The following is a 131,130-nucleotide window of genomic DNA, read 5'->3' as shown; positions in this document are numbered from 1 at the left end:
GCCCATATTTTCAGTTGCAGTAAATAGTTTCTAAACTAGGGATGGAAAAAACAAAGAATGGAAAGTTTGTATCTGTATTTTCACTAAACTCCAGTTTGTCTCTGTATTTTCACTCTCTGTATTTTGCTGTTTCTTCCCCTAATTATTAAGGTTAGTAGCTTGTTGACCTAACTTGAATAATTATAGATCATCTATCTATAATTTGTGAGGTTAGTGTTTTCGGTTAAGATGTAAAGGTTTTCATGACCTCCCAAAACCACAGTAAGACCACCTTGCTGTCTTATCTCAAAATGGCACTAGAGATCCTTGGGCATTAAGATTAATTTTGCGCCCATACAGAGGCTCGTGTTGGTAGCTGAAAATTTTCTTATATCCCTATATGTTACACTGGTGGGGGAAAATATGTAGTATTGGATTTTTAAATTAGGCTAAGTTGATGGGATACTCATGAAGTTCTTCTGTTATCTCAACAGTTTCACTTCCAATTTTAGTTCTTAAGAGTTAGGGTCAGTATGCTAATATATTTTGGAGAGTCCAAGCCTGAGTTGGTTTCTTACTTCAGTGTTTGTTGGTTTTTCTCTCTCTCTCTCTCTCTAGTAAAATTCTTATCAGGTCTGAATTTCTCAATTATCACTCCAGTTTTACAAACTCACTCCCTGCAATACTTCTTTCCCCATCATGTGCTTAGTTTGATCTGAAACTCCATAAATATTATTCAGCTACTATTCATTATTAAATCTGATCACTTAAATCAGATTTAAACTCATCTATTTACATACTCATATACACCGCCTTGCTTTTCTCCCAACCCCTCAAATCTTCTTTGTTCTGATTTTTCAACTGCTCCACACTTCCTTGTATGTCCTTTAATTCAATTAATCAATTTCTATTTGTTTCCCAAGTTTGAAATCTGTTATTTCTATATGTATTGATGTTTATCTTGTTGATTTTGCAGATAAACAATGTCAACATCCAGTGTCAATAACAACAATTAAGATTACTTGAAGTTTTTGAACATAAAACGTGCTTGTAATAGAAGAGTAGCGGTAAGAATTTCACAATCTCCAAACAATCCGAACAAACCATACCAATGCTGCACTAAGAACTCTGGAGGAGGCTATAATTTCTTCTCTTGGTGTGACCCCATACAAGGACCAAGAGGAATGATTGGGCCTAGTGGCAACCCATAGATGTACGTGAAAGAAGTCCAGACTAGCAACATATCAAGGAAGACAACTGCAAAATAAAGAATACACTGAAGCGGATGGAGAAGTCAGATGAAACACTAAAAAATAGAATTCATATTTTAATAGTCTTATTGGTTGTGATAATTGTATTGCACTTTAAGGGCTATGTCTCATTTTCAAAGTTTGTGTACCGAAAAGAAGCACTTTGGGGATATTAAGCAATGGAATTGTCTTTGAACGTTAAACCTTGTGTTTTTGTAGTATTTCATTTTTTTTTTTTGTAGGAAAGAGATTTATTCAGAAAAAAAAATCGTGTAAAGGCCGAGGCATCCTTTTGACAAAGATCAAGAAGCCAAGGAGTGGAATGTGGCCAGATTGTCATACACGAACATGACAAGGCATTCCGGGCAATATAGTCAACAACATGATTGACTTCTCTTGAAACGTACATAAAAGATAATGACAGGAAATAACTTCCCAATTGCTTGATATCATGTACCAGCAGCGAGAGAACAAAAGGGAGGGGGGCTTTTGTGGGTTGGAGATGAACTGAATGAGCTCTTTGCAGTCAGATTCTACAATGAGGTACTCAAAGCCTTTCGCGATGGCATATACTAGACCATAACGCATTGATAGGGCTTCTCCAAGAACAGCAAATGGGAAAGAAGCTGGGTTTGAGGCTGCAATAAAGCAGGTCAACAGGGAGGGAGGCATTGCAGTTCATTTTTAGTATTTCATTTACTTGAATGTAACAAAGAAATCATCATCAACACAAGAAATGAAATAGCATTACTGAAATTCCAAGGTTACTCTCATCCAAGTTAAAATAACATTGTTTTAACCAACCAAACAAAACCCATGTGTTTTTCTTCACCAAATACTACTGCCCAAGGTTTAAAGTATCGGTATCGGGTATCGTATCGGCCGGGCAATTTTAAGAGACGTATCATAACATATCGGAGATACGTATCAATCGATGCAGAAATGCATGAAAATGATCAAAATACAAATGAAAATAACTTTTGGATACAAAAAAACAATATAAACAAGCAATATATGTCACATATCATGCATATACACTAAGAATTTTGAATAATGTATAACCAGACAAGTGCGACACTTTGAAATTGTCATAAAAGATGAGATTTCTTACATGTAAAATCACTCTATTGCCATGAAGAATGTCAGGGTGAATCAAACTCATGTATGTAAGGGTCTTCAAGAATAAGAGCAACTAGGATGATGTTGTGTACTGATCGAACATAAGCACAATACTGACCCTTAAAGAAGCCATTTTCGGTTTTAGGTGAAAAATGGTGGATTTGAGTTCAAATCTTTGCAAATGTATACAAAGCATGCATCTAATAGTTAGTTGAACCTATTCTCCTTGAATCATAGCCAAAAAAAGAACTAGAATACATGATTTGAAGCAAAAGATCAAGTTTTTTGAAAAAAAAATTACCTTTCCCTTCAAGTGTTGAGTATGTCTTGTATTCCAAGGATTCGAGTGCGATGTGGAACTGACCCGACCCGACATATTTTGTGGCGCGACCTAAAGGGAGAAAAAGTTGACGTTTTTTTCATGAGGCAGAGGGTTGGGCCGACGAGAAAAATTTTGGGAGTTCTGGTTAGTGTTTGGTGTAAAATGTGATAAAAGGCATGTGTATCGATACATTTAAAAATCCAAACAAACGGTAATATTAGTACGTATCGAATGTATCGATACGTATCAACCGTATCGTATCATATCGACACGTATCGGTCGATACATATCAACACACTCAATACAATACATTTAAAAAAAAAGAGACGTATCGGTCAGTATCGTATCTATATCGACCGATACTATATGATACAGACCGATACTTTAATGAATGCTACTGCCAACCAAGTGACCCATTAAAATGTTATTACAACCATATTTGAAAGAAATTGTTTTCACATCATGTGCCCCATCGTTTGGCACCAAATGAACCTTCTCCTATTCTTCTAGCTTTTGCCTTTTCCCTTGTTTGTCTATTTGCCATTCTTGCTCTTTTCTTTGCCTGATTAGTAAAAATGGTTGTAGTAGAGGCTTGAGACCTAGTGACTTTTTGAGATGCATTGCTTGTCTATGAGTCATTCACATTATCTTTCCTTTGATTTTCTACAGAAAAAAAAAAATCAAAATAGATCAAAACTCTATCCATATGAATTTATGTGAATGAAAAAAAAAAGAATGTAATACCTTCACAATAGCTACTTGACTGGAAGATGGTCCGTTTTCTTTCACCACGTCTCTCTGGCAATCCCTACTATTATGGCCTACTTATTTGCAAAAACCAACCTTACTGAATGATTTTCTCTTCCTAAATTCTGTACAGTCTGGCTCATCCGGTTCCCTAGCCTGTTTCTTCAGGGTCTACCTGGTTGCCTCTACAATTTTGGAGGTTGGAGCACATCATTTTGTAGAGTTGTATCAATTGTCAATTGTTGTAGGTCTGGCATTGGATAAATCATCTCCCTGTATGTTTGCCGGAGTTTCTCTATATTGTAATACATGTCACAAAAATCTTCAATGTTCCCCCTCTGGTATCTAATGCATGTTATTGCATGCTTACAAGGGATTCTTGAAAATTTCCAAACTCCACAACAATAGGATCTAGTACTCAAGATGACTTCAATCTTTTCATTCTATCAATGACTTCAGAGTGATTTTCTCCAACAAACTCAGCCTTACAAATCCTTGAATCATTGATAATCATTTGTAGCTTCTTTTCAACATTTGGTGTGACCTTCCCCTCAAGAGAGCAAGCAAAACTGTACTTTTCTCAAAATCTAGTCATTAATTTCATCCTAATCCATCTATTCGGGTTAGAATAGTCTTGTTTCTTAGTGGCCCTATCCAATTCTTGAATGACTCTATCATTTTATTAGTAACATGGTCACACTTTGCCTATTGTCAAATGCATGTCTGGACCATAAACAAGGGGGATTCCTCAACAACCAATCACGTGCATCCACCATGGTGTCCTGCAGCTTTTCAATTGCTTTCTTATACATAAATTCATTGTTTGTTTGGGCTGCTTTCCAAAATTGTGACTTCAATAGAAGGCCTGGATAAGAGGCAATGTTGACAACAAGTCCTATGGTGAGCACCTGGAAATATGGTGCTAATAGCATGTATAAGTCCCTACACAAGACATGTATACCATAATTTAGACTATATGTATGATTCATCTGTACACGTAAGAATGAATATAAAAAGAAATAAATATCATGAAACCATACCTTTTGCTTGTCTATCATAAATGTCAAGTCCATATTATTCACATCCCTCTAAATTGCTTCATCTAAACTATAGAGAAAAAACTCTCATGTTTCTGTAATCTCCACTTCAATAATACTAAATGCAACAGGAAACAAGCAATTGTTCTCATCAAAAGAAAAATCAGACAATAATATTCCACCAAATCTGCCTTTAAAATGACATCCATCTAGACCTATAAAAGCTCTACAACCATTCACAAATCTCTTCTTACATGCATCAAAACAAACAAAAATCTTTGAAGCCTCGGGTTTTAACTAAAATCATGTCTTTCCTCACCTTTCAGCCTAACTTCTGAGCCAAGGTTCCTATTCAAAAGCATCTCACAATATTTGGGCAATTTGGCATATGCGTCTCCATAGTTGCCTTCATGCTCTCCCTTGGCAATTAACATGGCCCTATAGCACTTAAACTTGTTTACTGTAATACCATATTGTTCTTGTATGTATAAAACCATACTCCCAGTCTTTATGTCAGGCTCTTCCCTAAGCCTGGCAGAAAGTATCTTTGCTATCCAAGGAGAATTTGCATTGGAGTTTTTTGAAATCCTACCAGATGTATGAGATGGTATATTGACTTGATCATAAAAGCAACACCATTACTAGTAGGTGATGCATGTACCCTCCATGGGCACCCATCTAAAGCACAAATAGTTGTCACCCTCTTGCTCTCATTCAATTTCAGAATATCAAAACCTCCCTATATGGAAATTTTTTGAAGGACAAACCTACACTTTTTAACATCTTAAAAACTGAATATAACTGAAAATCAATATCTTCATCATCATTCTCTATATCTTCATCTAGCAAGTTTCAGTCATCCAAGTTCTCATCTAAATCCTCATCTAACTTCCCATCCTCATTCCCTTCATTACTAGGTGCTTCCTCCTCATCATACTCATCTGATGTATCATCACCTGAATTGTCCTTCCCATTAGGGCCACTATATTCAGAGTCAATATCATCAACATCATATTCAAAATCTGTTTTTTTATCCTCATTAGGAGCAGTGTTGGTAGCGGCCCTAAAGGAGTTTGATGTCATCCTCTCCTTTGGAGCAGTGTTGGTAGTTGTTCTGACATTAGCTGAAGTCCTCATATTGGCAGTGCTTTGAGTACTAGTAGCTGCCTTGACATAGCTACTAGTAGCCCTTGTAGAGAAAACAATCCTACTAGTCCCATCACCAACACCACTTCTAGTGCTTCCCAATGCATTGGTAGTGGTTTGAGTAGCAGTCCTTGCATGCATGCCCAATATTATCATCAATAACATTATCATAAGCCCTACCAGCACAATTAGTACCACCCCTTCTGTTAAGTTGTTTCCCAGCCCTACTAGATCCAGTAGTACCACTTGTCCTACACTCAATTGTTCTGGGAACCAGTTCACTTGGGAGCCATTAACTACATACAATCTTGTAGGGCTTGGTCCTACTTGCACATCATACACAAACAATCTGACCACATCCACAAACTCATGCAGATTAGACATTGTCAATATATTTTGGTCAGATTCAATCACCATTTCTTCTATGCCATCCGGTAATATATATTTAACCAAAAAATTTACATCGTGACCAATAGGTGCATCATCCCTGACAACTGTATTGTATATATCCGACACAATATCCAAATACCCATACTTATCTAGGTCTACTAACTTTTCACTTGTTTTCCCGTTATAAAAGTAAATCATCTTTGTCCATTGTGCTTGACTCATTTCTTAAAGTTTTTTTCCACTGAAACAGTTTGCAAAAGGAAACAAAGAAAAGATAAACAAAGGATCAGATAGGTGATTTGTGATCTAAAAAAGAAATTTAAACACTCTAAAAACATAACATGCATAATGTTGAAAGTTAATTCATGGCTTGAACTACAATCCAACATGTTTTTAGATTGTTCCCCCTATTTGGAAACCTGTTTCATAGGTTTATTAATTGTTTTTTATTCCTATTGGATTTGGGGATTCTTTATTAGGAAGACTAACTAATTTGGCTGCATAACTCACACAAATGAAATCAAACATCAAGTATGAATTTCAGAATCACTGGATCATTTGTATGTAACTTAAAAAAAATTGAAACAAAGAAATGCATGAATTTTAGCAGTAAAAGAAGAAGCGCAAGAAATATGCACTAGAGGAGGAAAAAAAAAGGCAGAGACCAAAGTTCACTGTGAATACCGGATCGAATTGAGAGGGGGGGGGTTGAATCAGTTCCCTAATTTTTGACGTTTTTTGCAAACAACACAGTCGCTTACAGTCTCACCTTGCACCACCAAAATGTGGCCAAGTCTACCAAGACTGTAAACCCACTCTGCAAAATAGGAATTAATCTCCAACAAATAACAGTAGACAAGGAGACAAGATATACGTGGTTCACCTCAGTGTGTGAAGGCTACGTCCACGGAGCAATACCCCTTGGGGTTTCATATATGCCCAATACTCAACTCCAATACAATTAGCCGCCCCTACGGCCACGATACCCCTTACCCTGCTTCAACCTCTCACCTTAGTGAGGGCAAAGACATCAATCCCAATACAAAAACGGCCTCAGCCTTACAATCAATCAACCCAATAAACAGATTCAATTACAAACCCAACCCATAACAGATTGCACTCTAGGTTCTAACCAATAAATTAAAAAATAAAGAAATAAATCTAGAACAAAGAAGCAATGGTTTGTGATCACGTTTACCTTCTCAGAGGCAAACGCCCAACTCCAAACAAATGCTATGAGATCTTCAATAGAATGAATCAAGCACTCGAATCCATCGCCAACAACCAAACTGATGTTTTTAGTTGATTTCCTTTGTGCCTCTGCTCTCGAACTACGCCGGAATGGTAAAAGACGACTTCTCCTCGATTTCCTTCTTCTCTAGGGCTCTAGAGATGCGTTTTTGCTCCTCCCAAGTGAATATATATATTATTCCAATAGATACCCTTCGGACCAATAAGAAAGAGGTAAGAAAACACAAGCCCAAAAATTCGCCAAATATGGCGGGGATACACCCTGCTGACCAATTGAATACTGTCTTCATAACCACACCACTACCAAATCCTTGTAGCCAACAACGACAACACTGCCAAGAGCACCAACATTCACAATAAAAAGAAATCAAGAAACCCATATAGAAACAAGCAAATTAAGAAGCAAGAGAAACTAATTTACATGTAAGCAAGCATTCTTTCTAAGAATGGAATCAGAAATATATGAAATAAGAATAGAAACCCAAAAACCAAATTAAGTAAATCAAGTATACCTGATTCAGAACACTTGTATAGGCTTCATCGATTCTCAAGCTTGAATGTCTAGGATCTCGTACCTATTCAAAACCCTAGAGCTTAGAAGTTGTGATGTACATGAGAGAAATAGGACAAATAGAAGTGGGAAAAATATACCGGTCTTGCGTGGGATGCTTCGATGATGCACCTTACAAAGAAATCAAAGCTTTTTTGCGTGGATTGCAGGTTTTCATCTACTGTTCATTCTCTTTTTGCTTCTTCCGTCTTCAGAGCATCGAACATGATGATGAATGGTGGTTTATTTGAGGTTTTAACCCTAAGGGTAGATTTGCCATTAATAAAGAGTTAACCATCACTTAATAACACATACATAAAGGAGTGGACTAAGTAGTAATAAAGGCATAACATAAGGGGGTGTCTATGACATAATGAAAGTTTTTGGGGTGTCTGTGTCATTCAACCAAAATGCAAGGGGTGTCCAAGAAATAACCCCTATATTTTGGATTGTGAATCTAAGATATAAATATGAGCATATATGTATGTTGGACATGATCAATGTAATAGTCTTGTATTGATCATTGTCAGTTGTTTATGCAACAAGGTTCTCTGATAGATATTTTGTCCCTATACCTGAGAGATCCCTACCATAGCATTTATATTGTGTGCGTCTTGGTGTACCAATGTTGATGCCTACATTGACTATATATCAGTAGATCATTTTCGCGATGTGTAATTGTGAGTAGAGGAGATGCTCAATATGGAATCTACTTCTCAATTAGGGAGAATATCATGAGAGAATATACTGACAATGATTGGATGAAATTCCGTTCTCGATAATAGTTTTGTAAATTGTTTGCAAATGCATTTAAATGTTATTATTATTATTATTATTAAATTGGTATATTTCAAAGATGTTTATAAATGTTTTATGTCCAATCAATTGTTGAGAATTTTTGTACTAGTTGTTTTGAATTAGGATTTTTGAGAGTTTCATTTTCCATACCTAAAAGTTTATTATGCGATGTGAGAGTGAAGAGACTTAAATGTAATGAATTTTTATGAGTTAGGTGCATACATGTCATTTCCAATTATTATTGCACTGCTATTTATTTGGTAAATATACAAAATACCATAGAGTTGAACTCACTTGTGCGACTTTAGTGGGAGCACACTATATTGTTACATCACTTTGTTGGCACACTTTTCATGGGAGACTAAGATGTGGCTTTTTATTTATACGTAGCTAAGGAGGAGAGAGACACTCTATACATAGCCCACAATTTCTAGGGTTTATTGTCTACCAAAAACATGACAGACACTGTCTCCTTCTCAAGTTCTTCTCTCTCTTCTCTTTAGGCTTTGAAAGCTAGGGTTTCTAAAACCCTAATTCGAGAAGAACATCTTTGTTGTGTTGATCTCGAGAAGGGGTTTTGTGGGGGGGGGGGGGGGGGGCAACATCACTAACTGATAAGCGGAAGAGTCTCTCCTATATAAGGAAGACGACTGATATCGAAAAAGGAGGGATCACACACCTGACAAAAACCAGAAGCTTTATTTTATTCTCTTTTTTTTGTTGTTTTCTTTCGTTTCTCTAGATTGAAAGAATGTACGGTCATATACTAGGAGTGGCGCAGATGTACGTTTAGGGCCCATGCCCATAGCTGGTATGATCGAAATACACCTACTTTCAGTTTTGTTTGACATTTTATTGTTAATTAGCTTAGTCTCTTTCGTTTACAATCTGTTTAGTTTCCCTATTTTGTGACCTATGTTATTGGCTTAACCCAAAAGACCTTAGAGCTACTCAGGCAAGAGGGAGACTGACCTCCTGGTTAGAAGTTAGAACAGGTCATACCAGCCTCGTTTGAACCTACGCAAAGGTTTTGGCACGCCCGCACTATTTTCACCACGTGCATGTGCTCCTATGTGAGTGTCGCGATTTTTTCGCCAACACTGTCTAATCAGCCGCACAATCAACTGGTCAGGCATCTGGGACTGTACTCCTTAAGCCTTGGTTAATCTCAGATCTAAGTTGAAGGAGGCTTCATGGGGGTTGAGATACATCACCTACACATCTATTTAAGCATAAAAATCCTAATGAGCAATTCCAACTCATGGAGAGGATGATTCCCACATGGTTCCCCACTTGGAAACCCTAGGTTTGGGTCCAAGTTCACATTTAGAAACCAAGGGGGAAGGTGGAGAGCATGTACCCCACCATCAAAGGGTCATAAACTCATAAAAAGATCCATTCCAAATGCTTGGGGGCATGAGGGGACCATCGGGTAGGGTCGATAATACTAAGCTTGGGTCATTCTCACCAATGGGTTAGTGAGCATGCTTAGCTTGGGGATGGGAGGTGTGCATAGAAGTGTCAACTTCTAAGGGAGCATATAGGAGTGGTCACAAGAGTAGCCCTAGGTCCCAAATCCCCAAAGCCAAGAGGAAATCTCAAACCCTAGGTCAAGACTTTAAGGGAAAGGAAAAATGGACATGCAAGGTAAGAGATTTACCTTAGCTTGAGCTTGGAATCCAAGGGGGGTGCTCTAGCTCCTTTCTTCTCCTTCTTTCTCTCCCATTCTTCTTCTTTTCTTCCTTTCTTCTCTTCTTTATCTCCTTCCCACGTTTTTGGCTGAGGAGGGTGTGATGTAAGTCATTTGGGAACATAAGTCTATTTATAAACTTGAGTTCATTGAGGCCCATTTGGCAGGCAGGTTATTTCCCAAACTTAAATCTCTTTAAACCCCATGTATGGGTAAGTGGGCCCATTACCTAGCATCACAAGGGTGTGACTAACATGGTGGACATCCATACTTTACAAGGTGATAAGGGGTTGGGCCCACCTCAAGGTTCAGTGGGGTCCACAAGGTAAATAACCCATTATTCAGCACCACAGGTCAATCCATTCTGACCAACTGCATGACTGACCTCAACTACTTTGACAATAATTTTGAGGTCTAATGTGTTGTTGTCCAAGGTCAAATACAAGGGGCTTTGTGTGGGGCCCTAGGTACGATATCGGCACTATGTCTACGTGCCATGTGAGGTAAATGCATTATAGTCTGGGACATGTACCAAACATCCGAAAGATCACCGGTGTCACACGTCTGTTGTACTTACACACAAGTTCAAATTAGTGTGGGTTTGGGCACGGTTGTAACATGTGGATTGAGAGTGAATTGTTTCTGATAGGGGGAGGAAGGTCTAGGTTACACAAGGTATAGATGTCAACGGATGGTCAAAAATCCGAATTCGATCTGCACTCGAAGCCATCCAAATTTGTTTAGAGGAATCTGTATTCGGCTAGGGAATATCCGGATCCGATCACATCTGATCCGTATCCGAGCCGAATCCGATTCGTTTACATGCCTACTTTTTACAACTCATATGACCACAGCTCAACATATTTTCAAAATTATTTCAAACTCAATTAAGCTCATATTAAGCTTTCTAGGGTTAACCATCTTTTCTACTCAAAATCAATATAAAGCAGCAAAAACAACATGAAATATGGTTTCACATATGAAATCAATATAAACAACTCAAAATTTCCTACTCAAAATCAGTATACATGGAGGATGCACTTATGAACTTAGTATAATTAATACATACAACTCAAAATTTCCTACTCAATATCAGTATAAATCACCCAAAAACAATATACAGATATGATTCACCTCTGAAAATCAATATAAGTAACTCACAATTTCTCACTCAAATTAAGTATGCAAAGAGGATGTGCATCTAAAATCATTATAAATAACTCAATTTAACAATTATTGACCTAAAAAATGGTAAGGAAATTGTTGTGACAAATTCTAACTCAAATGGCGGTCTACCTGGTCGGGTCGTCCTGCACAGGTAAACAACAAAAGACAAAGAAGTGCCGAACTGAGCTGGTTAGTAGGCTCCGATGCCTAAGTCAGAGCTTGCAACAGATAAAAATCCTAAGTTATAGAACTTGAGCAAGAAAGAGTGAATTTAGCCCCCCATACCTTGACTAGGCATGACTATTTATAGGTTCTGGATTCTATATGATATCCAAGCTTTGCTTGATCCTAGATAATATTATTGGTTTCATATCGTCCTTGGTGGCACAACCTCTGGTCGACACGTGTATCTACTAGGGTCATGCCAAAATCATGACTATAGTCACGCATGAAGTGTGATTTTGACCTGACCAGGGTCCTTGGTTGGGTTAAATCAATTAACCATTCCTTCTTCCGGCGATGTTAAATTATCCCGAGGTCTTGATCCCAACCCGAGTTCCAGATGGACATGCTAGGTATGTGTCACCTGGAGATTGGTTGGGGTAAATTATGGCCCATCATAGGCCCCCCACTCTTATCGAACATGATTGTTTGATGAGAGTAGGTCAGGTCTTTCTCTCTCTGCCCATGGTGTGATCAGTTATGTTCTTATCAGACCGGTGTTCTCCCACCGTGGCTCTGTCGATGTGACGTTGCATTAAATGCAGTTCGTATAGCACCTTGGGATTGTAAGTGGTGGCGTGACATGTTACCTCACGATCTGACGCGTGGCGTCAGTCATAATTACACCTCGGGTATACAAACAGTAGCGTGCTCTCAGCTGTTCGATTCTTTTAACCTGGTCTGTTCGATTCTCATGGCTTTCCAGCCCTTTAGCCCTATAAATAGGCACACTGCTCCCTTTTCTTCTTCTCATTTCTTGTTGTTTTCGCATTTCGTGCTAGCTGCTTTAAGTCTTTTATCTTCTAGTGCTCACTCCTTTCCGTCGCTCAGTTCGGTTCATCCATCTTCTTCCTTCCCAAAAGTAAGTGTCTTTTTGCCCTTGTGATCTATGTCCTCTGATAGTGATTACAAACCCATACGCGGAAAAGGGGACGTGAAAGGTTTTAGTGAAGATAGTGACCCTGAAAGCCTATCCTCCGAATCCGTCTACTACTCTAGCGATAGTGAGAGTGGAGAGGTAACTTCTAGGATAGTCAAGGAGGTTGTAGCAGGCCAGTCATCCATCCGACCCGATAAAGGGGTAGCCGGGTCTTCTTGTCACGCACCTGAACAAGAGGCCATCGCCCAATCTATCCGGGAAGATCATGAGGAGGGATAGGGGTCAGTAGGTTATGATGATGGTAACGATGGTCCTTTCGAATCGGATGGAGAAGAGGAAGAAGAGGAGGTCACTTATGTAGAGCCTTGGAACTAGGCTCCACAGCGGGTCGAGGATTATGAGTGTAACCTCAAGAACTCAGCCCTGGATGCCATTAAGAAGAAATATTTCGTTCCTCAAGATGTAGTAACCCGTCGGCCGAACTGTCATGAGAGAGCATGTTCGCCCCATGATCCCGAAATTTGTCTCCACCTAGATGCCTTTATGGCGGGTTTTCGATTTCTCGTCCACCCTTTTGTGATTGACGTACTCGACCACTGGGGACTAGCCCCGGGTCAGGTCATGCCTAATTCCTAAAAGGCTATTTTTAGCTTTTTCATTTACTTATCTATCCGCGATCGCGATCCGACCCTTCCTCTGTTTGCTTATTTTTACTGTTTGAAGAAGTATAATGAGGGCTAGTATTACTTTTATCGTCGGACCTTGGCGATACGTGGAAACATTTCAAATTTTATGAAGTGTCCACGTCCAATAAGTATTGGAAGGGAAAGTTCTTCTTCGCAGTCATCCTGGGGAATCCATTGAGATCAAGGTGGCTGAAGATAAACCTTCGGGTTGCGAATCGCATGGTTGGTCTGACTCGAGAAGAACAAGAGTCGGTGAAAGCCACTCTTCTTGGTCCCAGGTTTGATGTACGCAACCTGAAGTCAGAGGCTTTTCTTTTCAATTGGGGTCTTAGTCTGGCTCAGTCCAACCCCCTTTATTTGTCTTCATTATCTTTCCTACTGTTCTCTCTCGTCTGATGATACTTTTATTTTTCCTTGCAATGAAGTTGGATCCAGCTCACCTTGCCACGATTGCCAATAAACAAAGAGCGGTGAAGCAAGGTAAGAAGGCAGCTAACAATGTTGCGAAGGACTGTCTCGAGCAGGCAATTGGCTCGGGTATTCAAAAGAAAGAGAAGGAGAAGGAGAAGAGCAAGGGCACACTGGTCGACCCCCATGGCAAGGGGATGGGTCGATCCCCTCCTCCCAAGGATAGTAATAAGAGAAAAAATACTGAGTCTGAACTTCTCGATAAGCACGGGAAGGTTAGGAAGCAGTCAGATGGGAGCCCCTCACTCGCTCTTAGTGAGGACCAGCTCCTCCTTAATGTTCTCTCGTCCTGACTGGCCTCTAACCATCCCAATCTCTACAACCCCGATTGGATGCTTACTTCTGGCGACTCTGCTTCTGATGATGGTGTTGCCGCCCGGGATTTCTTGACCAAGGGTCGCCTCCCTCGAGACGTGACTCGACTGAAATCGCTCACCCATGGTCGCTTCATTTACATGGCACACAAGGAGATTTCCATGGTAACCCTCTTGCAAATGACCTGACCGAAAGAACTTCTTCTTTCCTCTCTATCCATTTCTTACTTTTTTGCTTTTCCAACCTCTTGTCCAAGGTCTCCTTTCTTCTGTTGAAGCCGTCAGGCGGGCCGAGCATCTCATGGAGTCGAACCGCAAACTGACTCAGGAGTTGAAGGAGTCAAAGGGGTTTATTGAAACCCTTTCCAAGAGCAAGGAGGAGGCTAAGACTGACCTGAGCAACATAAGGGTCCAGCTTTCTGAGACTATGACCCTCAACAGCAAGCTGTTGGATGAGCAGACTCGTCTAAACAATAGTACTAAGGTCATGTCGCAGGAGTTGGCCAAGGTCAGGTCCTCCAAAGAGGAATTGAAGAAGACATTTGAGGACGCCATGGCGACTACTTGGGAGGAGGCTGTAGTAGCTTTTAAGGCCTCGAAGGAATTCGAGGATCTGGTGTACGAATATAATGTCGAGGCCTTCACACTCGGAGCTAACTCGACCTGCCATCATATCCATAAGTCCAATATAGGGTATGATTTCTCTAACTACGAGCAGTACAATACTATGGTCGAGAAAGAAGTGGCAGACACTGAGGAGAAGATTCTGAAAGAGGCTCAGGAAGTTATTCCCATTCTCTCCAAGGCCACCGTGCTTGATGACGATGTGAAGGCCCAAGACACTGACGCTTCCTCCCGAGCTCTCCTGACCGATGATACCAAGCCTGTTGATACCAAGCCCGACCCAACTAATGACAAGGTTGATGTGGTGGATTAAACCCTTTTTGTACTTTCAGATTTTAGTTTTTTTTTTTTTTTTTTTGAATGTAAAGTTATTATGATTTGGTCTAGTTGGTCATTATTGTACCGACCTGTTTTGTAAACTTCATCAATTGTTAAGTTAATGAAAAAGTTTTATTAATTCTGTTTCTCTTTTGTATAGGACTCTAGTGTATCTTATGTTGTTTTTATTTCATTTTACATTATGTGTCGGATTTCTTATTCATACGTAGGTCGGGTTGGATTCTTTTACCGAATGGGGTCTTTGTTGTCTCTCAGGTGATGTCTTCCTGGGTCTTCAAGGCAGAGGCTCTCTTTAACCTGGAGGTCAGGTAGGGTGCCTCACGGGTGAGGTCCTTTGTGCCTTACAGATGAGAACTTTAGATCTCACGGTAGAGGATCTTCCGGACCCTGAGGTCAGGTCAGATGCCTCACGGATGAGGTCTTTTATTCCTCACGGATGAGGTCTTTGTGCCTCATGGATGAGGTTTTTTGTGCCTCACGGATGAGGTCCTTGTGCTTCAAGGATGAGGTCTTTGTGCCTCATAGACGATGATTTCTTTGGATCTCTCTGGTAAGGATCTTTCGGACCCTGAGGTCAGGTAGGATGCCTTGCGGATGAGGTCTTTTGTGCCTCACGGACGAGGATTTCTTTGGATCTCTCTGGTGAGGATCTTCCTGACCCTGAGGTCAGGTCGGATGCCTCATGGAAGAGTTCTTTCCTTCTTTTTCGCATAGCCATAAATTATTCTGAAGAGTGTTCATGAAGAGTGTCAAAAAATTCCTTGTATATTCCTTGTGTGTTCCTTGCTGCGTAATCAATACATATCAGTATAGGCGGAGAAGATAGCTGAAATCTATTAACAAGTAATGAACATGTCTGGATTTCATTGGTAAAACCTCCTTAAGTTCTCAGAATTCCATGGTCTTGGGATATCCTCGCCCCTCGTAGTTTTTCAGGCAGTACGTCCCTGGCCGGATTGCCTTGGAAACTATGTAGGGGCCCTCTTAACTTGGAGCCAGTTTGTTCACGTTCCGTGGGTCCGATGCGCTAGCCTTGAGAAGCACTACATCTCCAACTTTGAACGTCCTTGGACATACTCGGGAGTTGTAATACCAAGCCATCCTCTGTTGGTAGGCCGCGTTCCTGATCAGGGCATTCTCCCTTAACTCGTCTAAGAAATCCAAGTTTGCTCACAGTCCATCCTTGTTCATCACCTCATCAAAATTCACGACCCGATGTGACGTGGCCAGGACCTCCACAGGTGTCAGGGCCTCCGTCCTGTATGCCAATCTGAAAGGTGTCGCCCCGGTTGGTGTTCGGACTATTGTTCTGTATGCCTATAAAACACTAGGTAACTCGTCAACCCATCTTGCCTTAGCCTCAAGCAATCTTTTCTTAATCCCGTCCAGGATAGTTCGGTTCGTGACTTCCACCTGTCTATTGCACTGGGGACTCACCACAGTCGTTCTTCTGAAGTTGATGCGATAATGTTCGTAGAAGGCCTTAATGCTGGGTTATCGAATTGTTTCCCATTGTCAGTAATCAACACCTTTGGGAGACCGAACCGATATATCACCTTGTCGCGAAAAAATTTATCCATGTTTTTCTCTGTGATTGTTGCCAGAGGTTCGGCCTCGAACCACTTAGTGAAATAGTCGATGGCAACGATGAGGTACTTTCTATTTCCCGAGGCAGGGGTGAAATTCTCAAGCAGGTCCATTCCCCATATGGCAAACGGTATGGGACTGAGCATCGAGGTCAATGGTGTTGCTGGTCGGTGCGGTACCAGGGAAAATAATCGGCACTGTTCACAGGTCTTTACATAGCTTATCACTTCCTCCTGCATTTTGGGCCAGTAGAAGCCCTGCTACAGTATCTTATAGGCCAGTGCCCAACCACCTAAGTGCTCACCACAGATGCCTTCATATACCTCTGCCAAAGCGTATTGGGCTCTTGTCGGCCCAAGACACCTCAAAAGCGGTGAGCTAACCGACCTCTTGTACAATACTCCATCTATCAGGGCATATCGTGTTGCTCTTCTTACTACCTTCTGTGCCTGGGCTCGATCGGTTGGTAGAACATCCTCCTTTAAGTAGGCTATTATCGGGTCCATCCAGCATGGCCCTTCCTCTATTACATTTACCTAAGGTTCCTCCTTGTGCGAGGGTTGGTCCAGGACCTCCACGTATACTGTTTGACCAAGGTTCTCACATCCTGCTGTGGCTAGCCTAGAAAGTGCATCGGTCGACCCGTTCTCACTTCTCGGGATATTGTTTATCTCGAAGTAGTCAAACGCCGAGATCAGGGCCTGAGCCTTCGCAAAGTACTTGGTCATTCTTTCTTCTTTAGCCTCATAGCTTCCTTTGTACTTGGTTGACCACTAGTTGGGAATCACTGTACGTAATCAAGCACCTGACCTGAACTGACCGGGCCACCCTCAGACCGGCCAGCAATGCTTCATACTCTGCCTCGTTATTTGAGGCTGGAAATTCAAATCTGAGGGCATACTAGATTCTAAAACCCTCCAGACTAGTTAAGATTAGACCTGCCCCACTTCCTGCCGAGTTGCTTGATCCGTCTACATACAGTAGCCATGAGTTCTGGTCGGTCAACTCCTCTTCACCTTCCTCTTCTCCTTCCACTCGGGTGCACTCCACTATGAAATCTGCTAGGCTTTGACCCTTGATCGCCATTCTAGGTTTGTAACTAATGCAATGTTCGCTAAGTTCAATAGCCCACCCGACCAAGCGGTCGGTTAGGTCGGGTTTGTGCAAGATCCTTTTCAAGGGCTGATCAGTAATTACTACGATCGAGAGTGGCTCTGGAAGTAAGGCCAGAGTTTTTGAGCCGCCATAACTAGGGCGAAGGCCATTTTCTCAACCTGAGGATATCTCGCCTCGGCCTCTAATAACATATGGCTGATATAATAGATTGATTGTTGAATTCCGGTATTCTTGTCCATCCTGATCAAAGCTGTGCTTATCGCAATCGCTGATACCGCTAGGTACAACTGTAGTTTTTCTCCCTGCTCAAGTCGGGATAGTAGCGAAGCTTGTTGTAAGTATCCTTTTAACTATTCGAAAGCCTTCTGACACTCTGGGGTCCATCAAAAGTCTTGGGATTTCTGAGGTTTTTCAAGGTAGTGAAGAAGGGTAGACATTTATCTCCTGCTCGGGCTACCAACTGATTGAGCGTGGCAACTCTTCCTGTCAATCTCTATACTTCCCTCACAGTTCGGGGCAGTTCCATATCCTGTATGGCCTTTATCTTCTCTGGATTTGCCTCTATGCCTTTTTTAGATACTATAAACCCAAGGAACTTCCCAGAGGCCACCTCGAACACGCACTTCGCAGGGTTAAGCTTCATTCTGTTCGTCCTTAGACATTGGAACGTCTCTTCCAGGTCCGTCAGATGGTGGTCGACTTGGACACTCTTAACGAGCATGTCATCAACATAAACCCCCATATTCCTCCCGATTTGGGGCTTGAACAGGTGATTGACCGTTCTTTGATAAGTAGCTCCCGTGTTCTTTAACCCAAAGGGCATCACCTTGTAGTAGAAGTTTCCCTACTCGATTCAGAAGGTCGTGCTCTCCTAACCCTCCTCGCTCATCATTATCTACTTATACCCCGAGTATGCATCCATGAAGCTGAGCATTTCATGTCCAAAAGTTATGTCGATGAGCTGATCTATACGGGGCAAGGGATAACAATCCTTGGGACATACCCAGTTTAGGTCCGTGAAATCAACACACATTCCACTTACAGTTGGACTTTGGGACCATGACCACGTTAGATTGCCAGGTCGGGAATTCTATCTCCTGGATGAATCCTGAGTCCTTCAACTTCTGTACTTCTACCTCTATGGCTAGTAGCCTTTTCGAGGTGAAGTTTCTCCTCTTTTGCTGTACTGGCCTACTTCTTAGGTTGACGTTAACCCGGTGTTCTGCAATATTTCTGGGGATCCCCGGCATATCTACTGCGGACCAGGAAAAAACATCAACGTTTTCCCTTAAGAATGCTACCATTCGGGTCTTTTCTTCCTCCTTTGGCTGGCTTCCAACTTGGACGGTTCGGTCTGGGTTTTCCTCATAGATCGGGATTACGATAACTTCTTCGACTGGTTCCCCTCTCTGGGTAATGAGCTCACCTCTGTGGTCGGGTACCTCAATGGTCAAGGCCATGCCTCTGCAGCCGCTTCTGTGCTTAACAAAGGTTGCATAGCACTCTCTCGACTTCTTCTGGTTGATTCGACACTCCCCCACTCCATTCAAATGTTTAGTGGATACCACAGCTCTGAGGGCATTCAAAACTGGTCTGCCTAGGATGCCGTTGAAAGCCGAGACTGTCTTTACCACCATGAAATTTACTTCGATGGTGACTTCGTTAAGGTACTTTCCTGCCATTATTGGCATCCTTATGCTTCCTTCTATCCTTGCTGCTGCGCCAGAGAAGCCATACAAACTGGTCCCATCTGGAGTGAGGCTTTCATCTCCCAAATCGAACTACTTGAAGGCCTGGTATGATAGTAAGTCGATCGAAGCCCCAGTGTCTACCAAAATTCTATGGACGAGTCGGTCTCGAATTATCATCTGCAGCACAATGGCATCATCATGTGGCCAACTGACTCCCTCCATGTCCTCTCCTATGAAGGATATGGTCGGGTCAGTCCTCACCATTTTCCTGGTTGCCTCGGCCACACCCACGAATCTGGCATGCGCCTTTGCCTTTCAAACTGACTCTTGTCCCGGTCCTCCCAGGATCTTGAGGATGGGAGCGGCTAGAGGCCTGCTTGACTGTGCGGTCTCCCTATTAGGCTCATGTTGCTTCTCGACTACTCTTTCCTTTTCCCTTTCTGGTCTTTTCTCTTCCCTCTGCTGATCTCTGCGGTCTTCTCTTCCACCTTCCCGGTCCCCTTCCCTATGGTCGGGTCAATGCTCTTTTCTCTTGTCTACGTATTTTGATAAATGTCCATCCCTGATCAGGTTCTCGATCTCCCTTTTTAGCTGCCTAGAATCTTCGGTGTCATGCCCCGTATCTCTATGAAACCGGCAATACTTGCATGGGTTCCTATCTTCTGGTTTTGAGAACATGGGCCCTGGCCAATTCAACAATCCCCTATTCTCGATCTGCATCAATATCTCAGTTCGGCTAGTGTTGAGCGGGGTGTATTTGTTACTGGGAGCCCTCTCGGCTTGGGGTTTCCTGTCATCCTTTTTCTCCATCTTCTTTTCTTCTTTCTCAACCACTTTCTTCTTGTCCTAGACTCCACTTGCTTCATTGCATGCTGCGATGATCTCTGCCATGTTGGCGAACTGGTGGCATCGGCTGATGAGCTCGGTCACATTATGGGCTTTGTTCAGTATCAGGGACTTTATTAGTTCAAGATCGATTATCCCGCTCTACAAGGCATTGAACGCCACCGAGTCGTCAAGGTCAGGAATATCAAGTGACTCTCTGTTGAACCTTGAAACAAAGTCTCGAATCGATTCATCCCTTTGCTGTTTGATGGCTAGTAGGTTGGCCACTGTCTTCTTCTGCCTGATACTACTTTGGAACCTTGTAACGAATGCCCTCGAGAGTTCAACAAACCCGCTAATTGACCTTGGCCTCAGGTGTGAGAACCAGTACGTAGCTGTGCCTTTCCGGGATGCTGCGAAGAACCTACAGGAGGTAGTGTCTGATCCGCCATAGACCATCATGATCGAGTTGAAGTAGTTGACGTGATCGATTGGGTCAGTTGAACCATCGTACAGTACGAAGGCTGGGACCTTGAAGCCCCTTGGTAGTTCTGCCTCCATGATGCCCTCCACGAATGGATGTTGGTTCGACACCATTAGCATTTCCTCAGCCGCATTCTTCCCGAAGCTTTATATCCTGTCGTCAAGATCTTTAAGCGTCGTCCAATCTCAACATCTTCGGGTCAGGTCTCAATGGCTCTCTCGACCCTTGAGGGTCCTCGGATGGATCCGCGCCTACTTCCCTTGGGGAGAGGACTTCTTCATTCCCATATCCTTCTAGATGGTACTAAAGGTGACCTCTCACGCTCCCTCCTCAGGCTTCGATAAGATCGGGTCGGGATCTCGCCTGGTGCCCCTGCCTTTGATCTTCTCGCCCCTCATTCCCATACGAGGGTCGGGTCCATCTCCCGACCTTGGCTGTACTGGCTATATTCTCAGTTCGGTGGATAACTTGTTCCACTCGTTGCGGAGCTAGTTGGCGCTGGGGTTGTGGGCTATTCGGCTCTTCTCGCATAAGGTATGTCCTCAGCATCGCGTTTGTCTCAGCGAGATGGAGACGTAGGTTGTGAACCTGGGCATTAGTCGCAAGGGCGTTTGGGTCGAGGTACTACTCTCCTGGAATTGCCGGCATGGGTCTTGGTCCTCCTCCCTAAAGGCCCGGGATCAACAATGGCGGTGGTGGGGGGAGGTTCTCCTCGATCACCGGCCCAGATGACTGGCGTACCTGGGTCACTGGGCCTGGCGGTAGGAGCATTGCCCTAGCTGCCTGTCGGGTTACCAGACCTCTCTCTACCCAAGCTCCTCTGCGGCGTGGGCTCCCCGTCGCCCTACTGTTTCCTTGTCGGGAATCATTTCCCCTATCGGTGTCCATGTCACACGGCTCCTTTGTAAGCGATTCCCACAAAGGGCGCCAATCTGTTGTGACAAATTCTGACTTGAGCGGCGGTCTACCTGGTCGGATCGTCTTGCACAGGTTAACAATAGAAGACAAAGAAGTGTTGGCCTAAGCCGGTCAGTACACTCCGATGCATAAGTCAGAGCTTGCAACAAATAAAAATCCTAAGTTACAAAACTTGAGCAAGAAAGAGTGAATTGAGCCCCCAAACCTTGACTAGGCATGACTATTTATAGGTTCTGGATTCTATACAATATCCAAGCTTTGCTTGATCCTAGACAATATTATTGGTTTCATATCGTCCTTGGTGGCACAACCTCTGGTCAACACGTGTATCGACTGGGGTCATGCCGAAATCATGACTATAGTCACGCAAGAAGTGTGATTTTGACCTGACCGGGGTCCTTGGTTGGGTTAAGTCAATTAACCATTTCTTCTTCCAACGATGTTAAATTATCCCGAGGTCTTGATCTCGACCCGAGTTCCGGATGGACATGCCAGGTACGTGTCGCCTAGAGATTGGTTGGGGTAAATTATGGCCCATCAGAAATCAATCTATTTTCCTTAGGTTAACCATCTTTCCTAATTTAGTTTGCTTAATCAAAATTGGGGTTTTAACTTACAATGAGGGAATGAGATTGTGTTCCAAGTGGAGGGATGAATATAATCTAATTCGGGCAGGGATGAATTGCAAGGATGAGTAGCAGGTCCAACAGCAAACGCCGGTAATGAGCAGCAAGTACAAGGGCTCCTATTGCATTTCAAATGCCAATAATGAGTAGCAGAGTATGAGGATGAGGTGATATGAACATGTCGATCAGGGCGAGGATGAAGTCAATAAAAATGCAGTTTGAACGCAGGTTAACCTTGTGAGATTGTTTGCAGGTGCAAGCATATGAAGACATCGATTTGTTTCAAGTGCAGGGATCAGATTTGCAAGTTAGGGTTTTTTTTTTTTGGGAGATGGAGGTAGCAACAACGATCGAGTAGAGTTAGAACTTGATTAAGGGTAAAACGGTAACATTAACCTTCCGAAGGATAATATGGTAATAAAAATCTCATAATTCAAATTATGTTATCTAGGGCTGCAGCAGGGTCGGGTTGGACTGGGCTTTATAGAACCCTAGCCCAACCCTGACTCAGGGCCAGAAAAATCCAACCCTAACCCGCCCTCAGGGTCGGGCCGAGTTGACCCTGATTGGCCCTAATCATGGGGAGGGAGAAGGAAATACATGGGTTGGAATGGGTCGGGGAGGAAATTATCAATTTTACGTAAAATAACACTGTAATAAAATATATTATATCACTTATTGTCTTCATATATAATAAATTATATAACAAAATGTGGGTGACATTTAAAGTGTATTATATGTATATTATATCAATATATATTTTTTAGTATAACTTAAAACAGGGTTGGGTCGGGCCGGACCGGGCCAGGCTTGCCTGAGGCCTCAACCCTGGCCTGCCTCGACCCTGACTCAGGGCCCAAAAATTTCCAGCCCTAACCCCCTTAGGGGCAAATATCTCAGCCTAAGCCCTGTTCGGGCTCAGGGCTGGCCAGAGCAGATTCGGGCCGATAGGCCCAAACTTGCACCCCTATTATTGTTATCTATTAACCTTAAATCACTAACCGATTGAGGTTATCTGTAATAAAGTTTGGAAAGTAGGGGTAGTCTAGGTAATTGTCAAAAACACAAGGGAGGTCAATGAAATTAATGTTTAATTTAGGGGAGGTCTGTGTGATTTACTAAAAATTTTATTATTTCACATTTGTGTTCAAAAAATATGCAAGACAATGACAGCATTTGATGATGACATATCGATAAATCATTGTCAAATTATTTTGAAATCCTTTTTTACTCCTATTTTAAAGAACTTTTAAGAAAAGATAAAAAACCATATAAAAAGATATCAAATTCTAAAGGGCAAATTTCACGGACACCTCTTATAACTTTTTGAAAAGACAAGTACACCCTAAATTTTACAAAAATATCAACTTTCTCCTAACTTTAAGCAAAGTTACCCCCAAAATTAAAATATCAATTTTACCCTAATTTCAATCTCTCCTTCTCTTGCTCCCCTGCTGCTGTTTCTTCCGCCGCTGCCACCACCACCACCACCACCGCCACTACCTCCAGCCCTTCTCCTCTTGCTCCCCTGCTGCTGTTTCTTCCGCCTCCGCCACCACCACCACCGCCACGCCCTCCAGCCCTCCTCGGCTCGTCGTCTCTCTGCTGTCTCTGTGGGTTTCATTCTCCTCGGCTCGTCGTCTCCTATATTCAGCGAGACTACCGAGAACCAGATTGGTGGCAGAACTCTAGCAGCAGTGAAATCCCACCCTAGCAAGTTCGATTGATCCAAAATTGCAGGCGAAGGGTTGCAGCTCAAAGCCCTAACGACTCCAACCCATGATAACCCCAACAAGTCAATACAAATCTGCAGTCTATGCGCTGTAACCAGATCCCGCGACAAGAGAGAAGGCCGGACTGAGTGCCAGTCGCAACTCCTTAGACCTGCAAGTCTTCGAACTAAAATTTTGCAGCAAAAGGTCGCCCAAAGGTGAGGATTCTAGCTTTCAGATTTGAAACTGGTAGGAAGCGTATCAAGGGACATCACAACCACCACCTCCTCTGCTTCTCCTAGATGAGTAAAAGATTGAAAATTTTAAGTTAATTATTTTTGGCTTACAAGTAGTACTATAACTGGAGCTGTTACAGCTATTGGAGGAATTGAAACAGTGAATAGTTTTGGGTAATGTGATGTACTACTCCATCATCCGCTGCAATCTCAATGCTTTTGGTTACCAACGAAGAAACTAATGAAATTGTTGCTAAGTAATTTAGATGTGGGAGTACTACTAAAATGTGCTCTGTAAAAAGCTGAGTTGTCATTTTGTTATTGAGATGAAGTGTATGAGTTTTCAGAGGAAAAATCCAAACATTATTATGACAAGGAGATGATTCCCATAAAAAGCCATTATCAGAATCATCTCCATCGCTCCCAACTCCCTACCATCTCTGCATCTCCCTCTCCGCCCCGCTGGATTTCCCTCAATGTCCTCTCTCCTCCCACCCCCACCCTAGCGCCCAACTCTGCATCTCCCTCCACCCCTATCGACGCCCCCACCTTCCTCGAAAATCGGTCAATAATGGCATCTATTGCAGGTGGAGGAATTCTCTGTTCTGGCTTCTTCCACCTTGAGCCAAGCAAAAACGATGAAGAAAATCTGGGTTGTATTTGGGATATTGGGGATTTAACCTTAAGGGTATAATAGGAAGTTCACCCTATGGTAAGGGTAATTTTGCCATTATAAAAGAGTTAACAGCCACTTAACTGCACAGACCTAACGGAGTGGATTAAGTTGAAGTAAAAATATAACATAAGGGTAGTTTGTGATATTTTTGAAAAATTTAGGATGTACTTGCTTTTTCGAATAGTTATAAGGGGTATCCGTAAAATTTACCCAATTCTAAATAGACCTATAGAGATGTCATTTAGACGATCCCAAATTTGATACATAAGCAATCAAGAGAATGGGCCAAAACTTGGCCAGTCCACTGGACATTACGTTTAATTTGACAATGACAACCAACTGCCATAGAATGCCCATTCATTTTTCCAGATAATAGAAATTTGTTATCAGTATTAAAAAAATGGTGTGCATGTGTTATGTTGCTCCCATTCAATTAGTCAATTAGAAGGTCTGTATTTTGAAATCATGGGGCAGCTCCAACCTCAGAACTGGCTCGCCTCTGTTAGTGACTAATCATTCCAGTCAAATGCACAAGTGAGATGCTCCGGATCCGGATCTTCTACTTCCAAAGCTCGTACTTTCATCCTACTTCCGTCATCTCTCATTGTGCCACCTGGCCTGACAATCATCCAACTACATGAGATCTATTTGAACCACCTTAAACCTCAAACCAACCCTATATTTCACTCATCTGCCTAGGTTTACAAAAATTCCCAAATCTGAACCTCTCCGTCGCTCCCTTCTTCTCTGTCGACGATACCTCTCCATCGCATCCCAACTTTGTCTTCTGTCATGCAATGAATGAAATGGCGAATGAAACATGATGTATTTGTAAACATCGTTTGTGATCTCCCTGAGAGGACCATATCGGTGCAGTGTTTGAGAGCAATCAAATTGTAGCACTCCCTTGCTCTAATAGTTACCTCATAAAAGTTTCTGTCGAAGGTTGGGAATTCACTGCCCATATCAGAAATGAACTGCTGCTCCTGTTCAATCTTGAGCGGCTCCAGAAATTGTAAATCAGGTTTGCCATGGTAGAAAGGACCAATTGAGACTAGCGTTGGTGGTCCTCTCAGGGACAACAGTAACGACCCGACTTGCCGCCGCCATGGTTTAGGTCATTCAAATGGCTCCAAACCAGTGACTATGAGGGAAGTTATTGTTTGAGCTTTTGAGAAATGGGTCCTGATGATGTAATGGGCCAAGGTTGATAGCCACTCGCACAGTCCCTGAGCCAAACCCTTTAATTTGGTGAATGAGGTTCAAAACCATGTCTATGATTTTAGAGCTCATTCAAATTGTTGGTGATCATTCTATGAGGTTCAAAACCATGTCTATGATTTCATTCTGTTGCGTCAAGAAATCTCCGGTGGGTCCTTTGAGTGCCGCAACTTGCAAAAGGACGTCAGGGACAAGAGAGAACCAATGTGGCTCCGGCCTAGGACTCTCCGATGCCTCAGTTAGATCTCTTTGAGCAACAGATGAATTGTTGGAATTCAAGATGCCTTAATGAGGTAGATTACCTGGGTATTTATAGTTGTATATGGCAGTGGAGAGTCTAGGTAGTTGGTGATAGTCTCCTTGGTAGTAGAGTCCATCACGTAGTAGATCGCCTCCTCTTGGGAGGTAGAGTCCGGGTAGGGAAGGTGTTCCCTAGCAGATGGACATGTGCTTCCCTCGCTTATTGGATAAGATCCTTGATGGCCGTGCGTAAGTGAGGTTCATCTCCTCTGGGATAAGGTTCCTTTGCCGGTACGATGATGTAAATTTGGGTGGTGACCTTGGTCCTTGCGTGACCTACTAGGTCTCTTCCTCTTAGGTCCAGCAAATGGGTCTTGATGTAGCTAGGTCTGGGTTATCCTCACTTCATGCCATGCCATGTGGCGGATTGGGGTTGGCCTCAAGTATTTATGGTTTATCACGTGCCCCCCACTCTCTTGAAATGAAATGCTAAAGGGAGTAGTTTCTTAGTGTGGGGAGGGGCTCATTGCAAATGAGCCTACTTTGGGGAGCTCCATGCTAAGTCTTTCTGGGCCATCCGATTAGTCTTGATCTTCATGGTGGGTGCTTTGTAGTTCTTCTAGTGAGTGGGGGAGGTGACGGGTTCAAATCTTACCCACTACACTTTTTTCCTTTCTTTTTTTGTTTCTTTTGGGTTTTCCATATTTCTTCCTTGTCTCTCTTAGTCTCCACTCATTTCGCATCTCACACTTTTTCCTTTCTCTTGTCTCTCTCTTACTTTTTTCTTTACTCTCTCTTCTTTTAAGCTCACTCCCTTTCACTTGGTCTCTTCGTCTTAGGTCCAACAGATGGGTCTCTTCCTCTCAAGTCCAGCAGATGGATCTTTATATCTCTTATCTCTTTTTACTTTTTTGCTCACCCATGGTCCGTAGCCCTTCGCCCACTCACCCATGGTCTGTCGCCCTTCGTCCACAACCTCATGGCTGTGGCCAAAATTTTTTTTTTCTCTCCCATGGTCCGTTGCCCTTTGCCTACTCTCCCATGGTTCGTCACCCTTCGCCTACTCACCCATGGTCCGTCGCCCTTTGCCCATGGCCAAAGAAATTTTTTTTTTCACTCGCAATCAGTCGCCCGCGCCCGCAGCCTTTAGGTATGGTCATGGCCTCTTTTTTTTTGCTCGCCCATGGTCCGTCGCCCTTCGCCCAGGACCTCATGGCCGTGGCCTATTTTTTTTTTGTTGGCATCTTCTATATTATCTCATTCTCTTTGAGGCCTCGCCCCTCTGTATGTTGCTTTTCGTTATCTGGTGGCCGACAGGTTTTGGTGGTATATCGCCTCGTGGCCAGCAGGCCTTAGTGGCCTAGAGCTTTGTGGCTGATGGTCTTGGTTGGCATGGAGCCTCATGGTCGATGGCCTTGGTGGCATAGCGCCTCGTGGCCGATGGCCTTGGTTGGCATAGAGCCTCGTGGCCGATGGCCTTGGTGGCATAGAGCCTTGTGGTCGATAGCCTTATTTGGCATAGAGCCTTGTTGGCCTTGGTGGCATAGAGCCTTGTGGCCTTGGTGGCATAGAGCCTTGTGGCCCATGGCCTTGGTGTTTGAGGAAGCTCGACCGGTGATGGAGAGATACACAGATGTAGCCAAGAACAAACTTTTATTACTTCGAAATCTTCAAAACTTTAAAAAAGGTACTTTAAATCGAAAAAGAATGTTAAATGACTACTGTAACTATAACTGCCTATAGCTAAAAGCCATATGTCCTATTGGTAGTACTTCTTTAGGTGCTCTAAGTTCCATGCGATCTATTTTCTTGCCCCCCGAGGTTTTCAAGCGGTATGTCCCTGGCCGTATCCGCTTGGAAACTATGTAGGGTCCTTCCCAATTTGCGGACAGCTTACCTTCTTTCTTGGGTTGTGATGCTCGAGCCCTCCTTAGCACTAGGTCCCCCTGGTAGAACAACCTCTCCTTGACCCTTGCATTGTAGTACTTGGCCGTTCGCTACTGGTATGCCACGTTCCTAAGTTATGCTTTCTCGCGAACCTCTTCCAAAAAATCCAAGTTTGCCTTGAGTCCATCATCATATGTGCGCTCGTTGAAGTGCAAGACTCTGTGGGATATGGCTAGGACTTCCATTGGTGCCAGGGCCTTGGTACCATATGCAAGCCGGAATGGGCTCTCCCCTATGGGGATCCTTACTGTTGTTCGGTACTCCCACAAGACACTAGGAAGCTACTCGACCCACTTCCCTTTTGCTTCCTCTAACCTTTTCTTGATTCCCTCGAGCAGTGTTCTGTTTGTCACCTCCACCTGACCATTGGTCTATGGGTAAGCCACGGAGACAGGTCGATAGTCAATGTTGTATGACTGGCAGAAAGCTTTGAACTTGGGATTATTGAACTGTTTCCCATTGTCCATGACGACGATCTTGGGCACCCCGAACCTGTAGATTACCTTGTCTCGAACAAATTTTTGCATTTCTTTTTCCGTTATTTTTGCTAACGGCTCAGCCTTAACCCACTTGGTGAAGTAATCGATGGCGACCACCAGGTACTTTTTGTTCCCAGACACAGGGGTGAAGTCGCCAAGGATGTCCATGCCCCACATGGCGATCGAGATGGGGTTGAGGATGGAGGTCAATTTGGTGGCTGGCTGGTGTGACACTGGGGCGAACAACTGACATTGCTCGCAAGCTCTGACGTACTCTATGGCCTCCTCCTGCATTCGGGGCCAATAGAACCATTGGCGGAAGACCTTATAGGCTAGCGCTCGCCCACCCATGTGACTTCTATATGTGACTTCTATATATTCCTTCGTGAACTTCCACCGAGGCATATTTGGCTCCCTTGGGTCCTAGACACCTAAGTAGTGAGGCTATGACCGCCCCCTTGTAAAGCACTCCGTCGATGACTATGTACTTTGCTGCCCGCATCCTTACTTTCCTGGCCTCAACCTTGTCTTCCGACAGTATGTCGTTCTATAGGTAGTTGGCTATTGAGTCCATCTAGCTTGGCCCCTCCTCGATCTCGTTGACTTATTTCTCCTGGTACATCGGCTCATGAAGTATTACAACGTACATGGCACTAGCCAAGTTTCGAAGCTCATCATTTGCTAGCCTTGATAAGGCGTCTGCTACAGCGTTCTCAATCCTCAGGACTCGAACCATCTCAAACTTCACGAACTCCATGATCAACTATCGAGCACGCACCAGGTAGGCTGCCATACGTTCATCTTTCGCCTCATACTCCTCGTTCACCTAGTTTACGATGAGTTGGGAGTCGCTTTGGATGGCTAGGTGAGTAACCTAGATGGCCTTGGCCACTCGCCATCTGGCAAGTAGTGCCTCGTACTTTGCCTCATTGTTGGAGGCCTGGAAGGTGAATTGGAGGGCGTACTGGATCCAAAAACCTTCGGGGCTGGTGAGTATGAACCCAACCCCGCTTCCTGCCGCGTTACTCGAACCGTCTATGAACATCTCCCACGATCCTCGATCACGCTTGTTAGGTTCCGGTTCTTCTGGCTTAACCTCCAATAGGGTGCACTCGGCGACAAAGTTTGCTAGGGCTTGACCTTTGATGGCTGTCTGCGGTTGGAACTTGATTTCGTGCTCACTCAACTCTACCGCCCAGGTGATCAATATTCCTGACACATCTGGTTTATGCAACACCTTCTTCATTGGTAGGTCCGTGAGCACCACGATTGTATGGGCCTAGAAGTATGGCCTCAGCTTCCTTGCCGCAATCACGAGTGTGTAGGCTACCTTCTCGATCCGGATGTACCTGGTCTTTGCATCGATCAACACGTGGCTGTCGTAGTAGATAGGTCTCTGTTGTTTACCTTCCTCCTTCAGTAATACTGCGCTTATCGCAACTAGGGTGGCGGCCAAGTAGAGTTGTAACTCCTCGTTAGGTTCCGATCGTCCCAGCAGTGGTGGGACTCTCCAGATACCTTTTCAGTTCCTCGAAGGCTCTTTGGCGCCTCTCCGTCCATGTGAAGGGCTATGACCCTTCCATTCAGCCTCTGTACCTCCCTGACCGTTCGGGGTGGTTCGGGGTGGCGACATCTCCTGGATGCCCCTGATCTTTGATGGATTGGCCTCTATTCCTAGTACTGAGACCATGAAGCCTAGGAACTTCCCTGATGTTACGCCGAAGGTGCACTTGGTGGGGTTCAGCTTCATCTGGTTCTTCCTCAGTACCCCGAACACTTCCCCTAGGTCAGCTAGGTGTTGCTCAGCCTTGACGCTTTTCACGAGCATGTCATCCACGTACACCTCTATATTGCACCCGATCTGTTCCTCGAACATCCTATTGACCATTCTCTGATAGGTCGCCCCTGTGTTCTTTAGCCCGAACGGCATGACTCGGTAACAGTAGTTCTCTTTGTTTGTTCGGAATGCGGTATAGGTCTCATCTTCCTCATTCATGAGGATCTGGTTGTAGTCAGAGTACGCGTCCATGAAGCTCAGCATCTCATGGCCTACAGTGGCATCGATCCTTGGCAGGGGGTATTCATCTTTTGGGCATGCCTTGTTCAGATCGGTGTAATCGATGCACATCCTCCATCTTTCGTTTGGTTTTGGTACCATCACCACATTAGCGAGCCAAGTCAGGAACTTCTCCTCTTTGATGAACCCCAAACGGGTCAACTTCTCGACTTCCTCCTTGATTGTCGCTTGTCGATCAAGGGCAAAGTTCCTCTTCTTTTACTGTATTGGCTTCCTGGTTGGATCCACGCGCAGCTTGTGTTCGACTATGTGCCAAGGTATGCCTGGCATGTCCGAGACCGACCATGCAGAGATGTCTGAGTTCTCCTTGAGGAATCCCCCAAGCTTGTTTTTCTGTTCTTCGCCTAGCAACGATCCAACCTATACTACCTTGGTGGGGTCATCCTCGCTAAGAGGATACAGGACGAGGTCCTCCACCGGCCTTCCTCTTTGTTCCGTTAGTTAGTCTCTCTGGTCACTGATGAGGTTCTCTACACAGTGCCATCCCCCGAGCGTTCCATTGTTCTTCTTAATGAACATCGCGTAGCACTCCCTGGCTTTCTTCTGGTCTCCTCTGATCTCACCCACTCCATTCTCTGTTAGGAACTTCACCTTCAGGTGGATTGGTGAGACTATCCCTTTAAGAGCGGTTAGGGATGGTCGCCCTAGAATGCCGTTGAAGTACACTATGGACCTCACAACCATGAAGTTAACCATTATCGTGATTTGTCGAGGGTGCTCTCCGATGGTGATGGGCAGTTCCATTATTCCTCTGATGGAGGCGATGGCACCCGAGAACCCGTGGAGATGGGTTAGCTCTCACTTGAGCTGATCGTCGCTGAACCCAAACTGCCTGTAGGCTTTCAGTGAGAGTATGTCTACCGATGCTCCGGTGTCCACCAACATCCTGTGCATAACTTGATTAGCTATGTCCACCTGCACTACTAGGGCATCTTCATGTGGCAGGCTCAATCCTTCTAGGTCAGCGCCTGAGAAGGAGATAACTGTCTCGATCTTGGCTACTTTGCTCGGCATCTCTGCTACTCCCACGAATCTAGTATGGGCTTTGGCCTTTCTTGTGGACTCCTGCCCTGGTCCTCCCAGTATGGTAAGGATCGGGGCTCCTCTGGAGTTGCTTGGTCCCGCTCCGTCCTTCCTTTCCTCTGGGCAGTCTCTCTCTCTCTCAACCACGATCTGTTCTCCTTTCTTCACGCCGTGGCTCCTCTCGTTCTTGGTCATGGTCCTTGTCTCCTTGGCCTGAACGACCCTCTCATCTTCCTCTCACAAATCTATTTAGGCTCCCTGCCTTTACAAGTTGCTTTATCTCCCTCTTCATTTGGATGCAGTCTTCTGTGTCATGTCCTATGTCCTTGTGGAAGAGACAGTACTTGTTTGGATTTCGCTTCTCGGGTCCTGTAAACATGGGCCTCGGCCAGTTGAGCAAGCCATGGTCTTGGATCTGCATGAGGCTTTGTGACCTTGTGGTGTTCAGGGGGGTGTAGTCCGGGCTTCCAGCTTGATCAGTTCTCTCTGGGTGGTGCTCAGTCTTCTTTGGTTGGCGATCACCTTTCTCTTGTTGGTGCTCGGTCCATGATCTTTTGCCCTCTTTACGGTCGTCCGATACCGATCTCTTGTTGTCTTAAGGTTTGGCCTCGGTCGCCTTCTTCCGGGCTCGTAGTACCTCGGCCATGTTGACAAACTCATTGCACCGCTCCAGAAGTTCTTTCATCGTCCTGGTCTCATGTTGTGCTAGGTCCTTAATCAAGTCCAGGTCTCTAATGCCCCCAGCCAAGGCTGCATGCTAGGTTTGGTCATCTAGGTCTCGGACCTCCAGGGACTCCTTCGTGAGCCTAGTGACATATTCTCTGAGCGACTCCCCAGGGTTCTGTACCACGTTCAGCAAAATGACTATGGTCTTCTTCTGTTTGACGCTACTTTAAAAGCGGGTAACAAACTGCTCGAAGAGTTTTGCGAACAAACTTATCAATCGAGGCCTAAGCCTTGAGAACCATTTAGTGGCTGCACCCTTGAGGGATGCTGGGAATGCTCGGCAGGAGACCACGTCGGATCCCCCATATGGGGTCATCATCCCGTTGAAGTAGTTGATGTGGTCATTGGGATCCATGGTACCGTTGTAGGTAGGTAACTTGAATCTGGAGGGGAGAAATGCACCCATAATTTTTGCCGATAATGGATGTTGGCCTGGTATGGAGTGTGTTTTGCCTTTTGACTGCTTCTTCAGCCCTTCCAACTTCTTGTCCAATTCTCAGAGTCTTTTATCTAGCCCCACTGCACGTGACTGTTCGTCATGCCTGGTTGCACGTTCACTGTGAACCCGCTCTAGACCCCTCCTCGATGTTTCTTCCAACCGTGAGTTTTGACGTGATGGCGAGTAGTTACGACATGATGAGCTTGTTGGATGTGTGTCCATCAAACCCGGTTCGGTCTGGTTCAACCCAGTTTACCTTTGTATTGAACTTTTATACATTTTAGTTTAATATTATCACATGTGACATAAACTTTTTGAGCATTATGTGTCCGTAAGTTATACTTCAAATGGTAGTCACGACTAGGGTTTGGGTTGGGCACCCTTATCATATGGTCGTCGCATTGGGTATGCCTAGACATGTGATGTCAGGGTACGAATGCGAGTACTCACATGTTGATGTGTGTATTGGCGAAGAATCTGCTTTGTCGATTCTCTCATGTATTATTGCCAGTTGTAGGAAGGGATAGACATGTGTAACCGACATCCTTTTGCCTGATGGAACCCTGTCACTGCAAAGTGTGACCACATTCTTTGGTTCATCTATGACTGAGACTCAAGCGAGTCAAAGCCGATGTTCTGGGAATGCGTGAACGCTTTGTGAGTGAAGGAGTTACTCAACATGGTTACCACTGCTCAATTGGGGAACACCAAGATAGAGATTGTTTGTGTATGGTCGGATCAGAATCTGGATCCAGTGCCGTTTTGGAAATGATTTTGCAAAAATTTATTTTACATAAAATAATAGATTATTTATAGTTATTTGAACAAAGTGTTTTATCGAGTTTTGCGGGACCCGATTAGATGCACAGACGCTCTTATATGGACATGTACTATGGATTGGGGTTTGGCATCATATGTGTGCATGCCCTAGATTCCATAATGATGGTGTTGATTAGTGGGGGGTTGTATATGATAAATTGTTATCATATAGGGAGTTATTTGGAATTTGCTAATTTAATTGGTTCTTTATTTAATTATTGGATATGGTGCTAATTATAATTATCCATAAATATTAAATAAAGTAACTAATTAATACTTTCCCTATTAGATTCTGCTTCTTCACCAAGTAAAGGACTCTGAGATAAACAGACAAAGCTTATCTGAGATAAACAAATAAAGCCTATCTCAAATAAATAGATAAAGCCAATCAGGAGAGAGAGTGTCAGACTTTCACATGGATTCTTCCCATCAGGGTTTTGGAAACCCATCTATAAATAGAAGCCAAAACGCAGGAGGGGTAGCAAGGCTTCCACGTTTTACACAGCCACCCCCTCCCACGGTTTTGGCTCTCCCTCTCTCTTTCTTGTGATCTCTTCTTCTTGCTCTCTAGTTTTGAGAGCTAGGGTTTTAGAAACCCAGGTCTAGTTGGAGATACATTCGGATTGGCTTGGAGAACCTTGGTAGCACCATTGAAGGTCCAGATCTGTTTGCGTGGAGTACTTCTTGGAGGAAGAACCACTGTCTATTGGAGGAGCAACACTTGAGGCTCACCAGGTTAGCAACATTCTGTTAATTTCTTTTGATTGTTATTAATTTTTAATATTCATGGGATGCGAAAGAAACCCGAATCGATTTATTTTCGTTGCGCATTCGGGCATGGGATGGATCCCTCCCTCCATGTGATGGAACAGAGATGTTTGTTTTATTTCTGTTTGGATCCCATAATTATGGGGAACATGAAATAATGAATTTAGGGTGCACCAGGGTTTCATGGGCAAACATGTAAAACCCTAAAAATTTAAATAGGGGCACCCATGGCTTCCCATGGATTAGCCCCAGGGTGCAAAACCCTAATTTTCAGTATATTGATTTTCCAGGGGTGTAAAACCCTAATTGGTTTATAATCGGTTTGCCTAGGTGAACCGCCCAGATCCCATGGTTTGTAGTTTTGGCCTACAGAGCCTTGACGCGAATGTGAGGGACTTTCTTCATGATAGGTCCGACTTCGCCTTAGTGTGCGACTTCCTCCTAGTCACCCTTGAAACACGGACCTTCTAATCGAACCATCCATTGGGTTCCATCGACTGGTGCGTCAGTGACACCCCACGTTCTGATCGGATCGGCAGATCCGCCGTTCTCCTAGGATGATGCGAAGGATCTCCTCGTTGGTGAGTTGAACTTGCGCGCCTTGCGGGTTTCTCCAATCTTTCACCCCCAAGGAGTGACTTCCTAGGGTTTTGCTCTTGTCGAGGGATTGGCTTTGTCCTTGGTGTTGGCAACACCCTCCTGCTGCGGGACGTCGCCCGCTATCTCAGGTAGTCTCGGAAGAGTCTTTGGTCCTAGAGGATCTGCCGCTGCAAGTCATTGATCTGACCTACAATTGCTAGCAAGTCGGGGTCAGGTATTGCCTCCATGGCTACTTCGTCATCGAGGTTGACAATGTCGACATTCTCGTTCTCCGGGTTCTCCATCTCGGGGAGTTCCTGGTTATTGGCTCTCAGACAAGAGCACTCTGGTGGTGGTAACCCGTTCCTCTCGCTCGCAACATTGGTGGAGGGAGCGGCCTTCTTACCCCGTGGTGCCATTGAATAGTTGAGGAAGCGAGCTAGTAGATACATTGGCTAGCGTCGTTCCCACAGACGACGCCAATCTGTTGCATCAAGAAATCGCCGGTGGGTCCTTCGGGTGCCGCAACCTACAAAAGGACATCAGGGACAAGGCAGAACCGGTGTGGCTCCGACCTAGGACTCTCCAATGCCTAAGTTAGAACTCTTTGAGCAACAGATGAATTGTTGGAATTCAAGATGCCTTAATGGGGTAGATTACCTGGGTATTTATAGTTGTGTATAGTGGTGAAGAGTCTAGGTAATTGGTGATAGTCTCCTTGGTAGTAGAGTCCATCACGTAGTAGATTGCCTCCTCTTGGGGGGTGGAGTCCGGGTAGGGAAGGTGTTCCCTAGCAGATGGACATATGCTTTCCCTCGCGTATTGGATAAGATCCTTGAGGGTCGTGCATAGGTGATGTTCATCTCCTCTAGGATAAGGTTCCTTTGCCGGTAGGATGATGTAAATTTGGGTGGTGACCTTGGTCCTTGCGTGACCTACTGGGTCTCTTCCTCTTAGGTCTAGCAGATGGGTCTGGGTTATCCTCCCTTCATGCCATGCCACGTGGCGGATCGGGGTTGGCCCCGAGTATTTATGGTTTATCACATTCATTGCATGGCAGAAGACAATTGGTGAGCGATGGAGAGGTATCATCGGCAGAGAAGAAGGGAGCGATGGAGAGGTTCAGATTTGGGAATTTTAGTAAACCTATGAAGATGAATGAAATGGGTTCGATTTGGTTTGTTTTGAACTGGTCGAGTGGTGGTTCAAATAGATCTCATGTGGTTTCCAAAATAATTTGAATTTTTTAAATAACAACCGTTGGATGGTTGTCAGGCCAGGTAGTGCAATGAGAGGTGACGGAAGTAGGATGGAAGTACGAGCTATGGAAGTAGAGGATCCGGATCCAGAAGCTCCACTATAAATAGGTGGACAAGAATCTGCCCTTAATGTTACTAGCTGGTTTGCTGTTTGACTTTCTTTTTCCACCTACTTTGATGAAAGCTAGCACAAAAAAAAAAAAAAAGGGAAAATTACATGAATAGCTACTTTTTGGTTTTCATTTACAAAACTGTCCACTCTTTGTTTGAGTTAACAAAAATAGACAAAAACAAGTTGAGATTTACAAAATTGGACAAAATAGTGCCTCTTCCTCCCAAAATTATTTTTTTAGACATTTTTACCCCTGCCATTGCCTTCTCGCCCAGACATCCTCCGTTCCCTGCAACCCATCCTTGTCCCTGCCACCGCCATTCTCTGCCCTACCCCTCCCTTCCCTTCCCTGTGATTACCCAGGATGCTTAGGCGAGAAGGCAATGGCAGGGGTAAAAATGTTTAAAAAAGTAAGTGAGGGAGGGAGAGACACTATTTTGTCTAGTTTTATAAACCTTAACTTGTTTTTGTCTATTTTTGTTAACTCAAACATAGAGTGGACAGTTTTCTAAATGAAAACCCCAAAGTAGCTAATCATGTAATTTTCCCAAAAAAAAAAAACTCAACTTCTTGTAGATCCGAATTAGCGGGTAACTAATATCTACTCGTCAAGTAAAGCCTCACTTTTTCACCGAAGGCCAGAGTCAATTCAATACATTTCGTTCCACCAGTCAAAAAGAATATTTTTTGGTGAGCAAGGAAGAGGCAGGATGTCTAGAGTGTACAAAGAGAATCTTTCCATTCAGAAAATGCCATTTTTAGCCCTCTTTTTAGGCGTAAAAAATTCGGACTTCCTTTATTATGCTGTGATCACATAAAAACATAAACTTTGAGGCCCAATAGCTAAATACATCATGAGCATGCTGAATAGGATGGGACCTCCAATTCGCTGCCCGCTCCAATTCCCCCCAATTCCTCACATAGGAGCAGAAATGACCACCCTACCCCACCTTGGGCAATGTGTTCAGGCAGGGGGTAAGGTGGTAATTTCCGCTCCTATATGAGGAATTGGAGCGGGCAGGAATTGGAGGTGATAACAATTTGGGAGATGTTTGCCTCTGGCAAAGATGGGGAACACCTTCTCGGTGACCCCTCTCTTCCTATGGACGATAAAAAAGGCAGGGTAACAGCATATGCCATATCCACAATTCAATCTACTTTAATGGCTGTTTTATACGGATTAAGCTCCAGCAATCTCCTGCAAATTACTCATAGAACTGGTTCCTAGATAAAAAATTCTGAAACCTTTATTTCATGAAATACTATCCTTAAGATGGTTAAGGTCATCAACTGAAAGTTCATTACATTTACTGCCATGAAACCACAGGAAGCACATTAGATGTACACATTTACAGTGATAATCAGTTTCTTTTTATCGACTGTCAGAGCTGAAAAGAACATCGTTGTTAACAATGAAAGCTGGAGACTAGTGTTACACATACTTTACAAGGAAAGTGTGCTGTCTTAAGTAGTTGAAACAACTCTCAATAAGTTGTTTTCAAACATTATAGGAAGAAACATGCATCATCTATACCAAACAATATCCTAAAGAGCTTGTGCTTCAGATAGCCAAGGAACTGCAGCCGTATCATTTCTGAGACCTGCAAATCGGATTAGTTAAAATATAATCGTCAAACAAGCTTCACAAATGGGAAGATCAAAATCAAGTTTGGACGCCATCAGTGGCTTGAAGTGTCGATACAAATTAAATATTAGGAAATTTCAGTAAGCCCATGTGTAGCTTGATAAGGCAACAAAATTGGAAGACTTTTAGCCACCTCAATAAGTTCACGAGTGGCATGAAGCTGTGAAACAAATTGGAAGGCTCAAGCTTTTACTTCAGTAAGACCAAAGTCATGAAGGGTTGAAGCACTACAATTGAAGATCAAGCGCCTCAAAGCTTCAATGGCAAAGGACACCATCAACAAGTATTCATCATCGGCGTTGAAGACTTACGATTTTTTAATTGTATTGTATTTTCTTACATTTCTAGTTAGTAAGTGATTCTCATGGTAGCTCTTAGACCCATTGGACTTAGCCTCATAAGTCTCCAAATATGACTTAATGGTGTAACCTTAGTTGGGAAACTTTGCCTTTGACCATATGGAAACAATTTCGACTTAATGTGGTATATATGGCTTGGAATGATGACCAACACACTGTGGAGGTCAAATTGGCCAAGCCACAAAGTCACTAGCCCAAAGTAGACCAGCCGGATGATGTCCGGTCGATCAGTTTCTGCCAGAGGATGTTTTCCGAGAGCAGCCTAAATTGGACTGAGGGTCGGACAGATGATGAATTGAACCCGGACGATGTCTGGATGATGTACCGGTTGACCGACATTGACCGGAAACTTTTAACAATTATAAAGCGGTCATAATTATAACGGCTAATTCCCGAGGGGTCAACAGTCCAGACAGGGCGGCTAACCAACTCTGCTAAAATTAGAGCCATTGGGTATTCTAATAGCTCTATTTTGGAGCCTCTCTTCCTCCTCTATTTAAGAGAAGGTCAGAAGGAGTTGTCTAAGACTTTTAGGACTTCACTGGAATATTTAGTTTTGGGTTTTAGAGCTTAGTGAGAATATTCTCGTGCTTTTAACTTTATATTTTACCATGTAGAGGTTTTTCTGCTTAAGTTGTAAAATATAAAGTTAAAAGCACAAGAATATTCGCACTAAGCTCTAAAACCCAAAACTAAATATTAGAGCTTAGTGAGAATATTCTCGTGCATTATTGTAATTTGAGTCGAAACACTCAAAGACTCTTTGTAGTTTGATGGCTAACCTGATCAAAATGGATACCAAAGAGCACACAAAATGTGCTTTACCATAGTCAGAAACTTTCCATAACCTTTAGATTTCTCTTTGGTGCATAAACTACCAATTAAGCACGTTGTTGGGTCTGTCAAGACAGAAGACTAAAGAGCAGACCTCTAATTTATCCATTGATAACATTTCACTTATCAAAGTAGCTTGGATAAGGGGCTTCAAGAAATTAAAGCACAAAAAGAAAATTACATTAAAAAAGCACACAAAAGAAGATACATTTTGAAAACACAAGAAGGGATACACCGAAAGAACATAACAAGCAATTTAAAACAAAAACACACTCCTAACACAAAGACAAGCTTGAAACACAAAGCAAACTAGACAATTATTAATGTACAAGTCCTAAGAATCAATTAAGAGCAACACAAACGTAAGCGATCTAGCAAATCAAAACACACAAAAAAGAAATAGAAGTTCCAAATTCTCATAGAGGAAAATGAATATAATTCAGTTGACTTCTAATCATGCTTCCAAATATATGCCCTATTAGGCATGCATGAAAAGTAAGAGAGAGGAGAGAGATTGCCCATTTGTAGCAAATTCTTACCAATAATGCTGAACCCTTCTTAGGGTGATCCTCAAGTTTAGCAATCTCTTTAAAAGAGTTAAGTTTAAAACCCTTCAAGGTAATGCGCTCTCTTACATGAGATTTGTTAGTAATCAACCTAAATTCCATTAGAAACTTCATGGTATTGAAAACTACAAAATTAAACAAAGAAAGTACAAGAAATAAATGTCTCAGCTATTGCCCCTTGCTAGTCCCGAATTGCTCAGATATAGTCTAGACTTATAATTCAAGATCCTAAGATAGTTCAAGCGACTAAGGATTATTATACCTTACTACATGTAATACAATTAACTATGTGTAAGTCCAAGGCTTATATCAAGTTTAGCACCCATGCTCCTAAACATTTTGAAACATGGGTTGAACAGAATTTTGAAAACAAAACAAAACAAGAACAGAAACTGGAAGTAAACTGAACTCCTCGAACAAGAACACATACAAAGTCAAACTAAACAAGACATAACTTAAATGTTAAAACATGAGAGACACAGAAACATAAGAGCAAGTGAACAAAACAGAGAACAAACTATGCTAGCATGCAAAACTAAAAACAGTACATAAGCATGCAAGCATAACACTAATGCATTACCTAGGTGTGATTGGGTGAAGTCCCAACAACCACCTTTTTCTATATTGAGGTACTTTGAACATGTGGAGTTAAACAACAAGCATGTTCAATGCTTACCTTCTCAGCTTGGTACAGTTTTGATCCTTATTATGCTTGGTGGAGGCTAACCTCTTCTTGTTCCTTGTAAGTTGTCTCAAGTACTCGTTGATCTTGCCCTTTGATTGTTTTAGTTTGATGGCTAACCTGAACATGTAAGCACTTTTCTACTACTAGACAACTGTGTCCGGAGTCATTATACCGAGGATTACTCATTGAGCTACACAAAGCAACAAAAATTTGGCGCAATTCTACTACTAGAATCACTAATGGTCGACGAATTTTTGGTATAGATTTTAAAGTTGATTATATGTTTACTGAAGAACAAAAACAGCAAACTAATACTCTCATCACCAATTGTCTAAAACTTGACCAATTGGATGTACCATATGATCCGTTAATCGAGGCCGAAGAACTCATGGAAGCTGATTGAATCCTTCTTGAAGAACAACAAGGGACTGACACTTATTCCACCGATAGCGGAAATAGTGTTACTCAGCACAATATTGATAATATGGCTGAAGGATGACAAGTGGGGACAAACAAAAGCATATGCTTTTAAAAAGAAAAGCATAGCTTTAATAAAAAGTCTGGGAGTGACTGCACAGATAAGATTCGATCTTATCCTCCAACACACGAAGCAGACAAATGACCACCGACACAACGGTCGCTATTTATTTCACTTTTACTACAGTAGTAAAGTGACAAGCAAGGTATTAAATTTCGCGATATATCGGTATCTCGGGCCTATCGAGATATCCGAAATATCCGAAATATTGCATTTTTTCTGCAATATTTCGGGAGTCCATCTCGGTGGGTTTTTGGCCATATCTAGGCCTGATACTTCATGGACACCCTTATTTAAGCTAAATAAACACATTTAAACCTTCATATTGCAAAAAAATGAACTCAAAGTGGTGTTTTGGGCTTGCACCCTTGATTGACAGTATACGGTTGCCGACCCTAATGTATATAAATAGTTAAATACACATTGTTAGGCAGTTAAAGACATAAAAGAAATTTAAACAAAATAATTAAAACTCATTAGACATAATTCATAAATCATATTCTCATAAACTCCATAATAGTCAATGATTCAATAGTCAATACTCAATAGCTCAATAGTCAATACTTTAATAGGTAATACACAAAGTCACAACTCACAACTCACAAGTTCACAAATCAGTGAAATCACAACTTACAACTTACAAGAGAGACAAGACTCATAAGACTCACAACTCACAAGTGCTAATAATAATTGTTGTGCCTTCCTGGCTCAACCCCACTCATGGCCAAGGTATTAAATTTCGCAATATATCGGTATCTCGGGCCTACCGAGATATCCGAAATATGGCGAAATTTCGCCGAAATATTGCATTTTTTCTGCAATATTTCGGGAGTTCATCTCGGTGGGTTTTTGGCCATATCTAGGCCTGATACTTCATGGACACCCTTATTTAAGCTAAATAAACACATTTAAACCTTCATATTGCAAAAAAATGAACTCAAAGTGGTGTTTTGGGCTTGCACCCTTGATTGATAGTATACGGTTGCCGACCCTAATGAATATAAATAGTTACATACACATTGATTAGGCAATTAAAGACATAAAAGAAATTTAAACAAACTAATTAAAACTCATATGACATAATTCATAAATCATATTCTCATAAACTCCATAATAGTCAATGACTCAATAGTCAATACTCAATAGCTCAATAGTCAATACTTTAATAGGTAATACACAAAGTCACAACTCACAACTCACAAGTTCACAAATCAGTGAAATCACAACTTACAACTTACAAGAGACAAGACTCACAAGTCACAAGTCACAACTCACAAGTACTAATAATAGTTGTTGTGCCTTCCTAGCTCAACCCCACTCATGGCCCGCTGGAGTCGACGTCCATTGCTCTCTGTTTGAAGGACATATGTGGACCACGGTATAGTTTCGGAGAAGAACTGAGTGTAGCAGGCCAAAAACAGCCTCTGCCCAGCTCTCGGTCGATATTTCGACTGTTAGCTAGCGAAATATGGTATTTATAACAATGGTTTAATGAGTCACGTGAGGTCTTTTGTAACATTTCGGCGATATTTCGGTATATCGCCGAAATGTTACGAAATTGTCTTTTTTGGTTTCGCCTTCACATCTCGTCTCGGCCCTACTGAAATTACCGAAATTTTACGATATATCGACGATATATTGCAAAATTTTGTACCATGCTCATGCCCCGCTGGAGTCGACGTCCATTGCTCTCTGTTTGAAGGACATATGTGGACCACGGTATAGTTTTGGCGAAGAAACGAGTGTAGTTGGCCCAAAACAGCTTCTACCCAGCTCTCGGTCGATATTTCGACTCTTAGCTAGCGAAATATGGTATTTATAACAATGGTTTAATGAGTCACGTGAGGTCTTTTGTAACATTTCGGCGATATTTCGATATATCGCCGAAATGTCCCGAAATGTTACGAAATATCATCGAAATTTTATCTTTTTTGGTTTCGCCTTCACATCTCGTCTCGGCCCTATCGAAATTACCGAAATTTTGCGATATATCGGCAATATATCGCGCAATTTTGTACCATGGTGACAAGGCATATTGCTATTCATCAAATAGTAATTCTGGATTTCAAATTCCTTCAAATTTGTGGCCTATAAATAGAAGCTGAAGCAGATTGAGAAGTTTGTCCACAAAATTCCTTTTTTATAATATCTGTTAATTTTTTAAGCATTCTTTCACGACTTAAATCATCATTGAGTAAAGATGCTTTTTCAATTTTTCCTATTTCAGAATCTTCCCATTTTCTAAGGTATTGTAGAACATTTCCTTGTATTGTTCCGACAATGTAGTCCAAAAATTTTTCTTTGGTCCATGTGGTTCTATAGGTAGTGACAACCATGGCTAGAGATTGAACCCAGTCATCTATTGTTCTCTCATAATTTTTGTATATTATATGAGTTAAATCTAAATATGTACCGCCGGTGGCTACATGTTGTTTGTTTAAATCTTCTCTTCTATGTATAGTAGGAATAGGTTCTTCTTCAGAAGTGTTTTTTACTTCTTATAAAAGGGAATGACCAAAATCTGATCTTATACCAGTTGTGGTCGAAAATCATCATCTTTTTCAAGATGATCAGAGAAGTGTACTTTTCTTTTGCCTTTGGGATCAGAACTGTGTGATCAACTTCTATTTTTTCATTATCTAAGTCTGAGGTAGACTCGGAATTTGAATCAGATGTATCTGTGACTACAATTATATATTTGGTGTCTGAGTCATCAGAGAAAATCTGATAATCAATCATATTGAACAAAGATTCATGTTCAGAGTAGAGGTTTTGCATCATATGCAAAATTTTTTGGTTTTTGAAGAGATCATCTTCTTTGATGTATCTCTGTTTCCAATAATCCATTATTTCTATTAATGGGTCAATTTCGGAATTATCAAAAGTGAAAACTGACTCAGTTTCTTCTATTACATTAATAGTATTTCCATAATATAAAGAAGAATAGTAGGAATTAGAAGGTGTAATATAACCTTCTACAAAGACAGATAGTTGATCTAACAACGTTTGCATTTGTAGTTTGGTTTGCTCTTTTAGGTCTATATCTACTATAGTACTGAGAGTTTTTACCTCAGTGTCTAGTTTATCGATTTTTTTTATCGATTTTCTTAAAACAAGTAGTAGTTATATTTATTAACATATTTACTACATCACTAACAGAATTAATATTTTTGTTGTTTTTTGTTATATGGGGCACAATGATCATATAAAGTCTTATTTACTGTTCCTCCTGAAGATGCTAAACAATCTACTAAATCCATTTAGTTTGTTATTTTCTTTAGCAATAGAATTTGTACCTAAGACTGTCTTTGGTTATGAAGGAAAATTGTCCCGACTACGAATCTATGGACTTACTTGAACATCAACTTCCCAAAGATATATGGGTTTAACTCAAAGTACTCAGAAAAAACATACTATCAAGATAAGTAGACCATGTAGTGTAGTAGAAATCAAGGATAACTTCAATTTGTCCGAAGAGTTTCGATTCTTTGTTCAAGGAGTGTTTTCCTTTCTTGCAACTGAGCTAAGTTAGCAATTTGTTCGGCTAACCGTTGATATAAAGTAGAAGGAGGTGTAAGAGAACAAATTTGCAAATAACTTATCCTATATTCAAGATGATCTATATCTTGTTCGATATCATATATATCTTGTTCGACGTTAAATAAAATAAAAGAAAGATAACGAATTGTACGAACTATACGTTGCATAAAGAAAAATACCTGAGATACTTCTTGGTTAAAATTCTTGTAAAAACTTACAAGCGTTCTCTAAAAAGATAGGTCAGACGACAATATTATACTGATCCTCTAAACTCTCTAGATAGATAAACTATTACAAACTAGGAGCAGGAAATGTTTATCCTTGCTCTGATACCAAAACAAATAGACATGTGGAAGAAAGAAAGAAGTAGAGCAAAACTAGAACTAGAGAGAAAATAATTGTCAAATGCCAAGTGCGAAGTACCTTTTCAATCTGCTTTAGCTTCTATTTATAGGCCACGGATTTGAAAGAATTTGAAAATCCGGAATTACTATTTGATGAATAGCAATATGCCTTGTCACTTTACTATTATAGTAAAAGTAAAGTAAATAGTGACCATTGTATCGGTGATCATTTGTCTGCTTCGTGTGCTGGAGGATAAGTTCGAATCTAATCTGTGCAGTCGCTCCTAGATTTTTTATTAAAGCTATGCGTTTCTTTTTAAAAGCAGATGCTTTTATTTGTCCCCACCTGCCATCCTTTAGCCATATTATCAATATTGTGCTGAGTAACACTATCTCCATTGTCAGTGGAGTAAATATCAGTCCCTTGTTGTTCTTCAAGAAGAATTTGATCAGCTTCCATGAGTTCTTCGGCCTTGATTAACAGATCATATGGTACATCCAATTGTTCAAGTTTTAGACAATTGGTGATGAGAGTATCATTTTGCAGTTTTTGTTCTCCAGTAAACATATAATCAACTTCAAAATCTGTACAAAAAATTCGTCAACCGTCAGTGATTCTAGTAGTAGAATTGCGCCAAATTTTTGCAGCTATGTGTAGCTCAATGAGTGATCCTCGGTATAACAACTTAGAACACAGTTGTCTGGCTGATTGTAGAGCTATGTTATCTTCAATCTTTGGAGGGCCAACAAAGTCGTTTTCATTGGCTCGTCTAAAAAACCAAAACTAATATGGTTGGAAAAACTTGTCACGTTGTCTCCATCTAAGTGTTCCAAAAATGTCGATGACAATATGATTTTGAATGCGCCAGTTTTTAGTACAATGGTAGATCATGGTTTTGATCATCATAGGAAATTCATGCAAAATATGTGAATTGGGAAGGATAACAATTCTACCGACTAATCCCCATTTAATAGCATTAATTTCCCAAGATTCATTTTCTTATATATAAAATATAAGTCTTAGATGATTGAATTGATTTTCAAACATGTTTTTAAAATATTGTGTAAAAACATTTTTATATTTAAAATGTTGCCCTTGTTCGCAATAATGAGATATTTTTGAAAAAAATTCTGACGGAAAAAATTGCTTACATTTTTTGTACAGACAAATCCATTCAATTCGATAAAATTCACGATTTTTTTAAATTGTGCTTTCATCGAAAAGCTAGATCTTTTTTGAAATGATCTGCCAATTTTGCGGAAAGTTGACTGAGATGTTTTCGAAACAGTTTTTCTGTTCAGTAACATGTGCTTTCCAAGCTCCATTGATTTCTTGATAGATGTCTGTAAGAAGGTTTGGATTATAGAAGTCTGAAACTGGTTGAATTTCAGTGAAAGGAGGTGTGTTTGGATTTTTGGCTCCCTGTCTTTGAAGACTTGAGTTGTTTTGGATTTGTAAAGCTTCAATATAGGAAATTTCGTGCCAATAATTTGGCCAAAGGTTTTGAGCGAACTGGATTTAAGAAAGGTGAGTGTGAGCAATTGATTGTTGCCCGAATGTGTTAATAGGTTGATTACCTATTGAAACGTTTTGCGGAACAGAATCGTTGATTACAATCCCTTTGGTAGAATTGGATAGAACCATCGGTAATTGACCATTTTTAGGTTTCGGAGGTTGTATCCAGGGTTTTTTTCTTTATCTGGTGGTTGTCCAACCATGGCTGTTTTTAGCCTTTTTCTTTGCTAAGATAATCAGCAAGAACATTGTTAGTTCCCTTAATAAACTCTATCTCAAAAGTAAACTGACAGAGATAATTATATAAATTTACTTTTCGAGCATTTTCTTCTCGTCTCAGTTTAGCTTTGAGAAAATCTTTTACTGCTTGATTATCTGTTCTGATAAGAAATTTGTCTGATGCTAAATAGATTTTAAATCTATCTATGCCCTTTTTATGGCAAGTAACTCCTTTTCAAAAATAATCTATTTTAATTCATTGGGTTTAAATTTTCCTGAATTGTAACTACATACTTCTTGTTTTGGATTTTTCAATGGTTTGCATTTTAAAACGGTTCCCCACCGTTCATTGGAGGCATTTGTCTCTAAGATCATATAATCTCCTGTTTTAGGAAAATATATGAGAGGTAAATCTGAAATTTCTGCTTTTATAGATTTGATCAGAACAGTGTCTTCTAGTATCCAAGAAAATTTTTGATTATTTTTGAATTTTTCTAGCAGTGGTTTTTCTTTGTGGGAAAGATCTTTAATAAAAGTTCTTCCATAAATTAATATTCCTAGAAAACTTTGTAATTATTTTTTTTTCTTGTATTTCTATGAGAAAATCTTTTATTTTTACGAGTATATGGTCTTGTAGTTGAAGCCCATCTTTTGTGAGTGTTAATCCTAAGAACAATTGATGTTTTGTTCTAACTCAATTTTCTTTGGGCTAAGGATTATTCCATGTTTTTTAAAAATATCAGAAATAATAGAAAGATGATTTTTATGTTCTTTTGTTGTATTAGAGAACACTAAAATATCATCAATATATACAACACAAAAGGAAATATGATTGAATAGTTTATCCATCCATCTTTGAAAGGCTTGAGGGGCATTACGAAGGACAAAAGGCATAACTGTCCATTGATAATGCTTATAGTATGGAACACTAAATGCAGTTAATGCTTTTGATTCTTCTGTAAGTTTTATTTGCCAAAAACTTGATTTACAGTCGAATTTACTAAATCTTTGCATTTCTTACTTTGTTAATAAGAACATCTTTTCTAGGAATGAAATAGCCATCAAAAGCTAAGTGCTGATTTAAGCGACGATGATGAATGACCATTCTAGCTTTTCCTCATTTTATTTCAGCCTGATTTCTAACCATGAAAGCAGGGCTAGAGTGAGGACTGTTTGTTTCTTCAACTAGTCATTTAGCAAGTAAATCTACAATTTGAATATCAAATTCTTTAATGACTGCTTGCACATATAGTAATGGTTTTACTCTGATTACTTTGTTAGGGTCAGTAAGTTTTAAAGCACAGGAACGAAGGCTTTTATGCCATAATTTTAATAGATTTTCATCAAAATTAGAGTATAATTTTTTATAAAGCCAATGTTCTTCAGTTAATTGTTGTATCTGATGAACGTTAGGTATAGAAGCAAATCCTGTTTCACACCTATATTTATGATTAAATTGCAAAGGTATATTAACCATAGTGTTTTTTATGATTAGAGATACAGATTTCTCATCTATTGTAAGAGGAAAATAATTTTGTAAAAAACTATTTCCTAATATAAAATCTCCATGCATAAAAGAAAAACAAAGAATTTTTGGAATTATAAATTCTTGTTTATTAAGAATAATTGATATGTTGCAAACACTATAAATATAGTTGTCCGCGTCCGATCAAGTCGGTGGAAGGGTGTCACGTCGATAATCGAATGTCCCGCCATGGCGTTGCCATGGCGAGCATGTCGACCATGTTTAATTTTTTATTTTACGTATTTTTAATGTCATTTAGTATGCTATAATATATGTCCTATAACATCAAAAATCAACATGAAAAGTGTACTACACTACTACTAATATACTATGCCACTATGGTTTAATTCATGAAAGTGTAACTAATATCCATTAGTGTATATGAAAGTATGAAAAATTGAAAATATAGATTAACCTATCAAATAATTGAAAGCAATAGTAAAAATCAAATGATAGGCTAACTTTTGTTCTTTATGAAGCTTGATAGCAATAGTCTTTCTTTAGTGTATGTGATTTGGAGCAAAGCATCTAAGCTATTAAATGGTTTAAAAAAAAAAATTTTAATCTAACTTTTATATGTACAAATATCGACCGATATGCCAACATATCGTGGTATAAGCGTCCATGGCGACGCCATGGCGTCGCCATGGAAGCCATATCGAGCGATATATTGACATCCCACCATGGCGTAGTCGATATACCACCTCTCCCAACGCCGAGGGACGCCATGACAACTATGCTATAAATAACTTGTGTAGGGGTGCACGAAATACACGAAGTATTGATGGGTTGCTTCATTTTTGAACCAATACTCTATAGGTAAAGCATTCCATCGAATTTTTATTTTTTTTTTTTTTTTTTTTTTTTTTTTTTTTTTTTTTTTTTTTTTTTTTTTTAATTTTATTTTTTTTTTTATATTTATTTTTTTATTTTTTTCCTTAGTTGGAAGAAAAAATTATTTCATCATTATCAATCATTATTTGATGAAACATAATTAAAGACCTTATTTTTTCCTGTTTTAATTTTTATTTTTCAGAATTTTGCTTACTTGATTCAGTAGGCCATAAAAGAATTTGTACATTCTTATAACCTACATAATCTTTTGGGGGTAATTTTGGTGAGATATGTTTTGGTAGTGATAGATGTTTTGTTATTGTCCTTTTATCTCGCCTATTAAAATATAGGCTATTACCTAAAGCTTGTATGTCTATAGCAGGGTATTCTAGGGATTTCCTTGGAGCTATTTCAGTAATTAATCACTGTTTTGGTATACTGAGATCAGTTCAATTAACTAATCTATGTTGAATTTCTGTTTCAAACGGTTTTGGTTCGAAAAGCTCAACAATTCTTTTATCTATTGGATGTATAGATGTTTAAGTAACATTTGTAAGCTCATGCCAGGATTTCCAGCTTATGGCTAAATTATGACTGGTTAAGTTTAATCTAATTCCTTGTGTCTTAATTTTTAGTACCACTGAATCCTGTATGTTAGGATCAGTAACAGAAATGAAATAATTTGTTTTAATTTAAACCAAACGACTCCAGAAACCAGATTTGATTCCATTCCTCCTATTAGGGCAGAAATGGGATTATCCATAAATCGTTTATTCAAAACTGCAACAATTATAGGAGAATCAATCCCTTGTCTAAACAGAGCAGTTATTTCAATTTGGATTACCCTAATATGGATGTATTGTAGTTGAGGATGTTTTTTGCAAAGCCTCCGGATTTTTTCTTTACTAAATATAGGGATTTCTATACTAGCATTATCTGTTGCTTGAGTAATGGTATTTCAACGAGCTTGTTCAATATATCTTTTTGACAAAAAATTTAACTTGGAAAATTTGTATATATCTTCTTTTTTGAGCTCCTTTTGCTTTTTAAAAAGAGACATATCATAACATAAATCTCCGAGGATAAGGTTTGATAAGGGTACTATATCCTGTTCTTGATCGGAGACGGAAGCAAATTTTTCAAGAGTTTCTTGATTGTCGGTTTCTACAGTATTTACCATAAAAATAAGTTCCAAGTCTGAATCAGAATCTGTTTCACTTTTACTGTAAATAATATATAATATATCTTCCTTTTTAGTGATATTTTCACCGAAACAGACTTCTAGCATAGTTATTCTTATTAGGACAGGTAGTGGCGAAATGACCTATTTCTTGACAAAAGTAACATTTACAACTTGGTTTAGTAGATTTTGTATTTTTAAAATTTTGTCATTTTTTGCTAACAAACCTATGTTTTTTGGAAAAAGGTATTATTATTATACTTTTCACATATAAATTTTTTAGAGTATTTTTTATGTCTATTATGAGACGTTTTTTTGTCTCGTAGGATTACAGCCAAATTCCCATTCATTTTGTAAAAGTTTATTACTAGAGATGTCCCTATAGTCATTTTGACTTGTTTAACTGCTTTAGCTTCTAAACAGTGTGCGAGTAGCTGTCTATGGACATAGTTTAGTCTATTTCCCAAAGTGTCTGTACTAATTGTGTCAGTACAGTACTTAGCAAAATTTGTATTACAGATTTCGTCCCAAGGGGAACTAATTTATAGAAAAATTGTCCAAGCCAAAATTTTAATTGTTTTGAGTCAAGTAGACGATAATTCCGTTGAAATGTTTTTGCAAAGGAATCAAATTTACTCATATCACAAAGTTTATGTAATTGATATCATCTAGAAAAGAAAATTCTGAAGTTTGTCCATAAAATTCTTTTTTTATAATATCTGTTAATTTTGTAAGCATTCTTTCACGACTTAAATCATCACTGAGTAAAGATGCTTTTTCAGTTTTTCCTATTTCGGAATCTTCCCATTTTCTAAGGTATTGTAGAACATCTCCTTGTATTGTTCCAACAATGTAGTCCAAAAATTTTTCTTTGGTCCATGTGGTTCTATAGGTAGTGACAACTCTAACTAAAGATTGAGCCCAATCATCTATTGTTCTTTCATAATTTTTGAATAATATGACTTAAATCTAAATATGTACCATCGGTGGCTACATGCTGTTTGTTTAAATCTTCTCTTCTATGTGTAGTAGGAAGAGGTTCTTCTTCTTCAGAAGTGTTTTTTACTTCTTCTAAAAGGGAATGACCAAAATCTGATCTTATACCAGTTTGTGGTCGAAAATCATCATCTTTTTCGAGATGATCAGAGAAGTCTACTTTTCTCTTGCTTTTGGTATCAGAGGCAGTGTGATCAGCTTCTGTTTTTTCATTATCTGAGTCTGAGGTAGACTCGGAATTTGAATCAAATGTATTTATGACTACAACTATATTTTCGGTGTCTGAGTCACCAGAGAAAATCTGATAATCAATCATACTGAACAAGGATTCATGTTCAGAATAGAGGTTTCATCATATGCAAAAGTTTTTGTTTTTCGAAGAGATCATCTTCTTTGATGTATCTCTTCCTAAGCGAGGTCAGGGAGGAGCGGGTCCGATTGGAGCCGGGATTGAACTCGGGCAAGTTCGGACCGGCAAGAGGAAATACGAGAAGGAATATTGCCAAAGGTGGAAAGGTTCCAACGCTTGAGAGCAGATTTGGTGCGACAGAGCTTTTTAGCAAAGGCAATAAGGGTAAGGGAGGGGCAAAAGATTGGAGGGCACCACACTTGGAGGATGGTGGGGAGATAAAGGTGATGGGAGGTCCACATGTCGAAAAATTTGAAACGCTTGGGACCGAAAGAGGACTAGGTCTGGATAAGGAGGTGGCAAGGACAGTGATCAGATAAACCCTGGAGAAGGAAGTTGGTGTGAGAGTGAGGAAAAGTGGAAAGCCAGGATTTATTGATAAGGACACGGTCGAGCTTACAAGCTATCTAGTCAGGACCCACTCTCCGGTTATGCCAAGTGAGAGGAGAGCCTGACCATCTAAGGTCATCGAGGCCGAGGTCCTCGATACAATCATTAAAGGCATTGACAGAAGGGAGATCGAGGGGGCGCCCTCCAATTTTTCGGATTGGAATCTAACAACATTGAAGTCTCCACCCACTCCTCAAGGGAAGGAATTCATCCTAGATTTAAGGAGAGAGAGGTCGTTCCGAAGGGCCATGCGGTCGGCAGCCAGATTGTGGGCATAGACCATGGAGAGGAAGAGGGAAGAGGGGGAGTTGGGGAAAAAAAGGTAAAGATGAAGCAGCTGGGATGAGGAATGGGAAATGGAAATATGGATTTTAGAGGTGTCCCAAAGGATCCAAATACAGCCATGAGGAAAATGGTTGTAGCAGGAGAGAAAGGACCAAGAAAGAGCAATGGAGGCTGCAGTGCGAGTAGCGTTCTCTTGAAGAACGTAGGTTTCCAGAAGAGCGCAAAAGGAGGAATGAGTGGACTTGATAAGATATCTAATATCTTGGTGCTTTGATAGGGAGTTGAGACCCCTAACATTCCAAATGAATCCGGCGGCCATGAGGAGCTAAAGGGAAGTGGGCAAGGACGTCCTTGGGGGGACACTTCTGTATCTCTTGCGGGAGTAGGCAATAGCCAGGTTTCGAACAAAGGGTCACCAAGGGGTGGAAGGTCTGACAGGACCCAAGGGAAGGCGAGCCAGCTTAGCGGATAAGGATGAAGACTCGGGTTGACCGGAGGGATCATGGGGGGGAGGTCCACAAGAAGGGAGAGGATGAGGGAGTCCGAGATGGAGCGGGTTAGGGGAGGCCGGGAGGGGGGTTGGGGAGATGGGCTTGGTAAAGATGGGTTGGGGGGTTAAGATGGGGAGATTATAAGAAAAAGATTTGTTGATGATGTGGGGTTGTTGGGTCGGGTTAGAGGAGATATGGCTTGAAGGTTGGAGTGGGTGGGCCTATGGGAGAGGGAGTTAGATGAAGGTTTTTGAGCTTGAGAGGAGGTGGGCCTGTTGGAGACCAAAGGGGAGGTGGGTTTATAAGGAGGGTATAGGGAAGTTCTGGAGGATGATTTAAGAGGAAACTTGGACGGTGATAAAGGAGTGGGACTGGGTAAGATGGAGGGAGATGGATTTGGTAAAAGGGGGGTAATTGGGAATAGGGAAAAGAGAGAAAAGGTGGACTACTACTAAAGGGGGAAAGGGGTTGGGGAGAGGGGGAGAAGTTACCAGATCGTCGCATAGGAGAGGTTCGCTTGTCAAGAAAATAGCCACAGGAGGTAGCGCAGACCAGAGCTTCAGTGGTAACAGCATAAGTGACAGAGGAAGCTTGAGGAGGCAAGGCGTGGTTCATCGAGACTTCGATGGAGGCGACAGATTTTGGAGATCTTCCACATACGGCTTTGGAATCCTCTCGGGCCAGGTTTTTTTTGCAAAAGTTACTTTTTAGTAGACGATTGAGTCACCAAAAGGGAAACCTCGTCTCCAGGGGCAGTATCGTTGGTTGAAGAGAGGACCTCATCCAGACCAAGGGGGTTGTAGGTCTTCTGTGAAGCCAGAGAAGCAGGCTTAGGTAGAGTCGTAGCGTTAGGCACGGCAAAGGTTAGAAGGGCCTCGAGACTAGCAGGCAACAGCGCTCCCTACCAGTGCGAGAACCAGAGGCCGGAAGATCACGGCAGCGATGACTTTGGCTGCGGCGAGAGCTTTGACTGCGGCGAGAAGATGATTGTCCCCGTCGAGAAGTACCAGAAAAGTGTGACTGATGCAGAGGAACTAGAGGCCCAGAGGACCTAGGTTGATGGTCTGATCCACAAGAGTCGACACCAGGCCCAATGAGGTTAAATAGGTCTGTCGGAGGGGTAACGGTACCGTCAAAGGAGGCGGAGGGGCGAGGGGCTTTGCCAGAACAGACCTTTGAGTGATGTCCAAAGACTTTACAATGAATACAATAAGGAGGCATCCAGTCATAGTTCACCGGCAGCTCAAAGCTAAATCTGTCGTCTTCAACAATGGAAATGGATGAGGGAAGAGGGCAATTAGCAAATATATCTATGCAAATACAAGCATACGAGAGCCTGTCCATCTTTAAGGTGCGAGCGTCAGAATATAGTGGGAAGCCAATGACCGAGCCTAAACGGCTAAGGTACTCTTGGCACCAGTAGTGCAATGGGAGACCGGGGAGAGTGATCCACAAGGAAATAGTGCTGAGGTCGACCTTTTGGAGTCCATTGGCGGAGGAAGATCGGTTTAGAACCAACCATCCAAGGGGCACCAGTAAGGGCGCGAGCTTTAACTTCATCGGAGAAGAACTTGAGGATAAAAACTCCACTATCAAGAAGGAATAAGTCCAGAGCCCCAAGAGCTTTCCATTGCTTGGCGAGGGAACCTTTGACAACGTTGAAAGCAGGTTTGGAGCCAAGGAAGTGGCCGACGAGGCAGGCTTGCCATTTGGTGATTTCGGGAGATAATAGGTTGTTGGGGCATTAGGTGAAGAAAGAGCCATTATCAGAGGAGGGCTTAACATAATGGAGGGAAGTATCAAAGGAAAAAGGTTGACAAGAGAAGAGGGAGTACCAAGACTTTGGTTCAGCGGGAGCAACAGAGGGAGTGAAGGTGGAAGCGGTGATGGAATCTGGTTACTAGCCTATTATGTTAAGTTTCTAATTTCTTGTTGCTCGAGGTGCAAGTATAGCCCTCTTTATATTGTGAAGGCTATTAATGCCTCCCCCATGATTTTACAATTGAACGAAATTGCTTTTGCTGCAAATTATGTTTCCTTTCTCAAGTTTTGATTGTGACTTGAAGGGCTGAAGGAGGCCTGACTGTGAGAGCCTAATCCACCTATCCCACCTTCTATTTTGTTCCCTTTTCTATCTCCTTCCCTCTCCATCGATCTCTGTGTGTTGCTGGGCTATTGTGATTCCCCATCCATTGAGAAGACTGCTCGAAGGCCACTGCTGCTACCCCAGTGCTGTTGCTGCTGCTGTTCATCAACAAGGAGGATTGAACCACCCTTTTGTTGGCCTGCTGCTGTCCTATTGCCAGCAATAATCGAACTTGGATAACTCTTGGAGATCGATCAGCTTGAGATGGAACGCAATTGAAGATTGAACTCTGTTTCCAACAGGGTATTGAAGGTTGAATCACACCCACAAGGGGCCTACTCGATCCCAGTTTGAACCCATTCTGTGGGCTGGTTTGCTCTACAGCCGTAACCTTCTAATTTCATCACCAACTCAGATCTCCTCTGCTGTTCATCAGATCTGACTCAAAATTGTAGCAAAGCCTCCTCTCCAAAGGTCCCACACTAGATCCAAGTTAGAGCTCAAGCTGGTGGCTAGTTTGGCCTGCAGAGTTTTACCTGCTATTTTGGTATAGATGCTATTTCTCCCAATTCCACCACTGGAATTGTATGAAACTTTCAGCATAGCCTTCCCTCTTTACAAGCTACACTCGATCCCTACTTTGGTGGTATTCTCATGGCTGGTTTGGCTTAGAACCCTAACCTGGTAATTTTCAATTTTGTGGGTTATTTTGGGACTAGTAACCTAGTCTTACATTAGGTCCTCCTACCTCTCCCTTACGTGGTCGTTGGAGAAGTCGTCTTGGCCTCAGTGTTCCTCAGTTCCTGGAGGAGGGGAGTATTTTGAAAGAAAGAAGGGACATAATAACGACCTGGGATACATTCATTTATTCATGTGTTCGCTCCTTGGTATATGAGAAATATAGAGGTTGCGTAAGAAGCACCAAAGTAGGAATTTATTGCGAAAATGTAAGGCCTTGGGCATATTGCAATAACAGTAGAACATTTGGCACTGGATTCAAGCAAGAAATACTGCATAAAAAGTAATGAAATCAGACAATCATTACCACCCATTACAGACTATTTTTCAGTCATCCCCTTCTGCTCTAACTTTCGAAAAGAAAGTATGACATTAGAGGTTACGTCCATTTGTTGGGGGCATATTTAGATGCAAGAATTCTCAAATGTGGGGACCTATAAATGGTGTGTCCTACACTCCCTAATTTTCAGTGTTAGTCATACAGATTACTTAACCATATGCAAACTTCTGTTATGGTAGACCAAACCATATAATACAGACAACAACAGCAAAACCTTTTCCCAACTAATTGGGGTCGGCTACATGGATCCCAAAAGTAACAGAAATTAATAATATAAAAAAGGGAAGGCGCACACAACAATAACATAAACTCAAACCAAACCATATAATTTAGATTAAATCAAAATAATCAGTAGTCATGCAGACCTAGTTTGCTCAAAAGTAGCAAACATTAAAGCTAAACAATAGTATAGTGATCAAAAGACTTACTCAATGGCACATATATGGGCAAGCTGATGTATCTGGGACAAGAGCTTCTTGAAGCAAGCAAGTCAGCTCGACTAGCAGAGTCAATTTTTATGCAATCACGCGGCTGCAATATGTTGTTACCTTCAGAAAAGCTAGTTCCAAATTCTTTATACAGAGATGACTTATTAACGTAATATCATTCATAGACCAGGGGGTGGCACTTTATTGGTATGATATTAAAAATGAACAACCATTTGACAAAGAGATACAAGCAGATCAAAGGAGGGAACAAATGAACAACCAATTGAAAGACTGCTCGCATAAAAACCAGCTTTAATTATAATGACTTTCTAATCTAATTTAAAGAGGAAACTTCCTAGAACGAAAGTTTATGGGTTCAATAGTTATGGCAATTTGATAGAATTTTGGCCTTGGTTTGATGGGACCCATTAAATGGAGCTCAGATCCTCTGGAACGCATATTCTAAGGATAACCCTGCACATCACATTGAAATGGAGTGAAGCATCATAAAGGTGCTTCTGTCAATTCCACATTTCAGATATCATTAACCAAAATGCATTTTGATTCTTTTTTTTTGCCCCTCAACACAGCTTGCTAGGGTTATCCCTGGAATTCTCTTTCCAGATGATCCTCTGTCATTAAAAATTGGGCTGCAATCCAGTCTAACATTAGAAAAGATAATGAATCTCAAATAAGTGAAAAGTTTGATGTTACCTTAAAATCTTTGTAAAAGCATAAACTGATTTCCTCCACAGCACCATGTGAGCAAGACAATAAAGGGGAGGCCCCTACAGCATTCTCAATGGCAGAAATAACTCCTCCCAAAGGATACTTTTCAGAATTAGAAGCTACATATCCAGCCTCAGTCAGAATTCCCTGGTATTGAGAGACTATTATGTCAAATGAAGCCACTTAATAAGGATTAGAAAACAATCGAAACACAAATAAGATTACACTAAAAAATTTTGTAGGATGCCAAGTGTCAACTCTCACCACTACTTGATCATTTCTTGAAATGGAAGTTACTTTGTCAATTCAAACCAAGTCTTTGTTGTCAATTGACTTCAGGATTTTTTACTATTTTACGTGATTCTATCTGAATAACATTCTTTGCTAAGGAAGTAGTAGGAGAAAGAAAACCATCTGTTACGTAAATCATAGTAGTCAAGCCGTCTCCTAGGCGGTGGCGCCTTGGCATCCAGTCGGTTTTCAAAATGCAAGGCTGATGTAGATTTGGTCAATCGATGGGGCTGCAAGATAGGCCAAAACCTGGCCCATATTTGGGGTTATTTAAGCCCATCGGTTTCAGCATGTACCTGGCCCATGATTTGGACCACATTCAGCCCATTAATTCTGTCCAAAAAAGAAATCAAGCCAGCAGAGAGTTTTGGGACATCGAGCACATATTCTGCATCGATTGACCAGCCTTATTTGGGGAAAGATAATAGTCATTGGCTAGCTGGCTGTTAGGAGATTATTCCCAGATTTATTTTGAGACAATGTCCTGCTCTAAAGAAGGATATATTTCCAGATCTTATGGGCCCCACGGCCAGCTGTATGGAGACAATTTTGAAGATCAGTATATTTGTGCGTGGATGCTTCTTTCCAAGGCATATTGAGCTGTTAAGCTGATCTGGTTTAGGAGAGATTTTACGATTTTATTCAATTATCTAGTTATAAGGCAATTTAGGATTCAGATTTTGTTCCTTGCGTGGGGTTTTTGTTAACATAGAGCTAGTATCAATTTTAATTAGATTGCTTAAGCAATTAGAACTTTATTTGTTAACCAATTAGATTGGATTTGCATTGGAATGTTTCTAGAAGAAGTTAGGTTGTAATCGGTTGCTATTTAAGTAAAGAAGGTTGAATACAGCCAAGTCGAGTTTATGAAAATTTGAGTTTTGGGTTCAAGCTTGAAACCTTGTTAATGACTATGAGATGCCTAGAAGCCCAAGGGACAGAGTGAGACGCTCAATCCAATTTTATCCTTATTCTATCTTCTTCTAATTTTCTTTTATTTTCCAATCGATTGCTGATTGAAGACCCCCTCAAAATATTGTATGCAGTTCAGTTTCCTCTGATGTTTTGCTGAAGATCTCCACAGCTAGACAGTACATCGATCCTACTGTAGGGTTGATTCTTAGTTGAACTAGCTCCTACATCAAAGATGTTGGAACTTGGAACGCCTTGTATTGGGCGCTTTTTTTACAAAAATTAAATGACTTAGATTCTTTTTATTGGTTTTTGTTGTAAATGGGTACAAGGGTAGAATTGTCTATTAGGGCTAAAACTGTCATGTACCTATTCTAGATTGTTCTCCTCCATATTATAAATAAAGAGGGCATGTATCTCATTATACACCAAACAACATGGTATCAGAGCATCACACGATCTACAACGCTAACCCCTCTCTCTCTCTCTCTCTCTCTCTCTCTTCTCAGTTTTGCGCCTCCAAAAAACCGAGACCATCTCTCTCTCTCTCTCTCTCTCTCTAGGTTTGCATCTCCCATCCCCTCCGTCCCCTTTTTCCCTCTCGGTGGTGCCTCCCTAGACCACCGAGAGTCCCTTTTATTTCCTTTGAAGATGTCTCCCAAATCTAAATCCTTCGGAATGTTTTTCATGATCTAAGAGATCAAACAGTTTTTTTTCACAGGTTTTCTACGCTTTTATTTTCAACTTTTCCAGGGCCAATCCCTGCTTGTTTGCTGCTGATGTTCAGAGCCAATCCTTGCTTTATCCTACGTTTTCCTCCTGGTAGCTGAAGATCGACTTTCTCAGGGTTTTCACCCATATCGATTTTTACAGGGAAACCCTGATTATCGATTTTTTTGTTCCAGGGCCATCCCTGCTTATCTCATGTTGCTGCTGCCCAGGGCTAACCCTGCTAGTATCAATCTTTCAGCCACTTCTTGTTGCTGCTACCCAGGGCCATTATGTGTTTCAGGATCTAGTGACAGGAGCAACGCTTGGTTCTGGTAGAGTGCATGATGGTCTATATCTGCTTGATGAAGGATCAACTTCGGTCTCTGGTCAGGCTCTTCAGACAGTGTCTCCTACTACTCCTACTGGTTTTGACTTACTTCAGTGACATCGGTGTTTGGGTCATCCCCTCTTAGGAACATTAGCTCGCATTTTTCCTTCTTTTAAGCATTAAATCGAGTGATTTTTTCTGTGAGGCTTGTGTTTTGGCCAAACAAACTCGATCACTTTATTCTAGTTCAAATAATAAAAGTGACACTCCTTTTTCATTAATTCATTCTGATATTTGGGGGCCCTCCCATTGTACTTCTGTTACTGGCTTCTATTGGTTTGTTACTTTTATTGTCACGCTAGAACTACTTGAATTTATTTGATGCGGACGAAGGGCGAGGTTTTTCATTGCTTTCAGCACTTCCATCGTATGATTCAAACCCAGTTCACTACCACGGTTCAGGTGCTCCGCAGTGATAATGGTCATGAATAAATGGAGGGTCCTTTTCAATCATACCTTGCTACCCATGGCATCCTACATCAAACCAGTTGTGTTGATACTCCTGCTCAGAATGGGATTGCTGAACGGAAGATTCGACATCTTTTAGAGGTGGCTCGCTCTCTTATGTTTGAAATGCATGTCCCTCCATAATATTGGAGTGATGCAATGATGACAGCAGCCTACCTCATCAATCGAATGCCATCTTAGGTGCTTGATTTCCGCTCTCCTCTTGATGTTCTCCAAGGGTCTTCTGCATTTCCTATTCCTGCTAAGGTCTTCGGCTGCGTCTGTTATGCTTGTGATCATCATCCCCCACCTCTGCATATTTTTGGGTTACTCGGCCACTTAGAAGGGATACAAATGTTACCGTCCTCCTACTCGATGTTGGTTTGTGACCCTGGATGTGATTTTCTATGAGTCAGTGGCTTACTACTCTATGACACTTCTTCAAAGGGAGCATTCTATTTCTCCGGAAGATGAGTCGCCTCTTGATGTGCCGCCACCATTAGTACCAGATACTCACATTCAGGGAGAGATTGTTCCACAGGACATTAGTTGGCCTAGACTAGAGATGTGTGTGTATGTTTGAAATCAACAAAAGCAGCCCATTATTACCATCGCACCTGCTCTACCTAGCCAATCGTCGCCTCTTGATCCTGATCCAGGTCTTACTCTAGTTCCCTTCAACGAAGGTAATTCTCCATCCTCTCCTGTTGTTGACTCGGTTGATCCCCCACTTGATTTTCCAATTGCTGTTCGCAAAGGTACTCGATCTTGCACCATTCACCCCATTGCTCAGGTTGTCTCTTATGATTCTCTTTCTCCTTCCTACTTTGCTTTTATGTCTTCTCTTTCCTTTGTTTTTAGTCCCAAGAACTGGCAGGATGCTTTTAGGGAATCACAGTGGAAGGCAGCTGTGGTTGAAGAGATGTAGGCTCTGAGGAAAAATGATACATGCAATTTTGTTAGTCTTCCTCCTCAAAAGAAGACTGTTGGTTGTAAATGGGTCTTCACAGTGAAGTAGAGGGTTGATGGTACAGTTTATCAATATTAAGGCAAGGCTTGTTGCCAAGGGCTTTACCCAGAGATATGAGATAGATTATCAGGAGACCTTTGCACCAATACCTAAGTTAAACAGAGTTAGATTCTAGGTTTAGGAAATAAGAAAGGAGAAGAAAGAAGTTGGAGGAGGAAGAAGATAGCAAGAGAAGAGAGAAGAGAAAAGAGAGGAGAGAATATTAGGCTGTAATCGATTGTGTTGGAGAGGCTTCTCCATACACCATATATTCATTCAATCATAACTAATAGAGAATTACATCCACCTCCCTAGGGAGGTATAAGGGAAATAAAGAAGAAAAAACAAAATTACATAATAAGGCAACTAGTAATAGAACTAGTTCCTAAACTACCCCTATTACATGACTTCTAACACTCCCCCCCAAGCTGGAGAATATATATCATGCATTCCCAGCTTGCTTAGGAAAGAGCTAAACTAAGGAGAGCCAAGAGCTTTGGTAAAGATATCTGCCAGCTGATCACCAGTCTTCACAAAAGGAGTACAAATACAGCCAGAGTCTATCTTCTCCTTGATAAAATATCTATCAACCTCAATGTGCTTAGTCCAGTCATGTTGAACGGGGTTGTGAGCAATACTGATGGCAGCCTTGTTGTCACAGTACAGCCTCATAGGTCCTTCAGTGTCAAATCCCAGTTCCTGAACCAGTCTTTTCAGCCAGATGAGCTCACACACTCCATGTGCCATAGCTCTAAATTCTGCCTCGACACTAGATCTGGTCGCAACATGCTGTTTCTTACTCCTCCATGTGACTAAGTTACCTCCCACAAAGGTACAATAGCCAGAGGTAGATCTCCTGTCTATAATGGAACCAGCCCAATCGGCATCTGTGAAACCTTCCACTCTCAAGTGGTTGTGCCTTGCATACAACAATCCTTTCCCTGGAGAGGACTTCAAATACCTCAAGATGCGATACACAGCATCCAAATGGCCACTCTTGGGAGCATGCATGAATTGGCTGACAAGTCCCACTGCATAAGAGATATCTGGCCGAGTTATAGAGAGATAGATAAGCTTCCCCACTAGCCTTTGATACTTTCCCGCATCAACAAGAGAAGGACCACAGTCCTCTCCTAGTTTGTGATTCTACTCAATAGGAGAGTTTGCGGGTTTGCAGCCTAACATCCCTGTCTCTGTCAACAGGTCAAGAATAAAGCTCCTCTGACATATGTTGATTCCTTTCTTGGTCCTTGATACTTCTATTCCTAAGAAGTACTTCAAGGGACCCAGATCTTTGATCTCAAATTGCTGTGCCAAGTAGCTCTTGAATCAACCTATCTCAACTGTATCATCTCCTGTGACCACGATATCATCAACATAGACAATGAGGGTTGTGATAGTACCATTACTCCGCTTGGTAAATAAAGTATGATCAGCTTGGCTCTGGGAGTATCCATTCTTCAGAATAGCCTGTCGGAAGTGCTCAAACCATGCCTTTGGTGACTGTTTAAGACCATATAGTGCTTTCTTAAGGAGGCACACTTTCCCTTTAGCTGAAGGCATCTTGAAGCCTAGTGGAGTGTGCATGTACACTTCCTCTTCCAAATCACCATGAAGGAAGGCATTCTTCACATCCAACTGATATAAAGGCCAATCTTTATTGGCAGCCAAGGATAGAAGAACTCTTATCGAGTTATGCTTGGCCACAAGAGCAAATGTCTCCTGGTAGTCAATTCCATAGACTTGACTGTACCCCTTGGCCACCAACCTTGCTTTGTATCTCTCAATACTGCCATCAGATTTATACTTGATTGTATAGACCCATCTGCATCCAACTGGGACACGTCCCTTGGGGAGGTCAACAAGTTGCCAAGTACCATTCTTCTCAAGTGCCATCATCTCCTCAGACATGGCTTGTCTCCACTTTGGGTCAGACATAGCATCAATGACATTCTTGGGAATGGAAGCAGTAGAGAGAGCAGTAATAAAGGCAAGGCCTGTAGGAGAAATTGCATCATAGGAAACAAACTGGGATATAGGATTAGTACAAGTTCTTTTCCCATTCCTAATAGTAATAGGAAGGTCCAAATCAGATGGAGGAGAAGAAATGTCACCTGATTGAGGAGGATGGATCTCAGGATGTGGATCTGGATCTGAAGAGGACTCTTGGTAGATCATCTTTCTTGTATTATGCAAGCTTTCACCTTTTTTGTATGTAAGGTGGTAATCCTTCTTTACCTTCTCTTTACCAGAACCACTTTCAACAACCAAATCTGTATTCCCCCCTGGTTGATCATCAACCTCAACCACATCTATAGTCCTATGTTTCCCAATGTCAAGCATAAAAGGGGATGTAGGTAGAGAAGAAAGAAAGAAATCATCAGTAGCCTGTTCACTCCCACAATTCTCCCCATGAAGAGGATGCTGAGAAGGCACAAAGAAAGGGATAGACTCAAGAAAGGTAACATCCTTGGAAATGATACAGCGGCGGGAAGAAGGATGATAACCCTTGTACCCCTTGGTAGTAGAAGAGTACCCAAGGAAGAGACACTTAGAGCTTTGGGGTCAAGTTTAGTGCGAGCAGATTTGTTAATATGCACATAACAAACACAGCCAAAGACTCTAGCTGGAAGAGAAAAAGCAGAGGCCTTGGGAGATCAGATGTCCAAGGGAGATTTGAAATTAAGAAGCTTGGTAGGCATACGATTGATGAGAAAGGAGGCACTAAGAAGAGCTGCGGATCAGAAGGTCTTGGGGACATGCATGCCAGACAATAGGCTACGGGTGACCTCCAATAGATGGCGATTTTTCCTCTCAGCAACCCCATTCTGTTGGGGCGTGTCAACACACGCTAGCTGATGGATAATGCCATGAATAGTAAAGAAGGTTTGAAGGCCACCAAACATGTACTCTCCCCCTGTATCAGATCGCACAATTTTGATGCGAGTCTCAAATTGAGTAAGGATCATTTGATAAAAATTCTGAAAGGCATCACAAACATCACTCTTACGCTTCAAAAGTACAGTCCATGTGGCACGGGAAAAATCATCAACAAAAGACACAAAATAACGAAAGCCAAATAAAGAAGTAGTAGGGGAAGGACCCCAAACATCAGTATGCACAATATGAAAAGGAGCAACAATTCTATTACCATGATAAGGATATGAAGACCGACAATGTTTGGCAAACATACATGGTTCACATTGAAAAACATGAGAAGAGGCGATAGATGAAAATAAGTGAGGCAATTGTTTCCTCATTACTACAAAAGATGGATGGCCAAGACGGCGATGCTATAACATAACAGAATCCACAGAACTACTATCATTTTAACCACACATATAGGAATGAGCTGTGGGCAAAAACGGATCAAAAAAGTAGAGGCCTTGCTCCTCACGTCCACTACCAATAATCCTCTTCATCACCAAATCCTGAAAAAGACAGTGAGAAGGAAAAAAGGTGACACAACAGTTAAGAGATTTAGTCAAATGACTCACGAATAAAAGATTAGTGTAAGGTTAGGGACATCACAAGGAAATAGATGATGTCACGGATATTACCCTTACCGATATGGAGGAAAGGGAGCCATCAGCTACCCTAACCTTGTCCTTACCAAAGCAAATGGTGTAGGAATCATAATAATGAGACGTACCAGTCATAAGGTCCGTGGCACCCAAGTCAATGACCCAAGACTGGGCAGTAGTAGAAGCTGAGGTGGAGACCCGCAAAGCTGAGGATGATGAGGATCCAGCTATACTAGATGTAGGAGATGTGCTCAACTGTGACACAACCTTACGAACCACTGCATCCATAAAGGTGGAGTCATCCTGTGGGGCATCAGCATCAGTCGCCGCTGCGGAATGAGCTCGAGCTCCCCCTCTACGGCCACCACGACCACGCATACCAGGAGGACGACCATGGAGAGACCACCACCTATCCTTGGTGTGTCCAGTGCGTCCACAATGATCACATTTAAATCTATCTCACCCAACTCCACTGGCACCAACTGTCTCCACAGTACTAGCTTCCTCACGGTTAGGCCATGGGCCTCTACCACCTCCACGGGTATCTCGAACAGAACTAGAATTGAGGGCTGACCTCTCAGATGATGCTGGTGGTGGTGCCATAGTAAGTCGCCTGATCTCTTCACTTTGTAAGTAACTATAGACTTCACTAAGAGAGGGAAGGGGAGACCGGCCTAACAGCTGGAGTCTAACTGGCTCATAGTCAGAGTTCAGACCACCAAGCAAAGAGAAGACACGCTCTTTTTCAAGAGTCAAATACACCTTGGCTTCATCCTCTGGGTTGGTCAAATGAAGGTCTCTGTAGTGATCATACTCTTCCACAAGACTAAGGAACGCACTGTAGTACTCAGAAATAGTGCTGTCACCCTGTTTCAATGAGTGGATTCTTTAATGGAGCTGATAGACCTAGGCAGTGTCACCTACTCTGTCAAAGGCCACAGAGACACTATCCTAAATACTTCCTTATAAACCTTCTCCCAATCTCGGGCTTCATGGAGAAGATCAACCATGTCATAACTATAGAATTTTCAGTCTCCCATTTATCAAAAGTAGGTGAATCAATTGTGGGAGCCTTGATAGCACCTGTGATATATCCAAGTTTCCCCTTACTCCTAAGAGAAAGTCTCACAGAATGTGACCAATCTAGGTAATTAGTACCATCAAGCTTCACAAAAGAAATCTGTTGGTAAGTACTCTCATAAGCCAACCGAGGGACAACGAGAGGGGTCGTGAATCAGCGATGCAAGCACGGATGCATCCTGAAGCAATGCATGATGGAAGGGATTTGATAATAAACAAGAACACCAAAGACAAGTGGGGAGTACACACTCAACCTAAACAAGCAAAAAATCCAATAAGCAGTCTAGGATAGCACACTGCCGAAGCAGCAAATCTCTAAGAGGACTTAAATCAAACACTTCTAGTGCATAACAATAGCAGTCCAGTAGGCGGTCCCTAAGAAGAGGCCTCACAAAGGCTTGCAAGGTGTAGTAATAACTTCAAACAAGTAGGAGAGCCTCACAAAGGCTATGCATACACATCCCTCAACCAAGGGAGCATCAAACTGCAGCTCGAAGCAAGAAAAAATAAGTAAACACTCTCGGGTATACCTGAGCAAAGGATCCCACACAAGGAGCAAAACTGCACATATAGCTTCTTCAATCAGCAAGGGAGATCATATTCACTCTCATAAGTAGCCTTGGACGATGCAAAAGGGCCAAACCAAGACACAAAAAGAATCCGAGAATGGCAGCAGCTGCAACCTGAAACTGAGACTGGCGGAACTTGGAGCAGCAGCTGTGGGAGATCCAAATCTTCAAAGAAGCTTCAAAAGGTCTCAAGTAGAGCCTTCAATCATCAAAGGAGGCTAGAATGAGCCTATTCCATATTCTTTAAGCAAAGCTGTACACAGAAATCTCCTCTTTGGAATCTGTTGGTTGAACCGTGGGTCAGAGAGAGGGAATAAAATAATTGAATTGCTTGTATTAATGAGAGAAAGGCCCCTCTATTTATAATAGAGGGTAAGTTACAAATAATAGAAGCTAGGCGATGTGGGACTAAAACCCACATAGCCGGCATAAACTAATAACATAAAAATAACCCCAAAAGGACCAGAATACCGTGGGGGTATTCTGGTGTACATTATTCTAACACTCCCCCTCACGCTGGATTATACAAATATGAAAGAAGGAAGATCCAGCGTGGACTAAAGAAAAAAAACTCTCTACTAAAGAAAAACTCTCTCCATAACAATGCTAACACTCCCCCTCAAGTTGGCGCATACAAAGTACTAATGCCCAACTTGAATAAAACGGGAAAAATAAGTTGTAGCAAAATCCAGCTTCAGAATGAATGCAGCTCCCAAATAGACCTTCAAGAACTTGAAAAAAATAGACATTCAAACTTGGACCGACTTGATCAGCAAAAAAGGCATCTTTCACCAATCTTTGTCCAATAATGAATCTCTGAAGTATAATCTTGAAGGTAGGGCAGTAAGCAGATGAGTCAGGCAGCAATAAAGATCAAGCAGCGGAAACAACCAAACTGTAGGACCTCATATGGGCAGGCAATAACCAAACATCTTCAAATTTTTAACACCAGCCTCCCTCTTACGACAAACGTAACCCAATAACAAGGTAGATACTTATTGGCAATGGTGAAACCTCGACCTTCTATGTTTTGACCTTATGTTTTGCACCAGTGTCCTGCATGTTACGCTCTCTGCAGGCTGCGGGTATCTGTATATAATCCCCCTCACGTATAGTGCACGTGGACATAAGAGAGAATAGGTTAGAGATAGGGCAAAACATAACATTCCAGAATGGTTCAGTGGCTGCCAAGTGTAATGGAAAAAAGAAGAAATGATAAGGAAGAGAATACCATTAACTTCCAAGGGTGTTATGGGTAATGCCAAAGGTATGTTTTGGGAGGGGGTGAAAGAAAAACAGCAGTGGGATAATGGAGTAGGATTAACTTGGGTAACATAGAAAGCTCCAACCATCTTCCATCAATCAAACAAACACTTTGAATGGAAACCCCTGCAGGGGAGAAACTCCTAACCCCAATATTCAGATCTGAAAAAGATTCAAATCTGATTCGAAATAAGGAAATGCTCCAATTGTCAAGGCTTGTTTAATCTTCAAACAGGGAGGAGCAATTGTGCAAAAGATTCCATGGTAGAAACGCCCACATGCTAGACAGTACTAAGAAGATATCCGGACAGCAATGAATGGAAGTAGCCTCAACAAAACTGGATCAGATCTGAATCTGTAACAACGCTAGTGTGCAAGCTCCAAAGTATGCCGGATATTAACCATAAAGGCTCCACATGACTTAATAGGTTCGTAGGTGCAACCAAAAAAATCGTGGAACATTGGTGTAATCCCAAATAGGCTGATCTCCAAGGTAGCAAATTCGAGTCTTCAATAACGAAAGAAATTCGATCTCCAATAAAAGGAAACTCAATCATAATCATAAGGCAACAAGATTCCACATGAAGGCAGCAGTAACACATCAACCAGTCATGCTTACAGAAGCCAATCAATAACACCAGCCAAGTAGGTAGTGAAGCTCAAAAAAAATAACCAGCAAAATAAGATAAATAACCAGACACATCCATAGGCAGTTGAAGCAGCCAACCATAGAGTAATAAGTAAGGGAAATAGGTTGTAAATTGAAGAAACCAAGCCAACAGAATGAACCGTAATTTGTTTTCTAAAAAACCTGATGTAAGATGCTAAATAATGGGTTGAATACTCCTCTGATATGTATAAGACTCTCCTCAAAATATGAGCTTGATAGGAAAACCCTAACCCTAAAATCGATTGTTGTCAGGGTTTTAGAAAACCCTGAAATTGAGATCGATTTAAGGAAAGGGGGCTGTAATTGCTGATGTAGACATGTAATAGATGCTGACCAAGGCTGCTAGAATGGAACCTCCAAGGTGAACAATCCATCTCCAGTATGAGTGAGACTTGATCTTCAAAGGGAAGAGACTCCAAAAAATCGTAGAAGTAGAGCAGGGCAACACCAGCATAAAGGACCTTCTTCAGGCCTTGAACTGATGAAGGAGAGTTCTCTTTCAATGTTAGAACCACCTCCAAAGCATTCGAACAACAGCAAACATCCCTAGCCCAAATCAATTTTTATCAGGGTTTTGGAAAACCCTGAAAAGAAGAGATCGATTGGGGAAGGGGTCTTCAAAAAACTTGGATAGGTGCAATATTGAGGTCGATTGGTCCTTGAAGTGGGAGAAATCAGCCCTCCAAAAATTAACAAAAACTGAAACCTGAAAGTAAGGGTTTTTGGCAGGTAACCAAATTAACAGGTTAAGGAATTTTTGCTGTAGAAACAAATCCAGCCATCAGAAAGGGTCCAAACTTGGGTCGAGTAGGGCTTGTAGTAATAGGGAATCACCCCCAAAAAATTAGTTGCATCTGAAAAGGGAAACCCTAAAATCGATTGGAGTCAGGGTTTTGAAAAACTTGTCAAAACCCTGACAAGTTGAGATCGATTAGGGGATCTAGATTGGAAAAAATAATAATTGATGGCGAGAAAGAAAAGAGGGAAGTTAGGTGTAGGAATAGGGTAACAAAGGGCTGGAAAAAGGCTGCTTAGGGTGTTCTTCTATTAAAGGATCAGGTTTATCGAGATCTGATCTCAAAGAAGGAGGAACCCCAAAATCGTAGAAGAGGCTTCCAGCTGTTTTTTAATAAAAAACGATAGGAGAGAAAGGGGGCAGCACTAAATCATCGATATGATGTTTACCTCATTAGTGCTGCCCCTGTTTTTGTGCTGAAAAGGAGAAAAACAGGAGCAGGAAAAAACGAGAAAAAAGGGAGAAGAGGAGAGATCGATTGGAGGAAAAGAAGGGAGAAAATAGGGTTTTTCTCTCTCTAACCTAGATCAGACCAGCTCTGATACCATACTGGTTTAACCGTGGGTAAGAGAGAGGGAATAAAATAATTGAATTGCTTGTATTAATGAGAGAAAGGCCCCTCTATTTATAATAGAGGGGAAGTTACAAATAATAGAAGCTAGGCGATGTGGGACTAAAACCCACATAGCCGACATAAACTAATAACACTTAATAACATAAAAATAACCCCAAAAGGCCCAGAATAACCCCACGGTAGTCTGGTGTACATTATTCTAACAGAATCCTTAGACATAAAGGATTTCAAAGAGAAGAGAAAGAATGAAAACAGGGACTGAATACGACTCTCAAACCTTGAGCCTGCTCTGATACCAAGTTAGATTCTAGGTTTAGGAAATAAGAAGGGAGAAGAAAGAAGTTGGAGGAAGAAGATAGCAAGAGAAGAGAGAAGAGAGAAGAGAGAAAAGAACATTAGGCTGTAATCGATTATGTTGGAGAGGCTTCTCCATACACCATATATTTATTCAATCATAACTAATAGATAATTACATCCACCTCCCTAGGGAGGTATAAGGGAAATAAAGAAGAAAAAACAGAATTACATAATAAAGCAACTAGTAATAGAACTAGTTCCTAAACTACCCCTATTACATGACTTCTTACACACTGTCCATGTTCTTTTATCCGTTGTTGTCAATCTGGAATGGGATCTTCAACAACTGGATGTCAAGAATGTCTTCCTTCATGGGGAAATTGAAGAGGAGGTATATATGGATGTTCTACCTGGTTTTGATTCTCCTAAGACTCAGGGAAAGGTGTGTAAGCTGAACGGTGCCTTATATGGATTGAAGCAGTCACCTCACACCTGGTTTGGGAGGTTTCACAAGGCTATGGTGTTGGTTGGCTACACTCAAAGCAATGCTGACCATAGACTATTCATTAATCGACTTGAGGACAAGATTGCTATTTGATTATCTATGTTGATGACATTGTTGTCACCGTTGATGATGTTGATGAGATCTCTCACCTTAAGCGCTACCTGGGTAATGAATTTGAAATCAAAGACTTGGGACAGCTTCGTTATTTCCTCGACATTGAGGTGGCTATGCCTGCTCGAGGTATCTTCTTGTCTCAGAGGAAATATACTCTTCACCTTCTGTCTAAGACAAGACTATTGGGCTGCAAACCAGCTGATGCTCCAATTAATGGAAATGTTCATCTCTTAAGCAAAGAAGGTGAGCCTATGGATAAGGGGCAATATCAGCACTTGGTTGGCCGATTGATATATCTTGCTCATACCCGTCCTGACATTGCTTATGCCGTCAGCTTAGTCAGTCAATATATGCACGACCCATATTCCACACATATGGAAGCAGTTCATTGTATTCTCCATTACTTGAAGTCTGCTTAAGGTCGTGGGATTCTTTTCTCTCCTCATCATCATCTTCGAATTGAGGCTTTTACTGAAGCTGATTGGGCTGGGTCACCTGATGATCGTCGGTCTACCACAGATTATGGCACCTTTGTGGGTGGCAACCTGGTTACTTGGAGAAGCAAGAAGAAGGCTGTTGTGGCTCGTTCTAGTGCTAAAGCAGAATTTCGTGCTATGGCACATGGCATTTGTGAGCTCTTATGGCTCTATGGTCTTCTTCTTGATCTGGTTGTTCCTGTTGTTCTCCCTATGATGCTATACTGTGATAGCAAATCCACCATTAGCATTGCCCATAATCCAGTTCAACAAGATAGGACTAAACATGTGGAGATTGATCGTTACTTCATCAAGGAGAAGTTGGAAGCCGGTCTCATTTGTGTTCCCATTGTCCCTTCACATGATTAGTTAGCTGATGTCATAGTACAAGATCTCGGCGAGATCCATAGTTGTCACGGCGCCAAGGCGAACCAAGACGGTGGAGGGTTGTCTAAGCGCTTAGGCGACTAGGAGCTCAAGGCAAGGCTAGTATTTTTTTTAATATATCTATTATATGTAGTATAACAATGATATAATTATTTTACATTGTTTATCAAGAATCAACACTTAAACATAATATAGTTCATACTTGGGATAACATAAACATAATCAACATTCAACAATAATCAGAAACACTAGTGTATAAGACAATGATATTAGGATAAACATATAAAAAATTAAGAATAGCTCAAGAAAAAAAACAAGGCTAAAGTTGATCTATATAGCAGTTTTCAGCAGCAGCAACAGGGGGAAAAAAACCGCAGAGGGCAGAGAGTGAGGCTCTGAGCAGCAACATCAGCAGAGCAACAGTGAAAAACAAAAAAAGAAAACCATTAGTCCACTCCATTACCGTGAGGAGCAGAGGACAGAGAAAGAGCAACAGCAGGTAAAAAAAAGAAAAGAAAAGAAAACCACTAGTCCATTACCGTGAGGAGCACAGGACACTAGGACAGAGAAAAAGCAACAGGGAAAAAAAAACCGTTAGTCCAGTCCATTACCGTGAGGAGCAGAGGACAGAGAAAGAGTAACAGGGGGTGAAAAAAAAGAAAACCATTAGTAGGAGACTAGGAGTAGAGGACAGAGAAAGAGCAAGTGAGCAACAGAGAAAAAAAAAAAAAAAAAAAAAACATTACCAGAGAAGCAGAGGACAGAGGAGTGACTGTGAAAGTGTGAAGTGAGTCGCAGACTCTCATCAACAAGTGAGACTGTGAGAGAAGAAGAATAATAAGAATAAATAAAAAAAAAAGGAGTCGAGTGACTGAAACTTCTAAAAGTATGGAGTACAGTGAGACTGTGAGAGAAGAAGAAGAAGAAAACACATACATACCGTAGAAGAAGAAGAAGAAGAAGAAAAAACACATGCATACCATAGAAGTGAAGAAAAAAAAAAACCATATACATACCTTGAGGAGGAAAAAGGAAGTCTGAAAGTTGAGCTTCAATCACCGTGAGTCCTTGAGAGGTCGTGGTTCTTGACTTCTCGTGGAAGAGCCGAAGAGTTGAAGGAGAGTTGAAACTTGAAAGTTGAAATGTCTCTTTCACGATTAGGTTAATAGAATAATAGGTTGTTTTGACTTGGTTTCACTTTTTTTTCTTTTTTTTTTCACTTAAAAGAGTTGATCCATGCATCTCACACACTTAAAAACTATACATCATCAAATAGGAATGTTAGAATAAGAAATTAAGAATAAACCAAAAAGCAAAGAAGTAGCTATTTAAAAAAATAAAATATAAAAAAAGGGCATAAGGCGATCGATTTGGTCCATAAGTCGGCCTAGGCGCTCAAGGCGACGCCTAGTGGACGCCTTACCAACCAAGACGTATGCCTTACGAAGTATACATAAAGCGTCGACCGCCCAGCCTATGGAAAACCGCCTGGACGCCCAGTCATCGCCTAGGCAACGCCTTGACAACTATGGTGAGATCTCGCTATTTTCTCGGTTTCAGCAGCTCCCGAGACGAAACCACATGCGATACCAAAAACATACAATATCTCGACCGAGATCTCAACCTATATCTCAGTCTCGACTCAAACCAGACCAACTTATAACTTATAAAACCCCCCTCTCGGGTCGAAATCTCGCCTCCTCTCGCCAATGTCGGTCTGTTGTGAAGGGAAAAGCCAACTTTAGTGGATTTTTTTGGCAAATCTCACCTCTAAGTGAAGATTAAAGCCTATGGATTCAACATTCAAGCTTCAACATCAAGAGAGGGAGTCAGTTTGCTTCTCAAGAGCACAGGTAGGTACTATTCATCTCAAAAATAATTTTTTTCATAGAATCAAGATCGATGCTTGTTTGTTGATTATATACTTATTATATGTGATACAAAGTCCACCGATCATTTTTTTCATAGAAACATGATCAAAATAGTGAAAAATATCTGTTTTACCTTCAGCCACTCGTTTCGGTACTGGCTACTCTCAAATGGTAGTACTTGTTACACACTTATACTTGTATTTGTATAATCTGTGTCTCTTACTTTCTTTCCAAGTTTCTAACAATTATTAACAAACTGTCGAACCATCACCATATATGATTATGAATATGAATATGATGCCTAATGCTTAAATGGTTTATGATTTGATGTATTTTAATTCTTAATGCTTATTTAAGTTGTTTTACATCTTTACTTTAAGTATATGAGTTCTAAATATTGTGTGGCTTAGCCTAGGGTAGACCTCAAAATTCACATACGCCGTAGACTATCAACCTAGGGACCGAAGTCAAAGTACCATTTTGGGGTTGAATTTGTACAAACTAATGTTTCCACTGTGTTTAGAAGGCCTAAAATAGGGTGGATGTCAAGTTTCAAGACCTATCTTGGCCATATGGCCACCGAAACCCACGATCGAGTTGAGACGGGGAAATATGCAAGATCTCGCCGAGAACTTGCCGAGATCTCAGTACATCTTGGTTTCGTGGCTTGGCGAAACCAGGGGCAAAACAAAGTTCTAAAACCTTGGCTGATGTATTTACTAAGGGACTTAGTGGTATGATTTTTCATTCTATTGTTTCCAAGTGGGGCATGTGTGATATCTATGCACCAACACCTTGAGGGGGAGTGTTGTAAATGGGTACAAGGGTAGAATTGTCTATTAGGGCTAAAACTGTCATGTACCTATTCTAGATTGTTCTCCTCCATATTATAAATAAAGAGGGCCTGTGTCTCATTAAACACAAGTTATTACACACCAAACAACAGTTTTATATACCATATGTGGTACATCGCGATACACTGAATCCTAGCTTAAAGTATGTTTATAAAAGAATAAAAAAACCAACAAGAAAATTAGAAAAGAAAGAAGGCCTTCGTTGATTAAAGTCCCATGACTTCAAAGTTCAACCCTGACCCCCACTACCCCAGAGCCCCCCTGCAATTCCTCTCTTCTGTCGGCAACTCCGGCGGGCAGCGACTTCTCCCCTCTGCAAAGCTCTTTCTTCTTTTTTTTGATAGTTAGTTAATGACCAAATGGTTAAAGAGCTTATGCTTCTGCTGTCCAGTGCTCAGGCTGCTGTTAGTCTGACTTCTTTTTAAAGCTCCCAGTGAGGATCGAACTCATGACCTAAGGTACTTCTTTTCCGGTATTATTTTTGTCCGTTCTTTTCCCCTCCTCCTCCTCTTTGGATTTATGTTACTGTTATTGTTTTCTTTTTTTCCTTTTTTCTTGTTTTACTCCATCTATGCTCCTGCTTCTCTTTTTTTTATTTTTCTCTTCCACAGCCCTTCCTAAAACCCTGGAACCCTCTCTCTGTTTCTCCTCCTTTGTTTTTTCCCCCTCTATCTTTACTTCCTAATTTGCTCTATTTTACTTTTTCTTCCTTGTTCTCTCCGGGTTTTTTTTTCCCCTCTTTTTTCACTTCCTCGTTCTCTTCTCTTCTTCTTCCCTCTTTTGGGATTTTCCTACCTCAGCAATGACTGCAATGATACTGGCATTGTGTTAATTAAATCGGATATGACTGGGACTAGCGACCATTATAGATTGCTGGTCAGTTAGGGATCTTACAGTTACTGAGAATCTGGGATTTGAGACCATTAACAAGAGCTAAGGTTCTTAAACCTAAAGTTAGTAAGTTACATCGAATTTTGGTTGCATATATTCTTTGTTTTTTGGTAGCATATATTTTGTAATATGTATTGCTGCATTGTTACTTCCACATGGCAAACTGGTGCTTATAGTAACATATATACCATTGCTTCCCTTGTTGGCTTGTTCTATTGCAAAATTTATCAGGCATGCTGTGGAAAGTTACTGTAAACAGTTTATTGTGTTCTTACATAGTACAATGATATATGTTTATCAGTCATGCTGTTAGAAAGTCATGTTGTGGATAGTTCAGCTTTTTCTTACATACTTCGGCGCCTAGTCACCTAAGCACTTAGGCAGCCCTCCAACACCTTGAGCCGCCTTGACAATTATGATGTAAATAAAAGATTATTCAACTTAGAAAGTGTAGAATCTACGGAAGTAACTCTGAGCATTAAAATTTCAGAAAATATAGGAATGAACAGATTTCATATACTAACCGTGACATTATATTTGGAGTAGAGATTGAGGGCTGTTAAAAAATAAGTATACTCATCATGAATTACTGGAGAGGAACAAGTTCCATGCTTCTCTGCAAGCATTAGTATTAAATGGGAATGTGAATACTTGACTAGAAAAGTAAAGTATACACTGAGCATATAATAAAATAATAAATGCGGTAACTAACATTCGTTAACAGAATATCATTGCAAATGTTGGGATTATTCTCCTAAAGTTTTAGCCCGATTGGATCCCTCGTGAATAAATTCTCACACCTGCAACCTAGTTCACTCATCGTTGCTTTACTGTTTATCAAAAGATAAGGGATGACAACTTATGTTATTTTCAAGGGCCTTTTACATACATGCCATTCTTTCTTAAGTTGTTTAATTGATGCAGTGTCACTTGGCTGGTTGGACCAGCATGATAGGATTTGGAGATCCAAACCCAAACAGAAACGGTCCAATTATTTTTGGTCCAACAAGGGTGGAATTAGTTATTTTAGTAGGCTATTTATTTAAGTCTTTTATTTGTTTTAGGTTGAGTACGTAGGCCTTCGAGTTAGGGTCTTTTTGGTATCATTTTTCATTTTGTTTGACCTATTTAAAAAAACGCATTAATAAAAAGCTTTTTGATTAAAAAAAAAAAAAAAGAACTGTTTGTTAACTATTAGACATAATAGAGAATCGAATGAGAAATCGTTTGGGAAGTAGTTATGCGTAAACAATTTTTAAAGGTAGGTGAAGAAATTCCCCCATCACCCATCTTCTTTTCCAAATCAACACAAAACCATAAGGTGAAGAAATTCCCCCAAATCAACACAATGCTGGTAGGTGGGTGGGCTGCCAGACAGGACGGGGATGGAGCGAATGGGGTACGGTGAGGCGGGGGTGGTGTGGGGTAGGTTGCAGGCAAAAGAAGAGGGGGAGACGTGCTGATGGGTTAGGGTTAAAGGATTTCAGAAACAAACCTTCAAAATCAACATATAATGCCTTAATTCTGCTTCTTCTGAAGGCTGACCGATTGGATACAGCCAATCTTGTCTATAGGGAGATGTCTGGCTCGGGTTTTAATATGGATCGGTTCACCATGGGGTACTTTGCTCAGTCCCTCTGCAAGGCTGGAAGGTGGAGAGACGCTTATTGCAGAACAGGAGACTACATCTATGCCTATAAGTTACTCAAGAAGATGGTGGATTGTGGTTACCTTCCAGGATATGTGGTATACAATACCTTGATTGGAGGTATTTATGGAAAGGAGGAATTACCCAGATCTCATATATTGAAGCTTGCTGGAAAAGCTTTACTGTGAAATGCTTGATGCAGGTTTTGTGTTGAATAAGGTAAATGTAGGGCATTTTTCTTCTTGTCTTTGTGGGGTTGGAAAATTTGAAAAGGCATTTTCAATTATTCGTGAAATGATGACCAAGGGATTCATACTTGACAATAGTACTTGCAGGAAGAAGTAGAAGAAGAGGAGCGGGCGGGTGGGAAGAAGAAGGGGCCAGGACTTGTCATTCTAATTAAAGTATGAAATGACGCTTTTAGCCTCGACTTTGAAAGCTTAAGAGCACATGCTAATTAACTTGAGCGAAAAAAATGAAGGAAAAACGTTTTTGGCCATAATCCATAATAGACTCTTGAGTCTATCATCATTTTGGGGGTGTTTTCATTTATTTTAAATAAAAACAAGTTTCAAAAGTGATACCAAACATATAAAAAAAAATGAAAAATTGTCAGAAAATGAAAATGAAAAAAGATACGAAAAAGGCCCTTAGAGTTGCAAGTTATTTCAGTTTCATAGTCTAACTAGGAGTCATGTTATTTTCTCTTTATAATTGCATGTATCCCAACAATGGGCAGTGAAATGAATTGAATAGAAGTTTGTTGCATTTACTCCTTGAGAGAGTGTGATTGTGTGATCTCTTTCCCCTTTCCCTACAACTTTTCTCTTCTCCTATCCGGCCCTCCACCAATTTGGTATCAAAGCCAAAGGATCCATCTCTTTCCCTGTCCATCCATAGTTCAAGATCTCGGCGAGACCTCGCCGAGACCTTGCTTTTAACTCGATCTCGTAGGATCTCGAGACGAAACGCCTTACGATACACAAATATGTCATTATCTCGCTCGAGATCTTGGTTTCTTGCCGAGATCTCAAGCTATTTCTCGTTTCAGTTCGACTCGGTAGAACCAGAACGCTCATAATATACCATAACTCGACGAGATTTCGACTCGCTCTCGCCTGTCTCACCTCTGTGAAGGGGAAACTCCATCTTTGGGTCATTTTTTTCATTTCTTTTGGCAAATCACACCTCCAACACCTCATCAAAGCTTGATTCATTAAAGATTGAAGCTGTTAATCTCCTCCAAGCTGCATCTCAAGAACCTAAGGTAACTATTCATCTCAAAAATTATATTTTTCATAGAAACATGATCTAAACTTGTAGACTACCTAACTTAGGGTCCGTAGTCAAAGTAACATTTTGGGTTTGAATTTGTAAAAACTAAGGGTTCCACTGTGTTTAGAAGGCCTAAAATAGGGGGAATGTCACGTTTCAGCCTCTATCTTGGCTATATGGCCACCGAAACCTACCATCGAGTTCAGGAAAAAAAATACATGATCTCACTAAGATCTCGCCGAGATCTCGGTTTCGTGGCCTGGCGAAACCAAAGGCAAAACCAAGACCTAAAACCTTGTGTCCATCTCTCTCATCTCATTCTCCTTCTTCCCTATTCTCCCTTTCATTACTCTTCATCCAATACCAGCAAAACAACCCCCCCCCAAAAAAAAAAAAAAACCTGTGTATCACTTTCCATCTCCCATCCCTTTCCTTTGACCCCACTGAAACCCCAGCCTCACCTTTCCCTTCCCCATCTACCTCGCTGTAAGCTGTAACAGTGAAACACACCAAAAAAAAAAAAGGAAACCTTGCACCACAGAAACCCTCTCCCATCTCTTGCTGAAACCCAAACCCCAACCCACTGGCCGCTGAAACCCAACCCCATCCCTCCCGATTCCCCTTAGCAGAACCCCCACTGTCTTCCCTTTCACCGTGTGAATCGATTGAACATTCCCACCCTTCGGTCCCACCGATTGAAGAAAAAAAAGTAGAGAAGAGATAATGAGAGGTATCAAATCAGAGAAAGAAAAAAAAAAGAGAGAGAGAGAAGAAGATAGAAGAAGAGAAGCAGAGAATCAGAGAGTCAAAACAAAAGATAGAAGACATACCTGGTTCAAAATTCTCCAGCAAGTCGACTCCCAGTATCACCACCATCTTCGAAGTCACAAAGCCACCTCCCTCTCGGCATCGTCTCCTTCGAATTTGCAACCCACCACCGAGAGGAGTCCATGGGGCCCCCCTGTGAAATGAACAAAACCCCCCCTTGTTTTTGCTGGGCTGGATCCTCCAGCTCCCGCCACGGCTGGAGGAAACCCAATCCCTCTGATGAAGCCTAGTCCGACTCAAAATCCATCCCTGAGTCATCCGCTGGCAGAAGATAAGATCTATCTTTTACAAACCCCATTCCTTCCCATATTATCCCCCCTCTTCTTCATATTTCACTTTTAAGTCTATATATTTGTTTTTCCCAAAATTGCCCCCATTTCCTCTACCCATATTCTAAATTGTTCTTTTATTTATCAACTTCCAAGATTACCCCTCCCCCATTATACATTAAATCCTTCTTGTGGTTCTATTTGAACTCCAATATTACGACGTTGCCATTCTTTTATAGAGCTCAGATTATTTACAGTTTTGCCATTCAACCCTTTGTCTTTGAGTGTTTCTTGTTTAGCTTAACTATGGTAGCCAACAGTGAAATTCTTCAACAATTTAATTCTTATAATGCTGAAACTGATGCAGAATTTGATATTGTTTACTCCCTCATTTTACGATCAGGAGTAGACCGAGCTAGCAAAGACGAGAGGAAAGGGCCGTGACAAACTAGGGAACCAATGAGAGACGGTTAGTCAAGGGTTAATCAGCGGCACGTGGGTAAGTGACCACAGGAATAGTGATCGTGAATGGTGCGACCCACCACATCTGAAAATGGTAGTAGATTGCAAACCACACAGAGACACATGGCACAGGCAGTTAGCAGTTTGGAAGGATCGTGACCCTGATACAAGGAGGGATATGGAGGTGTTGGTTACGGAAGTTGCAAAGTAAAGGTTTTCTATATAAAATAAAAGCCAAGCTCAAAAAGGACAACACCACATCACCAGGCAAAACCTGCAACTCTACTTTTCTTCTCTTGTAATTTTTCTTCTTTCAAGCATGTACGGTTGTATCATCCATGTTAGGGCAACACAGAGCTATGTCTGGGGTCCACGCCTATGTTGGTATGATCTAATGCAGTTTATTCTTTTATCATTGCCGTTATTTTATTCTTTATCATTGTCTTTGTTTTTGTTCCTTGAATCCGTTTTCTTCCAATGTCCTTGGATTTGACCTACGCTTTTGGTTTAACCCCAAAGTCCTTAGAGTTACTCAGACAAGAGGGAGACCAATCTCCTGATTGGGAGTTAGAACAGGCCATTTCCAGCCTCATTTGAGCCTGCGCAAAGGCTCTGGCACGCCCGTGCTACCCCCATTACACGCATGTGTCACTATGTGTAGGTGTTGGATTTTTCCACCAATAGATACTCTCACTGCCGTTGTCAATTTCATTAAGACAATGATGGAATCAATGCAAGCTTCTATTGATCAACTGAAAGCTTCTAATAAAGGAAAGAGTCTCATGCTATCTGAGGATTCTTCCAACTCTGTCCCACAGGGCCCGCCTCATAATACGCCGTTACTCCCACCACAGCATACACCACCACCCCTACCTTATGGAGTTGGTCATTATGATGATTATGGAACCAAAAGAGCAGCAAAGTTGGACGTTCTTGATTTTTATGGAGATAATAATCCAGAACAGTAACTTGACTGGATTCACAGTTTGGAGACCTTTTTCAGGTGGTACGGTTTGACCGAGGCCAGGAAAGTTTTATTTGCATAAGCTAAACTAAAAGGCACAACTCGAGATTGGTGGATAAAGCAGCAACAACAAAATCGGACTCGAGGCATTGGTTTAGTTACTATTTGGGCTGAAATGCATGAAGTCATGAACAAAATATTCTTGCCTACTGACTACAAGCAACGCATACACCTCAGGTTTGCACAGTTGAGGAGTTTGTTGCCGGATTCTATTATTACGCCACTTGATCTGATTTTGATTGGGATGAAGAAGTATTGGCCGCACAGTTTTGCAATGGTTTGCACCCTCAGATCAGTACTGCACTCGCATCCAATCGACTACCTACAATGGAAGATGTAGTACAGGTTACATATCCTGCAGAAGAAAATCTGAAACAACTTTACACTCGAAGGAATTTTCCAGACACTTTTCCTAGGGGTAACAATTACAATCATCAACAATCTTCCCCCCAAGAGTCACTAGGCAAACCACAGGCTACTAATTCATCTATGGCATCTTCACAGCCTAATCAGCAATATTCTCCACCTAAACGTGTTACTTCAGATGGCCTTCTTGGTCCTTTTCCAAACTCGACGGAGTCGAGTTCTTTTCAGATGAGGAGAATTGATGCAGTATCACTTGGCTGGTTGGACCAGCATGATAGGATTTGGAGACCCAAATCCAAACAGAACAGGTCCAATGGTTTTTGGTCCAACAAGGGTTGGAATTAGTTATTTTAGAAGGTTATTTATTTAAGTCTTTTATTTGTTTTAAGTGGAGTACGTAGGAGTAAGAGTTAGAGTTGCAAGTTATTTCAGTTTCATAATCTAACTAGGAGTCGTGTTATTTTCCCTTTAAATACTTGCATGTAACCCAACAATGGGCAATGAAGTAAATTGAATAGAAGTTTGTTGAGTTTACTCTTTGAGAGTGTGATTGTGTGATCTCTTTCCCCTTTCCCTACAACTTTTCACCTCTCCTATCTGGCCCTCCACCATTAATTCTTCTCTCTTTTACTTTAAATTCCAGAATTACCCCCACTAAAATAGTTTCTTCCAATTAAATCACTGCTCTATTCTCTTCAACTTGTTTGTCCTAAATTCCTGCATATTTAAAGTTTTTTCACTATTCACTCAAATTGAGATATTTATTAGTTTGGCAGGCCCATAGCAACTCTAAATTGTGTTTTCGGAACTCGTGGTCACATCAATTGGTATCAAAGCCAAAAGTCCCCATTCCTAACCTATACCTTGGTGGCTAATAGTGAGAACCACCCACAACTTAACTCCTATAACTTGTGTTTTGGAACCCGTGGTCACATCAATTGGGATCAGAGCCAAAAGTCCTCATTCCTAACCTATACCATGGAGGCCAATAGTGAGGTCCTCACACAACTTGTTGCAATATCAGAAACTAGACAATCAGATTAGAGAGAGGAGAAGAAAAGAGAGAAGAAGAAGAGAGTGCAAATCCCAAAGAGAGGGGGGACTGGCGGTAGAACTGAGAGTTCTATCACAAGTCACCCAATATCATATATAATCATAATAGAAAATAAAACTTAGGACAAAACTGCCCTTTCATCTGACCGAAATACTAAAGAACACAAATAACCCAAGTACAAAGACCTACCTGCCCTTATAACCTTATAACCACCTATTTCAACACTCCCCCTCAAGCTGGAGCATATACATCAACCATGCTCAGCTTGTTATAACAAGACCCAAAACTAGGAGCAAACAAGGACTTTGTGAACACATTAGCAATCTGATCAGATGAAGAGACAAAAGGTGTCTCAACCAACTTCTTCAAAACAGCACTGCGAACAAAGTGACAATCCACCTCTATATGCTTAGTTCTCTCATAAGAGACAGGTTACTAGCAATATAGATGGCTGCCTAGTTGTCACAAAACATCTTCATCGGGGTTGGAACTGGAAACCCCATCTCAAGTAGGAGAGACCTAACCCACATCAATTCTGCAGTGGTATGGGCCATGGCTCTATACTCTGCTTCAGCACTGGATCTGGCAATCGTGGTCTGCTTCTTGCTTCGCCACGTAACCAGATTTCCCCCAACAAACATACAATACCCTGTAGTAGATCAACGGTCACTAGCTGAACCTGCCCAATTTGCATCAAAGTAGGCAACAAGCTCCATATGTTTATTTGTACAATAAATCAGCCTCTTCCCAGGGGCCCCCTTCAAATACCAAAGAATCCAAATGAATGCATCCCAATGAGACTTACAAGGAGACTGCATAAACTAGCTAAGAACACCAACAACATAAGAAATATCTGGTCTAGTGACAGTCAAATACAACAACTTCCCAATTAAGCTTATGTAGGAATGAACATCCTTAAGACCCTCACCATCATCAGAGCCAAACTTGTGATTAGGGTCCATAGGAATATCTACTGGTTTGGCAACCAGCATATCAGTTTTGGTAAAGAGGTCTAACACGTATTTCCTTTGGGACAGGTTGATTCCCTTATTACTTCGAATAACCTCAATCCCAAGGAAGTAGTAAAGCTGACCCAAATCTTTAGTTCAAAAATGTTGTTGCAAGTAATTTTTCACCTCCTTGATCCCACTCTCATCATTCCCTAACACAATAATGTCATCAACATAAACAACAAGAACAACCAATTTCTCTCCTTGGCGACGAACAAACACAGAATGATCTAAGAAGCATTGAGTAAAACCAAAATCAGTCACAACTGAACTAAACTTCTCAAACCACGCTCGGGAAGACTGTTTCAGCCCATAAATGGCCATGTGCAGCCTACACACACATCCACTATTCTCCCCTTGAAAACCATAGCCTGGAGGTTGTTCTATATAGACCTCCTCAAGTAGAACACCACTAAAGAAAAGCATTTTTATATCTAACTGGTATAAGGACCAATCAAAATTCACAGCCAGAGAAATAATGAGGCGAAAGGAATTCAGCCTAGCCACAGGAGAGAAGGTCTCAAAAGAGTCAATGCCATAAGTCTGGGTGTACCCTTTAGCTACCAGGCGGGCTTTGAGCCACTCAACAGACCCATCAGAATTATACTTAATAGTATACACCCACCGGCACTTGATTATGTCTTTACCAGGAGGTAAATCCACCAACTCCCATGTATGTCGAGTCAATAAAGCATCCATTTCCACATCCATGGCCTTTTTCCAAGTAGGGTTATGAAGAGCCTCAGTGTGAGAGCGAGGAACAGTATAAGAAGACAAAGAGGTGGCAAGACTATGAGGATGTTAGTTATATTGGGCCAGAATACCGTGGGGGTATTCTGGACTTTTTTCCTTTATTATTTGTTAGTTTCTTATGTGGTTTAATCCCACTTAGCTTATGTAATTATATTTACTATTTCATTATAGTTATAAATACAATGTACTTGGGATGAACTAATCATCCAAGCATTAACCTAATTCAAATCTGTTTCTACATGGTATCAGAGCAGATTTCGAACTAAGGACATCAATTTTCCTCGGTTTTTGTTCTTCTTCTCTCTCTTGATCTTCTTCGCTTCTAGTTCTCTCCTTCTTCTCCCTTGTTCTTCATTCCCATATAGGGCAGCACTGATGAGGTAATCATGTGATCCAGTTGCTGCCCCCATTACCTCATTTATGACTTATAATTCTGTTCGATAGACTCCAATCAACACTGCTGCGATATTGGTTCTTCAGTTCCTTCTTGGAGATTGCTTCTACATCAGATACAAGGGCTCCTCTCCTCTCTTTGAAGACCAGAAGCTGCTGCAGAATTGTTGTTTTATTGGTTCAGAAATTATTCCTCAAGATTGAAGACTTCCTTGAGATCGATTCCTTCGTTATCAGGGTTTTTTTCAAAACCCTGACATCTATCGATCTTAGGGTTATTGCTGCCCACTGTTGCTGATTTTTTCCAGGTGTTTTCTTCACTTATAAGGGCTCCTTCGATAGCTATATCAGCTTCTACAGATCTCTTTTTTTGGTGTGTGAAGACCTTGAGATCGATCTCATTATTACAGGGTTTTTTAAACCCTAATTCTATCGATATTGGGCTGCTGCACCTGTTTATTTTGGATCTGATTTTTCTGCACATGTGTTTCTCTTATTAAGGACTTCTCTACCTCAGTTTTTCAGCCACTTTGATATTATTTATTGCAGCCTAGGCTCATCCATCGATTCCATCACTTTAGGGTTTTGTTCAAAACGCTAAAAACCATAATCGATCAAGGTTCCTTTTTGGCTGCTGGTTCTATTTGTTTGGGCCTTTACTTGAAGTTGTTTGGCCTTCTCTGCTGCCGGTATGGGTGACTCTACCAACTCTCTCTGCTATACATTTCATGATGGCAATCACAAGACAGATTATTACAGCTTTCCACCTAACCCCATCAAACCGGATGGCTCAAATTACCTTCGTGGTCCAGATCAGCCTCCTTTGCCATTGCTGGCCGTGGCCTCACTGATCATATTGATGGCACTATTGTTAAGCCTAGTGATAAAGGCCCTAATCGACTAAGTGGCTGGCCAATAATGGTGTTCTCATGTCCTACCTTATAGGCTCTATGACTTGACTTTACAAAGATAATTTTCTTCCTCTGGATCTGCCGACCAGATTTGGGCTGCTTGCAAGGAGACCTACGGACAGCTTGGCAATGATGCCCAGGTTTATGAAATTCGAAAGAAGGTCCTTCACACTACTCAGGGAGACCTTTCTGTTTCGGACTACTATGCTTCTCTCCGCAGCCTGTGGCAACAATTGGATCATTACTCTGATTTTCACCCCTCTACAGTTGCAGATATTGCCTCTTATAAGAAACATGTGGACAAGATCAGAGTCTATGATTTTCTAGCTGGTTTGAATATGGAGTATGATCCCATTCGTGTTCAAGTGTTGGGCCATACACCTTTTCCCACACTTGAACAATCTTAAGAATTGGTTTCTTCTGAGGAGAACCGTAGGGCTGCCATGTTACATCCTCCTATTACTGACAGATCTGCTCTCAAAGCTGCTGCCCCCATCACTCCTACACCTATTGGCACTGCTTCTCTTGGTGATTGTACTACAAGGACTGTTGTTTGTGAGCACTGTCACAAACCATATCACACCAAGGAGAGGTGCTGGAAACTTCATGGGGAACCAGCTGACTTTGAAGCAAAATGGGCTGCCAAGACCAAGACCAAGACAAAGCCCAAGGCCCATCGATCGAGATCATATTACGGCACTTACTATCGACCCTGGTCTATCCCAGGATGAGCTACAGTGCATTTCGACATATGCTGAGGTCTTCCGCTGCTGCTGTCTCTACTACATCAGCTACTGCCAATTCTTCCGCTCATTCAGGTTCACACTTTGCCCGGTCAGGTATTCCTCTTGCCGATCATTGTGATTCTGTAGCCTCCAATCCTTGGATCATAGATTCTGGGGCTACAGATCATATGACCGGTTCCTCTAGTTTGTTTCATTGATACTCTCCTACTTCAGGGAAGGACAAGGTCAAAGTAGCTGATGGTTCTCTTTCATCTATCTCTGGAAAGGGAATCATCAATTGCACTTCCTCCCTTCCATTAACTTCTGTTTTGCACATTCCTAATTTTACTACTAACCCTCTTTCCATTAGTAGTATTACTCGTGATCTTAACTGTAAAGTTACTTTCTTTCCTTCTCATTGTGTGTTTCAAGATCTGGCCTCTGGGAAGACAATTGGATTGGGTAAAGTGCACGGTGGGCTGTACCTGCTTGATGATGGTCGCTTCTCTCCACCACCATTACCTTCTCCACTATACCAGAACTCCATGGTCTCTTCTGAACTCTACCAGTGGCACTCTAGGTTAGGTCACCCCCCCTCTTTAGGAATTTTAGCACATTTATTTCCTAGTTTGGTCACCCTACATACTAAGGATGACTTTTTTTGTGAGGCGTGTGTTCTGGCCAAACAGACACGTTCAAATTATCCTATTTCAAATAAAAGAAGTTCTTCTTGTTTTGAGTTAGTGCATTCTAATGTTTGGGGCCCTAATCGTAAACCCTCTATTTCTGGCCATCGGTGGTTTGTCTCTTTCATTGATTGTCATTCTAGGAACACATGGGTCTATCTCTTGCACACCAAAAATCAAGTTTTTTCATGCTTTCAACACTTTCATAAAATGGTCCAAACTCAGTTCCAGGCTACTCTCAAAATATTGAGAAGTGATAATGGAACAGAGTATAAAGAATCACAATTTCAAAAATATTTGGCTGGCCATGGAATCATTCATCAGACTAGCTATGTTGATACCCCTGCCCAGAATGGTGTGGCAAAAAGGAAAAACCGCCACTTGTTAGAAATGGCCAGAGCATTAATGTTTGCGAGGAATGTCCCGTCTCAATATTGGGGGGATGCGGTTATCACGGCAATCTATCTCATCAATAGGCTGCCATCTCGGGTACTTCACTCCCGTAGCCCCTCTGATGTTTTAATTGGTAATTCCTCCTTTACTGTGCCTCCCAAGGTGTTTGGTTGTGTGTGTTATGCTCGAGATACTAAATCTCCCAGCAAACTTGAACCTCGAGGACTCTGTTGTATTTTCTTGGGTTATTCTCCAACCCAGAAAGGCTATAAATGTTACCATCCCCCTTCCCGCCGTACCATGGTTAGCATGGATGTTGTTTTCCATGAGTCCCTTTCTTATTATTCTTCGCCACCTCTTCGGGGAGAGTCTTTGGTGAAGATGTGGCTTTCGAGATTCCTCTACCGAGGAGCCTCGGCTGCCCACCCTCTTTACCACCCACGGCTGCTGTCCAGCCCCTTTTGGATGCTTCCCATCCACCCTTGGATGCTGCCCATCCTACTTTGGAGACCTCCCAACAACCTCTGGCTGTTCCTCCCTCACCTAATGGGAATCCTTTACAAGGGGAGACCATAGAAAATAGTGTTGTTAATATTCCTACTCAGGGGGAGCAGACTCCGGTCCAGAGAACTATTGGTGAATTTCAGAAGAGAATTGACAACTCCAACATTATCACCTATACAAGGGGAAGGTCCACAAGAGGGCAGTTGCATCCCACTATAGCACTAGTACCCATCCAATTGCCGGCTCCAGACACAGATCCTACATCTCCTGGTAATCCATCTCCTTCCGACCTACCTATTGCACTTCGCAAAGGTACTAGGACTTGCACTTTACATCCCATATCTCATTTTGTTTTGTATAACTCTCTTTCTCCCTCTTTTCGTGCATTTGTATCTTCTCTTTCCTCTGTTTAGGTTCCTAGAAATTGGCAGGAAGCATCTATAGATGGAAAGTGGAAGACAAGCAATGTTGGAAGAAATGAGAGCACTACACAAAAATAATACGTGGGATCTTGTGGCTCTTCCTCCAGGGAAAAAACCAGCGGGCTATAGATGGGTCTTCGTAGTTAAACAGAAGGCTGATGGTTCGGTGGACAGGTACAAGGCACGTTTGGTTGCAAAGGGGTTCACTCAGACTTATGGAGTTGACTATCAGGAGACCTTTGCACCAGTGGCAAAGCTCAACACTGTCAGGGTGTTATTATCTTGTGCTGCAAATCTTGGGTGGGATCTTCAGCAATTAGATGTCAAAAATGCCTTTCTCCATGGGGAGCTTGAGGAGGAGGTATATATGGACATTCCACCTGGTTTCTCTGATGACAGGACTAAGGGCAAGGTTTGTAAATTGAAGCGTGCCCTTTATGGCTTGAAGCAGTCACCCAGGGCCTGGTTTGGCAGATTTCATAAGGCTATAATTTCAGCAGGTTACAAGCAGAGCAATGCTGATCACACTTTGTTTACCAGACGACTTGGTGACAAGGTTACTCTTCTCGTAGTCTATGCGGATGATATTGTGATCACTGATAATGATGATGCTGCAATCAGGGATTTGAAAATTCTTCTTGGCCGTGAGTTTGAGGTCAAAGATCTTGGTCCCCTAAAATATTTTCTAGGGATAGAAGTTGCTCGATCTTCAAAGGGCATCTTGTTGTCTCAAAGAAAATATGTCCTTGATCTATTGACTGAGACAGGGCTACTTGGCTGTCATCCTTCAGATACTCCGATGGAAGCTACTACAAAACTTAGGGAGTAAGAGGGTGAGCCGGTTGACAAGGGTGCCTATCAGCGATTAGTAGGCAAACTAATCTACCTTTCCCACACACGCCCTGACATTGCAGTTGCTGTGAGTTTGGTGAGTCAGTTCATGCATGATCCATATTCTTCTCATATGGATGCGGTCCGTCGTTTATTTTGAGGTACTTGAAGTCTGCTCCAGGAAAGGGAATTCTTCTATCTGCCAATGGTCACTTAAAGGTTGAAGCCTATACTGATGCCGATTGGGCTGGTTCTCCTGACAGGAAATCTATCTCTGGCTACTGTTCCTTTATGGGTGGAAACCTTGTCACATGGCAAAGAAAAAAGCAGAATGTTGTGGCAAGGTCTAGTGCTGAAGCCGAATTCCGCGCAATGGCACAAGGAATTTGTGAACTTCTGTGGCTTAAAGGGTTATTGCAGGATATTGGTGTTGTTGTCCATCTTCCAATAATGCGGTCATTAGTATTGCTCATAACCCTGTCCAGCATGATCGCACGAAACATGTGGAGGTTGACCGACATTTCATCAAGGAGAAGCTTGAAGCTGGCCTCGTTTGTGTTCCCTTTGTGAAGTCTTCTGATCAGCTAGCTGATGTGTTCACTAAGGGATTGAGTAGCAAGCTGTTTCATCCGTTCTTAGTCAAGTTGGGCATGCATGATATATATGCTCCAACTTGAGAAGGAGTGTTAGTTATATTGGGCCAGAATACCGTGGGGGTATTCTGGACTTTTTTCCTTTATTATTTGTTAGTTTCTTATGTGGTTTAATCCCACATTGCTTATGTAATTATTTTTACTATTTCATTATAGTTATAAATACAATGTGCTTGGGATGAACTAATCATCCAAGCATTAACCTAATTCAAATCTGTTTCTACAGAGGATAAGATGGAAGATGGGATAAAGAGACAAACTTCTTAATAGGATAGGTAACTAAAGATTTGTGAGTACAGGAACGTTTACCTTTCCGAGTGGCAATAGGTAAGTCATCAGGATCCAGATCAGCTGGTAACTCAGAAAAATCATGTAAGACTGGATCTCCACCAAAGGTTGAGGAACGCACAGGAAGCGATGCAGAAGGGCCAATCTGATCTGTATGGAGCTACCCAATGTGCCTCTTGCGCCAGTACACCTGTGGTGGAGTACACATAGGAACAATGGCAGGAATTGGAGGAGGGTCAGACACAGCTAATGGATCACTGGACACGATGGGCTGATCAGAAAAATAGGATGTACCTTTGAAGAAGGTGACATCCACACTCACAAATTGCCTTCGGGTGAGAGGGTCATAGCACCTATATCCCTTCTAGGTCCTAGAGTAACCCAAGAAGATACACTTGATTGACCGAGGGTCCAACTTATCACCATGGAGATGGAGATTATAAACAAAGCAAACACACCCAAACACTCGAAGAGGCAAGCTAAAACTCGAAACACCAGGAAACAAAATAGAAAAAGGCGACTTGTCACCAACGACAGAAGATGGCATTTGGTTAATCAAGAAACATGCAGTCAAAACTGCATCACACAAAAATTTTTGGTCACCTGCATATGCAACATGAGGGCCCGGGTGATTCTTCTTGGGTTTGACGCAAAATGTTAAACTCCCATCACTTGGTCAGCCATGTTATCAAATCTCAGATTGGGGATGGGCTCTCATCCTATCTTTGGCTGGATCACTGGCATCCAAAGGGTCTCCTTCTTCCCCTAGTCACCCCTAGGATCATTTATGCTTCGGGCCTTCACAGGCTATCTTTGGTGGCTGACATCCTTGATCAATCCGGCTGGGCTCCTCCTGCTTCTTCCTCTGTGGTCCTTGCAAGCATCTGGAATGACCTCTCCTCCATCACTACAAGGCCTTCTGGCAGCCAGGACTCTGTAAATTGGTTGGCAAGTAACACTGCTCTCTTCTCCTCTAAATCTGCCTGGGACCTCATTTGGCACAAGGGTCCTCTTGCCCCTTGGAGAAAGCTGCTTTGGTTCAAGCATCACATCCTTAGGCACTGCTTCACGGTCTGGAGGATCTTCAACAACTGTCTTCCTACTCAGGCCTTCCTGGAGTATTGCCACATTCCTGTCTCCTCTTCTTGCTGCCTTTGCTGGAACAATGTGGAAGACACTGACCACCTCTTCTTCGAGTGCCCAACAGCGACAGCAATCTAGAAAGGCATCTTACAAAAATGTTGGCTTGCCCCTAGAAGAATTCTCCCTTTCTCCCGGGAATGGATTTGGATCGATATGACTTTTGGGGGCCAATCGCTGTGTGACACTGCTGGAAAGCTTGCTTTTTGTGCTACCTTGAACCACATTTGGATGGAGCGCAATATCAGAAAATAGACCTCCAATTCTAGATCTTACCAACAGATTTGGGATTCCATCTCCTTTGATATTAGAGCGAAGCTTTCAGCTGCTCCTCCCTCTTTTTGTACTGACACCCCAAGGAACAGACTTATTGTTGTCTCCTGGGGTCTCTCCTTTGTTTCCTTTTCTTCCCCTAGCCAGCAAAGCTGATGCTGGGGTTCCTTCTTTTTTGTTTGGTTGCTCCCCTTTGAGGGCCCTGTAATTTTCCTTTCTTCTTGGTAATGAATTTCTTATTCACCCAAAAAAAACATGAGGGTCCTGGCAACTTCAAGTAAGTGCCTATTTTTCTGTTCCGCTACCCCAATCTGTTGAGGAGTATAGGAACAACTAGTTTGATGAATCATTCCGTTAGTAACACAAAAAGATGAAATCTCAGTTTGAAAAAAGTCGAAAGCATTATCAGACCTACAAATTTTAATAGAAGCATTAAACTGGGTCTTTATTTCATTGCAAAAATTTTGTAACACATTTAAAAATCTAATCTATCCTTTAAAAGGTACAGCCAAGTAGTCCTGGAATAATCATCCACAAAAGTGACAAAATAACGAAAACCATGCCTATTGCTTGCACGATAAGGACCCCCACATCTGAATGCACTAAGGAGAATAAAGAAGTCCTACAGGGCATAGGACGAGAGGGGAAAGTAGCATGATGATGCTTATCCAACTTGCAGCCCTCACATTCTAATATATTTAAAGTCTTATGATGAGCATATTTATGTGTGAAGTCTTAGGGCATAAAGCATACATTTTACCACATTGGACAGAGTTACTCGGTTCTTGCTTGTGCTTTTCAGGTTTTAGGTGAATTCTTGTGAAAATGGATGAGATGATGCTAAGGAAATGTTTTTAATCTGTTTAGAGGTGTTAATGGCTTGGATGCGTAGCCCATCGAGTCAGCTTCGCAACGGTTCAAACGGCACATGATTCCGAGTTGAAACGAAGAAGTTACGGCCGTTTCCGTAACGAAGCACAAAAATGGTCTACAGGGGTTTATTTGTAATTATTGACGGTCGGCCAGAGACAAAGTGAAGCAAAAGTTCGGATTCTAGGGGCCTTAACGCAATAACCAGAAGTTATATTTCCTGTACCCGAAAGATTCCATTTGGAGGGCTCTGGACAGTCCAACTTCAACTTGAGATATCTTGGGCTCCCGAACTCCAAATTGGACGAAATTTGGGTCTATTTTGGGTGATTTTTCGCAAGGAACACAATGGTGAGGCCTATATAAGCACCCTATGCTCCACGTTTTCTGAAGGACAGAATGGGTATTTTATTTATTCTTGAAGGAATCCTAGTCATCACCCTTACTCTCTCTCTCCTCCAACTTCTTAAGGGCACTTCTGGAATTCTACTTGGGATAGATTTATTTTGAAAGATATTCTCTCACCTATGGAAAGTTGAAAAGTCAAAGATGCTTTGATTTTATTGCTTAGAGAAGATATCTACAAAGAAAAGGAAGCACTTGTTAGAATTGGAAGTTTACTTTTCTAGAAATAAAAGGTCTATGTAAACAATCTTCTCTTCTTCTTCTTTATATTTTTTTCTTTTTTTTTCTTAGGATTCAAGGCATTGTAAAAGAGGAAGGAGAAGAGAATATTCTCTTTTCTTAGGGAATATTTCTCCTACACTTTCTTCTTCTCTCTTCTCCTCTCTTTTCCCTATAAATACCCCTTGCCCTTTGGCTTGTAACAAGTTAGTTTTTTAGTTCAGTTTTTAGTTAGTTTCTAGTTCAATTTTAATTCAGTTTTTAGTGTAATTTTTAGTTCATTCACTTAGTAAAATTTCTTTTCTTCTTCTCCTTTTAAGTTGTGATTTTTGGCTTTTCTAAGTTCTAGTTTGCTTTTTGATTTTCATTTAATGGTTGTAATAGGTTTAGTTTATGCTTTAATTTCAATTTAAGTCTTCAATTGGGTTGTAATTTCTTAATTCTAGTTTAGGTTTTAAGCCTTCTAGTCTAAGTTCTTAAGTTGATGACAAGACTTGAAGATTTAGAAGAGGAGGTCAAGGTAAGTTTATGAAGTATTCAGACTTTTCAGTTACATTCATGCAAGCACATCCAGGTTTTACTATCTAAACTCTTAATCTCATTCTCCCTCTCCTCTATCTCTCTCTATCTTCTTCTTCTTCTCCCTCTATTTTTTTTTTTTTTTTTTATATGGTTATGGTTTGTGGATGCACTTTTATTCTCTTATTCTTTTTTACGTGGTTATTATGTGTGGCTGCATTTTTATTCCTTTCAATTTGCGCTAGTTTGATAGGTTAGATGCTCATGTGTTACTATCTAAACTCTTAATCCCTTAATTTTGTTACATGTTTATGAGTTAGGATGCATTAATTTTCATTAATTTAATTAGTTTAATTTAACACTTTAATTTGGTTCACTTTGCATTACTTTTAAGTTAGTTAAATAGAGTGGCGTATATCTCCTCGTGTTCGACCCGTAGCTACGATTGACCCATACGCTTGCGGTATTATTTTAACTCAAACATCTTAAACTGGGGAAAAACAACTTTTAACCTAGACAAAGATAAATGTCCTAGCCTACAATGCCATCGAAATGGAGACTCTCCACCAATAATAGTAGTTGCAGCTAAAGCAGACAGGGCAGCACCATTCAAATAATATAGTCCATCTTTCTCACACCCTCCACCAATCGTCTTCCTCGTGTGAAGATCCTCAAAAACACAGTAAGAAGGGAAGAAGGTTACGAAACAATTCAGACTTTTAGTAAGTTACCTAACAGAAAGAAGGCTTAATGGAAACTGGGGAACATGTAAGACCAAGGTTCGAGAACTCGGGTCTCGGTGGCATCTCGGCTAGGCCGTAAACCGAGTCGAGCCGAGATCTCGCCGAGATCTCGGCGAGTTGGTGCAATTTTTTTTTTTTGGACTCGGACCCCAACTCGGTCGGTTGTACACATATTTTGGGTCCAAACTTGGTATCCAGCCTATTTCGGGCCATTTAAACACAATGGCATGCCCAGTTTTGCCAAAAACAAGTCCAAATATGAGTTTCACTTTGGACCATAGGTTGGTAGGCGACGAGTCGTACTAAAAGTCTAAAACAACATAATCTATATATAATTTAGTAAAACATAGCAAATTAGCAATCAAAACATTCTAATTAGCACACATCAATCAAAACATTCAAATAAAATGTACATTACATCAATGTTCACTTAATTTGTTACATAAAATGAGATTGAACAAGAAATTCATCCCTATATCGATCCACATATAATTCCCATGTCATGGAATTGCTATAGTGTTGCAAATAGTGTGACACGCCTTCCATATAAGTCTTCGATCAACATATACCAATCTCCCTATCTTAGGGTACATGGGAGGTCATTGTTGGTATGAGGTGTAAGATCCACTCGCCATCGTAATGAGTTTGAGGCATGTATGACGGGTTTGGGACTAGGAATGTATGCCCAACACCGACTAGAGCTTGATCGTCATACTCACCGCCGATGCCCATACCGACCATAGGCACTATAATCGAACCGGTGCTCACTGCCATAGTCATAGCCATGATGATGCTTTGAGATGATTGCCATGATCGATGCTCACTAGTAGTATCTATACTCATGCTTCCGAAACTTGTAAGCATGGTGTTCATACTCGCGTTGTCCTCCTCCCGAGCATACGACCGATGTGAGTGTTAGACCCTTCTTCTACATTGTATGTTTTAGGGTAGCCACCATGGTCTTGATCTTGAGTGGCATGCGAAACCGAGACTCACCGGTGAAACGCACAGGTCCTCCTGCGTTCCAACTTCTTGCTCGATCGCCGCGCATCCCCTCACGACGCATCATCATAATAACCGCCACTCCGCATGCCACTAGCGCAGCAGCAGCTTCACCACCATCACCATCACCATCACCATCACCATCACCATCACCATCACTAGCATCACCAAGGTCATCACCACCACCATCATCATATATTAAAACCACATGAATCTAACAAGGATTACAAAATTTTTTTGGAAAAAATAGATTTGGGAAGAAATAGAAAACACCTTTGAAATCTTGCAAATAGGTGATGATGCTCCAAATTGGCACTAATCTTCACTTTGCACTTCAATCTAACTCCAAACAGGCATTCCATCCAACAATCGAAAGAAAGAAGAAGAAATTTGAAGGAGAGGTTTTTCCCCTTGGTTTAGAGCCTAAGAACTTCTGTTCCTGCTCTCTCTTATGTTGGAAATGGTTTTGGGTGAAAATTGGGCTAAATACAACTAACTAGCATCTTTGGGCCCAACCGAGATCTCGCCGAGATCTCGAGATCTCGCCGAGATCTCTCGCGAGATATTGGTTTTTGTACTAAAAAACCATGATTTTCACCTTCGAGATATCACCGAGATCTCGGCGAGATCTCGAGATCTCGGCGAGATCTCGGTCGAGAAATTGTAGTTTTTGTACCGACTAGGAACTCGACTCGGTTTTGCCCAAAACCGAGAAACTCGGCGAGATCTGCGAGATCTCGCGAGTTCTCGAACCTTGTGTAAGACAGTGTATGAAAGAGGGTTTGTGGGGGGGGGGGGGGGGGGGGGGGGGGGGTCCCACAAGAGTAGAGGAACCATTGGCCACAATAATAGGAGGGGTGTGAGAGCTAGAGGAAATAGAACTAAAAACAGATGACTTACCAATCATGTAAGCGGAAGCCCCCGAATCAATGATCCAGGGTGTGGAAGTAGTGGAAAAGAGAGCAGCAGGAGTACCTGCATGAGCTAATGTGGCAGCTGTGGTGGAGGCCCCAGAAGTGGAAGTGGATGATTCTAGACTCTTGACGCGACGCATGATTGCATCTCATCACAGATGTTGGTAGAAGAATCTCCCAGCCTTAGTATCACTAGGTGTAACAAAATTAGAACCATCTTCAGAAGTTGCATGATTGGCCAAGTTTTGAGCCCATTCGGGTTTCCCATGCTTGAACCAGCATGTGTCAACAGTGTGATTTGTCTCCCACAATAAGAACACAATCGGGCTGCTTTATCAATATGTTGTCCTCCAGAATTACGACCACAAAATCGACATCCTCCCCCTAAACCACGGCCTCTAGTATTTGTGAAAGTAGAATTTTCCTTGGGGTTAGTTTCAGGCTTGGAGGTAGAAGAGACAATACGCTGCAGTTTGGAAAAGGTGTCATTCAAGGTAGGGATAGATTCACCAGCAACTAGATATCTTTTAACAGCCTTGAGACTAGGATTCAAACCAGCCAGAAATGTAGAGACAAAAAATTCGTTTCTTTGAGCCTTCAACTTTTCAATGTCAATAGTTAGAGGCTAGAAAACATTTAACTCTTTAACCATCCCCTTAAAGGCACTGTAATAGTCTTGGAGAGACTTGTCTGACTGCTGAAACTGAAATAATTTCTCATAGAGTTCGAAGATATGTGTCATACTCTTCTCTTGGGAGTATGTCTCCTTGAGGTCATCCCAAACTCCCTCTGCCGTGGTGTGGAACATAACATTTGCAGCGATATCCAGCTCCATGCTGTTCCATAACCAAATTAAGATAATAGCGTTGTAATCCTTAGAATCAGGTTCTGGAGGAGGAGAGGTAATGTAGCTAATCTTGTCCTTAGCTACAATGTAAACTCGGACAGCCTGAGCCCACAATAAGTAGTTGGAAATCCCCTTCAACTTTATGGAGGTAATCTGAACATTGACATTGTCGTGGAGGGTCTTTGAATCAGCCATAGTAGATACACTTCAAAGAAATCGATAAGCACTCAGCGTAATCGATTGTGAAGCAAGAGAAGTAGAGAAGTAGCAACTAATAACAACAGGTGATAATAAAGGATGACTAATCTGCAGCCAGAAAAGCAGTAATCGACAGCAGCAACTCCACACTCGATGGAGGCAGCCAAGGCAAGGAACAAATCAGAATCGATCTCAGGGTTTCTATGAAGAGGAAGGAGATCTTCAGATAAGCATCACCACCAGTCAAACCAGGTTGCAAGAACCCCCAAAAGTACTAAACATCATGTAGAAGTAGGCCGGAACCACAAAACTTCAAAAAAAAACTTTCACAGAGAAAGTCGATCATTGTCAGGGTTTGTCCTGACATCGATTTCAGCAACCTTAAAGAATGTTTGAGGGAGAACTCCAAGCAGTCATCAAATATGGAAGATAAACATAGGAATCACTCCATTAATTCTTCAATCATAGAAGGAGCAGCTATTGGTGGCTGCACACCACAAGCAAAAATCGATAAAGGGAAATCAGAATAGGATCGTGGGGGGTACTCCAATCTGATTAAACAAGCTCTGATACCATGTTATAATATTAGAAACTAGACAATCAGATTAGAGAGAGGAGAAGAAGAAAGTGCAAATCCCAAAGAGAGGAGGGATCTGCGGTGAAACTGAGAGTTCTATCGCAAGTCACCCAATATCATATATAATCATAATAGAAAATATAACTTAGGACAAAACTGCCCTTACATCTGACCGAAATACTAAAGAACACAAATAACCCAGGTACAAAGACTTATCTGCCCTTATAACCTTATAACCTTATAACCACCTATTTCAACACAACTTAACTCCTATAAGGAGGAAACAAGGTCAGATATCACCACATCAGAGACCATGTTCATACCCTCAACACAACTGTCAGTTCCCTCCAAACAATGATGGCATCCTTGAAAGCTTCTATTGATTGACTGGTATTATTCAAATAAAGGACATTGTCCCATTCAATCTGAGGATTCTTCCAATTCCTTCCCTCAGGGCCCATCTCATGTTGCACCACCACCGCTATTTGGGGTTGGTCAACCTTTTGACGATGCTCCCTGTGGAGTTAAAAGAGGAGTCAAGTTGGATGTCCTCGATTTCTACAAGAGTAACAATCCAAAACAATACTTGGACTAGATTCACATCCTAGAGACATTCTTCCGATGGTACGGGTTGACCGAGGCAAGGAAGATTTTATTTGCTGAAGTCATACTGAAGGGTATAGTTCGTGTCTAGTTGATCAAATATCAGCGACAAAATCGGACTCAAGGCATCGGCTTACTAAACACTTGAGCTGAAATGCGAGAGGCCATGAACAGGCAATTTTTTCCTACCGTTCGCTCAGCTGAGGCAAGACATCATGGCTGTTGACGAATATCTGACAAAATTTTGAATGGGACAAAGAGGTCTTGGTGGCACAGTTTCAGAATGGCTTGTACCCTCAGATTAGTGCTACATTGGTTCCAATCATAGTTGTTGTCACAATATCATTAATTGAACACCAACCACAGAGAGAAAGAAAAGATTGAGAGAAGAACTCGCCCCCCCCCCCACCGATTATATTTATAATATTGAAAAGAGTTACAATGTATAGTACTACTAGGAATATATACTCAAGAGTACCAATAGGAATCCTAGAAACAAAATAATACTAGAATCCTCTCTTAAGAAAATAAGGATAACCAGAAATCCTAATCTAACTAGAAAAACAAATAACAAATAAAGTATTAAGCCACAATAGGGACTCCCCCTATCGTAGTGCACTCTAGCTTTTCTAACACTGCCCCTCAAGCTGGAGCATACAAGTCACCCATGCCTAGCTTGGAACAAACTTACCAGAAAGCAAGACCAAACAGAGGTTAGTAAACGCATCAATCAGTTGATTTGCAGAAGAGATGAACGAGTAACAATCAGCTTATTAATGACAGCATTCCATACAAAGAGACAGTCAACTTCAATGTGCTTAGTTCTTTCATGGAACACCAGATTATGATCAATATAGATAGCTGCCTGGTTATCACAAAACATCTTCATCGATAACGAAAAAGAAAAACCCAATTCTTGAAGTAATGACTTCAACCACATAACTCTGCTGCAGTATGAGCCGTAGCTCAATACTCAGCCTCTACACTGGATCTTGCTACAGTAGTCTACATTTTTACTTCTCCAGGTAACTAAGTTTCCACAAACAAATGTGAACGCCTATCACCAAATGATCTAGCCCATTCAGCATCAGAGAATCCAACCAGGTCAATACTCTGATGGGGACAATATGTAAGTCCTTTACCTGGAGCTCCTTTCAAATAACGTAGAATATGACAGGCTGCTTCCCACTGAGCCTTCTGAGGAGATATGACTTCGAATAGAGCTGATTGGAGGGCAAGGATCCATGTAGCCGACCCCATTTTGTTGGGATAAGGCTGACACTTTTTGTTGTTGTTGTTGTATTGGCAAAAACAAATTTATTAGAGATGGAAGAGAACATACAGGTCTAGCAGTATATCATATACAATGACATAAGAAGAAGAAGCACTGACGGCTAACATTTAAAATATCAAATAAAACAGAGGGACAGGAATTTTAGAGATGCAGGATTGGTCGGTATTTATTACTCTTGGGTTATGACCCATGTGAAAGGTAGCCCGGGGACTGGATGTTCTGAATGAAGTCAGAGGTGGGCGGCAGTTAAAAAGACAGAACTTATCATTCTTCATGGAAATTTTCAGGTAATTAACCTAAATCAAGAGAAAAGATCCAACACAAATGCTATAATATGATATAATGAAAGTAAAGGTTGAAGATTGTTACCCCACTGTCAATGTGCATTCCCCAAGTTGTCCATGATAAAAATGGAATAAGGAAACATAATTAGCATTGTAACAAATGGAAGCTAGAAAAAAAAATTAGTTTGAAAATGAGTAAGCACCTCATGGGCCCAAAACACTCCTCTTCCACCGAAGCAGGTAGACGGTGAACCACAACTTAAAGAGGGCCAGTACTTCTGAAGCTCTCCAAGCAATGATGAAATCTAAAATAGATATACAAATAAATATAGTAAATAACAAATATGACATTCCTCATAAAGAAGTTCATTACCATATTCAAGTACCACACTCAGCAGGAACCAATATGATATCTACGTGTATGTGTCTTGCAACTTGATTTAATCAAAATGTCTCAGATGAGCTAAAGTGACTTGTGACTTAGCAGGATTAAACAATATAATGGATTACGCATCCCATTTAATATATTTTTTTGGTCATAAAATCACCCTGACATCCATTTTTTTTAAAGTTTTACTTGCTATAAAAATCTTACAAGGCGAAGTAATAAACTCCTTAAGAATTAAAAATGATTTTTTTCTATTTTGAACAGTCCGATGCATATAGATATTCAATTCATTATAGCAATCAAGAGAAACTCTTTAGAAATAGCAATTCAAAGAAATGAATATTCAGGATAAATTTAAGTAACATAGAAGAACCAGCAATAAAGTGTCTCAGCTACCAATGCTATCATTAACTAAGGATAAATATAGGTGACCTCCTAGGTACATATTATATAACCACCAATGAGATTATATAACTACCAATGGACAGAACATTCATTTTATTTGCAAGAAACAACTTTAACTACCACATTGCTCAGATGCCTTAAATCCAAGGTTTAAAACTTTAACATTGCCAGTAATTTTGAAAAGGGGTTTGAAGAAATCCTTAGGGATTTTTGTTGTAATAATTGCAATAATGGAAAACATATGGAACCCAAAAGGTACAGAAACAACTGCGCATCTCAAATAAGAGATGTTCAAACAGTTGATGCTAGCTCGAAGTCCCTAGCTTATTATGACCATTGCTACACTGTCATGCTTATTATGAGGATTGCCACATGGTTAATCATTTTGTCTAGATTATCATATTATTATCAGGCCTCATACTCATGAACATAGCAATGGTATTCATATTAATAGTTGGACATTGCACACACTACCACTATCACAAACATCTCATGGTTAACAAGTAGATATGCTCGCACATCCATCTATCTATCTGTAACTTACAACTTTTTTTATACCCATGCATAATTGCATATGACTACAAGGTTACTAGTGTAACTTAATAAACATAACCCCAAACAAATGGCTTGATGGCTTTTGAAACTTCTTTGATTTATATTTTAGCATTAATCAATCTATTTATTAAGATGTTATTTTTTGAAAATATTAATTATTTTTTGTTTTTTTCCACAATAAACAACAAAAAAATTACTATAAAATTTGGATATGGTGAGGGGTTATCTCAGTAGAAAATTTTATTGAAATTAGCAATATTTACCTGGTATTGAAAACTCTTACAAAGAAAGAGCCACAAAACCTTCCTATTGAGATTAGCAAATATTTTACGGGTTTGAGAGCTAACAAAGAAAGAGGCACAGCATTTTCACATGTCAAAACTAATGCAATCTAGTTAAGCTAAAATTAGGTTTAGATGCAAACCATAGGAAAGAATCGTAGGATACAACCTTAGAATTAGAATAGTGATTTTTAATAACTTGAGATGGACTGATCTGATGGCCTTGAAAACCTGGTCGAGTAGCACTATAGATGAGAGGAATAATCCTTCAAAGTTTGGCCAAGATCAAACGGATGGATCTAAAGATATTCTAAGCCAGAAGTATTCTTTGTAATTCCGCTCTGGGGGAAGACTTTTGTGGGACAGAAACAAGTTTATTAAAGGTAGATTGGGAACACTTCAACCTTGCAGTCACTTGCCCATCATCTCCAACTCCGTCACTGCTCTGACCTTCTCCATCTTCAATTTCAATGTCGGATATTCACCGGAACGAAGATCCAACCCCACATGGTTAACTACTCTCTCTCTTTTATCCTCTCATAAAAAGAAAAATAAAATATAACACTCCTCAGTTGTAAGAATCATGAAGTATCTTCAATCTTGTTAGTAGTGGATACCTTGGATTTGTATTATAGTTCCAGAATAATCTTGCCTTAGAACATTGTAAGACCACCCAGTATTTTTTTCTAAACCACCGGAGATGGTTTGGTCTTCTGCAACCTTCGCCGGAGCTGGAGCTGGTGTGTAGCAAAACCCCAAATCGATTTAGGGATTTTAGGTTTGGAGGAGAAGATGTAAATAAGAGTAAAATGGTACTTGATTTAAGTCACCGATGTAAAAAGGGCAAAATTGTCTTTTGCCTTTCAAAACTAACACCTCACTAACACCGTCAGCCATCAGGGGGTTATACGTAACTGTTGAAACTACAGGGGTGTTCTGTTATTGTTTCAAACACCAGGGGGTGCATGTAATTTGCTCTTACTTATAAAAATTTAAAAAAAAAAAAAAAAAAAAAAAAAGAGACGTATCGGTCAGTATCATATAGATACGGACTGATACTTTAAACCATGCCTCCATCACCTTAGCTGGGCTTCCATTTGCCTGCCCAAGGTTGAGGAAGGGCTTGGTTTGCATTGGATTAGAGATTCCAGTATTGTCGGTGTCCTCGAGCTGATTTGGAGACTCACTACCAAACATGATAGCATCTAGTTCAATTGTGTCTACTCCTGCCCCTTCAAAGACAACTCCCTATGGACTGTCCCCCATATCTCTAACTCTTCCTGGGTCTGGCGAAACCTTTCTTCTCAGGCCCATCACTCTTAGAGCCATCCTCTCTAGGATCACTGATGGGTCCTCCACCTCCCTCTGGCTTGACCACTAGCACCCTATGGGCGTTTTCTTTTCAGTTGTCGGTGCGAGAGTGGTTTACTCTTCTAGTATGCCCAAGCACTCCATTGTTGCCTCCATTATCTCCCAAGGCTCTTGATTTGTTCCTCTCTCTTCCCCTGCGGCCCTCTCCCCAGTCTGTGCCTTCCTCCCCCCTTCCTCTCCCCCCAACTCTGTCTCGTAGCTCCCCTCCCCTTCTGGCCGCTTCAGCTCCTCCTTTGCTTGGGACTTTGTCAGAGTTCATGCCCATCTCAGTCCCGTAGCGTAAGCCTGTTTGGTTTAAGGGTCACGCCCCCCGCCATAGTTTCACTGTTTGGAAAGCCTTCACCCAATGCCTTCCCACGTAGTCTTTCCTTATCCGTAGACAGTTACATGTCCCACCCTCCAGTGTCCTCTATTGGAACGACCTTGAAGATACAGACCACCTCTTCTTCTCTTGCCCTTTCACAAACTTAGTTTGGAAAAAAAGCCCTAGCTAGTTGTTGGCCACACCCCAAAAGATCTCTACCCTTCTCTAGGGAGTGGCTTTAGATGGATATGTCATACTCAGGTAGCTCGATTTGTGACACTGTGGCAAGCTTGTGTGTGGTGCTACCATCTATCACATCTGGATGGGAGCGGAATCTTTGAAGATGGACCTCCAATTCCCGTTCCTGAGAATTGATTTGGAAAGCCATCTTTTTTTTTTATCTCAACTCTAAGCTTCACTTGTTCCCTCACAATTATGTTGTTGATTCCCCAAGGAACATGTGAATTTGTATTGTTGGAATATGTACTCCATAATACCGTGGGGGTATTCTGGTACTTTTGGGGTAGTTTTTATGTTATTAAGTGTAAGTCGGCTACGTGGGTTTTAGTCCCACATCCCCTATTTTAGTCTCTTGTAACTTTCCCCTCTATTTATAAATAGAGGGGCTTACCTATCAATTAATACAAGTAATTATTCTCTCATTCTCTCTTTTCTAGCCCACGATTCTGCCAACATGGTATCAGAGCTGGTCTGATCTAGGTTAGAAAAAGAGAAAGAAAAACCCTAATCCATCTCTTCAATCAACTTCTCCCTTCTTCTCCCTTTCTCGGCTTCTCCTTCTTCTGTTCTTCTTCCTCTCAACCTTGTAAAGGGGCAGCACTAATGAGGAGTATTGGAATATGTACTCCAGAATACCATGGGGGTATTCTGGTACTTTTGGGGTAGTTTTTATGTTATTAAGTGTAAGTCGGCTATGTGGGTTTTAGTCCCACATCGCCTATTTTAGTCTCTTGTAACTTTCCCCTCTATTATAAATAGAGGGGCTTACCTATCAATTAATACAAGTAATTATTCTGTCATTCACCCTTTTCTAGCCCACGATTCTGCCAACATTTATCTCCTGGGGTTTATCTCTTTCTCTTCTTGCTGCCCCTTCCCCCTCTCGGTAGGGCAGGGTGCTTTGTATAGTCCCCCCTCTCTTTTCCCCTCCCCTTTTCGGGATTTTGGTAATGAATTATTTATTCACCCAAAAAAATGGCCAGCTGAAACATGCAGAGTTTCAGTCAAAACCAAAATCTCGAACCTTGCTTCGACTTCTTAAATCTCCAGCCTTGACAATGGGAAAACTTCAGGGATACATCAACATAATGCAAAGTCACACTGATTGAGTTCAAACATACAACTTTTCACCAAAAACACATGCACACAAACCATGTTAGGCAATTCCATTTGAGTCATGTGTTGGAAAACACATTCTCACATACCCCTTGTGGTGGTTTTGACGATAACTAACATAGAATCATAATAATATTTTGTGATAGCTCAAGCTCAAGAAAGTCAAGTTACTTATGTTCAAGAGAAAGCTCAGAGAAAGCTCAAGAACAAGAAGTCAGAGAGCTCAAGATCAAGAAGTCAAAGTCACTAATGTTCAAGAAAGAAGAAAAGATCTTGAAGATTGAAGAATATCACCTGAGAAGACACAAGTCTAAAAATTAAAGACTCAAAGCCTTCCAAATGACAAATATTATTCAGCTTGTATGCACTTAGGACACAGTTGCATGATGTAATGCATAATTAATGTAAAAGTGCATATCATTCATTCACAATTCATTTAGGAGACCTTAGGAGGTAATAAAGTACCCCTCATGGAGTATCAACTAATTGGTCTAGAACAATTGGACTGGGGCCAGCCTTAAGCGCTGAGCCTCCAGGGTCTCCGGCGATAATCTTCCGTCTCCGGCAATGACCTTCCTTTTTCTTTTCGGCCTGCCTGTTTGAACCCCCATCTCCTTGTCTCGTGCCTTGCTGGGGGGTATATAGTCATCCCCCAGAACCTCCCACCCCCTGCCTCTCTGTCACCACCACCACCGCAAACCACCACCCTTCCTCCATCTCCGCCGTCACCACCTCCTCCCACCCTGACACAAACCTTACCTGGCACCCTTACGGCCTGGAGATCTCTGTTTAACACCCCCTCTACCTCTCACGATGGTTTGCCTCTGCACTTTATTGCCCCTTCCACTGTTGGTTCAACTAAAGTCGCCCTTTGCCCTGCGGGCTTCCTTGAAGATGAGGCGAAGCTTTGGGAAAATTGTCTGGTTGGAAACTTTCTTGGCTCTAGGCCCCCTTTCCACACTGTAAAACTTTCACTCTCCAGGCAATGGAGACCTAAAGGAAATCTTGAGATTTCACTTCTGGACAATGGCTTCTTTATTTTTAAGTTCTCTGAGGAACTGGACAAGTTGCATGCTCTGGAGAGAGGCCCCTGGCTAGTGGGAAAGAAGCCAATTTTTCTTAGGCAATGGCATCGTCAACTTCAACTCCGGCGGCTGGACATCTCTTCTCAAATGGGTCTCTCTTCCGGGTCTTCCTCTACATTACTGGTGTACAAAAGGCCTTAGCACTATGGGATCAGTCCTGGGAACCCCTCTATTTTCTGACCTTCGAACCTCAAGAAAAGATCGCTTAGCTTTTGCTCGTATCTGCATAGAAGTCTCTGTTGCTGATCCACTTCCCTCTTTCATCACGGTACATGAAGGTGATGAATACTCTTTCGAGCAAGAGGTTCACTTCAACTGGAAGCCCCCTCAATGCATGTTCTGGAAGTCCTTTGGTCATGACTCAAAGCTTTGCACCCCAAAAGTTGTAATCCCTGATCGTGAAGTCCAGCCCTCTCAGCCTTGCTCTCTGTCGCGTCCTCTACAATCTGTGGTTCGTGCCCCCTCTCGTGGAAGGACTCGTAACAGGATCAGGCACCAGAATCCTCATCGGAAAAGTTCTCTTGCCGCTGCTTCTCCCAGGTCTTTACACGATGGTCACAACCGGTTCTCTCTGCTAGCCACTTCTGACGATGCAGCAGAAGTCGATGCCTGCTCCAAGGTGCTCCAGTTCCAGATATCAAATCATAGTTGATCTTGCATGTCGCCGCATCCTCACGCCAACCCCTCTGGTGATAGTTCGTCTGATCCTTGTCCTCCCGACCCCCTTCTGTCGGCGAATCCCTACTATTAGCAGTCTGGCGATGGCATTGGCCCTCTCGATGGTCTCCCCTTTACAAGATCCAAGCTCTCATCTCTTTCCTCTCGTCCAAGTACTTCACCTAAAAGAATCTTATCTTTAACCCCTTTTGGATCAAGCCGCCCTTCTCTCCCCTCCAACTGTCACCCTGTGGCCCCCACTACTTTACAAAACCTATCAATCCTTGGCCCCAAGGTTCGAGAACTCGCGAGATCTCGCCGAGATCTCGCGAGTTTCTGGTTTGGGCAAAACCGAGTCGAGTTCCTAGTCGGTACAAAAACTACATTTCTCGACCGAGATCTCGCCGAGATCTCCGATCTCGATGATATCTCGAAGGTGAAAATCATGGTTTTTTTAGTACAAAAAAACCAATATCTCGCAGAGATCTCATTGGGCCCAAAGATGCTAGTTAGTTGTATTTAGCCCAATTTTCACCCAAAACCATTTCCAACATAAGAGAGAGCAGAAAAGTTCTTAGGCTCTAAACCAAGGGGAAAAAACCTCTCCTTCAAATTTCTTCTTCTTTCTTTCGATTGTTGGATGGAATGCACTCGTTTGGAGTTAGATTGAAGTGCCAAAGTGAAGATTCAAGTGCCAATTGGAGCATCATCACCTATTTGCAAGATTTCAAAGGTGTTTTCTATTTCTTCCCCAAATCTATTTTTTCCAAAAAAAAATTTTGTAATCCTTGTTAGATTCATGTGGTTTTAATATATGATGATGGTGGTGGTGATGACACTTTGGTGATGCTAGTGATGGTGATGGTGATGGTGATGGTGATGGTGGTGAAGCTGCTGCCAGCTAGTGGCATGCGGATGGCGGTTATTATGATGATCGCTCATGGGGGATGCGCGAGCGATCTGGCAAAAAGTTGAACGCAGGAGGACCTGTGCGTTTCACCGTGAGTCTCGGTTCGCATGCCACTCAAGATCAAGACCATGGTGGCTACCCTAAAACATACAATGAAAGAAGGGTCGCAAACACTCACATCGCATATGCTCGGGAGGAGGACAACAAGCAGATGAACACCATGCTTACAAGTTTCGAAGCATGAGTATAGATACTACTAGGAGCATCAGTCATGGCAATCATCTCAAGATCATCATGGGCTATGACTATGGCCAGCAGAGCACCGTTCGATTATAGTGCCTATGGTCGCATGTAGGCGATCCAGATGAGTATGACAATAAAGCTCTAGGTCGTGTTGGGCATACATTCCTAGTCCCAAACCAGTCCATACATGCCTCAAACTCATATGACGAGCGAGGATCTTACACTCATACCAACAAATCCCATGTACCCTAAGATAGGAGATTGGTATATGTTGATCGAAGACTTATATGGAAGTTGTCACACTATTTGCAACACTATAGCAATTCCATGACATGGGAATTATATGTGGATCGATATAGGGATGAATTTCTTGTTCAATCTCATTTTATGTAACAAATTAAGTGAACATTGATGTAATGTACATTTTATTTGAATGTTTTGATTGATGTGTGCTAATTAGAATGTTTTGATTGCTAATTTGCTATGTTTTACTAAATTATATATAGATTATGTTGTTTTAGACTTTTAGTACGACTTCGCTTACCAACCTATGGTCCAAAGTGAAACTCATATTTGGACTTGTTTTTCGGCAAATCGGCATGCCATTGTGTTTAAATGGCCTAAAATAGGCTGGATACCAAGTTTCGACCCAAAATATGTGTACAACCCACCGAGTTGGGGTCCGAGTCCAAAAAAAAATTGCACCAACTCGCCGAGATCTCGGCGAGATCTCGCTCGACTGGTTCTCGCCTAGCCGAGATGCCACCGAGACCGAGTTCTCGAACCTTGCTTGCCCTGACCCTCTTTTCCCCATCCAGGTTCTCGGTCTCCTCCTCACATATTTCTTTGAACCACCAAAATCCAAACTGCTCTTCTTCGAACCACCCAACCCTGGTTCATTCCATCTCCCCTTCGGATCCTGTGAACCCAAACCTCCCTATCCCCTTGGCCATTCCTTCCCCTGTTAGCTCTTACCGTCGGCGGCAACGAAGCTCCTCTTAGCCCTTGTCCGTCCTTTCTAGGCTTTGTGAGCCTGTGGTGCCCTTTCCCCCGCTATCCAAATGAATCAAGGCCTCTTCTGGAATACTAGGGGATTAAATTCCTTGGCAAAGCAAGCTGCAGTTCGTAACAAAATTAAGCTTTCTCATGCTAGCTTCTGTTGTTTAATTGAAACTCATATCAAGGAGTCCAACTCTTCAAGTATCTTGGCCTCCATTGCCCCTAGTTGGTCCTCTCCATGGTACTAAATCTCATTTCGTTTCGGTGTTTCGGTCTGACCGAAATTTCCGAGATACCGAAATTTCCACGAAATTTCATCGAAATATGGTATTTTCCTGTGGGTGTAAAATGCCAAAATGACCGAGATTTCCGAAATTTTCGAAACGAGATTACCGAAATTACCGAGATTTCCTAAATTTCCGAAACGAGATGATCGAAATATTCGAAATATTGCACTTGGCTTTTTCAATATCTCGCGATATATCGTGAGTCCACGATATTTCGTCGATATCTCACAAGATATCGTCGAAATATGGTATTTTTCCATTTCGGATTGGTATCGTATCTCGGACAGCTCGAGATATACGAAATTTGGCGAAATATCGCCGAAATTTCGCGAGATTTTGAACTATGGTCCTCTCTCACCAACTATTCTCACCACCCAAACGGCAGAATTTGGGTTTTATGGGATCCTTCAAAGTATGTTATCGCTCTCATCTCCTCTTCCTCTCAATTCCTGCACCTTAAATTTCATGATATCCTTGGCCAATCTTTTTTTCATTTCACTGTTATCTACGCCTCAAATTGTCCCACTCAAAGACTCGCTTTTTGGACTGATTTACATTCCATTGCAACTCAGAATGGAATTTCCCCTTGGGGGCTTGGGGGAGATTTTAATGTTATTAGATTCAGTCATGAGAAGCAGGGTGGAGTTCATCTAGACATGGATGCTATTAATTCTTTCAATGACTGCATTGAAGACATTGGGGTAAATTTAAGATGGACTGGTCCTCCTTACACTTGGAATAACAAAAGATCTGGCTCTGCTCGTATAACTTGTAAGTTGGACAGAATTCTGGTGAATGAAGATTGGCTGTCTTCCCTCCCTTCATCTCTTGCCACTTTTGATACTCCAGGAATCTCGGATCACTCCCCTATCACTCTTACCATCCAACCTTGCATTTCCTTTGGTCCAAAGCCGTTCAAGTTCTTTGACATGTGGACATCTCACTCCACTTTTTTGCCCACAGTTCAAGAAGCTTGGAACAAACCTGTAAATGCCTTATCCTCCCTTCTTGTTGCTTTTGCCAGGAAGCTTCGCAATGTCAAGGATGCCCTCAAAAGTTGGAACTTGAATTCTTTTGGTAATAACTCCCAGCAGGTCTTGATTTGCAAAGATAAGCTCTCTACTACTCAGGTGCAGTTACAATATGATATCCTCAATGTTTCCTTGGCTGAAGAAGAAAAGGAGGTTTCCCTAGAGCTCTCCTCCCTCCTCTCTGATCAAATGGCAGGATTTAGGTGACTCAAATTCAGCTTATTTTCATCGGTCCTTGAAAGCCAGGACAAATGCAAATTCTATTCTCATGCTAAGGGCTCCTGATGGTTCGGCTATTAGCCTATTACTAGAGTTAAAGATATTAAAAATATGGCTGTGAATCACTTCAAGGATATTTTCATTGGTCCTTTGGATGATCCTGGCCCTTTCCCTAACAACCTGCTTAACAAATTCATCCCTGATGAGCTCCTCCCTTCTCTTCAGGCTATTCCTGATGCATCTGAAATAGAGGCTGCTATTTGTTCTCTCAAAGTGAATAGGGCTCCTGGCCCAGATGGTTTCAGCATGGGGTTTTTCTTAGTGGCTTGGGATGTTATAAAGACTGACCTTATCAAAGCTGTTCAGAGCTTCTTCTACAATCCATGTCAGATCAAAGGGGTAAACCACACTTTTCTTTGCCTTATCCCCAAAAAGAAAGGGGCCTCAGTGATGTCGGATTTCAGGCCCATTGCCCTTTCCAATCTGATATACAAGTTTATTGCCAAAATCCATGCCATCATTCTCAAAGGTGTTGTGAATTTGCTTGTCAACGAAAACCAGTCGGCTTTCATTCCAGGCAGATGTATTTCGGACAATATCCTCCATTGTAATCAGATTGTTAGAGGTTTTGAAAGATCTAGTCACTGCCCTGCAGCTCTCATGAAGATAGATATTCACAAGGCTTTTGACTCTCTAAGATGGGACTTCATTATCAATGTGATCAATAAGATGGGCTTCCCTCCTGCTTTTATTCACTGGATCCATGTTTGCATCTCCACTACAAGGCTCTCGGTTCTAGTTAATGACAGCCTGGTAGGTTACTTCTCAACTTCAAAAGGAATCAGACAAGGGTGCCCCCTCTCCCCTCACATCTTCACTTTGGCTCTAGAAGTTCTATCAAGAGACATTCAAATATGCACGAACCAGAATCTTATATCTCCCATTCCCAAGTGCAAAGCTCTCAAGCTCTCCCACTTAGCTTTTGCAGACAACCTCATGATCTTCTCCAAAGCCTCCATCAGTTCCTTTGAAACCATTATGTCTTGTCTGCAGCGCTTCAAATTGATCTTGGGTCTGTGTATCAATTCTTCTAAATCCCTTCTTTTCCTTGCTGGGGTTCCTGACTTAGACAGAGCAGCCCTTATGGAAAAAGTGGGCTTTCCCATTGGCCAGTTCCCTATCAAATATTTGGGGCTCCCGCTGATTCCTGCTAGGCTCTCAGCGCACCATTGCACTCCTATGTTGGATCCTATCAGGAAAAGACTTCAACTTTGGAAAGGAAAGCTTCTATCTTATGCGGGTCGATTAGTTCTTATCAAATCAGTGTTGGAATCCTCTTACATCTACTGGTCGGGTATTTATGGATTGCCTCATTCTACTATCAAGGCCTTGGAATCCCTTATGGCCTCCTTCCTCTGGAAAGGCATGGACTCCTCTAGATTCCTCCATTCGATCAGCTGGGCTTCGGTCTGCCTTCCAAAAAAAGAGGGTGGCTTGGGTATTTGAAGAATCAAAGAGGTAAACTTGGCTGGCATCATCAAGTTGATCTGGAAGATTGTATCTAAAAAGAGAAGTATTTGGGTCGACTGGATCTACTCAAGGAACCTTCAGCAAGACTCTATTTAGACTGTTACCCCGTCTTCTGATGCTTCTTGGGTCTGGCGGAAGATATTAGCTACTCGCTCCCTTGTCCAAGGAGCTATCTGCACTCGCATTGGTGATGGTTCCACTACTTCCCTCTAGCTGGATTATTGGCACCCTATGGGCATCCTTCTCTATCTTGTTAGCCCTAGAGTTATCTACAGTTTAGGCATCCCCAAAAATTCTCAGGTTGTTGATATCCTTGACCCCTCTGGTTGGGATCCGCCGCCTTCTTCTCATCAGGCCCTCTCCAACATTTGGTCCACTCTCCCAACCATCAATCTAGGGAGAGGTGATTGTGTCATGTGGTCGCCTTCCAAGAAGGGTTCCTTCTCTGCAAAAGCTGCCTGGGATCATATTCGCATCAAAAGTTCTCCTGCTCCTTGGAGAAAACTTCTTTGGTTCAAGCATCGCATCCCCCGTCACTGCTTCACAACCTGGCGAGCACTCTCCAATTGTCTTCCAACTCAGTCCTTCCTCCGCCATCACCAAATTGTTGCTTCTTCTTGCTACATTTGCTGGAACAATGTGGAAGACACTGAGCACCTTTTCTTTGCGTGCCCCTTCTCCTTGGCTATTTGGGAGGGGGTCTTAACAAAATGCTGGCCTGGAAGTGGATGAATTCTGCCCTTCAGCAGAGAGTAGCTTTAGATTGATATGACTTTTGCTAGTTCTTCTAGCTGCGACACGGTTGGAAAGTTAGCTTTTTGTGTCGCCATCAATCACATCTGGATGGAGCGTAACCTTAGGAAATGGACCTCCAAATCTCAAACTCATCAGCAGATTTGAGATTCCATTTCTTTTGAAATCAAAGCTCGTTTATTTTCGGCCCCTCCCTCTTTTTGTAATGACACCCCAAGGAACAGGCTTATTATTGTCTCCTGGGGTCTGTCCTCCATTTCTCTCCAGCCCTCCCCTATTTGAGGAGTTGCTTTTTCTTTTCTTTCTTCTCGCTCCCTAAGGGAGCTGCTATATCATTCTCTCTTCGGTAATGAATTTTTTTATTCACCCAAAAAAAAAAAGTACCCCTCATGGACTTATATATAGGTTGGAATCATCTAGAATAAATATTTCAGAGATAGACATTCAAAATTGACCAAACTGCTTGGTGGTCAACCGGACACCACAAGCATTTTTTACCGATACAAACAGAAGGTTTGCCGATACGATCCGCCAGCCTGGTCTAGTCTCCCACAGCTCACCGGTAGTTCCAACGGTCAACCGACAGGCAAGGTATTAAATTTCGCGATATATCGATATCTCGGGCCTACCGAGATATCTGAAATATGGCGAAATTTCGCCGAAATATTGCATTTTTTCTGCAATATTTCGGAAGTCCATCTCGGTGGGTTTTTGGCCATATCTAGGCCTGATACTTCATGGATACCTTTATTTAAGCTAAATAAACACATTTAAACCTTCATATTGCAAAAAAATGAACTCAAAGTGGTGTTTTAGGCTTGCACCCTTGATTGACAGTATACGGTTGCTGACCCTAATGTATATAAATAGTTAAATACACATTGATTAGGCAGTTAAACACATAAAAGAAATTTAAACAAACTAATTAAAACTCATAAGACATAATTCATAAATCATATTCTCATAAACTCCATAATAGTCAATGACTCAATAGTCAATACTCAATAGCTCAATAGTCAATACTTTAATAGGCAATACACAAAGTTACAACTCACAACTCACAAGTTCACAAATCAGTGAAATCACAACTTACAACTTACAAGAGACAAGACTCACAAGTCAAAACTCACAAGTGTTAATAATAGTTGTTGTGCCTTCCTGGCTCAACCCCACTCATGGCCAGCTGGAGTCGACGTCCATTGCTCTCTGTTTGAAGGACATATGTGGACCACGGTATAGTTTCGGAGAAGAAACGAGTGTAGCTGGCCAAAAACAGCTTCTGCCCAACTCTCGGTCGATATTTCGACTGTTAGCCAGCGAAATATGGTATTTATAACCATGGTTTAATGAGTCACGTGAGGTCTTTTGTAACATTTCAGCGATATTTTGGTATATCGCCGAAATGTTACGAAATATCATCAAAATTTTGTCTTTTTTGGTTTCGCCTTCACATCTCGTCTCGGCCCTACCGAAATTACCGAAATTTCATGATATATCGCTGATATATCTCAAAATTTTGTACCATGCCGACAGGACACCCTTATGATTCAACGGATCTATTTTTGCCCAACAGTCATATCCAACAGTCGACCGTTAGAATAAAAAAATATCTGTTAGAGCTAGTTGACACATGTCTATTTGAGCATTAATTAATGCCTATAAATAATTAAATACCATATGTGCCATACCTTTTGACTATCACTAAAATCCAAAAGAATAATTTATGAAAGTGAGAAAAAATCAATTGGAAGCTCAATTCCCTATGCTCCTTGAAGAGAAGTCTCTATCACTAACATTGACTCAACTATTGAAGTCTGAGATTCTCCAAGCATTGCATCATCATTTAAAGTCTATTGGTAAAAAGAGAATCATATTAGAGTGAACATTACTCATTGCATACAGTTCATCTTCACTCGCAAGAAGTGTCACACTTCTTACTTAGGTAATTCTAAACCTTCTTGTATCTGTTTTTATTTTTCTTACTTTTGAGTTTGGTGAAACTCTAGATGAGTAAGGCGTTGCATTAAACCTAGACTATACTTAGGTTGTGCAAGGATCCTCTTATCCTTAAAAGAGATAGGATTCTCTTGTCCTTACACAAGATTGTAAAGGTGATTGTTTCCCCACCTATTGTACTGAAAGGGAAGCTCTAGTAGAATTCTCTCAAGGTTGAGAGGAGTGGATGCAGATTCGAAGAATCGAATCACTATAAAATCTCTCTATTTGTGGTTGTTTTTATTTTCATTGCAAATATTCATATTACAATCTCAAGGAATCATAATTTTATTTTTAATTGTAAGAATCGAAAAGAAACATATTCCGCTAGAATTAACCTATTCCCCCACTCTAGATTTATCAACATCATGTTGTATCCATTATTTACAAACTCCTTCAAATTATTTCGATCTAATTTGCCCAATTTCTATTTTTTTTCTTTTTCCTTCCATTTTTTTATATTAAGGCATTGAAACAGCATCAACACACTCCTCATGACACCTTCAACAGCAGTCATGTCATCGAAAAACCATCTGAGTCAACTATTTCTCATCTCACTACCAATTGCTGTTATTCCTAGGCACCTCATAATGTAGGCATACAATATGTAGACAAGTGCAGAATATTCAGGTTCAGAGGAAGGGTCTCTCACAACCTATACAGACAGTTTATACTTCTATGATCAAAATGATAGGCACTGCCTATGTGTGTTGATCTTGCTCTACTTCCATATATCAGTTCACTTCTAAATGTTAAAGGCCTGACCAACTCAATCATCCAGCAGCACAATAAGTGGGAAATAAAAACAAAGAAAAAGTGTAAGCATAAAAGCGTAAAACAGCACCTCTTTCATATTAAAACTAGATCGGCTGCAACATTCTGGCCAGGTTCCATCATTGTAATCAGGCCATAATCCATCTGTGATACAAGGGATATTTATGAATTTGAACCAAAAGCAAGTAAAAGAGTTCCTGAGAGAAGCTTCCTCCCATAAAGGTGCAATCCAAAATGATAGAAGCAGATTAAATGAAAGACACTCCAATTCATTACAAAAGCAGAAAATTCATTACATAGATCTATATCATCCTTTCTCTCTTCTCTCTCTTCACTATATTTGAGATAGAGTAATCATGATAATATACTTACGGATAGTAAACTCAGTTGGAGAATTAGACCTGGTAAAAAACAGAGTAATTTTCAGTAAGTTTTGTTTCTAAGACTATCCAGAGATACAGAAATCATATGAGGAAACAAATTACTGATAAGTAAGAAAGTATACATAAAAGTAGGTAAGAAAGTCGAAATAGAGAACAACAGACATAATGCCTCAATGGAAAGGATGTGAATCAAGAAAAAGAGCTCAGATCCGGAATTACATTAGACAAGTCAGAATCTAATACATACAAAAGCTGATGCAGATGCAAGATTGGGTTTGCTTATTTAGGGTTATTTTTGTAATCTCCATTCTATTTGAATTTATATTTAGGGAAGATAAATATGCGTAAGAGAATAAGATATTTGAATCATGTTTCCTTATTGGAGTCAGTTTCTACTTTATAAGAGTTTTGCTTCTTTATAAGATGTAACCATCAAACGTATTAGACAGATCTGAAGAATGGAATAGTTTTACAGCGGCGCAAGCTTTGGCTGAGTGCTTTCTCTCTCCTTTCTCTCATTCTCCCTACTTGATCCAACCCTGTTCTTCTCCTTGCACAAGTTTGATCCCATCATTCTACTCTTTCTCTGTTATTAATCATATCTTTGAAATCTCTGTTGAAATCATTTACTTACCTAAGCTTCATACTCTGTTTCTGGGCGTTAACGTCATCCCCACAATATTGTGTTAATCTCCTTCATGTCCAGTCCTTCCACCTGCAATTTGGTGCCATACTACCCATCTCAAGGGCGATCCTATAGGAGAGACTTGGTAGCAGAGTAATACATGGTCGGTGAGAATTGAAAACTGCAAACCAGGGTACTTCAAAGCAACCACTAGGTCTAATTTTATAATTTAGAGGTTAAAAACTCTCTACATTTGCTGATTTGAGGGTTGGATACTTGGGGTTCAAAGGGTTGAAATTATCAACCTAGATCTAGATTTTTACGTTATTGAAGCCCATAAGGATGAGCTCTTCCATTCGAAACTGAACCAGGTTTACCGCTGGTGCAATCCGGAGGCTCAAAACCCAGTTCAGATTGCTTTGGGCCCACCGAAACACTTAACAACTCAATCTAATCTCAATTGTCCATCGTATTACAAATAAATAAGAAGAAAAATCTCAATATAGAAACCTATTCTACTACGAATTAGAAAAAACTCAAATTGGATAGGCAATATAATATCTTATGTATTCTACCAAAATAAGAAAAAATAAAATAAAGGATCACTCGTATATAGTCTACAAGCCCCCTTTAGACCAGAAAACTGGGTTGGATTGGTTCCATCTCAGCTTAGGTCTCCAAAGAGGGTCATTCCTGTCCAGCCAAACCAAGGCAACTGCACCAACTGCTGGTTTTGAAATCCATTGTGAAGTTGTGAGGTTCAAGAAGAAGACCACTTCTTTCGACATTAAAGACGCTAATCCCTGTTGTTTACAAGAAAGCCCCTTGTTTTGAGATTGTATTCTATTCTCTCTCCACCCCTATTCATACTTCCAAACACATCCCTTGCTTTAAAATTTAATGCCCATTTTGTCCCTGTTTTGTTGCTCTTTCTTTTCCTTTATAGGATTCTGAATTTCCATTTATTCACAAGATTGCCACTGGTATTCAAAATTTTAGTTATTTATTATCTATGGGCCCATAGTGATTCCAATTTAAGGTTTTTAGAACCTGGGATAGTGCCTTGGTATCTGTTGAATTATGTACACCAGAATACCGTGGGGGTATTCTGGTCTTTTTCCTGTCTTTATTTCATGTACAGCCATGTCGGCTATGTTAGGAACAATTCTGCCCATGTTTTTTCAATCTCATATTATAAATATATGGCTTAGGGTCTACCTTAGACCATTTAAGCATTATTCTCTAATTCTAAACTCTCTCAACAGTTTCAAAGCCAAATTTCTTGCAATTCTCAACAATGACAGGACCCTCTCGCATCACCAACCCTAAGCTCTACAAGTTTTACAAGGAATTACCCAAAAACAGCAGAGAAGTGAAGTAAACTCATAGCTGTCAAAGCGTTGCCTAGGCGTCCAGGTGCCTTGGTCGCCTAGTCGGGGGCGCCTAGGTCGCGTTGTATCTAGGCCCCTCTCCAATGCCTTGGGTCGCCTAGGCGCCGTGAACTATAAGCAAAGTATGACATGTTCATGGAAAAAACTCAAAGCACTCTTGGTGGGATACGTGCTACAGTTAATGTTCATCATGCGACTTGGACCCATCACTAATTGTGAGGCTATGAAACATATATTGAACAATAAATTCATTCCTCCCAATTATGGGAAAGTGCTTTTCCACAAGAAGATCAACTTCCACCAGGATAATAAAAATGTGGATATATACACCACGGAGTTTCACTAGTCCTCCACTAGATGTAGACTCCAAGAGACGAACCAACAGCGGGCTTTGAGATGTAGCAGTTGCTAAGCATAGAGATCCAGTTAGATCTTACCAATGGATTTTCGATCAATTGACGTGGCAACTGCATACGCCAAGACCATTGAACAAAAGTACAGGCACTTGAAGGAAATGATCTAGCGTTCTTTGGCTTACAGGCCTACACTAGAGACTAAAGATAGAAAATTTGAGCCGCATAACGTTAACAAAAAAAATCAGATGTCTACAGGGGTAACGAATGGTTGAAGAGCATTGTGTGTCACAATTGTGGCAAGAAAAGTCACTTCAGCAACAACTGTCCCAACAAGTCCCATCCATGGTTGAGCAGTTATTGGCAAATATGATCAAGAATGATCTGGATATTCCTGAGCATCGTCCTCCTGATCCAGGTGATGACCTCGACGATAGTCATGATGACGAGGTTTAAGCTAACTCTGCTAGTCTTACCTCCTTCGCCAATGGACTAGTAGAGAATGCTCCCCTCTCCAATTCTATTGCATGGTGAAGATTCTACAATAGTTAATACAGTTGTCAACACGGAAACGGAAGCCAATCTCATTTCCACAGATTTAATTCGAGCACTTAACCTCCCACAGAAGCAACTTTACAAGATGATATATGTGAGAGATTTTAGACCTAATGCTAGAGAAGAGGTCGGTGCAGTCGTACAAGTTGACCTACAGTTTGGGCCACTTCACTACCAGCTATCTTGCCCAATCAGCCCCTTAGCAAATTGTGGCAATCTCTTAGGGAGACCTTGGCAACGAAAGCTAAGTATTCGCTAGGATGGTGCACAAAATACCATCTAGGTAAAACAAGGAGGGCGAATGTTTCTAATGTTGCCTTACACGTTGACAACTATACCTCGATGATGACAGTTCTCTCCTCCTACTGCTACACGCTTGCTTATCCTCCCTATTCATGTAGTTATGGTCTGATCGTCTTTCCAGTGATACGTGCCACCACATCATCGAAATAACTACAGGGGCATCTTGGGTTCACAACCTAACTCGATGGAGTTGAGTTCTTTTGATGAAAGGAGAGCTGATGCAGTAGCACGATTAGGTTTGCTTATTTTTGCTTCTTTATAAAGATATAACCATCAAAATTATTAGACAAAATTGAAGAATGGAATAGTTTTACGACATTGTGTGTTGTTGTGGCACAAGCTTTGGCTGAGAGCTTTCTCTCATTCTCCCTACTTTATCCAACCCTGTTCTTCTCCTTGCACAGGTTTGATCCCATCATTCTCCTCTTTCTCTGTTATTAATCATATCTGTGAAATCTCTGTTACAATACTTAACCAAACTTCATACTCTGTTTCTGGGCGGGAACGACATCCCCACAGTATTGGGTCGATCTCCTTCATGTCCAATATTTTCCCCCTGAAATTTGGTGCATTGGTATCCATCCCAAGGGCGATCCTAATCATCCTACATGAGATTTGGTAACAAAGTATTACACGGTCTGTGAGAATCAAAAGCTGCAAACCAGGGTTCTTCAAAGCTACCACTAGGTCTAGTTTCAGAGGTTAAACACTCTCCCTACACATTGATTTGAGGGTTGGTAGCTTGGAGTTCAAAGGGTTGGAAGTTATCAACCTAGATCTAAGTTTTACATTGATTGAAGCCCACATGGATGAGCCCTTCAATTCGAAAATGAACCAGGTTTACCGCTGGTTCTAAAATCCATCCTGAAGTTGAAAGGATAAAGAAGCAGACCACTTCTTCTTTCGATATTAAAGACCCTAATCCCTGTTATTTACAAGAAAGCTCCTTGTTTTGATTTTAGTTCCATTCCCTCTCCACCCCTATTTAGGCTTCCAACATATTCCTTGCTTTTGAATTTAATAACCATTTTGTCCCTGTTTTGTTAGTCTTCCTGAATAGAGTTCTAAATTTCCATTTGTTGAAGTATTAGTGTCAGGGGCTAGGGGCAGTTTAGTCTTTTGCACTTTCTTTTCTATCGGTTCTTGAGTTCTATGTAATGTCAGTTGGTTGTAGGGGCAGTATTGTCCTATCCTTTTACTATGGTCAATTATAAATAGAGAAGGACAGACCTGCGGCAGAACATTCTGTTCAAGCCGCAGGTTCTCTCCCACCTTTGAACCTTGTGTGCTTCTTCTCGTCTCTTCTTCTTTTCTTTCTCTTCTTCATTCTCTTATTATTCTGGTCTGATTATAGGATCTTGATGTTCTAACAGGATATCAGAGCACCTATAATCAGATTAGAGTCTCTTCCACAATTGCCCTGCTGATCTCTCTTTCACGATCTTCCCTTGTCGTGTGCAACCACCTATTGCTATGCAAGGTTCAAAATCTCACAAAATTTCAACGATATTTCGCCAAATTTCGTATATCTCGAGCTGTCCGAGATACGATACCAATCCGAAATGGAAAAATACCATATTTCGATGATATCTCGTGAGATATCGACGAAATATCGTGGACTCACGATATGTCGCAAGATATTGAAAAAGTCACTAAAAGTGTCACGTGCAATATTTCGAATATTTAGGAAATTTCGGAAATTTCGGTCATCTCGTTTCAGAAATTTCAGAAATCTCAGTAATTTCGGTAATCTCGTTTCAAAAATTTCGGAAATCTCGGTCATTTTTGGCATTTTACACCCATAGAAAAATACCATATTTCGACAAAATTTTGTCAATCTCGGAAATTTCGGTCAAACAGAAACACCGAAACGAAACGAGATTTAGTACCATGTTGCTATGGTTACTATGAGTTAAAACCACTCATTTCCCTATTAATGGAGTGTTTTAGTTCTGCCTACACTACTGATGGTTGTTGATTTGAAGAATACATCTCCTACAGCCAAGGTCTGCAAAAATCGATTCCAAGGCAAAACCCTGACAATGCCAATCTCCTCTGTATGACTGTTTTTGGAGTTGTGCTTATTGAAGATTGTGATGTTATGGTTCCTAGTTGGTATTTGCAATTGATTGCACCTCAGATTTAATGCCTATACTGCGTATTTGAAGTTGGGGGTATTCTTCTCAAAACCCTGACATTGATCTCCTCTTGGCTGGTTCGATTGTGTCTTCTATTCTGCTGGTTTGTTTCATCTTGGTGTTGAAGATTCAAACTCTTCTACTTACTGGAGTTAGTAGCTGCTCCCTTTTACCTCTACATATTGGAGTTAGTTGTGTTAGCTGCTCCTTGGTTGTCTCTTCCAGAATTGACTGCTATTGCCCTGTTTCAAGAATCAATAACTGCTGCCTTTCAGGTGTTGGAAGAATTTCCTGAATCAGTTGTTACTGCCCCTTACTGGTTTCTTTTTGAAAATTTTTCTCTCATTATGGCTGACACAAGACTTTCACAGATAATGTCAATATTCAGATTACGTCTATCAAGCTCAAGGGGAGTTCCAATTATCTACTGTGGGCCCAAGTTGTCTATGTCTACATTATGGCTAAGGATAAACTTAGCTATATTACTTCTACTCCTCCGGCTCCAAATTCTAAGGACTACAGTACCTGGGTGAAAGAGAATGCAATCATTCTGATCTGGTTATGGAATAACAAGGAACCCATATTGCTGCCAATGTCATGTTTCACACAACTGCTAAGGGAGTGTGGGATGACTTGAAGGAGACATATTCTCAAGAGAAGAGTATGACCCGTATTTATGATCTTTATGAGAAGCTATTCCAATTCCAACAGTCCGATAAATCTCTTCAGGAGTACTACAGTACTTTTAAGGGGATTGTTGAAGAACTGAATGTTTTTCAGCCGATATTGAAAAATTGAAGGCCCAACGAAATGAATTTTTTGTCTCCAAATTTTTGGCTGGATTGAATCCTAATCTGAAGGTTGTGAAGGGTCACTTACTTGCTGGTGATTCGGTTCCCACTCTCAATGATACTTACTCTAGGTTGCAGCGTATTATCTTTCCTAGTTCCAAACCAGATACCACCCCCAAGATGCACCCACTCTCAATGATACCACTCTCAGCATTCAATACTAGTAGGGGTCGTGGTTCAGGGAGAAGAAAGTGGTACTGGTGGTCATTGCTCTAGTGGGCAGCATATTGACAAAGCTTCCAGGAAGTGTTCTTATTTTGGGAAATCCAATCACACTGTTGATACATGCTGGTCCAAGTATGGGAAACCAGAATGGGCCTAACACTTGGCCAATCATGCAGCTCCTAAAGAAGGTACAGACATGGTTGCATCCAATGATACTAAATCAAGTTCAGCCATGGCTGAATCCTCCACCGCTCTTCGTGATGAGGTTCATCAGCTGATGCGCCGCATCAAGAGTCTTGAGTCATCCACTTCCACTATTAAGGCATCTACTTCTGCTGCCACAATGGCTCATGCAGATACACTTGCTTTTCTTTCCACCATTTCCACGCCCTGGATTATTGATTCAGGGGCTTCTGCTCACATCACTGGTAAGTCATCTATTTTTAATTCTATTTCATCTAACTCTCATACTCCACCCATTATCCTTGCCAATGGATCTTCTACACCAATTATTGGGCATGGTACTATTTGCATTAACTCCAACCTTTCCCTTTCTTCCATATTACATGTACCTCAATTTCCCCTGAGTCTTCTTTAAATTAGTCAACTCACTAAAAATCTGAATTGCTCAATAACATTTTTTCCTTCTCACTGTCGTTTTCAGGATCTCCACACAAAGAAGATGGTTGGTAGAGGGCGTGAGAAAGATGGACTATATTATCTCCACGATGTTGGCCCATGTGCTTCTTCTGTTGCCACTACTGTTAGCGGAGAGTCGCCATTCCAATGGCATTGTCGGTTAGGACATTTGTCCTTGTCTAGGCGAAAATTTTTATTTCCGCAGTTTAAGTCTTTAGATAGGTTAAAGTGTGAGGGTTGCGAGTTGGGAAAGCATCATCGTGCTTCTTATATATCTTGTATTGTGCCTTGTAGTCCGTCTCTATTTTCTTTGGTTCATTCAGATGTATGGGGTCCTTGCCATGCAAGTAATAGACATGGTTTTCGGTATTTTGTCACATTTGTAGATGACCATTCTCGGCTTACTTGGTTATATCTTTTAAAGGATCGTTCTAAATTTTTACATGTATTTCAGAATTTTTGCAATGAAATAAAAAACCAGTTTAAAGCTTCCATTCAAGTTTTTCATTCTGATAATGCTTTGGAATTTGTTCAAAATGAAATTTCCTCTTTTTGTGTTGATAATGGAATGATTCATCAAACCAGTTGTTCCTATACTCCTCAACAGAATGAGGTAGTGGAACGGAAAAATAGACACTTGCTTGAGGTTGCCCGTGCTATGATGCTTCATATGCAAGTGCCTAAACATTTATTGTGTGATGCAATTCTTATTGCTTGTTACTTAATTAACTGAATGCCTTCTTCTGTGTTTGTCAATAAGTCTCCCTTTTTTGTGTTATTTCCTAACTTACCGATTTTTAAATTACCACCTCGGGTTTTCGGATATGAGTGCTTTGTTTATAATCTCCATCAATCGGGTGATAAGTTAGACCCTAGGTTAACTAAGTGTGTTTTTCTGAGTTACTCTCGTACCCAAAAGGGGTACCAGTGTTATGACCCCCTTACTCGGAGACAATTTGTTAGTGTTGATGTCACCTTCTTTGAAGATACCTCTTACTTCTCAGATCAGTCCACCTTGTCAGGCGATCCCTTGACTGTGTCTGACCCTCCTCCCATTCCAGTGGTTGTTCCTCTATCTACCCCTCCTCTGTAGGTGTATCGGCGCAAGAGGCATATTGGGCAGCTCTGTACAGATACCACTAGTCCATCCCCTCTCAAACTGAACCGTCCTTAACCTCTGGTGCAGATCCTCACTTACTTGCTCTTCCTGACTTACCAGATGACTCGCCAATTGCCGCTCGTAAAGGCAAACGGTCATGCGCCCAAAAATCTTTAGTTGCATACCCCATTGATAAGTTTGTGTCACTCTCCCATCTTCCTTCTTGTTACCATAGTTTTGCTCACTCTCTGTCTACTTATACCATTCCTCGCACCCACACTAAGCCCTTGCTATTTCTGCTTGGAAGAAAGCCATGGATGTGAAAATGGATACCTTATTGACTCGTCATACATGGGAGTTGATGGAGTTACCTCCTGGCAAAGAGCTAGTGAAGTGTAGGAGGGTGTATGGTGTTGACAACTTTGAGACTTTCTCTCCTGTGGCACAATTGAATTCCGTTCGCCTTATTATTTATATGGTTGTAAACTTTGATTGGCCTTTATTTCAGGTGGACATTAACAATGCCTTCCTCTACGGTGACTTACTCGAAGAGGTCTATATGGAGCAACCTCCAGGGTATGTTGCTCAGGGGGAAAATGGTGGACGTGTGTGTAGGTTGCACAAGGCTATTTATGGGCTGAAACAGTCCCCTTGGGCGCAGTTCGAGAAATTCAGTGCTATTGTGACTGGCTATGGTTTTTCTCAGTGTTTTTCTGACCATTCAGTATTTGTTCGTCGCCAAGGAGAGAAATTGGTTGTTCTTGTATTCTAGGTAGATGACATCATTGTCTTAGGAAACGATGAGAGCAGCATTAAGGAGGTACAGAATAATTTACAGCAGCATTTTCAGACCAAAGACTTGGGCCAGCTTCATTACTTTCTTAGGATTGATGTCATTAAAAGTAAAAAAGGGGATCAGCCTATCTCAAAGAAAGTATGTTTTAGACCTCTTGACTGATATTGGTATGCTTGCTGCCGAACCAGTGGATATTCTTATGGATCCTAATCAAAAATTTGGGATTGATGATGGTGAACCTCTCAAAGAGGTCCATTCCTACAGAAGCTTGATTGGGAAGTTAATATACTTGACTATCACTAGGCCAGACATATCATTTGTTGTTGGGGTTCTCAATCAATTCATGTAATCTCCTTACAAGTCTCATTGGGATGCAGCTATTCATATACTTCGATATTTAAAGGGTGCTCCTGGGAAGGGGCTTATTTACCATCCCAATAGACATGGAATTAGTTGCGTACTCTAATGTAGATTGGGCAGGTTCAGCCAGTGATCGTTGGTCCACCACAGGGTATTGTACTTTTGTTGGTGGGAACCTGATTACGTGGCGAAGCAAGAAACAGACCATGGTTGCCAGGTCTAGTGCTAAAGCAGAGTATAGAGCTATGGCGCATACTACTACTAAGTTAATATGGATTCAATCGTTACTTCTTGAGATGGGTTTTCCGGTCCCAACTCCTATGAAGATGTATTGTGACAACCAGGCAGCCATCTACATTGCTAGTTATCTGGTCTTTCATGAGAGGACCAAACATATTGAAGTGGACTGTCACTTCGTTCATAGTGCCGTGTTGAAGAAGTTGATCGAGTCACCATTTGTTTCCTCGCTTAACCAGCTTGCTGGTGTGTTTACCAAGTCACTTTTTGCTCCTAGTTTTCGTTCTTCTTGTAACAAGTTGAGCATGGGTGATATATATGCTCCAGCCTAAGGGGGAGTGTTGAAGTATTAGTATCAGGGGCTAGGGGCAGTTCAGTCTTTTCCTCTTTCTTTTCTTGAGTTCTATGTAATGTCGGTTGGTTATAGGGGCAGTATTGTCCTATCCTTTTACTATGGTTAATTATAAATAGAGAGGGACAGACCTGGGCAGAACATTCTGTTCTAGCCGCAGGTTCTCTCCCACCTTCGGACCTTGTGTGCTTCTTCTCCTCTCTTCTTCTCTTCTTTCTCTTCTTCATTCTCTTATTATTCTGGTCTGATTATAGGATCCTGATGTTCTAACACTATTTATTTATGAGATTGCCACTGTTCTTCAAAAACTGAGCTATTTGTTATCTATGGGCCCATAGAGATTCCAATTTAAGGCTATTAAAACCCGGGATTGCACCAAAGAAGCAGACTGAAGTGAGCAAACCATACTTTGGAGTAGAAATGGAGTGTTTTTGCACCAAACTGAAACCTCCAAAGTTCTAGAAGAAATCAATTAACAGGCATCATTTTTATAGTTTAACTATTGTTACCATTTAATTATTTTTACTTGTAAATTGCATGTTTGCTAACACAGAGAAGGGCTTCCCATGGGGAGATGAAAAGTGGCAGTTTATCTTTTATTTTATAAAAAAAATTATTACATGCATGTTCTTAAATTTAAAATGGGAGGGGAGAGTTATAGGTGTGGAGGCTGGTGACTGGTGACTGGCGACAACTGTTGTTGAAGGAATCCATCTTCCCGGCCAAAAAGAAAGGGAATAAATTTTATTTACACTGCCTTCTCAAGGAAGGTTTTCCTTGATGGTCCACCCTTTTGAACCACTTGGATGGTTCCCTAATTAAAAAAGATTTAAAGAATGGTATCGAAGACAGGATCGGTGCCCTCCAAACACCATCAAGATTGGCCCATCTGACCAGATCTTTGACCAATTTCCATAGGCATCAACTATTATCGACTGGATCAGCAACCACCAATCCCAATCTATATAGGGAGATCCAGTTGTTCCAATCTCAATGATGCAGTTGCATTAGACATTAATCCCGTATGGAGGCTTATGTGCATGCCTGGGAGGCCCATAAGGTGCTGGTGGCAGTCCAATGGGATAAATATCCCATTGGGTAATTACATTATAGGTTGGGTATTTTTCTTTTTCTTTTTTTTTTTTTTCTTTTTTTTTTTGTAATAGGCCTAATTTATAAGCCCATAAAGTAGGGATAAAGTTAGTACACGGGATTAGTAATTAAGTGTTTGGGTTAGATAAGGATACTTAATAGTAAGATAAAATTCTGTTTTGAGTTTATTTACTTCATCGAGTGTGTTAAGAGTGATTTGGAGTCCTTTTATGAGTCAATTTAGAAATTTTAGAAGGTCTTTATATATGTAATACAACCCCCCCCCCCCCCATCAATTGAAGATGATTCGAGTACAGAATATGAATTATTTTAAGAGTTTTGGTGTTGTTGAGTAGTTGATATGGGATTGGTGGTATCCCATAACTGAATTCTTCTCTTCTGTTCTCTTCTTCTTCTCAAGCAGATCAATCTCATCTCTTTTCCCTCCCCTTCCATCAATCTAATTTCTTCTCTGAACAATGCAGTTGCTTCTTTTATCTCAGGTCTGATCACAGATTTGATCGTTAGGCTTGCTTGCATCAGAGATCCATAATCTAGACTTGTAGATTGCATTACCCAATCCTTAAAACCATGCTAGTCAAACAAACCATTTGATGGGACACACCCTGGATTAGCCATGTCTCTAGCTTCAGTCCCATCTCCTATGTTAACCTACAACATTAAGACTTTTAACTTTGTATTTTTAAGGGCTGTATTGAAGTTGCCAAAACAATTGTAAAAATTGGATTCTAAACCAATTTTCTAGCTTTATATATCCATCTGGGAAGTTGCACTAAAACTTATTGGACAAATAGAAGATGACATGAAAAACATGTCCACAAAATTTGAGTTCCAATAGGGATGCCATGGGAAAGATATTTAGGCGGATTCTATGACCGGCCATCCAAGAAACATTTAACCCCCAAAAAATTATGGGTACTTAAATTTTGGATTTCTATTGAAACCCCAATTTTATTCATAACAGTACATTTCCCCTATATGAGATAATTGTGCTAAAAGTGAAACGTAATGTTCAAAACAAAAAATCAGTCAGAAGATAGAGGAGACCACGGTTGGTTATTAAAAAATTTATGGAATTGAAAGATAGAGTTGCCATTAAAATAGGAGACAGATAAGTAGAAATATTATACAGTATTCTTTTCTTCTTTGAGGGGGGGGGAGGATTGGGAGTTTGGGGGAGTTTTACATATGATCTTCTCAAAAATTAGATAATTCAGATGGAAAATCAAAACTACTAGTCCTAAATTATTTTGAAGCATGGAATTCATAATGAACCCACTCCAAATCACTTGATCCTAGTTTCTTAGGTGGACTGGTGGAGAAGCATCCATATTTAGATTGAAGCATGATGCAACTCAGGAAAAAATACTGTTCATGAGTTACTATTCACGTGTGAACTGTACCAGAGTAACTGTTCACATGGGCCGATGTTTGGTTTTATTTTTATTATTTATTTATTTTTTCTAGTTATGTTAGAGTTGTACTCCTAATTGGGAATCCTAGTTACTCTAGTTTCTATTTTGTTGGGAATCCTAGTTAGAGTCTAGTTTCTATTTTGTTTATTTTGTCTGTCATTGGGCTATAAATATTTAATCAGCTTTTAGGAACAGAGCAGATTTAATTAATAAAATTAGAGTTGCTTTGCTTTGGCAAGTGATTGTCATGTGAGAGGATTGGCTGTAAGAGCTAGGGTGAGAGACCCACTTTCTTATTTCCCCTTCCATCATTCTAATCAATCCCGCTTCCATCCTTTATTATGTGAATTGAGTCGACAACAAGTTGCTGCATTACTGCTGGTTATTCTTCTCCATTAATCATCTACTATTGCAGCAACTGAAGATCTACACCGGTTGCTGGAATTCAGAAGATTATCCAGCCATATTGAATTCACCAAAATAGGGTTTCAGAGCATTGACAAACAAGATCGATTCAATTATTTGGCTGATCAGAGTTCCATCAGGTTTTGGGTTTCTTTCCCTCATCCAGGGCCCTACTCGACTACAATAGCAGTTCCTCATTGCTGCTGGTTTGTGAGTTTTCATTACTTCTCTTACTTCACTGCTGTTTGGGCCTATATTTGTGATCCTGCCTGGGATTAGACCTTTTCAGGCTCTACTGCTACATTAAATTGTTCTATAAATTTCTAATGTAGGACATGTAGAACAGAATTAACTGAACACATAATGAATGTTTTCCTTATGCCAGGAGTCAGGGGGAAATTTAAGATGGAAAACTTCAATTAATCAATGACACAAAACTTTGCAGTAAAAGAGACAAACTGTCAAAAAATGGACATGCAAACAGTTATTGCATTGTATGAATAGAATAACTGATACTAAGAAGAAGAAAAAAAATTAACTGAAGTTATAACAGAGCAAAGAAGCTACCAAATATCTAGCTTTAAATAAGCTCCTGCAATTAGACTCAAGTAGAAAAATTAGTTCTGATCAGCGGGGATCAAAACAGAAATCAAACGGCTTCATCATTAAAATATCAAATCCCCAACATTGCGCATGCACTTATCTTAATATTCAGCAACCCTCACCACCAAGAAATCAACAATAATACGAAGAACAAAAGGAGAAAATTGAAATTAAAAAAAAAAAAAAGATAAGGAAAAACAGGAGAGGAGTGAGGGTGAAATTCATCAATTCAATCAACAGTGCTAGAAAACTATCAACATCTATATTCAGATAGGGGGAGAGAAAAGCACTCAAAGTCTGAAATCTTTGAAAAAAATGAACAAAAAGGTAATGAAACCAAATCACTGGATCCTAATAATATCTGGAAGAGAAACTAAACCTGCCAAACGACAACAAAACCAATAAACCTTAGCAAAATTCTAAGTGAATTTTCATTAGCTTAAAAACAGCATATTAGAAAGAAAAATAAATAAATAAACAAAGGAGTAGAACGAACAACTAAAATCAAAACGAGCTCCCACAAAACTTCCGAGGGACAAGAAATTACCCCCTACAACATCCATTGGAGGAGCAGCAATGGCGAGTTCTCTGACAAAAAGTTCCAGGCCATTGGAGAGCTAAAGCGAAGTAATCAAACTCTCTCTGTTGACTTCCTTGGATCTGAACCAGGAAAGATAAGGAGAAAACCAGAAGAATAAGGAGAGCAGAGAGAGAGATTTTTGCAGGGAGATTAGCCATTTGATAAAAAAATGTGGGTTTCCAACTGGGAAATGGCTCTTCCCCTCTTTTAAACAAGACAAAAAAGATGAAGGGTAAAATTGTCATTTCGAAGTTCAATTTACCATCTGTTCCAAATCAAATTGCCAACAGGTTCTACCGTTCGTTATTCTAAAATAGGGTATATTCCCATTACTATATCACCCCACTGGCAACTTTACTATCTTTGTTTGGTAGCATATAATGATGGTTCTGATGTACTAGACCATTAAAGATGCTTAATCAAAATTAAGGCTGAGAAACTGAACAAATATCGTTGGGTCCCAGCTTTGACAAATAGTCAACATTGTCAGTGGGAGGAACAGTTGTTGACTTGTCACTAGATTGTGTCCACCAAATTTCACATCTTCTAATCTTCTATATTTCGGCTTAAGTGGATGAACTCCTTTTTATCTTTTTTTTTTTTTTCGTTGCTTTTTTGTGGATAGTTAGGCCCAATGAGAGTTGAACTCATAATCACTTATTTTTGAGGTGTTGGTTAGAAAAATGTAAACGGATCGAATTCGGTTGGATAGTGGCATTATCATATTTGTATCCATTTATATTCGGACGGATTCGGATAATTTTCTATCGATTTTCAGATAGATTTGGATAGTATTTTTTGAATACGGATTCTCCTAAATGGATATGAACGCAAATACGAATTTTCAACTATCCGTTGATATTTTTACCATTTTTATGATGAGGGTTAGGGTTGAGACTTAAGAGTTCAACAACTACCCTTTCTTCTACTCTTCTTAGTCTTGGATTTTCTCACATAGATATATGATTCCATGTATCACATTGCATAAACAATATATATATAAACTAATAGAAAATATAGAAAAAGAATCACATTATTTTAACTTATAAAATTATAAAAATTAGATGAGAAAATCCAATAAGGTAACTTAAAAGGATAGACAGACACAGATATATTTCAGATAAGGGGATTATCATATTCTTGTTTGATTAGTTTTGAACAGATTCGGATTCTCCTAAACGGATATGAACGCAGATCAAATACGATTTTCGAATATCCGTTTACATCTCTAGTGTTGGTCCTTCCAACTGAGAAATCCCCTTGGGGTTGGAAGAACTCTTATTATTCTAACTAAATTCTCCCCTAACCAATCACTGTTAGAGTGATCAATGCAAGCCCAACACAAGAACTCTTTTCTTCTAACTAACCTTTGATGAAGCTTTTCTAGATCAGACCATATCAGCTTTCACACTATCAAAAGTTTCGATGCTTTTCACATAGAATTTTTCAGATCTTGGGCGGTTCCAAATTACTAAATATTTTCTAAGGTGCAAATTTAGGTAAAATTTTCATGATAGCTTCAACTTCATTCTTTTGCATAGGCCCAAAACCAGTTCACTATTCCACACTCTATGGACGCCATGAATGAGACTAAGGCAAGCGGGTGAGAAGGAATGGAGTTATTTGGCAAGTCAAGCATCCATTTCGAATCCCAATTTTGAATTTGTTATCCATCCCCTACCCGTCGAGTAATTATGTCATATAAATGTTTGTACAATCAATACGTATGAAACAGAAGTGAGAGATCAAGACAAATACAAAAAACGATTAAGATGCAAAGACACAATAATTTTAATTGCTTGGCATAGTGATCTACATCCATGAGACAATCACACAAAGCATACTTTACTATACCAAGGAAAATTACAACTTACACCCATTTTCCAGAACATTGTACATGGGTCCCACTCAACAAGGAACTCTTACAGATATTCCCAAAAGAAAAACACACCCGAAGATAATGTACACTCAAGAATTCCTAGAAATAACTCATAACCCAACTCAAAAACACAACTCTCATAAGTGGATTAAGAGTTCTATACACTGAGCAAGTCTATGTTCTCTTTGTACCACAACATTATCTCTATCTCCTTATATAGGCGAGAGGAGGGGAGAGAAGACGTGTACCATGCACATTGTGTCAATAGGTGTGCCTTTGTCAATAGGACAGTTGCATGGCACAGTCATTGATACCAATTGTAGGGTAAGTCCAGTCCAAGGGTAGATGTAGGGATGTTGCCTTCTCCTAATGAGGGGTTATTTGATCAAAAACCTTAGGCTGTTGTGCCTAGTTCGGGAGCTTGAAGGGTGAATAATTGAGGAATTAGTGAAGGAGGTTGTGCTGATGCTCCAAAGGACAAACCAAAAATCCCCAATTTAGCCAAAAAAGGAGTTTC

The 131,130-nt window shown here is 41.1% G+C and overlaps 1 protein-coding gene across 4 annotated transcripts; it reads right to left on the bottom strand.

The window, feature by feature from the left end:
* Window positions 1-37,966: 37,966 nt before the first annotated feature.
* LOC122656541 (ribonuclease 2) lies at window positions 37,967-128,931 on the bottom strand. Of its 4 annotated transcripts, none has more exons than XM_043851101.1 (9): window positions 128,702-128,931; window positions 114,744-114,772; window positions 114,442-114,515; window positions 99,432-99,533; window positions 99,314-99,317; window positions 75,370-75,461; window positions 57,202-57,363; window positions 56,488-56,590; window positions 37,967-38,140 (listed from the first exon to the last, which is right to left on the bottom strand). In XM_043851101.1, the coding sequence occupies exons 1-9, from the start codon at window positions 128,890-128,892 to the stop codon at window positions 38,085-38,087; spliced, it is 813 nt and encodes a 270-aa protein (XP_043707036.1). In that variant the 5' UTR covers window positions 128,893-128,931; the 3' UTR covers window positions 37,967-38,084. The 4 variants fall into 4 exon arrangements, with proteins under 4 accessions (XP_043707036.1, XP_043707037.1, XP_043707038.1 ...); XM_043851102.1 differs by having other exon boundaries at window positions 114,744-114,775; window positions 128,708-128,931; XM_043851103.1 differs by lacking the exon at window positions 56,488-56,590.
* Between the last annotated feature and the right edge of the window lie 2,199 nt (window positions 128,932-131,130).

Source organism: Telopea speciosissima, chromosome 3 (assembly GCF_018873765.1).
Source record: "Telopea speciosissima isolate NSW1024214 ecotype Mountain lineage chromosome 3, Tspe_v1, whole genome shotgun sequence".
NCBI classification, from domain to species: domain Eukaryota; kingdom Viridiplantae; phylum Streptophyta; class Magnoliopsida; order Proteales; family Proteaceae; genus Telopea; species Telopea speciosissima.
Note: the sequence above shows the minus strand (reverse complement) of the source record. Positions and strands in the feature narration are given on the sequence as shown.

What these genes read in the sequence shown, in the direction of transcription:
- LOC122656541 (XM_043851101.1), bottom strand. Translation starts at nt 128,892, where the DNA reads ATGGCTAATCTCCCTGCAAAAATCTCTCTCTCTGCTCTCCTTATTCTT. An exon ending in TCCAATGGATGTTGTAGGGG is followed by an intron (nt 114,773 to 128,701) that starts GTAATTTCTTGT and finishes GTTTTTTACCAG; the next exon opens with GTCTAATTCTCCAACTGAGT. An exon ending in GCTTTTACAAAGATTTTAAG is followed by an intron (nt 56,591 to 57,201) that starts GTAACATCAAAC and finishes AACATATTGCAG; the next exon opens with CCGCGTGATTGCATAAAAAT.